This window comes from Cannabis sativa, chromosome 2, assembly GCF_029168945.1.
Source record: "Cannabis sativa cultivar Pink pepper isolate KNU-18-1 chromosome 2, ASM2916894v1, whole genome shotgun sequence".
NCBI lineage: Eukaryota > Viridiplantae > Streptophyta > Magnoliopsida > Rosales > Cannabaceae > Cannabis > Cannabis sativa.
In genome coordinates this window covers 15,430,737-15,552,540 of record NC_083602.1, presented here as the reverse complement: position 1 = coordinate 15,552,540, position 121,804 = coordinate 15,430,737, and the positions used below count along the sequence as shown (strand labels likewise).

The window sequence follows — 121,804 nt, the reverse complement described above, 5'->3', positions numbered from 1 at the left end:
CAGCCTGCTTCTTCACTAGCAGTAGCTAGTGCTATCATTTCAAACTCCATTATGGACTGAGCTAGAATAGTCTGTTTCTTAGACTTCCATGAAACAGCTCCACCAGTTATGCTAAAAATATAGCCACTGGTTGCCTTGGAGTCATCTGATAAAGTGTTCCAATCAGCATCACTGTACCCCTTAAGTACAGCTGGAAACTTTTGATAATGTAATCCAAGAGTCAATGTTCTTTTGAGGTATCTCATGACCCTCTCTATAGCATTCCAATGCTCTGCACTAGGTCTACTAGTAAACCTGCATAGTAATCCCACGACATAGGCAATGTCGGGTCTAGTACAATCAGTGGCATACCGAAGACTGCCAATGATGCTCGCATATTCAGATTGTCTTACACCATCACCAGTGTTCTTAAATAATTTTACACTGGGATCATATGGTGTACAAGCAGGTTTACAGTTAAAGTAATTATATTTCTTTAAGATCTTCTCAATGTAGTGAGATTGATCCAAAGAAATTCCCTTTTCAGACCTAGTGATCTGTATACCAAGGATTACATTCACTTAACCTAGATCTTTCATGTCAAAATTTTCACATAACAAAGATTTCACATTGTTCACGACATGAATATTTGATCCAAAAATTAGCAAGTCATCCACATATAAACAAATAATGGTACACGCATTATTTTCAGATTTATAGTAAATGCATTTGTCACTTTCATTTACTTTAAAGCCATGTGAGATGACAAGATTATCAAATTTTTCATGCCATTGCTTAGGTGCCTGTTTCAAACTATACAAAGATTTATCTAATTTACACACTTTATGTTCTTGACCAGGAACAACAAAACCTTCAGGTTGGTCCATGTAAATCTCTTCTTCTAATTCACCATTCAAGAAAACAGTTTTAACATCCATTTGGTGCACAACAAGATTATGAATAGCATCACGAGAAAAAAGCACAGGAATAGATGTAATTCTAGTAACAGGTGAAAATGTATCAAAGAAATCTACATTTTCTCTTTGTCTAAACCCTTTGGCAACAAGACGTGCCTTGTACTTTTCAACAGTACCATCGGGTCTTAATTTCTTTTTAAGAATCCACTTACAACCTATTGTCTTACAACCTGGTGGTAACACAACTAAATGCCAAGTTCCATTTAACTCAAGAGAGTCCATTTCATCATTAATAGCTTCATTCCATAAATCAGCATCTAGTGAAGTCAAGGCTTCTTGGAGGTTAGAAGGATCCTCCTCTAGAGTATATGCACAAAAATCATAACCAAAATCTTTGGTAATTCTAGCTCTTTTACTTCTTCTAGGTTCAGTTTCTATGCCCTTTTCATGCTCATTATCCCTAACAGCAGTCATGTTACTAGATGATGCACCCCCACTATTTCTCAATTTAAATGGAAATCTATGTTCGAAAAAAATCAGCATCATTAGATTCCAAAATAGTATGCGCATTTAAATCATAAAATCTATATGCTTTACTATTAACAGCATATCCAATAAAAATACATTCATATGCTCTACTAGCCAATTTAATTCTCTTAGGATCAGGAATTCTAACATATGCCAAACAACCCCAAGTTTTAAAATATGAGGTATTGGGTTGTTTATTTTTTAAATTTTCATATGGAAAAATTTTCCTTTTAGATTTAGGAACTCTATTAAGCACATAACATACAATTAATAAAATTTCTCCCCACCAATGAGAAGTAGCACCCGAATTCAATAAAATAGCAACAACAGATTCAGTAAGAGTTCTATTTTTTCTTTCAGCTTTGCCATTCATTTCAGGTGAATAAGGTACAGTCTTATCGTGTATGATTCCATGTGAGTTATAAAATTCAACAAAAGCAGTGGAATCATATTCAGTGCCTCTATCGCTACGATACTTCTTGATTTTTCTACTAAGTTGATTTTCAATTTCAACCACAAATATCTTAAACATATCAAGAGCTTCACTTTTATTTTTCATTAAATACACATAGGTAAAGTCAGAACAATCATCAATAAAAGTGATAAAGTAGCGTTTACCATTTCTAGTCAACGTTCCATCAAGTTCACAAATTTTAGAATGAATTAAATCTAGAGGCTCGGTTTCCTTTTCTATCACAGATTTATGTGGTGTTTTAGTAATCTTAGCTTGGCTACAAAATTCGCATATTTCAAAGTCATTTAAAGATAATTTAGGAATTAGGCCTAAACTACTCATGTTCTTGATTATGCGTTTATTTATGTGACAAAGTCTAGCATGCCAAGTATTAAAAGAACACAACATATAAGCAGAAGCATTAACTTTATTAACTTGAACATTCAATTTAAACATTCCCTCAGTTGTATACCCCTTCCCTGCAAATATCTCATTCTTAGTTAAAGTAAACAAATCAGCTCCTATAGTCTGAGCGAACCCCGCCTTGTTGAGAAGGTAGCCCGAGACCAAATTCTTCCTCGTCTCTGGAGTGTGCATCACATCTTTTAGAATCACAGTTCTTCCAGAGGTGAAGTTCAATTCCACATTTCCAGTACCAGCAACTATAGTGGTGTGGGAGTCACCCAACAACACTTTCTGATCCTCAGTAGCAGCAACATATGTTTTAAACATATTTCTATCATAGAAGACATGGCGAGAAGTGCTAGTATCTACCCACCACCCTTCAGATCCACCAATAAGGTTGATCTCTGAAATCATAGCTGTAAATGGCAGCTCTTCTGTCAGGTTAGCTTGGGGAGCAGAACTAGGCCTGTTCTTACACTTTCGTGCCATATGACCTGGCTTGTTACAGTTGTAACACATGAACAAACCAGAGTCATTTCTATTAGGGGGTACTTGCTGCCTGTTATTATGGTTCCTTTGATGGTTCCAATTATGATTGTTGTTATTGGTCCGAGGTTGATTGTTGCGGTTTGGATTCACTTTGCGATTCTGATTCTTAAAGTTTTTCCCATTGGGTTTCAGAACAGCAGTGGATCTTTTATTAGTGTTGTTGTTGTTTCCAACAACAAGCACCTCTTCCTTTTGGTCTTGTTTTCGAGCTTCCTCCTCAATTCGAAGACGAGTGATCAAACTTTCCAACGAAAACTCTTTTGTTTTATGCCTGAGAGTATTTTTAAAATCTTTCCACGAAGGGGGTAATTTATCAGTCACATTGATGTGTTTGTCATTACTTTTATGCTGTGAATTTTTTATTTTTTAATAGGGAGATTGAAACAAGTTTCTATGCTTATGCTTTAAACATGTCATTTCTTCTGTTTTTCTCTGTTTAATCAATGGGGTTAAGTTTTTAGTCTTCTTATAGAATCCATGATAAAATCTCTCGTATGAATGAAGCAGCTCATGATATTTTAGTTCGGTTAAGCTTCATGAATAAATCGTAGTACTAAAATTTGGACTGAGCATTTTGTGTTAGTGACTAGCGCTGGCAAAGTTTTGTTTTGTTTCACACAAAGAAATAATTCAACAAACAAAATTCAGGCTGACCATTTTGTCTTAGTGACTAGCATTAGCAAAGTAGAAAAGTTTTGTTTTGTTTAACATAGAAAGTTTTTCCTAGTTATGAATTATTTGACAGTAAACAGCAGTAGAGATCTGTGAATTGTTACTGAGCTCACGCAATTCATTTAATAAACAGTAACCAGTAGCAGTGATCTGAATTGGTTCATTGAACAATTGGTTATCTTTATCTTTGTTTGATATATATATATATATATTTATCAACGCAGAATGTCAATTGAAATGGTGCCATGGCATCCATAGCTTTTGAGGCGATATCCATATTGGAAAAGATATATTCTAGGCGATATCTATTTTGGAAAACATGCATAAAAAATATAGTATTTTTGAAAAAAAATATTGTATTCTTCATATGGTGATATGTATTTTTTGTTCTATCTTAGTGCTTGCTTATATTTTTATTTTTAATTAAAGGAGTTTTATTTATTTTCTCATGCTGGTTGTGCGTAAAAACACAAGCACAACAATCACTTTTAATTAAACTGGCCAGATAGACGAATTTTATCTAAAATGATGTGTAGTTCTACAGGACATATCAACTGTAGTGACAAGTTAAATATTGCTGGTTTTTCAGATGCCGAATGGGCATGTTGCGTTGATGACAGAAGGTCGGTTGGTGGTTATTGTTGGAAGTTATTTTACCAGGAACTTAGATCTACTCACAACTATGTTGATTTAACAACCTAAATATGAACTTCTAAAACGATAGGAAATTAAACACATAAGAGTATCAGAAATCTTACAGTGATTGCAGCGGAATATATGTCTCCTCCCACTCAGATCTCTAACCCTTGATTCCTTTCTGTAGCAGAGTATAATCAAGATCTGAGCCCGATAGTCCTTCTTTGTTGTTTCTGAATTCTACACAGCCTTCCTCACTATGATTGAGGTATTACTTGATGTGTGTGGGCACTACTCTAGCACTTATACATTTCGAAACAGTGAAGGAAGAGAGAGAGAGAGAGGGTGGCGGCTCAGAGAGAATTTTCTGAGAGAAAATTCTTTCAGAATAATGTTGTGAAAAGGTTGTACAGTTGTCTTCAACTCTGAAGCCTTTGCCTTCTATTTATAGAAGACCACCAAGGGCTATGATTGACATTTGGAATTGAAAAAAATCAAAGAGAAAAGGAAGCTAAGTGGCCGGCCTAGGCATTGTGGAAACAAGGCTTGCCACTTTTCCAACTTTCCTTTTCCTACACTGATAGTTTCCTGTTTTGTCAAAAACTTTGTTCAATCACATAAATGTCAAATATAATTATTTAATAATTAAAATTAATTATCAAATAATATATTGTCATTTATTTTATTAATAATGAAACTAATTAAAGTTTCCTAATTAATAAATATGCCCTTCAAAATCTCTATTTACTGTTTTGCCCTTAATAAGTGATAAATTCTCAAATAGACAAGTATATCTTGAGAATTTTTAATTGATTAATTAAAATCAATTAAATGAGTCTTACAAGTAATATCATCTCAACTAGTGAGGGGACCATGGGTCTATATATCCGAGCTTCCAATAAGCAGATCTAGAATTTACCACTTAAATTCACTGACTTATTAATTCTTCGTTGAATCCACACATAGAACTCAGAATTGCACTCTCAGTATATAGAATGCTCTATATGTTCCACCATATAGTCACATTATTAGTTATCCATTGTTATAATCCTAATGTGATCAATGATCCTCTATATGGATGATTTACACTGTAAAGGGACTAAATTACCGTAACACCCTACAATGTATTTTATCCTTAAAACACTTAACCCTGTATAAATGATATTTCAACTAAGTGAAATGAGTACTCAATCATTTATCTCGTTTGGTTAAGCTCGAAGGAAATCACCCTTTGCTTACTATTCGCCAGATAAAAGCTATAGATTCCATATTTATGTTAGCGCTCCCACTCAATCGCACTACCGTGTTCCCAAAATGTATGTATTGCCCTGACTAAAGATTAGGCTTAACTAACAAATCAAAGAACACGAATAATACTCTTGAAATTAAGCCTAACCATATCAGGATTTCGATCATGTGATCTAGGATCAACTTATGATATTGAATTGAATAGATGTTTACGGTAAGTTTCAAAATCTAATTCAAAGTTCAATATCGGTCCATTCCAATGCATACTCCATACATCCAACCTGAGCTTTACTTTAACCTATGTTCTGGAAAGAACATAACATTTCTCCAAATGTAAGTAAACTCTGTTGTAGATTGTCATATCAGTGAAACCCAGTGTTCTGATAAATCTAGGAATACTTTATTCACATAGTCATGTTTATTTTCCACTGTGTTGACAACACAATAAACATGATCAAGTATGTGAAAAGGGGTTTGGATGAATTTATAAATCAAATAGACAAGCAATTGATTAAGTGAACCAAAACATACACAAGTGAATGAAAAATTACTTCTGTTACTTTATTGATATTGAATAATCTGGATTACATTGAAACAGAGTTTTATTTAGGGCATAAAACCCAACAGCTATTGTGTGTATCTTGGAGACACTCTTGTCTCGTGGTCGTCTAAGAAGCAAGCTGTTGTTTTGAGATCCACGACGGAGTCGGAATATAGAGCTTTAGCCCATTTTACAGCCGAGATCACTTGGATCGAGTCTCTACTAAATGAATTGAGCTTTCCACTGCCTGGAACTTCTATAACCTGGTGCGAAAACTTGAGTGCAAGCGCTCTTGCATCCAATCCAGTCTATCATGCTCGAACTAAACACATTGAACTTGACATTCATTTTGTTCGAGACAAAATCTTGAAGAAAGAACTTGAAGTGAGGTACATTCCATCCTCGGATCAGATTGCCGATTGCCTAACTAAGGCCTTGTCTCATTCAAGGTTCGAATTCTTCATCTCCAAACTTGGTGTGATTGCTTCACCCCTTCGTTTGAGGGGTGGTGTTAAGAATTAATGAACATTTCACTTCTCTGCTCCTTACCTCAGAGAATTACTCTGCCGTGTCAGCATAGATCAAGAATATTCCCAATCCATTTTGTGTTAATCATTGTAATCATTAATTGTCCTTGTAGAATCTTTTCTGTTATTTCCCTTCCTACTGCCACTTGTCCCTATCACAGTGGTCTAATGCTTGTATCCCTACCTATATATTGAATGAAATGCCTGAGCCTCCATTGAGCTGAGTTTACCTATTTCTGCATTATACCAATTTTATCTAGACTATATTCTTAGTAGTCTTGATCTTTTTTATTATTATTATTATTATTTTCTACTTTGGAGACTTATTTATAATTGGACAAATGTATGTTTGCTTGACTTAGAATTTCTTTTTTTGCTAGAGCAAAGCCGTTATTTTTTTTTTAGAATTGCATTTTGTGAAGAAAAAAAATTGATATTGCTAGAAGACATCTGTATTAAATAGCTTCATAGCTCACTTGTTTTTACATTCTATATGATCCCATCCCATATTGAGATTTCACAATATGAGATGAGTTTGAATATAGATTTCATTTATTTTTAAATCCCTGGCTAAGCTTGTATTGTTCTTTTAACTCATGTCTGTAGAATGGTAAAACCAAGGTAAAAACCAGAAATGGTAAACACCAGGAACAGAGCAGAAGCAAAAACAATTAAGGCAGAGAAAATTGACAATGAAATCTTGACTCACTAAAGGAGTCTTTCCTTTATTTATAGATGCTGAAGTACAAAGGAATTAGTAACAGAAAATAACAGTAAAACAAACTAACTAATCCCTGACAGATAACTAACATCAGCATATAACCAATAACAGGTTTTATTGGTTAACATCCCCCCTCAAACGAAAAGGGGTTGTAGCCATTTGAAGTTTGCCTTTTAAGTAAAGAAATCGATCTGTGGAAAGAGATTTTGTCAGTGCATCAGCGACTTGATCAACAGCTGGTACATATCGAACTGAAAGTTCATTGGCAAGAATTTGGTCCCGGACAAAGTGTAGATCGATTTCAATATGTTTGGAGCGAGCATGAAATACCGGATTCGCAGCTAAGGCTGCTGCACTCTGATTATCAACCCATATAATCGGAGAGACAGATAGAGGGACTTGAAGCTCCTGTAAAAGGTATGTCAGCCACTTCAGCTCGGCAGCAGTGTTAGCCAAGGAACGAAATTCGCTTTCCGTGCTTGATCGAGCAACAACATGCTGCTTTTTGGCTGACCAAGAGATCAAGTTGCCACCAAGAAAGACCACATAACCACCCGTGGACTTTCTATCATCCACACAACTCGCCCAATCGGCATCAGAATAGGCAATGAGCTCCATTGTTGCTGCTGGTCTGATCAGTAAACTATCTGAAATGGTGCCCTTTAGGTACCGTAACAACCGTTTGCAAGCCTCCCAATGACTTGTAGTAGGAGCATGAATAAATTGGCTGAGTTTGTTAATGATAAAGGCAACATCAGGCCGAGTAAGAGTCAAATATTACAGAGCACCAAGAGTGCTTCTGTATAAAGTAATATCCTCAAAAGGTTCACCATCGGCTAAAGAAAGCTTGGTGCTGGAACTAGTTGGACAAGGACAGCTTTTGGCACCATCAAGTTGTAATTTGACTAGAAGATCGGCTATATATTTACTTTGGGACAAGTACATTCCAATGGCAGTTCTGCAGATTTCAACACCAAGAAAAAAGTGAACAGGCCCGAGATCCTTCAAAGAGAAAAAGGTGTTAAGATCTGTGATAAGTTTGGAAATTAAGTGATGATTGGGACCAGTTATGAGGATATCATCCACATAAACTAAGAGAATGACAAGCATAGAACCCGAGCCATAAACAAATAGGGAAGTGTCAGACCGAGATGCCTTAAAGCTCCACTGCAGTAATGTGTTTCTCAATTTTTCATTCCAAGCACGGGGTGCTTGTTTTAAACCATACAAGGCCTTGTGGAGTTGACAAACATGAGTAGGATTGTCAACATCTTCAAATCCTTTGGGCTGTTTCATAAAGACAAGCTCTTGCAATTCACCATTAAGAAATGCATTGCTAACATCAAGTTGTTTTACTTCCCAATTTGAAGTGACAGCCAAGGAGAGAACAACTCGAACAGTAGCCGGTTTTACAACTGGACTAAAGGTGTCAGAATAGTCAATACCCGACGTTTGTAAATAGCCTTTTGCAACTAAGCGAGATTTGAACCTATCCAAAGAGCCATCAGCATTCAATTTTATCCTATGAACCCATTTGTTGTCAATAACTTGCATATGGGGTTGGTAGGGAACCAAGGTCCATGTATGAGCTTTAACCAAGGCAGTAATTTCATTATTCATGGCAGCCAACCAATGTGGATTTTGCAATGCTTCTTTGAGTGTCCTTGGTTCTTTGGGAAAAAGAGCCTCTGGTAATGGATGCTTAGAAGCCAGGTATGCCTTTGGTTTCTTTATGCCATTGAGAGCACGAGTGATCATCGAATGAGTCCTTTGAGCAGTGGGAACATCAGGTACAGTATGTGTTTCAGGTATGAGGGGCTGCTGTATAGTTGGTGGAGCAGATTGGGGTATAGTGGTAGATGTGGGAGGAGTAATTGGTATGGAAATAGGGACTGTTTGGGGGTTAATGTCAGGTAAAGGTGAGGTATTAGTTGTAGTAATGGTGGCTGCTGTGGTGATTTCAGTGGGAAGAGGGTCTGAAACAAAAACTGGTGCATGGAATTGGTTGGTTATAACTGTTTCAGGTTGTGTAGGGGCTACGGGTGTGGGGATTGCAGCTGTTGTAGTGGCTGGTGAAGTGTTTGGGTATACAGCAGGCTCAGTAGGTGGAGAAAAAACAGAAACACATTGATTAGTATGAGCTATACCAGTAGGAAAATTAGAATAAGCAAATGGCATAGTTTGTGGAGAAGGAGAATGTACCTGTGAACCAGTAGTGGCTGTGTTGACAGTAGGAAAATGAGTTTCATCAAACATAACATTGCGTGCTATATAGATTCTGCCTTTGGAATTCTCACACAAGTATCCTTTGTGATGAGGAGAGTATCCAACAAAGGTACATAATTCAGATCTGAAATCCATTTTGTGAGTGGTATAGGGCCGAAGATGTGGATAGCATGCACAACCAAAGGTCTTTAATATATTGTAATTTGGTGGTTTATGAAATAGACATTCATAAGGTGTAAGATAATCAATAACAGCAGTGGGTAATCGATTTATGGTAAAGACAGCACTTTAAAAAGCTAACCACCAATAGGACAAGTCAAGACCAGCTTGAGCAAGCATGGTAAGACCAGTTTCAGCCACATGTCTATGCTTGCGTTCAGCTCGACCATTTTGAGCATGATCATGAGGGCATGGATGAGAGAAATGAATGCCTTGATCCCTTAAAAATCTTTCAAATGGCCTATATTCTCCTCCCCAATCAGCATGTACACCTTTAATGGGTAAATTAAATTGCTTCTCAACCATTCCTTTAAACTTGATGAACACATCAAATGCTTGAGACTTTAAATGTAATGGGAAAATCCAAGTGTATCGACTATAATCATCAAGAAAATGAACATAGTACTTATAACTTTCTTTGGACAACACATGAGATGGACCCCAGAGATCGGTATGGATGAGTTCTAAAGGTTGAGAGGCACAAGTTTGAGAGAGAGGATAAGGGAGCCCATGACTTTTGCCTTGCTGACAAGCACTACAAAACTTTAGATCCTTCATAGATCCAGAGTGAGGTACATGATTAAGGAGCCTGCCTAAAATAGCAGGAGCAGGATGGCCAAATTTGTTATGTAGTGTATTGATATTGTTCTGAGCAGAGGACACAAAAGCTAAAGGAGAAGCATCAGGAACATAAGAAGAATTGCAATCTTTATTAATATTGAGTTTGGAAGAGTTACAAGAATCCACTACATCATTATTATTGAAAGTACAAGGAGTATTACAACAAGAATGAGAGGTGGATTTAGGTTCTGTGGCAAGAAAACATTGAAGACTTTTAGAGGAAGATTCAGCAAGATCACCAAGCTTGTATAATCCATCTTTAAGCCGTCCCTTCAGCAAGACTTTCCCAGATTGCTTGTCCTTAACAAAACAGCAATTGCGATGAAACTCAAGAAACACATCATTGTCAGTCATCGCACTATGGTGTTCCAATCGAGTTTCATGAGCCATGAGTAGGGCTTGAACTTCATCAATGGTGAGGGAATCACTTCGAGACGTGACGCCAGACACCACGGCATCATAATCTAGTCCAAGACCATTGAGAAGTTGCAGAACCAAATCTTGGGAGGAGACATCAGACCCAGCAACAGCAAGTGAATCGGCAAAGGACTGGACCTTGTCAACATAGTCAGAAATTGAAAGATTACCCTTTTGAATGTGTGAAAACTGACCTTTAAGTTGCAGCAATCTTGCTCAAGATTGAGATTGAAACTTTTGCTCTAACGCACGCCAAACAGCAAACGATGTAGTGTGATTTGCAACAGAAGCAAGAACCCCCTCTGTCATAGAAGAACGAAGCCAAGAAAGTAGTAATTGATCCCTCTTTTTCCATTGCGCAAAAGCCGGATTCGGAGCACCAGTAACAAGATTCGATGGAGGAGAAACATTGCTGAACAAGATGTCATCAAGTTCATGACCAATCACAGTAGGAACCACCTGTGATTTCCAAGCCAGAAAGTTTTGACGATCAAGCTTGAGGGTGAGGGAAGAGGTAAGAGAACTAGAAAATGGATTCCAACCCGTAGGGTAAGAACCTTGAGATGCAGCAGAATTTTGGCCATTTAGACCAGCAGGATCGGAGGTGGAGGTGTGTATAGACGACTCCATTGGCAATAATCTGATACCATGTAGAATGGTAAAACCAAGGTAAAAACCAGAAATGGTAAACACCAGGAACAGAGCAAAAGCAAAACAATTAAGGCAGAGAAAATTGACAATGAAATCTTGACTCACTAAAGGAGCCTTTCCTTTATTTATAGATGCTGAAGTACAAAGGAATTAGTAACAGAAAATAACAGTAAAACAAACTAACTAATCCCTGACAGATAACTAACATCAGCATATAACCAATAACAGATTTTATTGGTTAACAATGTCAGGTCGTAATCTTTTAGGAAGGAGAAATTTTTGATACCAAGAATTATAATTTTTTCACTAGCCAATTGGAAGCGACGTATGTTATTTTTATTTTATTTTTTCCCTTTTAACCTTTCATTCAGTACTATACACTGTGGCACCATAAACCTATTTTCCAATGCCTATTTGTACTCTTATTAGACTAGAGTAGAGGATGATACAAGGCACTGTCCAAGTTTTTTTCTCTTACCACCTGGTAATGAATCTTCGTCTTCTTTCCTCTTCATAAGATTATATATTTTATTAAGAAAAAAGAAAGTATTTTAAAGAGAAAGAAAATGCAATCAGAAATGTATAATGTAATCTACCCATTTATATGTTGGCTTTATTGTTTCTTATTGTTCTTCTACTTTCCTTGTTAGCCTCGCTTGTGTTTTATATCTAAAGTTAGTTTGTATTCTTTATGCTGGTGTAATGAATTTGTTTTCTCTGGTTGAGGCATCTTTAATAAAAAGATATAATAAATTTAAATGATATATATATGTATATATATAAATATATATAGGAGTTTTTCCATGTAGATGGCGTATTGTGACTTTTGTGGAAGTGTACATTCTATACTTTTTAACTTGGTGTTGGTGGATTGTTGAATTAAGTTACATTGATGTGTTTGTCATTACTTATATGCTCTTTATTCCTGTGAATTTAATATTTTTTAATAGGGAGATTGAAACAAGTTTCTATGCTTATGCTTTAAAAATGTCATTTCCTCAGTTTTTCTCTGTTTAATCAACGGGGTTAAGTTTTTAGTCTTCTTATAGAATCCATGATAAAATCTCTCGTATGAAGCAGCTCATGATCGACCCATTTTAGTTCGGTTAAGCTTCATGAATAATCATAGTAACTAAAATTTGGACTGACCATTTTGTCTTAGTGATTAGCACTGGCAAAGTTTTGTTTTGTTTCATACAGAAATAATTCAATAGACAAAATTCAGGCTGACCATTTTGTCTTAGTGACTAGCATTAGCAAAGTAGCACAGTTTTGTTTGTTTCACATAGAAAGTTTTTCCTAGTTATGAATTATTTGACAGTAAACAGCAGTAGAAATCTCTGAATTGTTACTGAGTTCACGCAATTCATTTAATAAACAGTAACAAGCAGCAGTGATCTGAATTGGTTCATTGAACAATTGGTTATCTTTATCTTTGTTTGATATATATATTTCTCATCACAGAACGACAATTGAAATGGTGGCATGACATCCATAGCTTTTGAGGCGATATCCATATTGGAAAAGATGCATTCTAGGCGATATTTATTTTGGAAAAGATACATCAAAAACATAGTATTTTGAAAAAAAGAAAATTGCCCGTAAAAAAGAAAAAAAAAGTAGAAAATTTCAGTATGTAGTGTAAGCCTTTTATTTTTATAGTTCATTGCCTTTTATTTTGTTGAAGCCTCTTCATATGGTGATATTGATATGTATTTTTTGTTTTATCTTGGTGCTTGCTTATATTTTTATTTTTAATTAAAGGAGTTTTATTTCTTTTTTGATGGCAGTTGTGCATAAAAACACAAGCACAACAATCACTTTCAATTAAACTGGTCATATAGACGAATTTTATCTAAAATGATGTGTAGTTCTACAGGCCATTTTTTATTTTGATAATAATGGTTCTATGAATTTTCTGTCGTTATTCGTGTAGATATGTATAAGGATTGTTCCTGCAGATATGTACATGGCCTACTTTTAGATTTCATTGAGTATTATGGCTTACAAATTGGAATACTGCAAAATTTGGGCTAAACCTTGTACTAAAAATATTAAGTAACATTTTAGGTTTTTTTCAATTGCTTTTCTTTATGATTTTTTTGTATAAAAAAAGTGTAATAATTATCTTTTTATTTTGTTGGTTTCTATTTGATAATTATTTGTGAAGAGGAGAATAACAAATAAAGAATAAAAGAGATACAGAGAAATTAGAGTTTTCTTCAATTGTAAATTTAAAAGTAATTAAAAGAATACAATTAATAAGAAAGTCTTATATAGGCAACTAATATAAAAGATTAAAATAACCCTAAATAATTACTCAACACCCTCTCTTAAACTTACGATGTTGCTGTAAAAAGGATTGAGAGTTTGCTTAAAAAACACACGAAAATAAGAAAGCGTATGCAACTTAGTAAAAAAGCCAGCAAGCTGCAACGATGAAGGAACAAAAAGTAAAGTAATGGTGTGATGATGAGTAAAATGACAATCAATCTCAATATACTTAGTGCGTTAATGGAAAATTGAATTGTGAGCAATCTCAATGGCACTTTGATTGTCACAATATATACGAGTAGGACAAGAGTGAGTAACACCCATCTCAACCAAATAATCTCTTTAGTGGTAGACATCATGACACAATACTCAACTTCCGTTAAAAGATTAAGAAACAACAGGCTGCTTCTTGCTCTTCCAAGAAATAATAGAATCTCCCAAAAAGATACAAAAACCAATGAGATTTTCAATTTGTGGGATCACGATCATGATCTGCATTACAGTACTAAGCTCGTAACTCCAGAGAGGAAGTGGAAGGCAGCAGTAGCTCTGAAAGATGGTACGTCGAAGATACCGTAGAATGCAAAGAACAACAGCCCAGTGAACAGTAGTAGGAAAAGCAACAACTAACAATATGAACAACATATGCAATGTCCAAACGAGTAATAGTGAGATTTACCAGACTGCCAACAATGGTGCGATACAAAGTAAGATCTTCTAAAGGAGTGCCATCAGAAGGAGAATACTGAACATTCAACTCAGATAGAGTGTCAACAACTCTAGTATCAATAGGCGAGCACGCTCAATATATAATGCCAGTATTGTACTTTGACTGAGAAATAAGATAACTTTTGGAAAAAAGGCAACTTCAATATTCAAAAAATAACGCTGAGAGCCCAAATCTTTCATCTCAAATTGAGAAGCTAATTCTGACTTTAACATTTTAATTCCTTGTGATTACGCTTAAGAAATTCACTCTTATAAATCTTGCTTTGATACCATAATAATTATTTTTTTTTTGAATAATAATTATTTATGAAGAGAAGAATAAAAAATAAAAAAGATGAAGAGAAATTAAGGTTTCATTTAATTACAAAGTCAAAAAAAAAAAAAGTAAGCATTATATGGGCAGCTAACCTAAAACATTAAAATAAACCTAAATAACTATTAACTCTATTGACAAAATATTTGGTGTATATAAAAAAATTTATTATATTTTCTTCTTCTTTTTTTTTAAAAAAAAAAATGTAATTTAGATATTATATATATTAAATTATAAAATATAATAATTTTAGTTTTATACAAATATAAATTTATTTTTTGAAAAAATACAAATATAACTCCAAGGACTTTCAGCCTTCATCCTTAAAAATGCTACTAGGATATAAAAGACTTTATTTACGATCACACAGAAATTGTTCTTAAAGAAATATTAACTTGCATCACCAATCTTTAAATAAAGTTATAAGAATATGTGATCACTATTATAAAAATTGGGTTTTAATAACACTCCCTTTTAGAACTCATAGGGGTTGTTGCTATATTTTTTTTAAGAATTCCCAATTGGAAAACTTAGAAAATAAATATTTTAACTTTTATATATTAAAAAAAAACATTATTTTAGGTTGTTTATTTAGTGAATATAGGTGGATGATGGATTCAAAATGCTACCCATCAAGCAAGCACAACAAAGCAATATTAAATTGCTTTAAAAAAAACCCCCATTTTAGCGTTTTAAAAATAGTGTGAGTTGGTCATTCAAAAAAAAAAAATAGTGTGAGTTGGTAATATATTTTTCTTACTTATTTTAAATATAAAATATCATGTTCTTAAAAGTAATTCTTCTAATTTATATTTATAACACTATTTATAAAAAAATATTACGGAAAGATGGTATTTTTTTTTTTTTCTTGAGAATTTTCAATGTTATTAAAACCGACAATCGTTTACAATAACAGAGAAAATAAGATTTGGGATTTCACCCATCCAACAGACATCTTCATCCACCTCGAGAGCATACTTAGCTAAACCATGTGCAGCATGGTTAGCATCTCTCCTAACATGAGAGATAGTTACTCCTGAGAAAAAGGATAAAAGATAACGTATATCAGAAATTAAATCATTAAAACTAGAAAGATTCGTTGATGCAGAATTGAGGGCCGTAGAAACTCTTAAAGCATCTGTCTCAATATGCGTGATTGGAAGTTGTAATTGCAGCGCCCAATTGAGACTATGAAAAAGAGATTTAGCCTCCATTTCATCAGATCTAAAGCATCCTTGAACTGATTTGGAGATAGCAGCTATGACATTACCACAACAATCTCTAACAAGTGCACCACATCCCAGAATTTTCAAATCAATATTAACAGCAGCATCAACATTTAATTTAAGTCCTTGATTGGTAGGTGGTGTCCATGGAATGGACCTTTGAGGTCGCTGATCTATCACAGCAGGATTAACAAACCTGGAGCAGTGCTGATCTGCTGCAGCAGCCGATGAAACACCAGCACTGAAATTGTTTTTCTGGTTTTTTTGTTGGTGCCGAACATATTTTTCCAGGTGTGATTGAGCAAAAGTTGCAATGGTTAGGCTTGTTCTTGAAATTCCTCCATGAATCACCTTATTGCGCTCATGCCAGATTGCCCACATCGTACAAATAATCAATTCAAAATCTGGTTTCGAGTGGACTGAAGATAAATGAATTAAGTAATCTCCACTATGCATATTCTGAGCATGAGCATGGTCTATACTGAATTTTGTTTCTCTCCAAACTGCTTTAGCTTTTGTGCAATTGAACATGGCATGACCTATAGACTCCCAAGCATTGTGACACAAAGAACAAGTGGCTGAGTTAATGACTTTTCTTCGGCATAGTGCAGTAGCCACGGGCAAGGCATTTTGCATTACTCTCCAAGCAAAAATTTTTACTTTTGATGGTAAATTTAGACCCCAAAAATATGTTTTTGACTTTAAATCGTCCAAAGGACTATTTTAGTAAAAATGGGGTCATATATGGAATATTTGAAATAGGAGGTCTGATTGTATTTTGTAAAAGTAGAAGGACACATAAATAAGCCCATTTTCTCTCTCTCTCTCTCTCTCTTTTTTCTCAGACAAATAAATAATAATATAAATGACACATCAGCAATCAGCAGTGAATATTATAAATGACAGCTCAGCACTAAGTATCATATAAATAGGGTAATAGAGTGTAATATGTCATAACGGCTCCTCAGATATTTTTGTTCAGCTCTGTAAGAAAAACACACGAGAAAAAGAGTGATCAAATTCAAACCAAAGAAATAAAAATGAAGAGAAAAATTGCTATTGAGAAAATCGACGATAAGCAAAGAAGATTGGTTTCCTTTTCTAAGAGGAAATCCGGTCTCTTCAATAAGGCCAAACAACTTTCTCACCTCACTGGCGCTCAAATCGCCGTTATCATCTTGTCCGAGACCGGTCGTCCCTACGTTCAAGCCTCCCCCACTCCCTCTTCCTTCGAGTCTCTCATAGCTCCCTTCGTCTCATCGTCTCCCTCGACTTCCACTACCGAAGCCACTCATGAGATGACCTCGTCGACGACGGAGACGGAGACTTCGACGACTCAAGGTGAAGACGTGTTCAACCTTAACGATTCGTTGAGATATTTACTGGAGTTCGACGTTGAGAACTGCAACGACTTGAAAGAGCTTGAGGCGATGAAGAAGAAACTAGAAGAAACGAGAAAAAGGACTGCCGTGGCCTTGGATTTGTCAGTTGCCGAATATCTTCTTTCTGACTAGTACTGATGATGAGAAAGAACTTCTTCAGTATTCTTATCAACTTCTGGTATTATTATTCTCTATTAATTGCTATGATCAGATTAGGGTTTTTTTTTTTTTTTTTTTTTTTTTTTGAGGAAGGGTTTATAATTTGTTTTTAATTAGTTATATAACTACGGTAATTTTCATATACATATAATTAGGTCATTGTAATAATATCTTCCTTGGTCAATTGTAATTGTTGATCATTCATTCCAATATATATAAGCAGTAGAGATTTTAATTTCAGTGTATTCTGTGCAATTATATATATATACTAATTGTTTTTCAGATATTTTTTACTTAAAAATTGGACAAATTAAAACAGTGGTTTATAGGTTTATTGTAGATAAGAAATTTATTAATAATTCAAAACTAGTGAGGAGAGGGAAACCGAATACTATAACCTAATTAATTAATATATTCAAAACTAGAAACTTAAGTGTGTAAAGAAAATTAGTGTTGAATTTAAGAAGAGAGTGACGATGACATGGGTTTCAGTCTGTTTAATTGGGAGCTCCTTTAACTTTGCTATGTTTTTAGTTACTTTTTTTTTGGGTTATTACCTTTCTATATCTTCTGTTTTGGGAGTTTTATCTTTTATTCGTAACAATATATGAACTGTTCAGGGTCTTGTTAATTTGAACATCTTTAGTTCTTAAGGTTATCCTATATATAGCTTCGATCTTGGCATATATTATCTCTTTTGGAGTCAGTTTTGGCTTCATATTATTTAAATTTGAGCATTTGTCCTAATGGATTTTAAATATCTCTACTAGACTGAGACTAGTCCACTACTATATATATTTTTTGCTCTAATCAATTCTAAATATCTCATATAATCATATTTATTTGATGACGCATCATCTATTTATTACCTGACATACATTAAATCAATACTAACAGAATGTTAACAATGATATTCTTTATCTCTCCTCAATTAATATTAATACTCTCTCTACTAACTAATACTAATTATAATACTTATATTACTTCGTATTGTTAATTAATATTTTTTATTGTTAGATTAGTTTGAGATAATGAATCGTGATCTTATTGAAATTGTTCAAATCAAGGTATTGAATGTAATCATGACTATATATAAGTATTTATTACATTAATAGTACTCATATATGGTCATTAATTAGTTTATTCATGGTATATTACTATTTTACTTAGTTTTCAAGGGGAAAAAAAAAAAGCTATCTCATTTATAGTTCTTAATTGTATATAAAGGATGATTCCCAATCACAGAACATATACATATTATTTTTTTTATTTATTTTTTAAAAAGAAAATTCATTTCCAATGAGAAAAATTATTCAAGGAAATGTAAGTCCAGAGCGGCAAGGCCTCATTCCATAATTAAAATGATAACGAGAGAGACTATGATCTCTAAAGTCCAAAAAAAAAATTTCTATGTATCAAAATATGATAATGATGAATATAAAAATGAAGAAAAAGTATCACTAGTTGTGTAAATTAACTCAGTTCTAAGTACCATAAGGGTTTGAAAATTATATATATTAGTATCGATTGGGATAATATACATATATATATATATATATATTTGAGTGGGTGGGTATTAGGGTGACTAAGTGGAATGTCTCACAGATATGGGAAACACAAGATTTGGGGGTCCCTACTTTACTTGCGTACTGCTACTACTGTAACGGCCAGCTGAGCTGTCATTTTTTTTTATATATTTTTTTAAGCTTTTTATTTATTTGTCTGAAAACGAAAGTGGGATGATTATTTGTCCCTGTTTTTGCAAGATACGACCACATTTTTCAAATATGCCATAAAAGACCCCTTTTATCTTTTTAATTTAGTGTTATATCTATATATTAGAAGAGCTTATAAAAAAAAAAAACAAAACAAAACAAAAACTTATGTATGAAAAATTAGAAGAATTACTTTCAAATAAGAATTAATTTTTTTTTAATGGACATGATATTTGTACATTTAATTCCAAAAGTAAAATATTAGTTTGCTCACACTATTTTCAAAAAGCCAAAATAAATTATTATTATTTTGATAAAAAGCCAATTTAATATAGCATATTAAAAAAAAGAATATTAAAACTAATTATAAGTGTGCCAAAATTATATGTGATTTATAGTTGTGTTCACATATTATTACTGTTGGATTTGAATCCAGTAACTATGATCTCTCTCTTTCTTGTTGACAATCAAAAACCAGTTCTTATGGCAGCTGTGCCATACACACACAAGAGCAGTACTTGTAATCTTAACAAGTAATGAATTAATGCTTTCTTTATTGATGAATAAGTGTGTTACATAACATCTCTACATTGTACAAGTAATTACCTATTTATAGGTATATTTGATAGGGTAGTAAAAGGCTTAGACTAAGTGTGACAGTTAAGTTAGTTAGACTAACTAACTTAACTGTCACTACAGTAAAAACCAGAAAAACAGTACAAATGTAAAAACTAATACAATGTGAAGTCAATACCTATATATCTACAATTCTCCACCTTGGCTTCAATTGTATGTAGGAGTTTAACACTTTTAGAAAGCATAGCAGATCCTAAACACTTCAATTCGAGATCTGCAACAGATTGAGACAATGCTGAAATTTGTCTCTTGGTAAAGCTTTTGTAAGCATGTCAGAGGGATTGTCTTTGGTATGGACCTTCAGAAGCTTGACTTTTCCATCTGATATGGTGTTTCGAATGAAATGGAACCTCACATCAATGTGTTTGGTTCGTTCATGAAACACTTGATTCTTGCTGAGATGTAGAGCACTCTGGCTGTCACAGAAAATCTCAACAGTTTCATGTTGAATTCCGAGTTCCCTGGTGATGCCTTTCATCCACAAAGCTTCCTTGACTGCCTCAGTACATGCTATATACTCAGCTTCAGTTGTTGAGAGAGCAACAATAGACTGAAGATTTGCCTTCCAGCTAACTGTGTTATTGTTCATTTTGAATACATAACCAGTTTGAGATTTCCTGGAGTCCATATCACCAGCAAAATCAGAGTCTACAAACCCCACAACACCTGTATTTTCAGTATTTGGTCCATAGACAAGTCCTACTTCAGAAGTGCCCTTTAAATATCTCATGATCCATTTGACAGCTTTCCAATGTTCAATGCCAGGTTTTCCCATAAACCTGCTAACTACACTAACTGCATGACAGAGGTCAGGCCTTGTGCAGACCATCAAATACATGATGCTTCCCACTACACTTGTGTATGGAACTTTTTCCATGTAATTTTCTTCTTCCTCTGTGCATGGAGATTGACCACTTGTCACTCTGAATTGTTGACTGATTGGGGTGCAGACTGGTTTTACATCAGCAAATCCAAACTTGGATAAAATCTTTGAAGTGTATCCTTGCTGAGTTAATTTGATTCTCCTTTTGGTTCTATCTCTGACTATTTCAATTCCAAGAATCTTCCTTGCTGCCCCCAGATCTTTCATAGCAAATTCTTTGCTCAACAATCTCTTTATTTTGTCAATTTCAGTGTTACTCTTGCTTGCTATTAGCATGTCATCGACATATAGCAGCAAGAACACTGGTCCTTTTGTGTTTCTCACATAAACACAGCAATCATAGGCACTCCTTTTGAACCCAACTTTGGTGACAAACTCATCAAAACGTTTGTACCATTGCCTAGGTGATTGCTTCAAGCCATATAGAGATTTTTTCAATAAACAGACATGATCCTCCTTCCCTATTTCTTCAAAACCTTCTGGTTGCTTCATGAAAATCTTTTCTTCTAAATCTCCATGTAGGAATGCAGTTTTCACATCTAATTGCTCAAGTTCTAAGTCATCACTTGCTACTAGGCTCAACAGCAACCTAATAGATGTATGCTTTACAACAGGAGAAAAAATCTCATTATAGTCTATACCTTCTCTTTGAGAGTACCCCTTTGCTACAAGTCTGGCCTTGAATCTAGCTTGTGTCACTCCTTCAATTCCTTCTTTGTACTTTAGTACCCATTTGCATCCCACTACTTTCATACCAGCAAGCTTTCTGATCAGGATCCATGTATGATTTCTTTTAAGTGATGTCATTTCATCTTCCATGGCTTGATTCCACTCATGCTTGTATGCTGAATTCATAGCCTCTCTATAGTTCAGAGGTTCATCTACTGCAGCAATAGACAGAGCATAGTGAACCAGGTCTGCAAAGCCAAATCTACTTGGTGGCTTGATGGCTCTTCTTTTCCTATCTCTCACCAATTGATAGTCCTGACCCTCTTCTTCATCATTATCAGCATCATCATCATCTTCAATTATATCTTCATTAACCTCAGTTGCTCCTTGTTCTTGAATCTCTCTCTGGTTCTGTGTTTGATCACTTCTAAGCTCCACCTCAAACTGGCTATCCATATTCTGTTCAGGTTCAGAAGAGATTGGTACATCTTGCTGAGTTTTGAGAGTATCCCTATACACCCTGTTTTCATCAAAAGTAACATCCCTACTGATAAAATACTTTTGATGATCTCCACTCTCAATACTCCACATTTTGTATCCTTTAACTCCCTCGGGATAGCCCAGAAAAATGCATTTTCTGGCTCTTGGTTCGAGTTTATCTTGCCTCACATGAGCAAATGCTACACAACCAAATACCCTCAGGTGTTCATACTTTGCATCTCTTCCAGTCCATGCCTCAATTGGTGTTTTGAAACCTATTGCAGAACAGGGACAGTGATTTATTAAGTAGCAGGCTGTTGAAACAGCTTCAGCCCAGAAATTCTTTGGTAAACCTGAGTGAATCAGTAGACACCTGACCCTTTCTAGAATAGTTCTATTCATTCTTTCTGCCAAACCATTTTGTTGTGGTGTTCTTGGCACTGTCTTGTGTCTACTAATTCCAACCTTTTTGCAAAAATCAGTAAAGGCATCTGAGCAATACTCTAATCCATTGTCAGTTCTAAGTTTCTTAATTTTCTTACCAGTTTGATTCTCAATCATTGTTTTCCATTCTATGAAAATTTTCAAAGCCAAGTCTTTGGTTTTCAATATATGGACCCAAACAAATCTTGAGAAGTCATCTATAAGGGTAAGAAAATACCTGGCACCACCTCTAGAGACTGTTCTTGAAGGCCCCCATAGATCTGAGTGAATGTAGCTGAGAATACCCTTTGAAACATGCTTCCCAGTTCCAAATTTTATCCTTGTAGCCTTTCCAAGTACACATTGCTCACAGAACTCTAAATCCATGATTTTGTCCTTCCCAAACACACCTTTCTTGCTGAGAATCTTAAGTCCACCATTGCTGATATGCCCAAGCCTCTTGTGCCAGATTTCTGTCTTCTTTTTCCCTTCATCTTCTGCTACATTTGCTTGATTTACCAAGGTACTCCCAAGTAAAACATAAATGCCATTTTCTTTTGAACCCTTCATTACTAGCATTGACCCTTTGATAATCTTCATTATGCCATTCTCAATTTTCACAGAATGTCCTTCTTGATCCAACATAGCTACTGAGATTAAGTTCCTTTTTATTTCTGGAACATGTCTGACATGCTTTAGCTCTGCAACTCCTCCACCTTTCAATTGCAATTTGACAGTGCCTATACCAGTTATGGGGCATGATCTGTTGTCACCAAGCCTGACCATACCACCATTGATCTGTTTGTAATTACTGAACTGAGACTGTTCTGGGCAGATGTGAAAAGAACACCCAGAATCGAGTACCCAGTCAGTTCTTGAACTTTCCTTAGACACTACCAACACCCCTGCACTACCATATCCATCACTATCACAATCAGAAACTAAATCAACATCACCAGATGACTGTTTCTGGTTATAATTCTTAAGAACAGGGCAGTCTTTCCTTAGGTGTGTGGTTTTGTTGCAGACAAAGCATTTTCTTTTAAATTTTGAGTCTGATTTTCCTTGATTCTTCCCTGTGTGTTCTTTGTTTCCCTTCTTGAAATTCTTTCCTCGAACAAACAGTCCATCACCATTGCTATCAACCTTCTGCTCTGACTTCTTCTTTAATTCTTTAGACATTAGAGCATTTTGAACCTCTTCTAGAGTCAATGACTCCTTGCCATACATCATAGTATCCACAAAGTGTTCATAGGTTTCTGTAGGAAGAGAGTTCAAAACTATAATAGCTTGGTCTTCATCTTCTACCTTTATTCCAATGTTTTCGAGATCAAGAATGATCTTGTTGAAATCATCAAGATGATCTTCAACATTTTTCCCAGTCAACATCTTGAAAGAGTACAATTTCTGCTTCAAGAACAGTCTATTTGCTAAAGACTTTGTCATGTAGAGACTTTCCAGTTTTGACCATAACCCAGAAGCTGTCTTCTCCTTCGACACCTCACGCAGAACCTTATCCCCCAAACTCAGAATTATAGCACTGTGAGCTTTGTCGAGCATCTCCACCTTCTCTTTCTCTGTCAAATTCCCTGGTAAGTTCTCTTCTCCTAGCAAAGCTCCCTGGATCCCTTGCTGAACCAGCATTGCTCTCATCTTTACCCTCCATAGACCAAAATCGTTCTTTCCAGTAAACTTTTCAAGATCATACTTCGCACTGCCCATTTTCTTGGATGTTCACCAGGTTCTTGAACTGAGATCAAGACGATCTTCTTCGAACTTCCTCTCCAATGCTCTGATACCAATTGTTGGATTTGAATCCAGTAACTATGATCTCTCTCTTTCTTGTTGACAATCGAAAACCAGTTCTTATGGCAGCTGTGCCATACACACACAAGAGCAGTACTTGTAATCTTAACAAGTAATGAATTAATGCTTTCTTTATTGATGAATAAGTGTGTTACATAACATCTCTACATTGTACAAGTAATTACCTATTTATAGGTATATTTGATAGGGTAGTAAAAGGCTTAGACTAAGTGTGACAGTTAAGTTAGTTAGACTAACTAACTTAACTGTCACTACAGTAAAAACCAGAAAAACAGTACAAATGTAAAAACTAATACAATGTGAAGTCAATACCTATATATCTACAATTACTCATTATAAATATATAGCTCCAATAGAATTGAAAAAGTAGTGCAAATTTAATACTAAAATGTATGAGCATCTCCCATACTCTCTAAGCATATTTTTTTAGCTAAAAGAGAGGGAACACTAAATATGAACTACAACTGTATATAAAAAATGTGGATAAAAAAGGATAGAATTTCCTATTTTTTTTTAAAAAAAATACACTTTTTAATAGTATTTTAATTAAAAGCACATGAAACTACAACTTATTCATTATTTTATATCAAATTAATCAAAATTTAATAAATTCACACACTATTATAAAGATCAATGATTGAACTAAGATTAAGAAAAATGAGTCTCTTTTTTAAGATTTCAGGTTAAATTTACCTAAAAAATAATGCCTTGGTCTACTGGAAATAAGTAAATATATATTTTTATATTTTTATTTATTGTGAATTAGACCAAATAGAAATAGGGCTCATTTTTTAAAGCTAAATTTGGCATAAAATTTCTTTAGTGTCACAACAGTGTGTACTGTATTGGACACCTCAACTAAATACCAATATTTTCTAATACTTAAATAAGGTTTATTTTTTAGTGTTATTATTTAATATGTAATTAAATAGGAAAATTATTGTAGTTATAGCTTTTATAAAAAAAAAAATATATAAAATACAAATAAAAATAGTAGGATACCGTAAATAAATTAATAATGCCTCGTTGTAATAAATGCACTATAAATGTATAAATGTAATGTAGTAATATATAATCATTACATGCATTCAATGATAACGGTAATCTTGTATTCTAATTTCCTTTTCTTTTTTAACAATTATTATTTCCGATTGTTAATTTACAACACGATGCTATACACATAAATCTTGAGAAAATCCATTGCTCTAATTCTAAAGATAATATGTATCCATTGCTCTATATGAAAAGTTCAAATAATATCGAAAAAATCCAAAAATGCCAAAAATGAAGAAAAGTTTAAATATATAAATTATTTTTTTTGCTCTCAATTTATATGTTTATTTTTTCTTTCTTACATCTCTAAATTCAAATAACATAAAATAATATGTATTTATATAAATTAGTTTTATAGCTCTTATATATTATTTTCCCCATTCCAAATAGCAAATGTTTTATCATTCAAATCATATTTTACACAAGATAATTCGTGTAAGAAGGTACTTTAAGGACTAAAATAACCAATTAATATGGTAGTTAATAATTTTTTGAGAAAATAAAAGATATTACTAATTAGGTAAAACTCTGCAAAATCAAATAAAAGAATCTTTTCTGCTGATTTATATGTGATATACGTACGCAGTCACAACCATTCCGTTAAATATTTTGTCCATAAATATTTATATATATATATATGCAGCTCCACAATTAATGCATATTGTATATAACTTTTTCATGAATTAAAATAAATAATAGTAAAATTTTGTCGTTGTCTCAAATAATCCTAGCTAGCTCACAATATTTTTATAAATTAAATTCCAAGTCTTAAAAGTAAGAAACCTCAAGAAAATGTTTATCAATCAATAGACAATATAGGCAAATTAAACTAACTAAAATGCACACATAAATTATATATTTATACACACACTAAACACAAAATATATAAACATTTGCTGAGAAACAAATAGGCTCATAGAAGTGAGAGAATCAACTTCTTCTTTTCTTCTTTTTAGTATGGAAGTGAGAATCAACTTCTAACCTGCATCTTATCAAAGATTCAAAATATGTAATTTTGATAAATTTCATCTCTCTCCTCTTTCTCAGCCATTTCAATTATAGCCTTTAAAGTATTAATTGAACGAATTTTTTAGATATAATTATTCTTAAATTAATGATTATAAAATTGTTTCTAATAATAATAAGAGCATGGAATTAAATATTAATTAATACAGCTTATAAGGCCTCTTTAAAATAATTAAATCTGCTGCTAATTATTAAAAAAGACACTATATAGTGATGACCTTGACTGAGAGAACTGTGAAGAGTATTCGGTTCCCGTAAAAATGAATGATCAACATTACGATATATTGACCAAACGAATTTAATTACAATGACCTAATTTTATATATATATTTATAAAATCACCAAAAACAAATAAACCCTTTTCAGTTTCTACACATATACCTTGAAGAGAAAACTGTGAATATATTAGGTATATAGTATTCGGTTCCCCTTTGTCCAATTTTTAAGTAAAAAAATATCTGAAAAACAACTAGTATATATAATTGAACAAAATACTGAAATTAAAATCAGAACTAGTCTGAATTTGGATTTCTACTCCTTATATATTGGAATTAATGATCAGCCATTACAATTGACCAAGCAATATTTAATTACAATGACCTAATTATATGTATATGAAAAATCACCATAGCTATATAACTAATTACAAACAAATAAACCCTTCCTCAAAAAAAGAAACTCTAATCTTGATCATAGCAATTAACGGAGAATAATAATACCAGAAGTTGATAAGAATACTGAAGTTCTTTCTCATCATCGGTACTAGTCAGAAAGAAGATATTCGGCGACTGACAAATCCAAGGCCACGGCAGTCCTCTTTCTCGTTTCTTCTAGTTTCTTCTTCAGTGCCTCAAGCTCTTTCAAGTCGTTGCAGTTCTCAACGTCGAACTCCAGTAAATATCTCAACGAATCGTTAATGTTGAACACATCTTCACCTTGAGTCGAAGTCCCCGTTTCTGTCGACATTGACGAGGTCATCTCATGAGTGGCTTCGGCAGTGGAAGTCGAGGGAGACGATGAGACGAAGGGAGCTACGAGAGACTCGAAGGAAGAAGGAGTGGGGAAGGCTTGAACGTAGGGACGACCGGTCTCGGACAAGATGATAACGGCGATTTCAGCGCCGGTGAGGTGAGAAAGCTGTTTGGCCTTATTGAAGAGACCGGATTTTCTCTTAGAAAAAGAAACCAATCTTCGTTGCTTGTCGTCGATTTTCTCAATACGAAATTGTCGCTTCATTTTTATTTCACTCGGTGAGAATGAGGAGGAATGAATTGAAAGTGTTGACGTAGGAAGATTTGGTGAGAAAGAGATATGACAATAGTGGAGATCGATCGGGATTATATATATATATTTGAGTGTGTGGGTATTAGGGTGACTGACTCTTGGAATGTCTCACAGATTTGGACACAAGATTTGGGGGTCCCTACTTTACTTGCGTACTGCTACTACTGTAACGGCCAGCTGAGCTGTCATTTTTTTTTTATATTTTTTTAAGATTTTTATTTATTTGTCTGAAAACGAAAGTGGGATGATTATTTGTCCCTGTTTTTGCAAGATACGACCACATTTTTCAAATATGCCATAAAAGACCCCTTTTATCTCTTTAATTTAGTGTTATACCTATATATTAGAAGAGCTTATAAAAAAAAAAAAAACAAAACAAAACAAAAACTTATATATGAAAAATTAGAAGAATTACTTTCAAATAAGAATTAATTTTTTTTTTTAATGGACATGATATTATTTAATCGCAAAGTAAGCAAAATATTACTTGCTCAACTATTTTTAAAAAGCCAAAATAAATTATTATTATTATTATTATTATTTTGACAAAGCCAATTTAATATAGCATATTAAAAAAAGAATGTTAAAACTAATTATAAGTGTGTCAAAATTATATCTGATTTATAGTTAAGTGTTCCCATATAATTACTCATCATAAATATATAGCCCCAATAGTACTGTAAAAGTTGTGCAAAATTAGTACTAAAATGTATGAGCATCTCCCATACTCTTAAGCATATTTTTTAGCTAAAAGAGAGAGTCAACATTAAAAATATGAACTACAATTATACAAAATTTAGATAAAAAATGATAGAGTTCTCTATTTTTTTTTTTTTTTGCTAATTTTTTAATAGTATTTTAAATAAAAGTACATGGAAGTACAATTAATTCATTATTTTATTATTATTTTATTAAGAGTGGGTTTAGTAACACCTTTTTAATCAGTTTTTTATTTTAAAATTAAAAAAGTAAAAATATTTCTTAAAATCATATTCTATGAAACTATTTTTACTTTTCAATTTTTTAATTAAAAATCTTAACTTTAAAAAAAAAAAAAATCACTTTCAACATTTTTTAAATAGTTTTCTTTTAATCAATATTTTAGACTCCGACTCCAACTCAAACCTTAGAAACCGAACCCGACCCCAACCCCGGACTTGGACCCACCCCCAATCCCGATCTCAGACTCGACTTAAATAAAATCAACAAATGGAAATAAAATTTATAGAATATTAAAAAACAAAAATGGTTATACAATACATTTTTATTTTTTATAATCAAAATTTTAAAAACAAAAATTTTACTTTTATTTTTGTGATTAATAAATTTTAAAATAAAAGTATTACCAAACAACACTTAAATTAATCAAAATTTAATAAATTCACAAACTATTATAAAGATCAATGATTGAATTAAGACTAAAAAAATGAGTGTCTTTTTTAAGATTTCAGCTTAAATTTACCTAAAAAATAATACCTTTAAACATGGTCTACTAGAACTAATATATATTTTTATTTATTGCGAATTAGACCGACCAAATAGAAATAGGGCCCATTTTTCAAAGCCAAATTTGGCACAAAATTTACATCTGTAATGGTCTTACAAATTCTCACTTCCAGCTAAGTTTGTACAAGAAAAATTCAGATTATAACAAACTATCATTCAAAGACCAGAATAGGAAATATTTTCTATGCAACAACATTATGTGGACTGTAAACAATTAAACTGTGATGAAGCTGATGCTACACTCTTCAAACTCTTACAAACCCCTTAACAATTGCAAGTGCAGCAGAACCAAAAACAAAGAAATGCTCATCAAGACAACCCTTCTTGGACCTTGCATAAGCATATATTGGCATCTCCCTTTTGCTCTATGCTCAGCAATCACCAAAAATATTCTCCGACCATAATAATCTTGTGCAAAACACAATATTGAGATTGCCATTTTGTTTTCGGACACGTGCTCACTGATTTTCTCACTTCTCCTTCTTAGCCAAGGCTTCTGCTTTGAACTCACTGCCAGCACTGACCACAAAGCCTGCACCGACCTGGAATGCAGTGCAATGTAAGATACCTATTGCAAGTCTACATAAAATACAGAGAGAGAGAGAGAGAGAGAGAGAGAGCGAGAGAGAGAAATCTAACTTGGCAATCTTTGAGTATGACACGCTCTTGGAGTTGTACATTGCTGCATATCACCGAGCCTTGAATTGAACAACCATCTCCGATTGTAACATGATTCATAACTATTGAGTTAACAACCTGTACATATTCAAGAAAATGAAAAGTACACAGAAATTATAGTCGCACGTTTTTAGGAAATTATATCGAAATAACACCATTCATTCCCTCATGTTTATAAACTAATGAAGGATAGGAAATATAGAAAACAAATTAAGCTTATCCCTTAAACCTCTATAATCAAGAAACCCTTGTACCTTCACATTAGAGCCTATCCGACAGTGACGGCCAATAACAGATCTTTTAACACTGCACTTGTCACCCATTTGTGAACCTTCCCCTAACATACATTGTGGTCCCACCTAAAATCATTCAAACAGATCATGAGTACAATAATAATGAACTTAACTTGAAATTTTGTTGTAATGACCTAAACTTTCCAAACACATTATACTAACATTGACTTGTATTCATTTTGAAAGCAAATATTTGCATAGGTGTTGAACTCACAGTTGTTTTCGACCCAAGCTCTGCTGAAGGATGTATTATGTTATGATGGGCAGATAAAGAATACCCAGACAAATGAATCTTTTCTCCTATGACCTGACATAGTTAGAGAAAAACAGAAAGAAATTTGAAACTAGAAACTGCTTGAACCCAAAATGCAGTCAAGAAAAATATATATTTGTGTGTGTGTGTGTGTGTTAGAGAGAGAGAGAGAGAGAGAGAGAGAGAGAGAGAGAGAGGGAGAAACCCGAGCCAGAGCCAGGTTAAATGATTACATCAGAAGAGAGAGAGAGAGAGAGAGAGAGAGAGAGAGAGAGAGAGAGAGAGAGAGAGAGAGAGGGGGGGAGGTTCAAAAGGGATTTTACAGTAATCTCACATCTCGATTAATGTCACTGAATGCTTGTATGGAATTTAATCTTGCACAGTATTTACTGCTGTCAGCAATGTAAACACAACACTTATGAGTCCTGACAGGGGAAGAGCCATTAGGACCTAAAGCATAAAGTTGGTGAAAGCTTGGTTTTGATGCATTAGCCAGGATCTGAGACTGAACCAGTTGGTTATTGTGTGAGCCAACCTTCTCATTTCCATTTTCTTCTGGCTGTGGTACACCATTTAACCATACTTCTGATCTCTAATACTCACAAAAAGAACAAAAAAAATAAATAAATGAAACTAGCAGTGATCTTAAAGGAAATCATCTAACTAAAAGGAACTTATCATGCAGCGAACAAAATGAACTAACCAGTTGGCTCCGAACAAGATAAGGTAATACATCTCGCTTTAAACTATGAAAGGTCTCCTTTTGATCTAGAACTTCCTGTAGAACAGACCTGGAGGGAAATCAAGAACTCATCAATGAATGTGACAATCAATTTGTATTCAAACAAGATTTAAAAATAAAAAAGCAGAAAGTGAAAAAAAACCTCTTAAATGCATATAAATGAGCATCCATCAGATCTGACTGAATTTCCATCTACAAGAAGAGAGCAATGACAAAATATGTGTGAAACATCAAATTTTACAATATCTCATCAAAATCAGCTTATGCCAGCATAAATCTTTCAACAGACGCAGGCATACATTTATTTCAAAAAGTCATTCAATTAAGATTTAGAAGGGGTTATAAGAAATGAAAGTAATAGACATGGCCGCTTTAAAAAGGGATGCATATAAATTAGCTAGCGAAGTGTCTCGTTTGGCACTCCGGAAATTAAAAGACTAGAAGTCAATCAATAACTCAAATTTAGGTTGAGCAGAAAAAAACAAAGCATCTCAAATGTTTCTAAATACTACCAACCATCTCACATTATCATCAACTCCAGCAGATGGAAACAGTTATATATAAAAGTCAATAGGAAATAAACAAAAAAATAGATAAAAAATAATTAGATGAGTTCTAAAATCCATTACCTGCCCCACTGCACGAAGTATGCTCTTTTGGATTCGAATATCCTTCTCAAGTTCTGCCCCTAATGAGAATTAAAAGGCACAAGCTAAGACACCTATCACTTAATATCATTACAGAAGAAAAAGATAAGAAATATAATGATCAGATATAACCTGTTGCTATGTAGAGTAAAAACTGTTTAGTTGGGTCCAACCCAATCAGATTAACACGTCCAGGCTTCTTGGCTTTGTCCTTTCCTCCAGAAGATGTAGAGTCTAGAGGTCCACTAATAGGAGTGGAGCAAAGCATTGCAGTTACAACTGCATCATTGCGTCTATGAGCAGCAGCCACTGCACCAGGAGGAACATCAGAAACAATATCACCACTCACAACCTGCAACAGCAAAAAGAGCCAACAGCTACAGCAAAGCCAACTATTGAAAACTCAAAACACTATAGGGAACAGAATCAAACCAAAATATCATTTGCTGTCAGGTGGTGTGAAATTGCCCGAAGTGCACCAGCTGTTCCAACATCCTCTGGGACTGCAGCAACCTGCAGTATATTGAAAAATTTCTAAGCTCTGTGTTTCCATTAAACTAAAAATAATAATGATACCTCTATATGTTTAGTAAAGTTGATTGGTGGAAAATAGCAAATCATCATACAAGAGCCATGTTCTTATAACACTGTAATAGCCAGCTTTCAATGAACACGGATAGCAGAGGAAGAAGAGAAGTCATGCATAGTAACCCCACTCTACTGGAAAGAGCAAGATGGGAGTTTTGATACCAACCATGAGATACAATAAAAATCAGTTCTCATTACAGGAACAAATCATTTGAGGCCATTTGTTTGGCAGAAATATGGATGGGACTGGAATGTTGTAGACCAAGCCCATGTTTGGTACTCAAAGAAGATGAAACAAAATTAAGCAGAATTTAACATATATAAAAATACTTCAGCTGGTGACATCAAATTAAATGAACACTGCAAGTAATCTTGTGATGGATTTTAAGGTCTGAAGACCCAAACAAAACATTTCAGATTGTTTGAGTGGTTAAGAGTTTCTAGATCCCTATATACTACGAAAGCTAACTGGTGAAAATGAAATAGGCACCCCTGTTCTAAGATAAAGAAGATTACAGTTACAGTAACTCTTGTCTACAAAGAGAATAATGATTTGCCTAAATATTGGTTCAATGAAGATGACTAGGTGAGAAAAGTTTTAAGTGGAAAGAGCTAAATAATAAGTTGCAAAGATACAACTATGAATTAGATAACTACTTTTCTTCCTAGGCACTGCAACTGTCTCAAAGAGAATGAAAGCACAGAGGACACAAGCTTTCATTACACACAAAAAAAAAAAAAAAAATTAGCTTCTTTATCTTGATAATGCAACATTGCAAACTCATAATCTGGTGGTTTCATATTTTTGGGTGGCTGAAAATGATGTTGGACTTTTACGTGGGCTGTCTTGCTGGGATTTTCACTTTTTATTTTTAATTAAATTTGAGTGATTGAGAATTTAAGCATGTTTGAATACTTGAGTAACAAAGAAGAATTAAAAGCTAAGGACAAACAAGTTGGTAGGAGACAAGAACATGATAATGGTGATATAAAAATAGTCTTTAGAGCATTTTTTTTTTCATGACTTAGGTGTTTGGTAGGAAGGAGGGAGCGTAGGATGGATGGAGAGTTAATGAAAGATGGAGAATATAAGGGAGGGGGAGGCGAGTAATAATCTTTTTATGTTGTTTGGTAAGAAGGATGGAGTGATAGAAGAATAGAATTAGATAATGTTATTAATTTATAAAATTACAATATATCTCCATAATTATTTAATAATATTTGTTGAGGGTTTTTTGTAATTTACGATAATTGAATACGGAGAGTTCCAAGCTTTCCATTAATGGAGGAATTCTAAATTGGAGGTTTGAGTGGATTTGCTATCTTCTCACCTCTCCTTTCTCTCCTTCAATCTTTCTTGTCAAACAAAAGGATTTGTCATCTCCTCCCACCTCTCATCCCCATCCATCCACTTCTCCCTCCTACCAAACATAGTATTAGCTTTATAATTACCATGACCTCCCTACTCCAGATCTTAGTCAGCACAATTTCTTCCACTTAAATAATTAAATTGGGCCTCCCATCGAACAATGCAATAGACTAATATATCCTTTTTCATGATTTTTAGAAACTATTCACTTGGCAGCAACCATCATTTCAACATGCAATTAAGCACCATAAACTATCAACAACAGCAATAAAGGAAAAACTAGACACTCTTCACATTTTATCAACTACGACAAGTAATTGAAGATGATTTCAAACTAATATCATGTGCAGGTCAACTATAAAAGTATCAAAAATAAAAATTATTTATTAGTTATCTTAAGCTAAACTAATTAGTTAAAACTAATACCATAACAGCAATATATACAGAAATAATATTGCGGGTAAGTATCAACTATCAACTATAATTCTTAATTTATCACAGCTTAAGCAAAATTTTTAGTCAAAAGTAGAAATTAATATAGCTACATGAACAAAATTGAGGAGAAATTCCTGTTAACCAAGTACCTCAACATGTAAACGATCAACATAAGCTCCAGATATCCAGCCCCCAACTTTAAGAGCTGCATCTTCACCTTCAACCACCTACATGATTGCACAAAGCAAAATCAACTCTTACTTTAGAGTATTCGCTATAGATAACAATACGAAATTTCCACCTCAACCAAGCCATGACTTGTTTGATCATTTCCTACAGTCAGGAGCATACAAGAACATACAAGACTCGGGATTAAAAAGAGAAAACAGATTGTATTGAGAAAAAAAATCATACAACAATGAGATCCTTGAGATTATTGAGTTCCAATAGCTCCAGAACGTAGGAGAGGACCGGCCGGTTCGCCACCGGAAGCAGCGCTTTCGGAACCTCCTGCCATCATGAAGAAAAGGACTGATTCGTAAGGTAATAAGCCGCAATGGAATTATAAAATAAAAAAGTGGGTGAACATTTTCCGTTCCCGTTTCTGTTTTTCTCAGAGAATGAATTATTCTCGGGAATCAAAAGGAAAGAGAGAGTAGGGAAAAACCTTTGAGACAAGAGGAACGAGATTCTTTGAGGAGCCCCCTGCTAAGACCACCACCTGAAAATCCATGGTAGAGACTGTTGAGAGAGAGAGAGAGGGTTTTGGTGGGGTTCTTTGAAAATGTTGGATTGAAGGAGCAAAGCAACCAAACAAAGCCGGTCTGGTCTTTGGTCTGTGACACTGTAAGTGTCTTATGTTTATGTTTGTGCCATTTACCTGGGGAAGGAGCCAGAGGAAAGGGCCTCTCATCAAATTTGGGTTCGTCAGGCAGGCCCAATAATTATATGAATTTTTTTCACAAATACACAAAAATAATATAATTATTTTTTTGAGAAATTTATACACCTAAAAGTAAAAGCAATTTTTTTTTATATATTTTTACGGATAATTTTATATTTTTATGTACATTTTTCTAATTTACATTTCTGTGGAATGTTTTGTACAGGTATTATTTGTTTTTATTAGAAAAAGTATATTGCTTTCACGTTTTTAATGTGGCATCAAAATGATGAAAAAGAAACACTGTTTTATTGTAAAATAAATCATGTTGCTTTCACTAGCACCAACATCAAAATGATATTTTTCAAAAACAACTGACAACTCTTTATTTTTGTAAAAAAGTACAAATAATCCATACAAATGTAAAGAAAAAATGAAAGAAATTTTTAAAAAATAGTTCCGTGAAAATGTAAAATTTTTGTCAATTTTTATATTTATGAAATAACTTACATAACATCGATTTTTGTAAATTTTTTACATTTGTACGTTTTTTTATTTTTCTTATATTTTTACAGTACTTTATAAAATTATATAAAAATAACAAGCAAACGACTTCAAAACAACAACAAGATAACATAAAAATAATACATAAATAATAAAAAAAATAACAAAATAACAAAAATACACATAAAAATACATTAAAAACCCACATTTTATGTAAATAGAATTAAAAAAAATATATAAAAATGTTGAAAACTTCATTTTGCAATTATCCTAGGATTTTTCATAAAAACATTTTTTAATAAAATAAAAATACTATTTAATGGTCCTATCTTTCCAAAATACGACCTTAAATTTTCAAAAATATAAATACGATATCTTCGTTAGCAACTACAAATTAATTGACATCAATCCATTACACATTAATACACGTGAAACGAAAACCTTAAAATAACTAAATATGATTGATTGAAAAATTGCTACTGTATAATTTTGTTGTGTGTACATATTCAACAATTCAACAACAATTGCTGCTGAATGCTAGTTAGGAAGAAAGAAAAATAGTACACAATTCTTTCCAAAACTCAACATAATTCTTTCTGATTGCCTTTTGAGTTTTTCAGTGGATGGATAGTGTAATGGTACACACTTTGAAAATACATTTTCAACTATTTTTGTTGTCATATGATGAAGTTATTGCAATGGTCAATACTGAAATCATATCGAAGAGCTTGATATTGCTTCATGTTGATAAAAGCACTTTTTGTACATCCTTCTATATATTTTTGCACCTTCAAATTCAGCATGTATTTCTCTCTCAGTTCTAATCCCCATTGGATTCTTCAACAGCCATCCCTCACTATCACATAACACACTCGACTCTACTTCATCAATGTGTTTTAGAGTATTTGACTCACCATCAAATTGAAACCTCATGTCCACTGCCACTTCATACACATCTGACTGTATCAACACCTAATTGCCAATATAACAGCATACACATATTTATTTTTATGACAATATAGATAAGAATGAATACAAGATTATGGCATGAAAAGATGAAGAAAAGTGTTTATCTACCTCCCCTCCATCCATTAAACTTGCAGCTATGGAATCTACTAATGGCTTTTGCACCACCCTCCTCTTATGATGTCTTTTCTTAAAATGAGGATCTGGGCACTGCCCATTAAAGAAAATAAACATGACCAAACAAAGAATTGTCTAACCTTTGACTGTATTAGAAAGCACGGGACAAGAGGGTACACTAACCAGGATTGAAACCAGCATCAAAGGTCCAGGATAGTTAGAGACTACTTGTTTGAAAGAATTTGTGGCATTTGCATAGATGAAATGTCTGTAATTATATATATATATAATATCAGTTCATTGGTACAAGACCTTTCACGAACTAATATGAATTCATTAACCCTTACACATTATCAAGATTTATCTCCTTAACCCAGTACTGAGCACGGTTCACCAGCTGTATGAAAAAACAAGTGAATTAATACCTCATGATTTAGATGAGAGAAAGGAAAAAAATAAGAAGAGAAGGGCCAAAGATGATTTATCAAATTACACAGATGAAGCTTTCTACTACAATAAAACTAAACCAAAGAGTTTTTCCTTACTTTCTCTCTTATTTCCAATCCCAAATAATTTCTTACACCAGCATTTTTTTTGCCCAACCACATGAGAAATCTGCCGCTACCTGAAATATTCATCCTTTAGATTATGACTGCAATTTATAGCTTGCAAAAACTATGACTTGGGATAATTAGCAAAGGTTGTCTTTTTGTTTTTTCTGTTTTAATAGAATAATGGCAAGTTGATTTGAACTGAATGCAGGAAGAACAAAAACCAATTATTCTGATCATAAAAGATAAATTAAATTACAACATAACAAAGAATTGAATAGTGCAAAGAAAATACCAAACAAAGTAATTCTAGTATTCTATTGCAAACTCAATTGTTCGATTTGATTTGTGCATATCCAAATAAAGATGTTTTAAGTGTTGATCATACCACTTCCAATATCCACCATTAGTGGCAATGTTGGATCTCTAAAGACTTGATTCCAATGGGGCACTTGTACTGGCACCTACAAAAAGAAACATGAAAATGGTTTCTACTAAATGTTTAGGTATTAAATGTTGTAGAAATGAAAGAAAAAGGAAAAGGGAACATACAGAAAAAGTGGTCTTGAGAGGATTGACATGTTGCCTGATTCTGACATTACCCAGTTCCTACATACATAGAAAGAAAATTAAAATTGAGAACTGAAGTGGACAATGAATGAATATGAAAGAGTGAGATAATTTAATAAAGGAGGGACCTTGTCAGGAAGAGGAAGGTTAAGGTCAGCATATTCCAAGGCTACAAGTTCCGGACTACTTAATTGCTTGTCTTGGAGTTGGAGTTGGAGTTGGTCAGAGCAAGAAGCAGAGGTAACCATTCTTGTATAGCCGTTACAAGCCCAATGCTTAAACCTGAAGCTAAATCCCTTTAAACCCATTGAGGGAAAACTGGTTTGTCTAAATGTGGGAGATAAACCCACCATAATCCCACTCCTACTCATGCTATCACCCCGCGAATTCCCAACAACCCAATTAAACTAATCCATCTTCCCTGAAATATTGAGACCAAGCACTTGAAGTTGAAGGAAGGAAAATAAAAAGGCTTCCTTTACAGGTCTTGTGTCTACAGTGTTCAGTTGCCCTGAGAAGTATCAGGGTGGGTGCAGTTATGGATAAAGTAAAAGGGCCGTAGAGCAAAATGAATAAATTTACAATAATAACCCTCAACCATTAAACCCTTTATTTCTCACTCTCTCTCAGTACCTCATCTCACTACAGTACGCACTCACCTTGGTCTCTGCAACACCACGCCCAGCCTCACACAGGTCAGTATTTTCATGCTTCTCATTATGGATTTTTATTTTTTCATTTTTTTGGTTCTTGGGTTATTTAGTTGCAAGAAGTTTCGTTTCAATTAAATGAAAGTTTATTTTGATTTCAAGTTTGTTTGCTTTTCTCTTGTAAAATAATTGAGTGAAAATCGTAAGTTTCAAGTTATATTCGCATACTTGAACTTCAATTGCAGCTATGATTTCAATATGTGGTTTCCTATCTATAATTTGAGCTGTGGTATATCTGAGCTAATATTGTTTAAAGGGGGTGGTAAAAATTTGATGACCGTAATGTTCTTAAACTCAACTAGTCAATGATATAAGAATTTTATGCTAACTTTCTGGAGTCAAGAGATGGTAAATGTTTTGTAAGAAAGAAAATGGTACCCATTACTTTTGAAGTTGAAGAAGATGCGTTTTGATTAATGAATTTTGATCATCTGTATTTAGTTGGATTTTGTTCAAACGATCTTTACTAAGGGAGCCCGGTTTACTTTTAATGAGAATGACAATGAGAATTTGTTCTTTTGTCAACTTAATAGAGTTGCCAAAGCTTGAGTTTGCCAACGCCAGTTTATACCCCTCTGCTCATTTCTCTGATATTCAAATGGATCACATTTAATTGGTTTATGCAATAATGGAAGGGAAAACCATTGATGTGGGTCGAGTTATTCTTCGTAGTTTTATTGAGAGGGTGTATGCTAGTACCACTAGTGGTTTGGGGGGCATGGATTGTTCATAACTACCTTTCCAAAGTTTGGTAGTGATGTAGAGAGGAAAGCCAAATAGCCAATAACTCACTCTAAAGAGTCAAATCATGAATTATCCATTACCCATGACAACAAAAGAAGCCGCTGCCCAAGCTTGAGCTCGCCGCAATAGGCATCACCCTGCATCTAATGATAACTCAGATCAAGATAATGCCAATGCTGTCTAGATAATATCCATTACCCATGACAACAAAAGAAGCCGCTGCCCAAGCTTGAGCTCGCCGCAATAGGCATCACCGTGCATCTAATGATAACTCAGATCAAGATAATGCCAATGCTGTCTAGATAATATCCATTACCCATGACAACAAAAGAAGCCGCTGCCCAAGCTTGAGCTCGCCGCAATAGGCATCACCCTGCATCTAATGATAACTCAGATCAAGATAATGCCAATGCTGTCTAGATAATATCCATTACCCATTTGTTTTTTTTTTTTTTTTTTTTTTGAGTTGTTATATCTTATATATAGTTATGTGTTGGATTTTTATTTGATTATTCATTATCCCAAGTTTCTTTTTGGGTGTTAAAATGGAGAAAGTGAAGCTTGCTGGGCTGTGTTTTTAAGTTATGAATTTGTTATCTCTTATGTCATTTGAATATATTGTTTCATATTTTATTGCTATATTCTGAATCTTTTTAATGAGACTTCTAATGTACACATAAATGCATTTCTCTGATTGTTTTTTTTATTTTAAATTAGATGGAGACGTTCTTGTATTCATTGTAGTGTCGTCAGGACTCTTATCTGGGCAATTGTTGATGTATCTTGTAATAATCACATATTGTAGTTATAAATCTAAAGGCAGCAGCCACAAAGTAGGCCAATTCCATCTTATGGTCGCTATTATCATCTTCAATCGTGGGTAATCATTCTGCATTATCATGGACCATAAAGATAATCAATCTCCTCAAGGTTCCTTAACATGTTCCTTCTTTTTATTTAGTTATTTTAGTGGGGATAGTTTTAGTTTTATCTCATTGCGTGATTTAATTTTAATTTTAATATGGAGCCATGCATGTGGAACAGTTCGGATTCTGCTCGAATTCTTGGAGGTTGCAATTACTTCAGTTGTTTTCCTTAAAGGAGTTTACCCTTCAGGTTTGGTTTTACATTGTTTCTTTGTAGTGTTTGGCTGCCAAGAAAATTTGTGTTTCAATATTACCGATAAAAATGAGATTTTTTTTTTCTTTTTTCCTTCAATGAAAATCTTGACATACATTGCACTTGTGGTCCCAGTGATAGAATTGCTTTTTCAATAACAGATGATCTATTTTTTGGGTCTTGTTTGAAGGTGCTTTTGAAAGAAGGAGGTATATGAATTTGGTAGTTCAAAGAGCTCGCCATCCCGAACTTAGAGATTATATCCATTCTTCAGTTTGGGGACTTCTTCCTTTCATTGAAAAGGTTGGCCTTGGTCCTTTGTTCTTTGTTTACTTCATTTCTAGATATTTCTATCCATAATTGGAGTCTTAGAGGTGAAGTTAGATTATTCTCAAAATTTATTATTATTAATTGTCCTTAACAAATTGAAACACTACAATGAAAAGAATTGTAAGCTAAATTGATTCAAAATTGAGTTTAACCTTCACATTGCACTAATCATGTGAGAGATTCACAAATTACATATGCACTAACTGTGGAAGAAAACACAATAATAGAAGCAAATCATTAAGATTTTGATCATAATCAATCAGCATAGCCATTATAGACCATAAAGCATACACAAGCACTCTGGAGTCCATGAATGTTTAGCATTTTGAGAAAGTTTATTGTTTATATTTGGATTTTGGTCTTAGAAGCTCCAAACCGACCTCTCATCACAAGTGTGTTTCTTTCTTGCATTTGCATTTTGAGAATGTTTTTTTTTGTTAATATTTGGTCTTTGAAATCGGCATCCCACCAATTATGTGTTTCTTTTCTGCATTTGCATATGTTGCATAACTTTTTTTTGAGTAAATTATTAGATGTTGTCCATGGGATTTGAATTGTACAAGATCCTAGAATTTCACTTAAAGTTGATGTTTCTCACACCTTTTGTCACCAAATGATACTTGCTAGACACCCATAATAATCTTTAGAAACCCTCTCTATTCAAAATAATATTTTTTGAAACAATGATATAGAAATTGTTATGTAGGTATCCAGGACGAACTCGAATCTTAGTCCTTGTGGGATCAAACCACATGTCTTGACTGTTTGAGCTATCCTGCTTGGGTTTCTACGAAAAAAGTAATCATTAGACACCATGTACTAGTATTTCGGGGTATTGCTCATGCTGCCTCATGCTAAGGCTGTTCAATCTGAATTTCCAATATTCTAGCAATTTCACTGAATAGTTAAAAAGACAGAAATTGATTGATCCAAAATTTGTTTCTACTGCTTTAGTGACATAGCACTATATCTACCTGATGTTGGGCAATGGGAAAATTGAATAAAGATTCCTGTATACTTTTCATTTACAAGTCGACCAACATTTGCCTTAACCAAATTCAACAAGATCATAGTATATGCTTTCTGGTTACATTGTTCTTACTTTTCTGGCAATGTTATCCTTTTAAACTACCAAGAAATTCCCCTAAAATAATGCTCTTCTGAATTAGGATTTGGTTGAAAGAGTAGCAGTAATCTTCTTCAATGCAGACAACAACCCTGTGGAAAGATTTATCTTCAAGCTTGTGGTGAACCAGTCTTATGGCTCTAAGGTTGAAGAAGCCGACTTGGAGTTCTCCCTTAGGTCGTTTTTGATCAAGCTTTCTGTCTCAGAACCACTTACTAATGTTCTTTCTCATGGTAATGCCTACTACTTTTTCGCATATTGTATTCAATTTCATCTGCTTATGTCAATCTTGGGTTTAGCATTGATCAGATATTGGTGCTTTTGCATAAATGAATAATTTCACTCGTTTGTGTTTACATAAGTTGGAAATTGGTGCGTGTGTACAGATTGCAGGTGGGAGATTACAGCTTATTTCCGATCCCTCCCTGATAAAAGTACAAGTAAAGATGCAGGGTTATGGATTCCAACAGACACAAAACAATGGCATCAACCTCCATTGATAACTCCAATCAAGTCAATGAGTAGTGAACCTCTGTCTTTACAGTTATACCTAGAACATCCAAGTCTGAATTAGGCTTCCCCAGTTATACTTAAAACTTCTTACATGTGTTGTAAGAACTCTTGTGAGGACTTGTGCTTTATGCTCCTCACCAAGAGTGCTTCGAAAGTAAATAAATAAATATTGCTTCTTCACAAGTTCGGTTTGATCTGGGTGATTGATTTCACAGAGTAGATTCTAAGATTCTCTCCCATTTACTGTAACCACTTCCTTTTGTCTCAGTTTACAGTGTTTTTTTTAAGTACATTTTTATTGGATTCATAAAATTAAGTTGTTGATTTCATGTTATGGCTAAGGCACTGAGTCACTATTAAGTGTTTGTAAAAATTTCTCACAAGATTTCACTCTTGCTTTTGATCCCATATTTATATTATATAAGACTCAAGTTTTTCTACTTCAGTGCAAGTCTCTAGAATCTGATATGAATCCTCACCTACTTCTCACCACCTTTCACTCTCACTAAAGTTATGTCTCTTTTGAATCTCTCAAACCCTAACATGAAATCTTTATTCCAATCTTTTGTTAATTTGAAATTTCTTTTTTATTTCTGATTTTGATGTGTAGTAAAATGATCTTCAAATTTTATAGAAAAATAAATGGAGCTTCAGATAAGGACAGGAGGAAATGAGAAGGGGGCTCAAATATATGACCTTGGCTATCTAAACAAAATCCCAATTTAATTATCATTTTGTTATGTTGATGGTGACTAAGGGAACCTTATATATAAGGGATACCCAATATAGGAATGGGAAATTATAGTAAATAGCCCTAAATCATAGGAGTATGTTAGTTTATATCCTCATTTCAAAAAAATATAGCAAATGACCCTAAATCATAAGACTATGTTAGTAAATGTCCTCATTTCAATTTTTTTTTTTTTTTAGAATTAGAAGCAAATTATTTAAACATTATGGTATATCTATATTAGTTTTGTTAAAATCTTTTTTATTTTAAAGTTATGTCAATTTTTTTTAATTTTTTATGAGTTGTTTTGGGTTGTTGGTATATAGATTTTTATTGCATTTCCGTATATTTCTATTTTGTTGTATGGTATATTATTATTCTTAGATGATATTTATTTTTTATTATGATATGTATAATAGTGGTATATAATTTTATTAGCATAATAAAAATATTTTAATGTATGTATATAATTTTATTGCCATGCTACATATATTTGATTATTATTTTTATATTTTTTGATTGTATGATTATTTATTTTAAATAATATTTAATTAGTTTTTATTTTATTATATACAATGGTCATGGTATATATATTTTAATTGTGGTATATAATTTAGTTAGTATAGTATAGATATATATGTATTAGTAATCTATATTTTTATTATTATTATTTTTTGTATATATGTTTTGGTGTATGGTATATGTATTTTTTGTTATACGGTATATAATTTTTTTTAAATAATATTTAAGTTTTATTTTCTATTGTACTTTTGTTGACAAAATACATAATTTTATTAGCATCCTATATATTTTTATTTTTATTTATTGTTATTATTATATATATTTTTATTGTAAGGTATATATTTTATGTTATATGGTATATAAGTTTTATTGTATAGTATATCATTTTATTTTAGATAATGAATGTTTAGTTTTATTTTAGTATACATAAAGGTGATATAAAATTTTGTTAATATGATATATATAATTTTTTTTAATAATATTATATTATTTTGTTTTATTTTTTATTGTAGGTATATACGTTTTATTGTATGGTATATGATTTTTGTTGTTTATAATATATTATTTATTTAATATGATATTTAGTTTCTATTTTATTATATATAAATTTTTTGTATGTATTCATATTTTAATGGTGGTATATATAATTTTGTTAGCATGATATATATATTTTTTGAGTATTAATTTAGTATTGTTATAATTTTTTTGTGGTATATAATTTTATTACTACGGTATATTAATTTTCTGTACTACGATATATCTAATACTGTTGTATATATTTAAATGATCTAATATATTTATTTATTTTTGTTACAATATCATAATATGCAATACTAAAAAAAATTATGTAACTTAATTTTGTTATTATATATATTTTTTTAAAAAAAATATGTGATAAATCTACTTTCATAATTTTTATTATCTAATTTATTAGATTTGGCCATTTTCTTAATTTTTTTAAAAAGTGGACATTTACTAACTTAGTTACCAAATTGAGGGTCATTTTGCATCTCAACCCTATAGGAATTGACTCAGAGCAAGTGGCCTATTGCTTAAGTGTTAATATATGGATTTGTTTTTTTTTTTTTTGGGAATTTACATGGTATACTAATTTTTGCTATTTTTTTACAAAAAATACTGTCAGTCGGTATTTTTTACTTTTTTACTGTATTTTTTTATAAGTTTTATATTGCAGTATACTGTGTTAAGTTTTCACTGGTATTATATTGGTGTTTTTTAGTTGTTCTACTGTTGTTTTGAGTTGTTCTGTTTTCACTGGTGTTTTATTGATATTTTATAAAAATACAGTATTTTTGAAAAAAAATTCCGTGTGACAGTATTTTTGTAAAAGTTAACCCAAATTCCAGTATTTTTGTAAATTTTCCTTTTTTTTTTTGTAAGAGGAATGGATTTGGAGTTAACCAGATTGGACCCATGTCTGGGCCTGTCCTAACTGGTATTGGGCTTTGAAATTGCACACGTCATCATTCTGGAAACCCGAATAACATTAGTTTAATGATTTTTTTTAAAATATAATTTTTAAAATTTTAAATTATATATGTGGCGCGGATATGAAAATTGTCTAAACAACTACGTCATCATTCTATTTATCACGTGTGAGAAAACCTAACAGAAGAACCATTCCTAGTATGAATAGTTTGTGAACTATTTTTAACGGCTGAAAAATTCAAGAGCACAATAATAGATATATCATAATTTGTAGGCAAAAATCCTAAATAGCCATAAAAAATGATCTATTTGACTAAGTTTATGATTTTGATTAAAGCTGAAAATACAAAATAAATAAAAGTTGCACCTTGTTTTGGGTAACTATTCTGTAACTCTTTTGTTTTCGTAATGAAGTTATTTTTAAAGTGTTTGAATATTAATTAAAAAAAATTATAAATAAAATAAAAATTATTGAAATTAAAATATAGTTTCTAATATATTCTTTACGTAGTACAAATCCATACATATAACGTACATTTTTTTTTTCTTAACAAAAACATTTCATTAAAAAGGCAAAGGCCAACCAAAAAGATAAAGTCTTAAGTGGAAACAAGAGGCTCCACCTCCTCAGAGGACACAAAACCAAAAAATAGAATGAGTAGCAGCAGCCCACGCTACAAGAGCATGAGCATGAAGGTTAATAGTCCTGCGAATCCACACCACTCTAGCATCAATCAAAGAATCCAGCCAATTTAAAAGAAGATTAAATAAATACTTATCTTGCCAGCATGGAGCCTTTTTAGCCAAAATATCATCCACCAACACTTTACAATCTGAAAGGAGAATTGAACTCTGCCAGCCACGCAAGAAGCAGAGAGAAGCTGCATGAAGAAGAACAATGATTTCTCCTTAAAGAAGAGAGGAGATATCAAACTTGACTGTCAAAGCTTCCAACACAACTCCACTATTGTCCTTCACAATGATAGCTCCCACAACCCACGAGCCTCTACAAGCAACATCCACAAAGATACAAACAATGTCTACTAGGAAGACCGGCATCACGTCATCAGCACTAGGAGCTACATAAGATCTTATGAATTCAGGAGTCAAGACCTAAGAAATTTAGGTTGCAGAGTTTTGAGCTAAAGCTAATAAGCTCGCCACCGATGGAAAAATACCCTCATGATAAGCTTTATTCCTTGCCTTCCACAGCTCAAAGCACAGACATCCTACGAAATACTAAATTACACCTTGAGATCAAGGGGAATGCCAAGATGAAGATCAGGATTTATGATCCAGTTCAATAAGACAAAAGAATTATCAAAAAATAAATCATCAGTTCTCAATCCCCATTGACTAAAAAATCAAGCTCCTTTAGCCACAGGGCAGCTAAAAAAGAGATGTTGGAAGAATCCTCACCCACATGACAGATGGAGCAAGTCATTCTATTGCCAAAAACCCATTGGAGACGGCTACCAAAAGGAAGAATATCTCTTCCAAGCTTCCACAAGACCAGATGAAGTTTTTCATGGACCTTAAGCTTCTAAAGTTCTTCCCACAGAGGGTCCTGATGGCCCCACTGATGCTTAATCAGAGCTCTACAAGCCAGTTTGGTAGAGAAACAACCATCATGAGCATCTTTCCAAATGAGTTCATTAGGGTGTGTAGGTGGCAACCTCTTCAAAGAAAGAATTGACTCATCCAAGCTAGGCACAAACCATTGGTGAAGCTTGTTCGAGTCCCAATCACCATTTGCCTTAACCAAACAAGGGGTAACAAAAGATGGGGAGACCTCAATAATAGGATTAAAAGCAGCTCGATAATTATCCCAGGCTATCCAAGGAATCTAGGGGGACTTCTAAATGTCAATAGCAGTACTAGGGCCTACTAGGAGACAAGTTTCTTTTCTAAGAACCTCTCTTGTAGCCATCACTCCATGAGCTCCAAAAGACAATGGACCATGTTCATTTAACGACCAGAAAGAAGAGGAATTATGACAATACTTGGCCAAAAAGGAACGACACCACAATGATCGATCCCCCAAAGCTAATTTCCATCCTAATTTGCAAATAAGTGACAAGTTAATATCTTTAAAGCATTTCAAATTTAGGCCACCTTTATCAAAAGGAAGACAAATGGATTCCTAAGATGCCAAAGCCAAATAGCGATTACGATCTACTCTCCCCATCCATCAAAATTTTCAGACAAGCCTATCCAACTTTTCACAAAGGCCTTTTGGAAGGAGAAAGGTAGACATAGTATAAAGAGGAGAACTCAAAGCCACTGATCTAATGAGAGTGGTCACTCCTAGGGGTGTTCACAAAGTATCCGATCCAATCCAATCCGCACGATCCAATCCAATCCAATCCGCAAAATGCGGATATCCGCACTTGTGCGGATTGGATTGGATTGAAAAATTTAAAATCCGCACTTGTGCGGATTGGATGTTGTTTGACCTCAAAAAGTAACCGATCCAATCCAATCCGCACTTAATTATATATATTTTTAAAAAATTATAATATGTAATATATATTAATTTAAAAAAGACACAAACTTCTAATTTCTTAATCTTTTTTAGTAATATATTGAGTTGGTGCATTTTATTTATTTTGTAATAAAAAACACAAGAAAAATAATTCTTATCCACATAGACACATACACATAAAGTTTAAATATATATACTAGCTTATTTATTTTAGTAATTAGATACATATATATTTTAGTGTAAATCTAAACATAAGTATATATATATATATTAATATATATGTATATTGGTTTAATTTGTATATAAATAGAGATGGAAATAGATTAGTATTAGAGATTAAGAAACAATAGTCTTTTTTTATTTTTTTTTCTATGAAATATTAAATAATTTATTATTAAAAAAGTAACCAATCCAAAATAACCGATCCAATCCGCACTATTGCGGATTGGATTGGATTGGATTTAAACTCTTATGCGGATCGGATTGGATCCAAAATATGAAATCCGCACTTAGTGCGGATTGGATGTTGTTTGACCAAAAAAGTGCGGATTGGATCGGATGAACACCCCTAGTCACTCCCGCCTGAGAGAGAATTTTTCAGCGTCATCCCTCAATGCGAGCACGAAGATTATCCCTAACAAATTGGAAATCTTTTTTCTTGCTGTTAAAGAAGAATATTGGGTTCCCTAAAAACTTATCATGCAGATTCAGAGCCCGAAAACCCAATGCTTTATAAATATCCACTCTTTGTGAGCCTCAACATTTTTTGAAAAGACAATAGCAGACTTCCCCACATTGATAACCTGCCCAGACCACGTGCAATAATCCTCTAGACACTTCTGAACACAAACAACTTCTCTCAAATCAGCTCTACAGAAACAAAAGTATCGTCTGCACACATCAAGTGAGAGATAGAAGGGCATCGAGAATTGATCTTAAAACCATGCAACCGTCCTTGTTCAAACTGTTTCAACAACATCTGATAAAGAACCTCACTACAGATAATAAACAAATACGATGATAACGGATCACCCTGACGTAATCCTCTTTGAGGACAAAATTGTCTGAGAGGGCCTCCATTAAGGAGAACGGGGTAAGAAACTGAGGAGACATACTTCAAAATAAGAGAAATGAATCTCTCATGAAAACCAAAAGATCTCAATGACTGTTCCAGGAACTTCCTTTCGATCCTACCATAGGCTTTAGACATGTCAAGTTTAAGGCCAACATAGCTACACAAGCTGCTTCTTTTCTTAAAAGAATCCATAATCTCATGGGCAATGATACTATTTTCCGCAATCCATCTCCCCGGAACAAAAGCAGACTAGAATGGGGAAATAATATCACTAAGAAAAGGCCGCAAACGATTTGCCAAGAGTTTTGAAATGACTGTATACGCAAAATTGCATAAGCTTATTGGCCTAAACTCATCAAAAGTATGTGCCCCTAGTTTTTTTGGAATAAGCACAACAAAAGTTTGATTCAAAGTCTTTACAAACTCACCTGTCTCAAAAAATTGGATAACAGTGTTAACCACATCATTGCCCACTATATCCTAGTAATCCTTATAAAATTTTCTAGGCATACCATCAGGCCTCGGAGCTGTAAGAGCCGGCAAAGACCAAATCACATCCCGAATCCTCAGAAGCAGAAAAATTCTCAAAAGAGTCACATTCATCTCATTAGTAACCACCTGTTGGACATAGGGAACGAGATTTGGAGAAACAAGGAAGAATGTGGAATACACTGCCTGGAATTTAGAGATGAAATAATCTCCCATTGCTTGTCGGCCTTCAATCCAATTCACTCCATTATCAGAAACAACCCTAATAAAATTTCTCTTCCGCTTGATAATAGTAGCCACATGGAAAAATTTGGAGTTACGATCCCCATGTTTATACCAAAGCTCCCTAGATTTTTGTTTCCAAATTTCAAGCTGGCGGGATTCCACCTCTTCAATTTCCAACAAAATTTCAACTTCCAGAAGTAAGTTTTGCTTGGAGGGCATTCATTGTTGAACCTCCAAAAGAAGTTTATTCAACAGTTCAAGTTTTCTTTTATAAAAACCAAAGTAAATTCAGTTCCATTTGGTAAGATATTTTCTCGTGAAAGACAGACGAGTACCATGATGGGGCCAAAGAATTAAATAGTTTTATATAGTGTGTTTTTAGGTTTTTTTATTTGGGATAAGTTGAGAAATACTTCTTTTTTGTATCAATTAATCAAAAATACCCTTAAATTTATTTTATTAAAATATACCCACTTTTATAAGTGAGTTGTTTAATATATCTTCACTCACTACTTAAGTCTATCATATAATTATATTAACTTAAGAGGTTTAATGGAAACATTATTTATAAAAGTGGTTAATCTTCAAAAATATGAGAATGAAAGTAAAAATTAAAACAAATAAAATAAAGTGATTATATAAGAGAAATTTGATATTATATGCTTAAAATTAATTTATCCACTAAAAATATGCTAGCTACTTACACCATTTTTCTCATCTAATTTTACCCCTAAACAAATAAAAACCAAACATTCATCTCTCTCTCTCTCTCTAGGATACTCACACCACACACACGCACATACTCTACCAGTCGGACTACCCATCACCGGAGCTAGTGTTGTTCGGCCGCCTTACATTTCAAAAAAACTTCTCTCGTTTTTTGCGTTTTTTTCTTCTGTTTTACCAGTTTTTTGCGATATTTTGCGATATTTAACGATATATTTGCAATGATAGAACAAATCTGAGGTCAGGGATGAAGTTTAGTGATGATTTGCGATATTTAGCGATGTTTAGCGATATTTCGCGATGTGTTTTCGCGATGTTGTGAATTGAAGACATTTAAAGATGTTTTCATGATTTCGCGATAAAGCGACATCTAGCGATGTTTCGCGACATCGTCAAAAATTAGAAAAAAAATGCAAAAAACAAGTATTGTTGTGAATTGGAGACATTTAGAGATGTTTCAAGATTTCACGATGTTTTGCGACATCGTCAAAAATAAAAAAAAAATGCAAAAAACAAGCGCTAGATGGGTCAGAAACTAGAAAAAAAATGCGGTGGTCGTGGGTTGTCTTGGGTGCTTCTCGTGGGTTGTTGTGGGTCGTCGCGAGTCGTCATGGGTCTTCTCGGTCGTGGGTCGTCTTGGTCGGTCGGAGCTCGTGACAGTCGGGGCTTGAAAGGTTTGGGGCTGGATGGGAATAACTGTAATACCCTGGAATTAAGGAAATGGATTAGCAAAGCCCTAACTAGTTAATTGAGTATTATTGTAGAATTATATTATATTATAATTTATTATATGCGAATTAATATGAGAAATGACATGTTAAGACCCCGTTGGTGAGTTAGGGACATTTTAGTAATTTTGACTCGAGAAGGGTAAAACTGTGAATTTAATTTATTTATGTGCTTATGAACTATATTATTATATAGTATATCTGGTGTGTCCTTTTTCAGGTGTGTTCTGACAAGTTGGCGCGGTATAGTCACAATCGGGTATTTCAGGCTGAACCGGGTTCGGGGCCGAAATATAATTTTGGGATAAATTATTGGCATTTTATTTATGTGTGAATAATCTGAAATTATTTAAATATGTGTTATATATGAAATAAATTCAATGCCCTTGATTGTTTGAGTATGTGAGAAATGGCCCTAGGGGCAAAATGGTAAATATGTATTTTTGGATTTATTTTCAACTAAAGGCATTCTTTGTAAAAAAAAATGAAATTCATTTTCTGCATTTACCTTAACCCTAAAACAGCCCCCTTCCCTTTCTCTCTCTATCTCTCTTTGTATTTGGTTGAAAAATTGGTGATTTGCTTGGTACTCAAGCTTGAAATTGAAGAATTGTTTGAGGAGTTGTGGCTTGATCATTGCATTGAAGCTTGAGGTAGTTTTTCTATTGCTGAAATTTAATGAATTTGCTGCTGTGATTTTATGGTTGAAAAGCATGAAATAGGTTGGGATGGTCTTGAGATGCATGTTGGTGTTTTCTTGTTGATTTGAGCATGTTTGTACTTGGATCTTTTGAATTGATGTTGGGTTAGGTTTAGACAGAATTTAAAAGGAATTTTATTGTGTTTTTATTTTGTTATTGAACTTTGAAATTAATTGTTCAAGTTCAAGTTCTTGAGCTTGAAGTTCTTGGTGATTTTGCTCAAGTTGGAGCTTTGAAGTTTATGATGTTTAATCTGAATTTTTGGGGTTTTAACCATTGGATTTTTAATGCATGAATTGTGTTTTAAGCTTTTGATTTAATTACTGGAAAATCTATTTAATGGATTTAAGTTTTGGTTGTGAATTGAGTTGAAATGGATGAGTTTTGGGGCTGAAATTCATTGTTGAAGGCTGATTTTTAGTTGCTGGTTTTTGGTGTTGTTGGAGAGTGAATTAGGTGTAATTCCTCTCTAATTACTTGGTTTATGTTAGGTGAAAGTTTGGTATGATTGTGGGTTGATATAGCATGAAAATTGGTGTTTTTGGATGCATTTTCGTGGCTGGAAACTGGGTTTCCTGGGTTTTTAAACCCAGTAGCCGCGACCATTTTTGGCAGCTTATTGTATTTTTTTCGGGTTTTTGTTTTGGTCATAACTTTTGACTCGGGACTCTGTTTGGGACGTTCTTTATATCGTTGGAAAGCTCGTTCCGAGCTCTATCTGAATATCTGGAATTTAAATGCCCAGTTTTTAATTTGTGGAAATGGATTTTGGGATTAACCCTATACTTGTGTATCCCGGAATTGTGACTAGGATTACCGGCACTTGGTCAGGAGCACCCGGGGATTTGGAATCTCCATATTTGTGGGACATCAGGTACGACAGTAGTTAGCACGTAGAGATATGTGCAATGGCGCTTATATGGAATGTGATTTATATGAGAAACTAGAAACCGGGATTAGAGTTATTACTCTAAAGTGAGCGGTTTATTGGCTTAGGGTTATTACCCAAGTGAATTGTTAATATGTAATTGTTATGCCACGATGTATATAGCTGTATATTGAAGTAAAGGGTTATGTGTTCAAGGCATAATCGGGTTGGACTCGGTAACTAGAACCGAGATGAACCGTTCTAAGGCCTTATTGTAATTAGACGTGTGAGCGTAACACGTAGGTCTATGCCACATAGACATAAATAGGCGTGTGAGCGTAACACGTGTGTCCGTGTCATACGTACAAATATGAAATGGCATTATTATTATTTATGTGATGAGTTATATATGATTAACGATATATCTTACTGTCTTGCTGGGCTTGGCTCACGGGTGCTCTACTGTGCAGGAAAGGGTAAATCTATCTCTGATCAGCCATGAGTATGGGAGTTGGGCGATGTATGTACATGTTCGGGCCACACTAGACCAAGCGGGTTGGGGTCTACCAGCGTTGAAACTTTTGTAACTCTATTTTTGCCGCTTAGGTCGGCTAAGGAGAAAAGACTTGTAATATTTTGTAAAATGATTTTTTTTGGGATCCCGAAACATGTAACTTTTGTTTGTAAGGTTAAAATTATTACAAGTTTATTTTTATTCCGTTTTCGTTTAAAGTTTTAATTTCCGCGCTTATTTTAAAACCAATCTCGTTTAGGGGATTAGGGTTTCTTAATCATATTGGGTAGCGTGCCTAAATCTTAGGGTGTTACAATAACAGAGAGAGAGAGAGAGGGAAGTTAGACAGAGAGAGTGGGAGAAGAGAGCTTTTGAATTGTACGAGTAATTTTGAGATTTTAGAGTGTTTGGAGAATATTTAGAGTTATTTAAAGGTGGTATATTGAAAGAATAGTCTAAATTTTTAAATATATTTTAACAAATTTCACTTATATAATCTAATTTCTCCTAAATTCTCGTGAAGAGAAAAAAAAAAGATCATCTTTCTTTTCGGTAGCCAAGGAGATGGCATCTGCATTGTCCAATTCATTCAACGTCACTGAGTTTGTAGTGAACCAAGGAAATGGCGTAAAGGGTCTAGCCGATTTGGGCATCGAAGCTGTACCACAACAATATATCCAACCACTTCACGAGAGATTCGACTCTTCCATAACCAACACCCAACATTCCACCATACCCATCATAGATTTCTCCAACTCGGACGATCCTCAAGTCAAAGAAGCTATCTGCGAAGCTGCAGCCAACTGGGGTTTCTTTCAAATTGTAAACCATGGCATTCCGATCGACATTCTCCACGGCCTCAAGGCCTCCGTCCATCGATTTTTCGACTTACCAGTGCCGGAGAAGAGGAAATATCTGAAAGATTCACCATCGGAGAGTGTCCGATTGGCAACGAGCTTCAGCCCGAGAGCGGAGCAGGTTTTGAAGTGGAAAGACTATCTCATGATGCTCTATGTCTCAGAGGATGAGGCTTCCGCCTCTTGGCCTCCGGAATGTAGGTTTGTCCAATTTAGATTCTTTTATAAAAGATATATTTCAATTTCCATTTACTTGTTTTGGGATCTTTGTTCGTGATGTGTAAACAATTACAAATGAGTGTTTTTGTATTCAATAATTCTGTTCTCTGTTTAAATAAATGGATTTGGTTATTTTATCTTGATAAAAGTTAGTAGTGTTTTCAATAATAATTTTAAAATCATATATATTTAGTACTATAAATTCAAATTTTTTGATAAAATATTAATACAATCAAACTCTCAAAAATTTTATAAATTCTAAATTCAAATTTAATAAATTGATTATATATCACTTTAGGGTACTTTAGTTAAATTGATAAAAGTGTATTGATTAAATTTTTTTTGATAAAATTTTATCAACACAATCAAACTCTCTTAAAATTTTATAAATTTTAAATTCAAATTTAATAAATTGATTATATATAATTAAGATCTATTTAATTAAATTAATAAAATTGTATTGATTAAATTTTAATTTAGGGTACGAATATTTACAATTTAAAAATATGATGAAATACAGTTAAATATCATTGAAAACACATAATGTTAAATATGTTTTTCATGAAAACATAACAAACTAAATGAGGATATTCCTTTCCTTGATTGTATAATTTAAACAACTGGTTGCATTTCTCTTTCTGACAAATTGTTTTGTTTATATCTAAGGTTCAATTGATGTATTAGAAAACAATAGATTGATTAATTACATTGAGTGTTTATGTATAATTCTGTGATGCAATATTTTTATGAACTTAATTCTTATTTCTCTTATTAATGACTCAAAAAAATACTAGGCATGAAGCAATAGAGTACATGAAGAGAGCTGAAATTGTGATCAAAAGGCTATTGCAAGTGCTACTAGACAAACTGAATGTGAAGGAGATTGATAAAGAGAACGAACATATGCTAATGGGGGCAATGAGGCTCAACTTTAATTACTATCCCAAGTGTCCCAACCCAGAACTCACAGCAGGAGTTGGCCGCCACTCAGACATATCAACCATCACTGTTCTCCTCCAAGACGACTCTGGTGGGCTCTTTGTTCACCGGGAAGGCGACATAACTGACAGTTGGATCCATGTGCCGCCTGTGAATGGTGCATTGGTGATCAACGTCGGCGATGTGCTTCAGATAATGAGCAATGATCTATACAAGAGCGTTGAGCATCGGGCAGTGCCTAACAGGAACACGAGTAGGATTTCAATCCCTATATTTGTGAATCCAGAGCCCCAGGCATTAATTGGACCTTTGCCACAAGTATTGGAGAGTGGAGAGAGGCCTATTTATAAACAGGTTAAGTACTCGGATTATTTCAGCCATTTCTTCAGTAAGCCTCATGATGGGAAGAAGGCTATTGAATTCGCCAAGTTACATGTTTGAGTAAGTCAATTCATTAGTATGGTTAATGTAAAGTGTCATATCTTTTATAATTTAAATTCACTATGTCAATATGATTTAAAGAGATAAGCAATATGGAAAACTTTGCAAATGCTACTATATTCTTGCGCAACAAATATTTATAATTTTCAGTATTTAACTTATTGCAAAATAATAGTGGCGGACTCAACTAAAGTTAAGGAGGCTTTTACTAGGATTTGAACCATTGAATTCTATAACATGTGTGAGATAGTCTAACTAATATGTCAAAACTATTATTATGTTTATATTCATTATTTTTAATTACAAATATATGTTGTAACTAATCAAAATACATACATTTTTTTCCCGATTTTTTTTTTCAGGGGTGAATTTTGAAACTTCCATTTTTAGGAGAGAGATTGAAGCTTTGCCCCTTTAGAATTAGAAAGGGGTGAATTTTGCATATATGTAAAACTTCATAAAGTATACATTTTAACAACTAAAAATGTTGATGGGATTAGGGTGCATTTTAACAACTCTATCTTGTTTGGCTTTCATATACTGTATTAGACACTTATGGTAAGTAGTGTCAGGAAATGGTAAGTTGGTAACCGTAGGCAGAAATTAGACACTAATTTCGTATCTTCCATTATATGTCCAACAACTTATAATGAGCATATACTACATTTAACTCTTGTAAGGAGCTACACATTATTCACATTCAAGTTCAGCAACTAAAGATGATTTTACGTACACTACCATATATATATATATATACATATGTACGTACATGCAGTGGACAAACTTTGTTGTGCGTAGAATGAAATGAGATGGTCTCTTTTCCTTCTCTGAGCAGTCCTCATATATCATCTTCTTCAGTCCTGTAATATGCACTACAATATGGAAGCTAGTTTAGTCTTCTAAAATTAACATAAACACACTAAATAAGAGACCGTTCTTCTCCATGAAAAATACAACCACTCAAATTAAGTAGAATTCAATTATTACTAACCTTGACCAGTGACCAATTGATATGATAGGAATGTGAGAAATCTTATGCCAGTCTTCACCTCTCCTTGGTCGGTACCTATTTTCAAGGATAGGACATCCATCGATGAACAAAGAGCGTAGAGATGTGCTCGAGACCACTTGCTCTGGCAGAACTTGCAAATTCTTGCAACTTTGGAGTGACAACTTATGAAGAGATGCTAGGGGTTGAAAGGCATTGTCATTTAGCTTTTGTAAGTTTGGAATATAATTCAGTGACAGTTCAGTTAAAGAGATGGGAAGCAATCCCTCTGGAAATGAATCAAGCACTATTTCACCATCATATCCATCAATACTTAGTTTTTTGAGAAAGTTTAGTCCTTGCAGACCCCAGTGCTTGTGTTGTGCCACCAGTTGGCTGCAATTGCAGAGATGAAGCTCTTTTAGAGTAGATGGCAATCCTTCATGAGGAAATAACTTAATATCTTGACATTGGTAGATTCTTAATGTAGCAAGAGATGGAAGAAGCTTTTGCATGTGTTGAGGCAATGCCATGACATTTCTACAATTGTGGAATTCCAAAACCATGAGTGAATGGAGTTCTGAAATGCCATTTTCTTTTGAAAAGGTGAGCGATTCTAAGCTTGAACAATCGAAAAAGATCAGCTTCTTCAGACTTGGGAAGTAGTCTAAAGGGAATGACTTAACTGAGTCGCTGAACTGAATTATCAACTCTGTAATAGAAACACAACAATTTCTCCTCGGGAACTCCAGTTTCTTGCACAACAACTGGTTGGGACATGTATATGATTGAGGTTCTGGAAAGTAACAACCATATATACCTGAAATATGGAGAATTTCTAATGTGTCAAGATCAGGAAAGCTCCCACTCAGGTTTGGGCAACCATTCAAACTAAGCTCTTTCAGAGAAGGGAAAAGTTTGAGTACACCACCATCTCTATCATCACTCCCAATAGTGGACCACTCCTTCCATCCTGGCATGTCATGTAATATCAAAGTTTCTAGTGATTGGAATGGAGTAATATTATTGGACGGATAATTGCCATAATAAAACTCAGCGCCTATTGTCTCCACCCCATGATAGCTTTGGATCTCAAGCTTTTGAAGTGAAGGTAACTGCCCCAATGATGGCAAGGACCAACAATGTTTATTATGACTCAGATGAATTGACACTACATTTGAAAATGATGAATCTCCAATCCAATTAGGGAAACTAAAACCGGCATACGAATAAATTATGAGTTTCTTCAAGTTTGTGTGAGGTTGCAGTGCCTCAAGTACCTCTGTTTCTAGTCTTGTGTTTGTGGTCTCACCCAGCCATTGAAAGGTTAGGCCTGTAAGTTTCTCCTTATACCTCAAATTAGCTTTAAGAGCATCATTTACATTAGCTACATTTTGCATACCTGTAATATAAAGCTCTCCACTTAACTGTTGAAGCTCTCCCAACTCTTCAATGGTTGAAGCATTGTCATGTCCTTTACCTAAAACAAATTCAGGTAATGTATGCAACTTCTTCAAATTTCCCATTTGTGGAGGCATTTCGTCTAGTGGCGAGCCAATAGTATCAAGATGGCGCAAGTTTATTAGCCTTCCCATGTCCTTTGGCAATCTTCTAAGGTTTCTGCAACATGACAATAGCAGTGTCTGCAAATTGTATAGCATGCAGATAGAAGAAGGTATCTCTATTATAATATTTTGAGATAAGTCTAGATACCTAAGATGTTTAAGTTTATTGATTGAATCTGGCAACACAAATGACACAGAAAAACTATGCAGAGATAGTACTCTTAAGAATTTTCTTTCTACAAAAAATTCTACAGTTATCTTATTCTCACATGCTGTACTCAGTTCTATCCAAGTATGCAAATTCTGTGCTCTTGATAGTCCTTCCCTAACCGAGTCACAGTCAGTAACAGGTGCTGTTGTGTGCGATAAATGGCGAGTCTTATTTGAAAGATTCCTTAAATTATTATTGTCCTCTGCTGCCATACAGAATTCTCCTGAGACAAACATAGCTAAGTCATGAACCAAATCATGCAGGATGAATTTGGAGTCATATCTACTCAATCTTTGAAACAATGATCTCGAAACTAGATTGTCAAAATATTCTTCTCCAATTTTTTCTGGTGTCTTCTCTAATTGGTTATCTTCCAAAAACCCTTCTGCCATCCATAATAAGACCATTCTTTCCCTCTCAAATTCATGATTCCTTGGAAACATAGAGCAGTAAGCAAAACATTGTTTCAAATATGAAGGAAGATAACGATAACTCAACCATAACCATGGAACTATATTATTGTTCTGGCTTTCACACCATTCCCAAACATGACTCCTTAAGATCTCCTCCCATTTGATTGGATTGTTTTCGAATTTTAGAAGACCACCAACAGATATCACAGCTAATGGGAGGCCCTTGCATTTCTCAACTACAATCCTTCTTCCAATTTCTTCCAAATGTTTATTTGCTTCCCAATCTCCATTGAAGGCATGATCCATAAATATTTTCCAGCAATGACTAGGAGATACTTGTGATAGTTCATAAATTTTCCCCGTGCCTACAATTTTGGCCACTTGCTGGCTGCGTGTGGTCACAATAATCCTGCTTTCACGGGCACCAGATGTGAAGATGAGCTTCAGGGCATCCCAGTTGTCTTCATTTTCATCCCACACATTGTCAAGAACAATGAGAAATTTCTTGGCTCTCAAGGCTTCTTTTAGTCTACGTCGAAGTTCCTTAACTGAAACATCAGTAGTGATATGGGAATCGGTAGCAGCCTGCAAAATGATCTTCATTGTTCTTTTAATATCAAACTCAGCCGATAAAGTAGCCCATAGTTTAAGCTCGAAACCATGTTTCTTTAGTTTTGTATTACTGTAAACGAGCTGAGCAAGAGTAGTCTTGCCAAGTCCACCTGTGCCAACTATTGGAAGAACACCAATCTTATGACTACCTAATGTTTCCTTTTTTGTCAACCACTCCATTATCTTATCTTTATCATCATCTCTTCCATGTACCTGAACTCGGTGTTGTTTTCTCAGTGAAACAACTGATCTTTGTGAAGAGATAGTGCTTTGAATATCTTCTTTCAAACCCAGGAGAATTCTTTTCTGTAAAAGAAGGTTTATATCAACCAAGATTTTAGCTATCTCCGCTGCCCAAGGAAATGAAAGACATTATTAGTTGCAACTTCTTTTTTTGTCATAATAATATTTTTGTGATTAACACATTATATTTTGATGTAAAAATAAGTTAATTATTTTCCCATTAATCATATGTTTCAAGACCATAATATCCAGTGAATATATAACTATATATATTTATATTATATACAATGAACCACCTGTTGCAACATTCTAAGTGTTAACACTAACAACAAGAAGAGAGAAGCTCCATTTCTTAATGGGGTCTTTATCTCTAAATTAACAAATTGACTGGTGAGTTTCATGCTGAACAAACATTATCCCTTTTTTTTTTTGATAAATTAATTTATTGTATCATAATAATTGATGAGAAATTGTAAAAATATTGTAGTGTTGATCACCTTGAATAGCTCTGTCGAATTCAGTCAAAGAAGAGAAGAAGAATTTCATTTTCATAAGCACAGTAGTTGTATCAGTACTATTAGATTCATGTCCAAGGTTGTTGGATAGGATTTGATAGTCAACATGGTCCACCATGTCTTGTGCTCTGTAAACTACATGATTAAGATCATCCAACCATTCCTTCACACCCGGCTCCTTGAGTTGCCTCTCTTCGGCATCATTTACCAGTAGACTAGCTGCCTTTAGCTTAAGGTTCAACTCCTTCAGCTGCTCACAAATTGATTTTTTTTCCTGGAAGAAGTTGGCAAACTCTGGAGAGTCTAAACTTTCAAATAGCTTGTCAAACAACACAGTGAGAAAAGCTTCAGCCATGATCAGCTATATTCTTGATCTGGTACTTCTGTGTTAAGATATGTTGATTGAGCACTCTCTATGTGTGAAAGAGTTTTGCCATTTGTCAAAAGTTATGACTAAGATATGAGTTGACTATTTTGTTGTGTGTGCAATGGCATAAAGCCAGATCCATTAATTGTGGTGATTGCAGGTGCAGATAATAATAGTGTTATTATTTTTTAGTTATAAGAGGAGAAATCTTAATTAATTGGTGTCATGATGATAGTCAACTCATCCTCAGTAAATATATAACAAATAGTAGGAGTAAGTACATAAACTCTTAAAGAGAGAGCATAATTATAATGGATTATGGAGTAAGTCAATGATAGTCTTCAGTAGGTAGTATGGTAACTATGATTAATGTAATGGTCATTCCCCAAAAGTATCATATCATTAATAATACTCTAATTTCAAGGCCATTATATTTTGAGTAAATACTATTTTGGACCCTGTATTTTGCAAAAGGTATCGATTAGACCTTCTGTTTTGTTAAATGACAAAATAGACTATGTACTTTCTAAAATGGTAAAAATAGGACCCTAAGCTTAATTTTTGATTTTTTTTTTTTTTAATATAACCAACTTGAAGACAATTCTTAACAAGAACAGATATAGAAAATGTAAACAATTTTGTCATAACACCTTTAGATCGGATTATTATTAAATTTTATTTTGACCAAAAATCTATTAAGGGTCCTATTTGTACTATTTTAGAAAATACAGAGTTCATTTTGCCATTTAACAAAACAGAAAGTTTAATTGGTAACTTTTGCAAAACACGGGGTCTAAATTTACCCTTATATTTTCTTACAATAAAGATTAATCTACCTTGATATTGGAAGAAACCAAGTGTATACCAAACTAATATGTACATAACGATAACAGAGCCTTTATATCAGGCAGTGAACTGAGTTGCACAAATTTTGTGTACAGTTCCAAACATAAGTAATTGGTTTTAGCTTTCTGAGAATTATGGGCCTCATTTTGGTATGACTAGAAGGGGAGGCCTTAGACTATAATTAGTTACTATACCATTTTTTTTTCTTCAATTTTTCCCCTGGATCAACAATAGAGAGATATTCCATTATTTTTCAATGTTTATTGCATTGTTAAATGTTAACTACATGATGTAATTAATGTAGTTATTATTTTCAATTCTATCATCTGCCTCATATCTAAGCTATTTTTCAGTTATTTCACTAGTATCTTTGCTGGAAACTTCGGTTTTCATTTGGTTCAAGTAATTGATAAGCAGAGAACTCTGGGATTGGCTGTTGATAAGAGTAAGATGTCTCTGTTATTAATTATTTGACACATTAGATATCACAAAGATAAAGTTTTTATGTTATTCTTCTCTTGATGGAAGAACAAGAGCAGTCCCTAACAATAGTAATATGGAAACATTACTATGTATTGTTAGCAGTGAACCTCTATCCTTGCAACAAATATTTACAAAACATATATATAAATATTCTCAGTATTTAACTTATTGCAAAATAGAAAGTTCTGACAGGTTGCCCCATCTCATATTCTCATTTGCCCAACTGCTAAGTTCATTCCAAGTATGAGTCCCACCATTAGAGCTTGACCTGTAGCTCCCTCTTGAAATAGAATTACTGAAACTTAGCATTTTAAGGAAAGAGTTTAATGTAGAAAGGGGTGCAATATTACTTATTACTTAATAAGAAAATTAAAGTACAGATTTTCACTACCAAAAATGGTGGTAGGAAGTAACTGGTGTGTATGCTGACTTGGTATCTATATTGAACAAGACACTCGGTAAGTAGTATCAGGAAACAGTGTCCAATGTCCATTGGCAGAAATTAGAGACAAATTTTTTAAGTTCTGTATCTTCTCTAAGGCTATTCAATAGTAAAAAAGTTCATTATATTTCCAAAAAATTATTAATAAGCAAGCTATTATTACTGCATTCAACTCTTGTAACCAGCTCTGCATCACCACATAAATACATTGGACAAACTTTGTTTTGCATGGATTCAAATGAGATGGTCTCTATTCCATCCTTGAGTACTCCTCATATATCTTATTCTTCGATCCTGTAATATGTATTAGAATATGAAAGCTAGTTTAGTTTTCTAAAATTAACATAAACACAAAATTTATACTAGAAAAAGAGACTGTTCTTTACATGAAAAATGTGTCAAATTAAGTAGAATTCATTTATTACTGACCTTGACCAGTGACCAATGGATATGTGAGGAATGTGAGAAATCTTATGCCAATCTTCCCCTCTCCTTGGTTGGTACCTATTTTCAAGAATAGGACATCCACTGATGAACAAAGAGCGTAGAGAAGTACCCATGAACACTTGCTCTGACAGAACTTGCAGATTCTTGCAACTTTGCAGTGACAACTTATGAAGAGATGCAACGTGTTGAAAGGCATTGTCGTTAAGTTTTTGTAAGTTTGGAATATAACTCAATGACAATTCAGTTAAAGAGATGGGAAGCAACCCCTCCAGAAATGATTCGAGTACTTCTTCATCATCATCATCATATCCACCAATGCTTAGTTTGTTGAGAGAGCTTAGTCCTTGCAGACCCCATTGTTTGTGTTGTGCCACCAGTTGACTGCAATTACAGAGATGAAGCTCTTTTAGATTAGATGGCAATCCTTCTTGAGGAAATAACTTTATATCTTGACAATGGTAGATTTTTAATGTAGTAAGAGATGGAAGAAGCTTTTGCATGTGTTGAGGCAATGCCGTGACATTTCTACAATTGTAAAGTTCCAAAACAATGAGCGAACGAAGGTCTGAAATGCCATTTTCTTCTGAAAAGGTAACCGATTCCAAGCTTGAACAATCGAAAAAGATCAGCTTCTTCAGACTTGGGAAGTAGTCTAAAGGGAATGATTTAACCGAGTCACAGTATTGAATTCTTAACTCTGTAACAGAAACATAACAATGGCTCCCTGGGAATTCTAGTTTCTTGCACAACAACTTGTGGAGACTTGAGTAGGAGCGTGGTTCTGGAAAATAACTGCCATATATACCTGAAATATGGAGGCTTTCTAATGTGTAAAGATCAGGTAAGCTCCCACTCAAGTTTGGGCAACCATTTAAGCTAAGCGTTTTCAGAGAAGGGAAAGGTCTAAGTACCCCACCATCTCTGTCATCACCTCCAACAGTAGACCACTCCTTCCAAGCTAACATGTCATGAAAAATCAAAGTTACTATGGACTGAAATGGAGTAATATTATTGGATGGGTTATTTCCATAATAAAACTCAGCGCCTATTGTCTCCACCCCATGAAAACTTTGGATCTCAAGCTTTTGAAGTGAAGGTAACTGCCCCAGTGATGGCAAGGACCAACAATATTTATTATGACTCAGATGAATTGACACTATATTTGAGAATGATGAATCTCCAATCCAATTAGGGAAACTAAAACCGGCATATGAATAAATTATAAGTTTCTTCAAGTTTGTGTGAGGTTGCAGTGCTTCAAGTACCTCCCTTTCTCTTCTTGTGTCCATGGTCTCACCCAACCAATACAAAGTTAGGCCAGTGAGTTTCTCCTTATACCTCAGATTAGCTTCAAGAGCATCATTTACATTAGCTACATTTTGCAAACCCAAAATATAAAGTTCTCCACTTAACTGGTGAAGCTCTCCCAGCTCTCTAATGGTTGAAGCATTGTCATGTCCTTTACCCAAAACAAATTCATGTAATACTTGCAACTTCTTCAAATTGCCCATATGTGGAGGCATTTCTTCTAGTGGCGAGCCAATAGTGTCGAGATGACGCAAGTTTATTAGTCTTCCCAAGTCCTTTGGCAATCTTCTAAGGCTTATGCAACATGACAGTAGCAGTGTCTGCAAATTATATAACATGCAGATAGATGAAGGTAACTCTATTATCAAATTTTGAGATAAGTCTAGATACCTTAAATGTTTAAGTTTACTAATTGAATCAGGCAACATGGCTGGCATAGAAAAACTAAGCAGAGATAGTACTCTTAAGAATTTTGTTGCTAGAAAAAATTCTATAGTGATCTCATTGTGTGATGTTATTGTACTTAGTTCTGCCCATGTACGCAAATTCAGTGCTCTTGATAGACCGTTCCTAACTGAGTCACAGTTAGTAACAGATGTTGTTGTGTGTGATAAATGGCGAATCTTATTCGAGAGAAGCTCTGAGCTATTATTGTCCTCTACTGCCATACAGAATTCTCCTGAGACAAACATAGCTAAGTCATGCACCAAATCATGCATGATAAATTTGGAGTCATCTCTACTTGATCTTTGGAATAATGACCTTGAAACTAGATTGTCAAAATATTCTTCACCAGCTTCTTCTAATCTCTTTTCTAATTGGTTATCTTCCAAAAAGCCTTCTGCCATCCACAATAAGACCATTCTTTCCTTCTCAAATTCATGATTCTTAGGAAACATAGAGCAGTAAGCAAAACATTGTTTTAAATATGAAGGAAGATAAAGATAACTCAACCATAACGAAGGAACGATATTATTGTTCGGGCATTCGTACCATTCCCAAACATGATTCCTTAAGATCTTCTCCCATATGTTTGAATTATTTTCGAATCGTAGAAGACCACCAAGAGATATGACAGCTAGTGGGAGGCCCTTGCATTTCTCAACTACAATCTTTTTTCCAACTTCTTGCAAATGTTTATTTGACTCCAAGTCTCCATTGAAGGCATGATCAATAAATATTTTCCAGCAATAGCCAGGAGATACTTGTGATAGTTCATAAGTTTTCCCACTTCCTACAATTTTGGCAACTTGTTGGCTGTGTGTAGTCACGATAATCTTGCTGTCACGCGCACCAGATGTAAAGACCAGTTTTAGGACATTCCAGTTGTGTTCATTTTCATCCCATACATTGTCAAGAACAAGGAGAAATTTCTTGCCTCTCAAGGCATCTTTTATTCTATCTTGAAGTTCCTTAATTGAAACATTGATGTCAGCAGTGAGATATGAATTAGTAGCAGCCTGCAAAATAATCCTCATTGCTCTTACAACATCAAACTCAGCTGATACAGTAGCCCACAGTTTAAGCTCGAAACCATGTTCCTTTAATTTTGTATCATTGTAAACAAGGCGAGCCAGAGCGGTCTTGCCAATTCCACCCATGCCTACTATTGGAAGCACACCAATCTTTTCACTACCTAATGTTCCATTTGTTATCAGCCATTCCATTATCTTGTCTTTATCATCATCTCTTCCATGTACATGAACTCGTTGTTGTTCTCTTAGTGGAACAACTGATCTTTGTGAAGGTATAGTGTTCTGATTATCTTCTTTCAAACCTAGGAGAACCCTTTTCTGTAAAAGAAGGTTTGTATCAACCAAGATCTTAGCTATCTCAGCTGCCCAAGGGAATAAAAGATGTTATTAGTTACAAGTTTTTTTGTTCTCATAATAATATTTTTGTTCTCATAAATATTCTATAAATGATCACCTTGAATAGTTCTGTCAAATTCAGTCATTGAAGAGAGGAAGAACTTCATTTTCATAAGCACAGTAGTTGTATCAGTACTATAAGATTCATGTCCAAGGCTGTTGGATAGGAGTTGATAGTCAACGTGGTCCACCATGTCTTGTGCTCTGTAAATTACATGTTTGAGATCATCCAACCATTCCTTCACATCCGGCTCCTCGAGTTGCCTCTCTTCGGCATCATTGACCAGTAGACTAGTTGTCTTTAGCTTAAGGTTCAACTCCCTTAGCTGCTCACAAATTGATCTTTTTTCCAGGAAGAAGTTGGCAAACGCTGGAGAGTCCATCCTTTCAAATAGCTTTTCATACAAAACAGTGAGAAAAGCTTCAGCCATTATCAACTATGTTCTTGATCTGGTATTTCTCTGCTATGTTAAATGATCAATACCCTCTCTGTGTGAAAGAGTTTTGTTATTTGTCAAAAGTTATGACTGAGAAGTTGTTGGCTTGGCTTAATTAATAGTTGTGTAAAGCATGTGGATGGTGAAAATTAATTGGTGTATTGCTTTTTGAGTGTGCAATTTTATAAAGTCAGATTCATTAATTGAGGTGCAGATAATTGTGTTATTATTTTATAGTTATAGGAGGAGGAGGAATATTAGGTGGCGTTTGGTTGGAGGTAATGAAATAGAATGGAATGGAAAGGAAATAATTTTTATTCCATTCTTTTGTTTGGTTGCATTTTAATGTATTGGAATAGCATTCCAATGGAATGCTCTTTCCACCATTTTGGTGGAATGACTATTCCATTTTACAAAGAAAGGAATGACCATTCCAATGTAACAAGAAAAAAAATTTAATGATTTTTTTATCAATTTTTTTTATGCATTTTAAATTTTATTCCATTCCTATTCTCATTCTCATTCCTATATTTTCATTCCTCCCAACCAAACGCCTAGTTTATTGGCATCATGATGATAGTCAACTCATCCTCAATATATATAATAAACAGTAAAGTAGATTAAACGAAATAGACTAATTACTATTGAGTATGGAGTAAGTCAATTATAGATTATGGTAGTATGGTGTGAGATCAAAATCAGATCAAATATAAAGTATGAAGTAAGTCAATGATATTCGATCACAATTTAAGGGGTAGGCAACATTCAATCTAATTCAAATGAACCAAACTGATCAAATCCAATTTAATTACAAAAAATTGAATATTTAATTACAATTAGATTGGATGCTAAAAGTTGGATTCTAATTGGATTAGATCAATTATTGAATGTTAATCTCAAAATTCAATTAAAAAAAATCCAATCCAATCACATATATATGTTAAAAAATTATTTATATTTATTTATATAATAAAAAAATATAAAATTTATTAATTATATTTTTATTGGATTTTTTTTTTGTGTTAAATTTGTAACAGTTGGTTGTTTTGTGTATTTATTTTCAATGTATTTTGTTTTATTTTATTATTTAGAAATATTTTGTTTTAATTATTTGAAACTTTTAATTGCATTACATTGTAATGATGATAATTTTCCAAATCTAATTACTAATTGAATTGGATTGAATGAAGAGAAAAAAAGTTGAATTGGATAGATACTCAACCCTTCACAACATTTAAATAAGAGAATAATTTAACGATCTCAACATTTAAATATGAGGATAATTTAACCCACATAAAAATATCATAAAAATATGAGAATTTGTATGAATGGTTGGAGCTGCACAATTCAGTATTATATTTAGAATTGTTCGTACGCATATATTTTACAGTGAACCACAACATAGAATATAAGAAATCACAAGTGGGTATTGTTTGGTGTTGCATGAATTCTCTTTTAACACCATTTAGGTAAGGTTTCTCACACATGGTATTGCTTCGTCTTAATTAAATATTAAAAAACAACCCACGTCACAATATAAACAGCCAAGTTCTTATCGATATATTTTGTTCTCGAAGAACCCAAAAAAATCCTTGAGTGAAGACTTGAAACTTGGATTCACTTCAAGAATAAAGAGACAGATTCTTAACAAAAATGTGGTGGTGATGATGGTCTTGGTGTTGTGGGAAAATCATGAAAATGTGAGAGATGCATAGAAAGCAACTAAAGGAAAAGAACAAAAATCTGCTGTCCCAATTAATTGCTTCCTCTCTTCACTATGTGCACAAAGTAAATACAGATTTGATGTATAAGCAACATTAAAAAACTACACAACTTTTTTATAATATAGTTCATTCTAAGCATACAGGAGAAAATTAAAAATAAAACAAAAAAGAAATTACAGTAGGCAAGATTTAAAGGAGGAGAGAGATAAAGATTACTTAAAAGAGTTGAAGAAGTTCACTGTGTCGCTAAGAGCCTGAATGAAGCTGTCTACATCCTCTTTAGTGTTATAAAAGTAAAGACTTACTCGTGCACTTGCATTGATTCCTAAATACCGATGCAGGGGCTGGGCACAGTGATGGCCTGATCTGATGGCAACACCATGCTGAAACTGTAAATGTTAGAATGGAAGCCATCTCTCCTACTTATTACATTAATTTTCTCATCTTTCTTTTATACTTTACTATATCTTAAAAAAAATAAAGCCTCATTCTTTTCATACCTGTTGGTCAAGAAATGTGGCAATATCTGTTGGGTGAATGTTTTCGACATTGAATGAACAAAGTGCTGCCCGAGGAGCATTTTTTGTTGGCACTGGACCATAAATGCGGACATTAGGGACTGATCGGAGGCTTTCATATAGGTATTCTGCCAACTCAACCTGTAAAAGGATTTCCTCAATGTATAAATAAACTGATATATTGTTTTTTCTTTCTATGCATTTTTACGTCTTTTGAGTCAAACCCTGACCTGTGTCTATCCTAGAGAAAGTAGGACCAATTAATTATTTATTTCAGGATACTGAAAAAGAGAACATGTGGAACATTAGATTAAAAATATGACAGCATTTGCTCATGAAAGAAACCTGGACTCTGGACTCGGGTTCAGAACTTTGGAATAAATTTTTATATGCTAATCATAAGAAAAACTATGCAACCAAGATTGAAGTGTTCATCATTAAAAGAATCTGCCAACACAAGAATTCTCTAAAAGTCCACAAGACTCAATGAACCAAGTATAATGTTTTCCCCTAATTCTGGAAAAGAAAGAATATTCTCATCTCCATTCTGAATCACGCTGACACAATATTTACATAATTTAATGAATATTATTTAGGAGCAACTTTTAAGCATTAAATTCCTAGACCAAGGTATAACAAACTTTTCCTGACAATGATATTGAGGGTGATAAGCCCCCAACTATGTTCTATTCCAGGTGTAACAAGAAACAGCAGAAGCAAAACATTACTAGCTCGACTAGTTTTGGAGCTTAGGTGAGGCTTTTGGGTGACATGTTAGATTACAGGTCTGACTTGAATATTTAAAACAATTACCTAAGTAAAAATGTATCCAATACTATCCTTGTATTCGGCCCAATCCTTTTAGTAGAACTTAATGGGAATAAGATGAGAGGCATTCATATAGAAAAGGGTCATTAGAGACTTTTCTGGAGTTTCTTTGTAGAGCCTTGGTTCAAGAAGAAGGCAGGCTCTCAAATATCCACGACAGTTGTATTTTTTTCACATTTTCCCATCGAGCTTATTCTTTTCTTGCCGTTTGAGTCTTATTAGATGGATATGAGGAAACCTTGGGTACAAGCTTATTTAAGATATTAGGCTAATGTCTACCTTCTCTTCAGTAAGAAAAACAGCTGAGAGCAGTAAATTTGGACTAACCTCATAGTCATGAATCTTTTGCATACCGATTCCTGTCAAATAATCAATTGCTGCACCTAATCCTATTGCTTCTCCAATTGCTGGTGTGCCAGCCTCAAATCTGATTTATTGAAAAGGCTAATTATCAATACAACAGTGCATGTATCACAAAGTAAACTAACCTGCAAAACAATTACTAACCTGGATGGTGGTTCTGCATAAGTAGAATGATCTAGAAATACATCAGAGATCATCTCTCCACCACCTAGAAAGATCAATACCAGAATGAGTTTCAAAAAGCACCTCCAACCCCTACATTGTGGGCATAGACACGAAAAACTCTTGCACACAGAATTTCAAATTTCAAAACAGACAAGTTCTCATCTCAACTTTCAAAGGAGTAAGTTACCTAAAAATGGAGGCATGGAAGAAAGGAGATGACTCTTTCCATACAAGAATCCAATGCCTGTAGGCCCACACATCTGAAGCATTTGCTTAACTTGATATACTTGCCCATGACCTTAACATTTAGAAAAAGTAAAGCACTACCCTAACCTTGTGAGAAGAAGCAACAAGGAAATCGGCATTGAGGCTCTGAACATCAACCACCATGTGTGGAACACTCTGACAAGCATCAACTAGCACTTTTGCTCCAACATCATGCGCCCAAAGAACAATATCTTCAACAGGAAGAACAGAAGCTATAAAGGAAGAAAAAATATGTCAATACAACAGTATAAATTGAAGTATGATTCCTTGAGAAAAACTACATAGAATATGAACAATGTCAGTAATTTGAACAAACATTCCGAAATCCAAAAATAGTAAATTTTATGTGAGACAGCTATGGAAGCCTGCTTCTGGCTAACCAGGAAAACCAAAAACAAATAGACAGCATACCAAGAACATTAGAGACATGATGGACCACTACAAGTTTTGTTTTTGTGGACAACATTTCCTTCAACATGTTGATATCTGGAACTTCATCTTGATTTAAGCTCACAAATTTCAGAACAGCACCAGTCTTTTGAGCTACAAGTTGCCAAGGAACAATGGAACTGTGATGTTCAGCAACTGTAAGTAGAATCTGCAAGATAAAAAAGAATGAGTTCCGAACAGTCAAGACTACTAAGTAGGATAAGTAATGGGGTCAAATTACAGTTTTTAGTAGAAAACTATCAAACAATGTGACAAAGAAGCTACAACTACTTAAAAGCAATTTGTAATATTAATGTTCTTCATATAAAAAACATAATAAAAAGCTCCTACACAGAGAGAGAAAGCACCATAAAACAATGCCAAAATTGGTTGAATATAGAGAAAGCTAAATAATGAATGAGAACTGACAATATTTTATCATTTTTTAAACATATCTATGAAGAGAAAAATGTTTTACTTTAGTTTATCATTATAAAGGCTAGTTTCGTTTCTTATAATGAAAAACAAATATATAAACATAAGATATATATTAATATATAAAACCTGAATGTTTCTAATCACTATCTATTGATAAATTTTAGTATTTTTGGTACTTGGATAAATGACAGTGAATAATATAGTTGCAAGGGACCTCCTAAAGTTAACACGTATGCAACAAGTTGTTTGAATCCTCATTCCGGCATCTTAAACTATTGGCTATTTCATAAAAAATTGTGGGAGGTTCTTGTAATGTTACACACCTTCGTGTAAAACATAACAGAGTCGCAACTCATCTATAATTAAAAACATCACTACTATATTGGTACTCTTTATATAAATATATATAAATGACTTAGAGCAGGAATATATCATGATAACAATGAAATCTGAAGATAACATTTCGTTCTGTATTCATAAATGTAATGCAAATTGCAAAGCATGTAAAGTCACTTTCATAAAACTATTGGAAGAAGAAGCATAAACACAGAAAGGTATAGAGAAAGTAGAAGAAAAAATCTACCTCATCTTCTTGTTTTAAATTTTGGAGCCCCCACGAATAAGCTACTAGATTGATAGCTTCTGTAGCATTTCTTGTAAATACAATCTCACTAGAATCCGATGCATTGATAAAAGATGCAATCTTCTTTCTGGCCAACTCATACTCGTCTGTTGCTCTTGCACTATTTTCATCAATACAAAAAATGGAAATCAGTAGCAGTAGCATACACAAGTTTTTCTATAAATCATAACACATATCCTTTCCCTTTTTTTTCCTCCTTTTAATTATGCAAAGCCCAACTACTATGGTAAAACTGAACACACATAAAAAAGGTAATATCTCCCTCTTCTATAACTTCGCAAAACAATCTAGTACTTTTAGTTTTCAATTTCATACCAATTAAGCATATATAAGTACCTTAAAGAATGAATCCCACGATGCACATTCGAATTGTAAGCTTCGTAATATGTTTGTAAAGCTTTCATTACAGCTATAGGCTTCTGGGAAGTAGCAGCATTATCTAAATAAACAAGTTTAGAGCCATTTACTTCCTGCAAAACCATATATCAAGACTTCATGTTATTACAATAAATATATAAACAAGTACATAATTTTGCATAGAATAGGACTCCCAGATATTTAATGGCAACTTTATGTGGTAGTCCACCACAGTTCAATATCCAATTCTAAAGCAATGGAATAAACCAACACCCACAAACATACAAATCTACGCCAACTAAACAGAAAATTAATAACAAACAGAGTCTCATTTTTCTGTTTTTCTCCAAATAATTAGAAATTTCTCCGTAACCACCAAACAAGAAGTCAGGTAAGAACAAAATTGTATCCACTGATAACGTTTATACATAAATATATGAAGCAGAAAAACCTGGTGGAGAATTGGGAAATCGGGTCGAGTATGGTGGCCGAGGGAAACGGATAGAGGAGCGAGTGGGTCGCCCTCTTTGAGAGTAGAAGCGGAGGCGGAGAAGCTTCGGAAGGTCCGAGAAGAAGCGGAGGAGGAAGTGGCTCTTGTACGGATGATTCTGAAGGAGGGGAATTTGGTAGCGACGGCAGCAGCAAAGGTGGCACCTTCCATGACCATGGCCATTTCTCTCTCCGAAGTTCAAGGAGGTGGTCTGAAAGAGGAAGAGAGTATATGTGGGAAGGTATATTACAAGCAAAACTACCTAACCTCACATCTATATAGGTATCCTCTCATATATATTTTTAGGCTAATTAGGATTTTTGTGCATGAACTTTAACATATACTAAATTATGCCCCCTGAATTTTTAAGGTTATTAAAAATGCCCTCTGAACTATTGAGATTGTTAGATTTAAGGATTTTTTTCTAATTTTAGTAAAAAAGTCTAACATGGATGAAAGTTCAGGGGGTATAATTTAGTGCATATCAAAGTTCGAAGGGCATGATTTGGTAGATATCAAAGTTTGGAGAACATGGTTTAGTACATAAACAATAATTGAAATAGTAAAATTGAATAAAATTAGACAAAAGTCCTTAAATCCAACAATCTCAATAGTTCAGGGGGCATTTTCAATGGCCTTAAAAGTTTAGGGGGCATGATTGTTGGGTTTTATGCCCTAAATAAAACTCATTTCAATATAATCAGATTTACTTATTAATATAGATCAGAAATTAATGTTGCATGGTTCACATGATTTATTTCATGATTATATGTACATAATGTATGAATTCATCTGAAACCCTTTTCACATACTTGATCCTGTTTATTATGTTGTCAACATATTGGAAAGTAAACATGACTATGTGAATAAAGTTTCCTAGATTTATCAGACACAGGGTTTTACTGATATGATAATCTACAACAGAGTTTACTTGCATTTGGAGAAATGCTATGTTCTTTCCAGAGCATTGGTTAAAGTAAAGCTCAGGTTGGATGCATGGAGTATGCATCGAAAGGGACCGATATTGAACTTTGACTTAGATTTATTAAACTTACCGTAATATCTATTCAAGTCAATATCGCCTAGTTGATCCTAGATCAAATGATCTTAATCCTGTTATGATTAGGCTCAATCTCAAGATGTTATTCGTGTTCTTTGATTTGTTAGTTAAGCCTACTTTTGGGTCAGGGTGATACGTACATTTTGGGAACACGGTAGTGCAATTGAGTGGGAGCGCTAACATAAATATGGAATCTATAGCTTCTATCTTGCGAATAGTAAGTAAAAGATGATCTCCTTCGAGCTTGACCAAACGAAAATAAATGGTGGAGATCTCATTTCACATAAGCTGAAATATCATTTATACGGGGTTAAGTGTTTTAAGGATAAAATACATTGTAGGGTGTAACGGTAATCTAATCCCTTTACAGTGTAGATCATTCATATAGAGGATCATTAATCAAATTAGGATTATAACAATGGATAACTAATGATGTGTCTTTATAATGGAACATAGAGCATTCTATATACTGAGAGTGCAATTCTAAGTTCTATGCGTGGATTCAACGAAGAATTAATAAGTCAGTGAATTTAGGTTATAAATTCTTGATCTGCTTATTGAAAGCTCGGTTATATAGACCTATGGTCCCCCCACTAGTTGAGATAATATTGCTTGTAAGACTCATATAATTGGTTTTGATTAATCAATTATAATTCTCAATTTAGACTATGTCTATTTGTGAATTTTTCACTAAGTAAGGGCGAAATTGTAAAGAAAGAGTTTTAGGGGCATATTTGTTAATTATGATACTTTGTATGGTTCAATTAGTAAATATGATAAATGACAATATTATTTAATAATTATTTATAGTTATTAAATAGTTAGAATTGGCATTTAAATGGTTGAATTAGAAAATTGGCGTTTTTGAGAAAATCAGATGCAGAATTTAGAAAACTGCAAAATCCAAGTAAGGCCCATTACACTACATGGCCGGCCACTTGGAATGATTTTTTAAACTGATATTTTCATTATTTTAATGCCAAATAATTCAAACCTAACCCTAGTGGAATGCTATAAATAGATAGTGAAGGCTTCAGGAAATTCACACACTAAATTTTCTACTTTTTCCTTCAGAGAAAAACCTGAGTCTTCTCTCTCTATACCTAGCCGCCACCTTCTTCTCTTTCTTCCCTCTTCAATTTCGAAATTTCTTAGTGTTAGAGTAGTGCCCACACACAGCAAGTGATACCTCAATCATAGTGAGGAAGATCATGAAGAAAGACTTTCAGCAAGAAGGAGTTTCAGCACTAAAGAATCAGAGAAAGAGATCCAGGTTCAGATATTGATAATGCTCTGCTACAGAAAGGAATCAAGGGCTAGATATCTGAACGGAAGGAGTCATTATATTCCGCTGCACCCAATGTAAAGTTTCTCATACTTTATATGTGTTTATTTCATCGTTTTAGAAAGTTCATATTTAGGGTGTTAATCAACATACTTGTGAGTAGATCTAAGATCCTGATAAAATAATTTCCAACAATGATTTGGTACATGTCAAAGTTCAGGGGGCAAAAATCCTAATTAGCCATATTTTTATTAAGGAAATTTCAGTTTCTATGCTTACATAGGACAATAATAAAATAATCTCCTACTAATATACATTAGATATGAAATTATTTTACAAAATACACAAAAATAAAAAAATAAAAATTACAATAACATGATTTACAAAGAGAAATGCTGGTCCTCAAGATTCGGGAGATTGAAAAAGCGTATCTGTGCACCAAAAGTCGGGGGAGAGAAAAGGGAAGAGTCACAAGGATCCTCCTATCGACCTGAGGCAAAAAGATAATACTAAGCACGGTGATCTTAGAAATAACTTCGAGCAAAAGAAGAAAATTATGCTAGTCTTAGATAGTGCATTGAATGAGGGCATCTTGGCTGAACTCACCATCCTCTGAAAAGATATAACCAAAATCTCCCGGAGGCAAAAGGGAGATGATTCAGAGTCTAATTGCGAGGATCGGGAACATTGTGCTAGAAACATACTTGAAGGGGAGCTCCCAAAGAATTTCAAAATTCTTGAAATGACCTTATACGCTGGGGACTCAGATCTCAGTGATCACTTATCTAGATTAAACCACGTAATGACGGTCATGAGATTCAGCAATAACATAAAGTGTTTGTGTTTCCTGCTGACATTAGGACGATCCGCTGAGGAGTGGTTTAAAAAGCTGGAGCCTGGATCCATGGACTATTAGAACAAATTGCAAGTTAGTTTTAGAAGGCAGTTCATGGCAACTAGGAAAATAAACCTTGAAGTCAGCGCTTTGACTAACATTAAACAACTACCAGTTAAAACTCTAAAAATTTCGATAAAAAGATTTTAGGAAGAAGCTTCCAAAATAAAGAAAAGTGGATGATGGACAATAATTTGCATTGCTACAAGCTGGTATCTGGACAGGAACCCTTTCTGGAATGAACTTCAACAAGAAGGAGCCGCTAGTCTTCAGAACTTCCAAAAGAGGGTCCAAAAATATATCAATGTAGAGGAAGCGTAGATTACTGCTTTCGGAGGATATTACCCTACCGACGATCCAGGGTATGCTCCCAAAATGTAGTTTCCAAGAATTACCTTTCTTGTTGTGCCACAGGCAAGTGGAACGCCCAACGTAAAATTTTCAGCAACACTAGGATATACCCGCTACCTTGCTCTTACCCCAACCCAGTCTAGTTTCAGAGCGCTAAGGGGTAATTTGGCTCCTAGAGTGAGCTCACAGCATCCCGCTTAATCCACACCTCCTGTAGCAAGTGCAGCAGAAGCTACTAAGACCTCTCAAAGTAAGAGGTTGTCAAAAGGAAGCACACGGAATGAGAACAAAAGGAAAAAGAAAGGTTACACCTCCTAGTATACTCACTATATCGATTTAGTGGACACCCAAGAACGTTTGTACTTGGCCACAAGGCAAAACACCCACTACTAAGGGATCCCAACAAAAGATGTGAATATCACAATGATATTGGACATACTACCTATAAATGGAAAAACTTGAAAGATGAGATTGAGAGCCTAATAAGGCTAGGTCACTTGTACAAATGGATAAAGGACAGATTGGCGCACATGAATAGGGGACAAGTCAGAGCACCAGCGCCTCCCAGAGCTCAAGTTCTAGACGTGCAAGTTCCTTCAGGAACCCTGCCCTAACACCATCCAGTGCCCGGATAGCCTCCTAAACCAAATGGAAGGGTAGCAATGATCTCAGGAGGGCCACATATTGGAAGAACCACACAAAATGAGTTGAAGTGTTATGGTAAGCCTCGAATCATGATGGAGAAGTATGGAAAGTTAACTAGCTCCCGACGCAAAGGCCCCGACTCATGGATCAACTCATCACCTTTATAGAAGAAGATGCCAAGACAGTGTGTTTCCCTCATCATGACCCATTGGTGATTGAAACTCCCATTGCCAACAAAATTGTTGCCAAGATTCTGGTGAACAATGGAAATTCAGTAAACCTTTTGTTTAAGACGCTTTCATTACCATCAGGCTCACTGATTAAGACCTCTCTCCGAGTGGTTTGCAACTCACGGGATTCAGTGGAACTACCCTTGTCCTTATGGGAAAGGTAAGGCTCCCTATAACCTTGTGCTCGGACACCCCTCAGAGCATGTTCAAGTATTGCACTTTCATTGTAGTAGACTGCCCTACAACTTACAATGTGATTTTGGGATGCCCGGCCCTAGTGGATTTTGGAGCCATTACCTTAATCGGGCACATGTGCCTCAAATTCCCCACTCAAGTAGAGGGGGGGTTGGAACTGTTGGAATTTATTTTACCAGGATCTTAGATCTACTCACAAGTATGTTGTTTAACACCCTAAATATGAACTTTCTAAAACGATAAAATAAACACATATAAAGTTAAGAAAACCTTACATTGATGCAGCGGAATTAATGTCTCCTTCCACTCAGATCTCTAACCCTTGTATCCTTTCTGTCGCAGAGTATAATCAATATCTGAGCCCGAATGTCCTTCTTCTTTGTTTGATCCTTCACAGTCTTCCAATCTATGATTGAGCAACTGCTTGCTGTGTGTGGGCACTCACTCTTTCACTAGGGTCGAAATTTAGGAAGAGAAAAGAGAAGAGGGGTTTCGGCCAATAGAAGAGAATAGGGAAGGCTCAGTTTTTCTGAAGAGAGAAATTTCTGTCAGAAAAGGTTATTCAAAGTTATGATTTTGACTGAGCCATCACTTTCTATTTATAGGCAACTACCAGGTTTAGGTTAGTAATTATTTGGCATTAAAATAATGAAAATATTAATTTGAAAAAGTCAAACAAGTGGCCGGCCAAGGTGTACATAATGGGCCCACTTGATTTTGCAGTTTCACAAATTTTATTTCTATTTTCTCAAAAATGCCAATTTTCCAATTCTAACCATTTAAATGCCAAAACTAATTATTTAATAACTAAAATAGATTATTAAATAATATTGTCATTTAATTTAATTATTAACTAGACATATAAAGTCCATTAATAAATATATAAACCTAGAATCTCTTTTCTTTACAATTTCGCCCCTGCTTAGTGAAAATTCATAAATTAGACATAGTCTAACTTTTAGAATTATAATTGATCAATCACGAATCAATTAATGAGTCTTACAAGAAGAATGTTCTCAACTAGAATGGGGACCATGGATCTATATGCTGAGCTTCCAATAAGTGAACCAAATTTACCAAGTAAATTCCTACTTATAAATTCTTCGTTGAATCCACTCTTAGAACTTAGAATCTCTTAGACTTATATAGAGCATATTATATGTTCCACGATATCAATATGCTATCTCATTTAACCATTGTTATAATTTTATTGTGATTTAAAGATCCTCTATATAGATGATTTACATCGAGATGGGATAATTTTACCGTTCTCACCCCTTAATGTATTTTGCCCCTTAAAACACTTAGCTACCTGTAAATGGTGTTTACTGATCTAATAATTAGTCAGTTAAACAAGAGCTCATCCATTTACTTCTATTTGCTAAGCTCGAAGGGAATCATCACTTGACTTCTATACACTAGTAGAAGCTATAGATTCCATATTTATGTTCAGCACTCCCACTCAATCATACTATCATGTTCCCAAAATATACGTATCACCCTGACCCAAAAGTAGGCTTAACTAATAAATCAAAGAACGTGAATAGTATTCCTGAGTTGAGCCTAAGCATATCAGGATTTAGATTCTTTTAATCTTAAGATCAACTACTGATATTGACTTGGAAAGATATATAACAGTAAGTTTGTAATATCTTAACTTAGTTGCAATATCGGTCCAGTCCAATGTATACTTCATACATTCGAAACTAGTATACTTTACTAATGTCCTGGAAAGAACATAACACTTACTCCAAGTGTAAGTACACATCATCGCTGATTATCACATCAGTGTAAATCCAAAACACTGATGAAACAGGGACTTAGTCTTTTGATTCATATGATCACAATCACATTCCATTGTGTTGACGATACTGTAACTGTGAATAAACATATGATCTGGATTTAACTGATTCTGTGTGTAAAAGTAATAAACATATTAAACCATTAGCATGTAAAATTCATGCAAACATTAATCACTTCAAATTTCTTATATTGATTACTAATCAGATTGTAAAGAGTTTTATTTAGGGCATAAAATCCAACAGGAACTGTTCGAGGAAATCAAAGGGAAATAAGAATAATGCTATATGTGGCTACCCAGCAAGCTACTTTCATGGTTCAAGCAATCGAAAACACAATCTTGCCAAAAGGACAAGATGAGTTGGATCCTCGCATTAGCTATGAGACCGTTTTGGAGCCTATGGAAGAGATTGAGGAAGTAGGAATTTGTGATCAAGACCCAACCAAAGTTATCCACTTAGGGAATGGCTTGGGTCCTAACAAAAGGAATGAAATTATAAGTCCCATCAAAGAATCAACAGACGTATTTGCATGGTGTCATGGAGATATGACCGGAATAAGCCCGCATGTGATCACCCATGTCTTAAACGTCAACAAGAAAATGCCTCCGGTACAGCAAAAAGACGCCATTTAGATCTGGTAAAGTTAGAAGCCTTTGAGAAGGAGGTGGATAAGATGCTATTGAACACCTTCATCAAAGATGTGTACTATTTAGAATGGCTGGCTAACCCATTTCTAGTACCAAACCGAATGGAACATGGCGAATATGCATTGACTTCACGGATTTGAATAAGGCCTATCTAAAGGATTGCTTCCCGTTACCTAGAATTGATCAAATGGTGGACACCACCTTTGGGTTTGAGCTATTGTCCTTCATGGATGCGTACTCTGGATACAACCAGATTAAAATGCATGTGGCAGATCAAGAATATACCAGATTCCAAAATGACAAAGGGGTATATTGCTATCTAGTCATGCCTTTTGGACCAAAAATGCAGGAGCCACATATCAGCTCATGGTGAGTCGGATGTTTAAAAATTTGTTAAGAAGAACTATGGAGGTATATGTCGATGACATGCTGGTCAAATTTAAAACGAGTAAAGGTCACTTTGATACTCTCAAAGAGTGTTTTGAAGTAGTAAGGAAGTACGCGATGAAGCTCAATCCCAAGAAATGCACTTTTGGTGTCAAGTTTGGAAAATTTCTGGGATTTATAGTAAGCCAACAAGGGATAGAAGCAAACCAGAGAAAATACAAGCCTTGCTAGATATGCCTTCGTTTAAGAAACATAAGGATGTGCAAAGCTTAATAGGAAAAATAGCAGCTTTGAGCCAGTTCATCTCCCAATCTACTGACAAGTGTATCCCATTTTTCATCATCCTGAAGAAAAGTCAAAAGTTCGAGTTGACTAGGGAATGCGAAGAAGTATTCAAGAAATTGACAGAACATATGGCCAAGCAGCCAATCCTATCCAAACCAGTACACGGGGAGGATCTATACTTATACCTAGCCATCTCTGAGAATGCAGTCAGTGCATCCCTAGTCCAGGAGGAAGGAAAAGTTTAGCACCCAGTATATTACGTCAGTAAGCGGGTGATAGGGGCCGAAATCCCATACCTTTTAATTGAGAAGTTAGCTTTTGGCCTTTTGATTGCATCAAGGAAGTTGCGATCATACTTTCAGGCGCATACAATTGAAGTATTCACAAACCATCCGCTCCGGCAAGTCCTTCAAAAACTAGAAGCCTTCGGGAGGCTCCTCAAATGGGCGATGGAGCTTATTCAGTTTAACATACAGTATGTTTCTGGCATTTCAATTAAAGGGCAAGTCCTCGCAGACTTTATGGTTGAATGGAATGAAACGGAAGCAGCGACTGACTTACCAGACCCTGTTATTCCCACTTGGAGGGTATACGCTGATGGTGCATCAAATGAGAACAAATCTGGGGCATGAATAACAATGATATCTCTAGAGGGGTTGAAGCTCCAAGTCACGTTAAGGTTTAAATTTCCAGCTTCTAACAATGAAGCTAAGTATGAAGCCTTGTTGGCGGGGTTGAGACTAGCCAAAGTCGTGGGAGCCCACAAGGTAGAAGTTTTTAGTGATTCTCAACTGGTTTTTAACCAACTGCTAGGAGAATATCAAACCCGAGGAGAAAAGATGGATGCCTATGTCTCAGTCACAAGGGAGTTGCTCAAGAATTCAAGAGCTATAAAATTGAATAAATTTCTCGAGAAAAGGATGCTCATGCGGACTACTTAACTAAGTTAGCACCAAATCGGGAAATAGAAAAGTTGGGAGCAGTTCTTGTCGAGTACCCTTTGGCGCCAAGTATTACGTCTAAGGTTGAGATTACGACGAATGAACGTGTATCAAGTTGGATAAATCTGATCATTAACTATTTGACAAAGGGGGAATTGCCTCAAGATCAGGCAACTTCCAGAAGAATACAATATCAATCCTCCTGTTATCTCATGAAAGAAGGTATCCTTTACCGGAAAGGTCTAAGCATGCCATACCTAAGGTGTGTCTTGGACTCCGAAGCTAAATAGATCGTACAAGAGATTCATGAAGGATTTTGTGGAAATCATACGGGGGTTCTGAGCCTCTCTAAGAAGGTCTTAAGACAAGGCTACTTCTGGCCCACTATGAAGAAAGATTGCATAGACTATGTCCTAAATTTTGATCAATGTCAAAGGTTTGCAAACATCCCAAGGGCCCCACAAATGAAATCACATTGATGACAAGCCCTTGGCCCTTCGCGGTATGGGGCATTGACCTTATAGGATCTCTCCCAATGGGAAAAGGCAGAGTCAAATATGCAATAGTTGTTGTGGATTATTTCACGCGCGTGCATGATGATATTTGATGGCGTCACTCCTTGAGGCAAGTAGCAAGTCTCATTTTATAAAGGTGCAAAATGAGACGGGGGGTATATGTTACCCCTGATTTTTCCTAATACACGTGGCAATCCCAGAGTCGGCCAGGTGGGAGGAAAGCCTAAATCAAAAGTAATTAAAGTAAACCTTTTAAGACAACAGTCTGAGACTAAATGGTCATGTTCGGGAAGCCCCTCCAAGAGCTTTAGTCGCGTCATGCTAAGTTAAGAATTATGCCCACCTCAAAGAGCTAGATAAAACATCCAAGTCCGTTTGTTAGATGTATTAAATGCAGCATGGGAAAAATATCTACGAATGGTTTCGAAAAGATGTGTTAGATGTATTAAATCCATTATTCTACGATTACACTATGATCTATGAATCTTATGATGGCTGCATAATGAACTGTCGCATCAATCAAGAAAGGTTAGGGGCTTATCTCACCAAACACCTAGAAAAAGCCTATACAACCTACCAAACAGACATACATATCCTATTATCTGAATCTGAGAACTTGTGCAAGTAATGCTTCCACACGTGCGACAATAGTAATATTTTTTTCTTTTTTATGAGGCTATAAATACCCTAACTGTATTTTGAAGAAGGGATCGAAAAAATGGTGTAAACGCCCTCTGTAAGAAAACTACTATATTAAATAACAGTGACTTGTGGACTAAGACTCATTAATGCCCAAACCACGTAAAAATATTTCCATTAAATTCATCTAGGGGTGTTTATATAATCTGCAATCCGTGGTTCCAAACTCCAAATAATCCGCACCAACCCATTTGAAACCAGACCAAATGAATTTGGTGTGAATGATTTGATCAATCCGAACCATTTTAAATTCTCTAGCTCAGTAACAGTTTTAAAAATCTTGATAGAGGTTCAAACCAAACCAATCCGTATAATAATATATATACTTAATTTTTTTTTGGACAAAATGTTGATATTTGGGAACAACTTTAAGTAGAATATTGATATTGAGTTTATATTGTTACAATAATAAATTTTTATTGTCACTTATGTATTATAAACTTATTAAAAGTAAAAAAAATTATCGAAAAAATGAACAATTATTGTAAAAAAAAAAATAGAACAACTACAAATACAAATCATGGTTCGAACCAAACCAATATATTTTTTAGTGGTTTAGTTTTGTTTGATTATTTCATTGGTCTGATTTGATTTTGAATTTTTAAAAAATCGTAATAGTAGTTTGGTTTGAAAAAAATTAAAAACTTGGACCTAACCAATCCGTGAACACCCCTAGTTTCTTCTAATAATTTAAACAACTCTAATTAATTAGTTGTTAAAAATCTCGATCAACATCTTGAATTTGGGTTTGTTTGAATTTGATTTGATTTTTGTTTGTTGTTATTACTTTTTTTTTTTTTCGTGATTTGAATTTGAAAACTAAGTTCCTACTGGGTGTTGGTTGGCAGTGGTGGTTTCGGTAAGTGGTGGTGGTTGTGTTGTGATATTGATGGTCATGATAATGGTAGTTGGTTATGATAATGGTGTTGTAGAATGATGAATTAGGGGTGGACATCTGATCCAATACGATCTTTTTTTTCTCATCTGATCTAATCCAATTAGTAATTGGATTCGAAAAATTACCATATGATCCAATCCAATCTAATTACTAATTGGATTGGATCGGTTTTTTAATTGGATATCTAATTACACACTTAAATTTTAGTATTAACATAAAAATATAAAAAAAAATACGTAAAAATTAAATGTCACTCTTTATTTAAGTTTAATACTCCATAGACATACCATCATTGCAATGTAATATAACTAAACATTTCAAATAATTAAAACAACAACATTTCTAAGTAATAAAATAGAACAAAACATCATGAAAATAATACACAAAAAACCAAGTGTTACAAATTCAACACAAAAAAAAAAAATCATAAAAATATAATTAATATATATTATATTTTTTATTATATAAATAATTTTTTAACATATATAAATGTAATTGGATTGGATCGATTTTTAATTGGATTTTGAGATTGACATCCAATAACCGATTCAATCCAATTAAAATCCAACTTTTAGCATCCAATTGTAATTGAATATCCATTTTATTGTAATTGGATTAGATTTGATCAGTTCAATTGAATTGGATTGAATGTTGTCTACGCTTATGAAGAACACATGGAAGAAGAAAATAAAAAGCAAAAAAAATAAAATATAATAATTATTTTTTTTTCTGATTTTTTTTAATTATGTTTATAATATTTAAATAAATAAAATAATGTAGACTAAAAAAATCATGCCACGTATACAATGTGTAGATTTATTTAGCACTTAACCATGAAAAGCTAACAAAATAGTGGAGACCAAAACGTTTTGAAGATTAGAGAGTTTGGTCTTAATTATTTTAGTAGGGGAGATTATTGTGACAAATTTTAAAGTTCAGAGAATTTGACCTTAAATTACCTTTCATAGATAATAAGAAACGTATATATAAAAAACTCCTTAATTTTTCTTTCAAAAAAAAAAAAAAAAACTCCTTAATTTTTAACAATATGAATTAGGGGTGTTCATTGGATCACATCCAATGGATTTGGACCCATCCGATCCAATCCAATTATTTATTGGATATTAGATTTTTCCATCCGATCCAATCCAATTGAATTGAGTCATCCGATCCGATCCAATGGATGTATTGGATTGGATCGGTTCCATCCATTGGATGATTTAACTGGTTTTTTATTAGATTGGATTGGATCCATCCAATGGATCCCATGGATGAATCGAATCTATTTTAACCATTATTTAGGCTAATTTCATTAAAAAAATATATATGAAAAAACATAATTTAAAACCTAATAATCTAACATAGATAATAAAATAATATATAAAATAATTAAATATATAAAATTATAAATATTAAATATGATTGGATGGACATTGGATGATATTGGATTGGATCGGTTATCCATTGGATCGGATGTCTCATCCAATATCCGATCTGATCCAATTGGATTTTTAAATTTTGCATCCGATCCGATCCAATTATGATTGAATATCCGATTCTATTGGATCGGTTGGAATTGAATTGGATGACTTTCTGCACACCCCTATAAATTATATATAAATAAATATATATATATCATCTAAATTAAAATCTGTTCATTTTATTGCCAAGGTAACTGCAAATTAATTACTAATTTTTTTTTTTTAACAAAAAAATACAAGCCTTTACGCTACTCGCTTAACAGCTGACTAATTAAATGGTAAATCACTTTAACATCAAAAAAATAAAAATATTTAGTTCAATCACTTAAAATTTTATACTTTGCTAAGTAATTGTAATCCTATTACTGTTTAAATGCACCAAATGAATTCATGTCAAAACTCAACATTAACCAAATAAACCTCAAGGTTTAAAAAAGAAATCCAAAACCAAAACATCTGTCGACTTGAATGGATACAAAAATTTCCCCACTTAACTAAAATTTCTATCCAACTACAGGAAAACAAGTCCACACTCACCTAAGAATCCAATTCATATACAAACTACCAAAAACAAAAAGAATTTACTTTAAGACATACGACTACAACGAAAAATGCAAGCGCATAACCAATTTCACTTTCTTCCACTTGCTCCAACTCGAGGCTTGCCCTTAACCTCGGGATCCTGCATCCAAAAATAAAAGAGGTTGCACTTTGTGATTTGTATTCTAGTCTTTCCCATTACATTCTATTTGACTTTAAAACATGTTCGCAATAACATACCTGAGGCATGTGCACGTATATGGATGTCTTTGCTGTTGCTGGATTGTGATTTTCTGCCCCTTTGCTCCAGTCATAGCAGACCTACAGAGAAGTTGAAGATTCTTTACTAAATGATTTTTCAAGACACCAACAAGATGTTATTGGAAGGTTTATGAGTTGGAAATACTAGGCTACTGTAATCCAATAGCCATATACAACTCTTGGAAACCTGGCAACAAGTACAGCTTTTCATACTGGCAAGACTTTAACCAGTACATTATCATGATACATAGCATTTAGTGCACCAATCCAACCCACTTGATCAAATTTTTAAATTTTCACAATTTTATGTTCCTCGTCTGGTTTTTGAAAGATGCACTCAATTTAATAGTTAAAAGAGCATGTAACCATCTCACCCTATCGGGGTTTCGACCAAATTAAAACAAGAAAAATATTTAGCTGTTTCCATTCTAAAGCTGCAGCAAACTGAAGCTTGAATTAAATGTTCCAACTTAGTAAAAACACTAGATCTACCTGAAATCTAGTATAAAGCATCTAGAGAAACTCTGTTATTACAACAAAAATTACACACATTAATCATTATGTTAGAAACTAATTATTTACCCCAACCAGCATTTATTGCACTTTGCACTCAAAAGTTTCAGAAGTGAATAACGATTTAGTAGTGACGAAGTATGGGAAGAAGATGATCAAATCAAACTAAAAGAAAATGAATGTGAAACATACCGCGTACGCATAAAGTGAACCATCATTGTTAAAAGCACTGCAAGGTATTGGTTGTTGGCATCTTGCCATTGCCTTGAAAAAAAAAACATGCATTAGAGTTGGATAGTCCAAATGTAAGGGAAGACATAATGAACTCACTTATATGCATATACAGTTACAAGTATTTACAGAAGTGCATGCATATACACAGTGTACACACAAAATATATACATAAATACTAATTATACAGATAGCAAACTTTTACAAACAGATTAAAATTTAAAACAAATCTGGAATATCTAAACTTTAAGAACAGTTTTTCAATTCTAGTGCTCATTTGTAAATTCCTCATTACTTCTAAAATAATTAATGATACATAAATCCTAACCAAAAAAAAAAACTAATAGTACATAAAGAAGTTATGTATATAAAAGGATCTGAAGATCATAATTGAGTCCATGACATTTTCAATTCATGACAACATTCTATGGTCATTTAAATATTTAAAGAGAAATAACTTTGAATGCAATGAAAATCATAGGGAATTAGATGTCCTCCTTTCCCAGAAAGAATGTCTACGTCAATAAAGGTTGTAGAAAGCAATATTTATGCCGACCACACCTAAACTTTACTTCCTGAATATTTTAGGACAGTAGAAAAACTAAAAAATAAATAAAAATGTAAATGCAAGGATATAGAAGATACTAAAAAATACCTTAAGTCTCTGTTTACTATCTTTATCCCAGAAATTAAAGGCACCATCAGAGCCTGCTGTTGCAAATGTGTGATGCACCTGAAAAATAAAGGCAAGGAATGTGATCATAAGAAACATCAATGAACTGAAGACAACACAGGAATTTAGCCTGACAATCTGATCACATATCCTACATCCGAGTTGATTTTATTTATCTCGAGCAGAATGTCAATACAGAATATAACTGAAAATAATGAACCCTGATAAAAAAATCCAAAAATAAGAAAGCCCCGTCCAATTAAGTTGTTCTACTACCAACCACTAATGGAACAAGGACTACTGATATAATGCTTCAAGGTTTAGAAGGGTTTAGTATTATGAAGGAAATCAAAATCAACATAAGACTCAAAGTAAAAGTTGATTTAAAGTACAATTAAAATCCTTGTTAGAAAGGATTTCTAGATTATCGATATTATGAACCAAGATTTTAGGATCTTAAAGGTTTTTCAGTATCCCTAGTTCCCTAATCTTATCACTGGGTTTAGATAGGATTTTATACTATCTCTTAAGATAAGACCTTATTTTTATTTGAAATAATTCTTTTAAATCTAAATCTTTCTGTTTTAAACATTTTGCCTCTCAATACCACTCTGTTGTTTAGTATTTTGATTTACATTTCGAAACGAGGTGAATTCAATTCTTTCTGTATCGATTTCTATGAATGGTATCAAATTGAATTTCAGTTAAGAAGAAAACTATAGTCAAGAGATACCAATTCTTGCAAGTTTAAGCAAGCAAGGTTCTAAAGAATCTAACTCAGCTTAAGGTGGCTTCCTTTGAATGATTCCTCTCAAAAATCTACGTAGCAAGCTGAGATTGTTTCATATACATAACTCAGCTTAAGGAAGAGTGTTAGAAAAGATTCCTAGAATCTCAATGGTAATGTACTTTTTTATAGTATAGTCTGGGAGCTAACTCAAGGCGGATGATTGATGAAACAGCCTAGTTCCTAATACTATAATTTAGTTTAGAAATAATTTTTATCCTATCCATTGAAGATAAGATCATCCTTTATTTTGAATATTTTTCTATATTTCTGGTTATTTTAGATTGCTATGTTTAAGATATATTGCATTTGAATAATAGACTCTGTTTTACAGTATTTTCAACAAGTTCTGAAGCAAGAACAACAATGTTTCTTTGCTCCTACTCTTTGTACCCATTCTACAATCTTAAACAAAAATATACTTATAGTAGAATTGTAGAAAATCTTACTGGATGGAAGTTCAAAGAATTGACTGAATATATATCACTGCCATCTCTGTGGCATTTGAAAGTGAAGTTTTTGCTTTGCTGTGAATCATCTAGGTGATGCACACCGACCCTTCCCTCTATTGAGCCAACCTGGATAGGAAGTACCATCAATATAAGATTACAGCGAAGCTAATCCAAGTTACACAAGGAGATAAATCTAAGAAAATCATAGACACATATCATATATTTTGATAATTCAAAATGACCTATGAAATTTATAACTAAAAGCAATCATGCTCTAACTGGCAATATACATTTTTATCACACAGCTGTTGAGGAAAAAATAGAATTAAATCTTAAAAAGCTCCTGCATGTAAATACATATTTTTTTTGTCAAAAGAAAAAAAAAACTGATAACAATAAACAAGTACTTAGATACATGATCTACAGAAAAAAGTTATTGTAAAACTCTCTATTCACTGTTGTTAAATTTGTGTCATAGAATTCAGATGGTTTGAGGCTCTATTGCCATACTCCAAATGAAGAGGTTTGAAAAAAAAAAAGATGTTATTGCCTCACAGCTTAATTATGAGTTATGACAGCATCAAAGGGTCATTTTTCTAACTCTAACCAAAATTCCCTGCAAAAATATGTTACTTATACAAAATCCCACCACCTAAGCCTGAAGACTTATCAACATTCATATCCCATGTAGCATCCCCAAAAAAATGCAATGTGATAAAGAACAAAGTTATGTAGTTCATTTAACATTAAAAAAGACAAAAGAAAAAGAAAAATCTAGTAAAATGAGTACCAAGAAACCCTGCTGATCAGGAAAGGCAGCAACACATCTTGTCTGATATTTCAATGGTGAAGTGATTCTCTTGAACTCAGCCTGTAAGTATATAACCAAGGATTAGAAAAAGTGGATTCAAAGATAATGTGGTAATAAGATGTAAACTCTGCTGCAATGTTAGAAGTCCTTGAATTCCTTATTTAATTGAGTCTCATCCAGTTATTATGCAAAACAACCTTGATGCTTGTAACAATATAAAGAAATTGTGCAGTTTCTATTTAAAAGAACAAGGAAAAGGAAAACATATTAAGTTTAAAAGTGAAGTAGTGATATTTGATCTCTTAATGAGAATGCTAATTCAAAACATATTAATCACACATTAAGGTCCTCAAGAAGTTTAAAGCAACAAAAAATCACAAAAAATAATATTCAAGTGCAGGCACGCATTTAATGATAATAGTCCTACCAGCTTATGGAATCAATCAAACAGGAAATCTTCTCTTTGCTTTTGAACTTTTTTCTATTATTTTTGATATTTTAACTTCTTAGTTAAACAAAATAAGGAGCTGAGTCCAACATTTGAATCAATGCTTCATAATTTAATTTCAAAAAATACTAATACCCGTGAACTCTGAAACATTATAATATTTCATACTCTAGTATTTGACTGCTGCAAAAGACATAGATCATTTCGAAAAGCAGGTTTAATTTTACCCATCACATGAGAAGAGCATATTACCTGTGGGTTTTGCAAGTTGAAAACTATTAGATTCCTGTCTGCAGTGCCAACAACCATCAGCGGATGCCTTACTGTTAGTGCATAACAGCGATCTGGGAGTTGCTGTGTATGGACTGGATTTGGTTGTCTAGTATCCCAATACCTATGAACGCAACATAATTATACAACCAAAGCACAACTGAATGAACTAAAAGTTGTAATTATAAGATTACAATGTTATACAGAAACATGATCAGAGCAGGCACAAAATTGTACAGATGCAGAAAGGAACAAGCCATTTTAGGATAGAAGTAACAAATTAGCAGCATAAATGTACAAGGAAACAGAAAAAGATCCCTTTCCCCACTATTACAAAGCTCTCATTATAGTTTCCTATAAAGATCAGCACCTTGCATGAAGATTACTACACAAACATTTGGGCTAGACTCATTTTCTATTTTCATTACCACCATATGATCATATATTTTAGAAACAATTTCCTTCACATGTTACTAATTGGCCGTTCAAAGTAAAGGTGCCACTCTTCTGACCAAAATTTAGATTCAACAACCTTAAAGTGCATCATGGTTGAAATCAAGAGACAACAGTAACAGATTAACCGTTCAGACTTAAGTTTTATCTAAAACAAAAGAATATCAACTACATGTATATAAAGTTGAGGTTAATTAAATTATAAGACTGAAAGAAAATTAGTTCTTACTTCAGGGTCTTATCCCAGCTTCCTGAAACCAAAAGGTTCATCTCTGGAATCCAAGCAACCTCTTTAACGGGTGCATCATGCATAGCCACAGTAACAGCTTGACCACCAGCCAATAAAGGCCACATCTTCACTTGCTTGTCACAGCCACCAGAAAAGACAGTTGTCCCGTCATCCTTCCAAGCCGCGCACAAAACCTTACAGCAAAACAAACAACAAGGCATTCAGGATTGGCAAAACAAAAAAAAATGTAGAAAGAATAAATGTAATTTCAAGAAATTCAGTGGTTGTTACCGGCTGGTCATGAGATATTGAAGCCTTGGGTGTACTGGCAAGAGCATTTCCGCTCCGCATTATCTCCCAACATCTCACCTACAATTTTAAGGGCATAATGGAAGTTTCAAACATAGCCAAAGTTTCTATTTTCATCTTCTTCTTTCATTTATACTATTTTTCTCCTTCCAAATCAAAGGGTATGCGTGAATTATGTTCAAGAACACAGAAATAGACAAAAATTAGTAGAACAAACCTGATTGTCCCATGAAGTGGCGACCAAGTGATTAGCCTTGGGACTGAAACAAAGGCTTGAAATAGAATCACTAGGAGGTTGAGCAACCTAAACCCAAAAATAAATAAATAAATAAATACTAACACTTAATTGACCAAGAGAGTAAAAAACAATAAATATACACATAGACGAAGCACAGAGAGTTCGAATTCAGAAAAATAAAAATTAGGAGGAGGGAAATAAAGCAAAGGGATTTATTGGAAGCTTTCAGCTGGGATTACAAATACACAAGAAGAAAATGATAGTGAAAATAAGTACCTCGAAGGAATTATTAGGATTGGGATTGGTATTCCCAGCCGAAGCGGCCCCGAAGGTCGACATTGTTGGTGGCTCCCGAAAATGTTCAAATGTATGGAGTGAATAATCAGAGAAAAGTGAAAGGAAGAGGAGAGAAGAGAGATACAGAAGGTTTGGGTTTGGGTTTGGGAGTTGAAAGAGAGGGAAAACGATATACGCTGCAATAAAAAGCCAATGCTCAAAAGTGGGGTAAATAATATACAAAACTTTTTGCTTAATATTTAAGCTGCTGCTTAAGACGGTGTCCATATATATACGGTAAGTGAATCAGTTTTAAATTTGTACTAAAAAAAATAACTAGTTATTTTTAGTCATTTAACGTTTTTATTACATAAAATATTTCTACAAACAAATTATTACAAAGGATTAGGTAAATTCTAAATTCATACAAGGAGGATTAACCCAAATCCACGTAGCACTAATTTTGTCAGCCAAAGGGCATAAGCAAAAGAAATTACAGCCACATTATCAAATAATAATAAGTATCGAATGTGTTCTAAAATACTATCAACATCTCGGCGACCATCCTCCTTTCTTTGAATTATTGGACGGCTTCAAGACAATCAGATTCAATACAAAATCGAGGTAAACGTTGCAGAATTCCAGCTTACAACCTAGCTTGAATGGTGAGTAACTCAGCTTATAGTGGCTGGAAATTCTATTGTAAGAAAGATGCAAGAGCAAAAATCACATGACCTCCGCTATCACGAACCACACATTCCAAACCAGATCCTTCTCTTCCCTTTCGAACACCAACATCTACATTTATTTTCAGCAGCCCTGTTATAGGAGGAATTCATCGCATTGCCTCTATTTTAGCTCATTGACTTTGCACCCCACAAGTGTATCTATTTTCATGTAAGAACCGAGCACTCCACTCAAGCACATCCTTGGCGCGTGGAACATTACCACCATGTTTGGTATTGTTTCGAATATACCATATTTGCCAAGATAGCACAATAAAATATTCAAACATTTCCTTCTGCCAAACCTGAGAGAGTTGCATTAGAAAAGAAAGAACATCTTCTTTTCCCACCCTTTGAATATTGTTTTTCATCCCACTTAGTTTCTACACTGAACGAATAGATGGACAATGCCATAGAGCATGAAACACTCTCTTTCTCATTCATAGAACATCGTTGACAACATGGATTAATGTCTATTCCTCGGCCACGCTCCTTGAGTAGGGATCCAAAAATGAGTTATATTTCAAGTAAAATGTTTCAATTTTGGGAGAGCTTTTAATTTCCATAAGTATTTCCACCAAGCAACCACCTGACTATCATTTGATTGTTGAACTGTTTTGCATAAGTCAGTTGCCATTTTATATCCACTTTGAATTGAATATTCGTCGTTCTTACTATAATGCCAAAGGGCTTTATCATCGAAATAGGTAGTACCAATCAATTCATTTAAGCCATCTTCAATTGTGTAGTTCCATACCTACACAGTCTTAGAATCATCACAGTTGACCTTCCCCAGGTGATGTGGGATTACACAACTTACTTGATATTTTCCTTTACGGATCACAGACAACTGACTGTCACAATCACCCCCTTACGGGGTTTAACGTCCTCATCAACTACACTTCCGATTGGGTCAAGGCTTTGATACCATTTTGTAATGTTCCTACTTCAACTGTGTAGTCCCATATCTATACAATCTAAGAATCATCACACTTGACCTTTCCCAGGTGATGTGGGATTGCACAACTTACCCAGTATTTTCTTTTACGAATCATGGGACAACTGACTATCACATTTTTCTTGGCAGATTTCTTCTAATTGAATACCCACTAAGAAAAATCTCATTAATCATGGTCTTTTGAATGATGGTGTGTACCTAGTATGTGATGATCAATTAGAGACTACACATCATATTTTATGGAGTTGTTCTTCTCTTGCTCAATGTCGTAAGCTTTGTGATTTTCAACTCAGTGACCCTCTTGCTTCTTGTACAAATTTTTTTGGTTTCATTCACATCTTTATTGACTCTCTTCTCAAGCATTAAATTGAATTGATTTTGTTTGTCTTATGGAGAGTCTGGTTTCAAAGAAATAAATGTGTTTATAATAATAAACGCATCCCTTTTGACCTAGTGGTAACATGGGCTTATGATTTCTTGGTTGCCTATCAAAGGAAAGTCGTTGTTTTTTCTTGTTGAGAGGAGTCGATTGTTATTGTTCAGCATCTCTCTTCGTCGACGTGGTTGGGGAGGGCTATCTGTTGGACGCCTCCTCCTTCTGGCTTCGTAAAAGCCAATGTTGATGCTGCGTTGCACTTGACTAATGGGTGTTGTGGGTTGAGCATGATTGTTAGGAATGATCACGGAGAGGTATTGGCTTCGACATCTTGATTTGTGGATGGAGAGTTCTTACCTAAAATTGCTGAAGCTTTGGTCCTTAGAAATGCAGTTGCACAATGTTGTTTATTTAGTTTTAATAATGTTATTTTTGAGTCTGATTGTCTTAATTCGGTGTCCAAATTTAATAATCATTTATTGTTGGAGTCTTCTTTAGGACTTATTTTGAACGATTTTAGTTTGTCTTTTAATAATTTTAGTGTGACAAGTCTAGTGCATTGTCTACGAACTCGTAATATGGCAACTCACAGCTTAACTAAGTATGCTTTATTGATTACTGTTAGCAAAGTTTGGTGGCCCGATTATCCTCTTTGTATTCAATTTCTTGTATTGCATGAAGCAAATAATGAATGAGTACATGTTTTTGTGTCCTCCTCCCCTTCCTAGAGGTCTTCTTTTGTTGGTGGGCTGGGACCGTTTCAAAAGAAAAGGTCATGAGTTTTTAAATTAAGAGACACGTATCAAATGGCGATTAATGGGATAGAAAGGAGACACAATTGGTGACAGAAGATTTCATTCTGAGAATGGCTAGCGATGACCATATCCTTCCCTTTCTTTTTTTTTTTTTCTATTAATTTGTTGTAGATTGGTAAAGACATTTTTTTGGGATCTGTTGGCAACTAATGCAGATTTTTCTTTGAGTTTGCTGTTAAATTAGTACAAACTACTTTGTTTGGGATATGTTGTACAAATAGTGGATTGTGGGGATATTTTTTAAGTATTTGTTATGTGTTGGGGTAGATTACTTTTGTTTTGGATCTGTTGTACAATATAAGGGGTATTTACATATTTGGAAAAATAAAATTAGTTTACATTAATATGGTAAGAAAATTTAATAGGAAAAAAATATGTTATTTGATATAAAAATATAACATATATGGAATGTACAACTTTAAATTCACATAAAAAAATATTAAAATTTTCTTCATATATTTTTTTTTTAAATAAAACAAACGAAACTACAGTGATCGTCGGAGTTGTCACTGGTGCCAAAAAACTTGCTGGAGTTTGCTGTCGGCGTTGAAAAAATTGCTGGAGTAGTTGTCGGCATTAGAAAAGTCGCCGGAGTTACTGAAGCACCAAAAAAGTCGTCAAAATTGGCATTGTCGCCAGAAAAATCATCGAAAAAATCACAAAGAAACTGAAAGAAATTGGTTTCTTTGTGATTTTTTCGGTAATTTTTCTGACACCGGCAGCTACTCTGTCGACTTTTTTGGCACTGACAGCAAAATTCGAAAAAGTCATCAGAATTGACATTTTTGCTGGAAAAATCACAAAGAAACTGGTTTCTTCATCAAGAAACTGGTTTCTTGATCTTAGTGATTTTTCCGACACTGGCAGCTACTCCGGCGACATTTCTAGCACCGACAACAAACTTCAAAAAAAAGTCATCAGAATTAACATTGTTGTTAGAAAAATCACCAAGAAACGGGTTTCTTTCTTGATGAAAAAACCATAATAAACCAATTTCTTGGTGATTTTTCGGCGACAATACCAATTCCGACGACTTTTCCGAAGTTTGCTGTCAGTGCCGAAAAAGTCACGGAAGTTGTTACCGGTGTAGGAAAAATCACCAAGAAATTGCTTTCTTCATCAAGAAGAAACTAGTTTCTTAGTGATTTTTCCGGCGACAATACCAATTCTGACGACTTTTCTAGCACCGACAGCAACTCCAACGACTTTTCTGACACCGATTGCTACTCCGGTGACTTTTTCGACGCCGGCAGCAAACTCCGACGATTTTTCCGGCACCAGTGAACAAATAAAAACTTTAAATATGGACTTTGAAAACTTAATCTACATATATCTATCCTATCAAATATTATAAAAATACTTAAAATTAAAAAAATACTACAATATTTAAGTAAACAACTTTTAAAATCTCTATCATTTCCACTTTATTGTTAATGAGTGCCAATAGTTAGGGTCCATTGTAAATTAGTACAGATTCATTTTTGGGCCTTTAAGAAATATGTGAAGACACAATTGAGATTAATAAAGAGAATTTGGTAGTTTATTACAGCGAGTTCTAACTAGTAAACAACATATTATCTTCATCTTCCGAACTAATGTCATCTTCAAAACCGTACTCTTTGGCTGTTTTTTTCGCTGCTATCCTACTCAATTCATCTTCTTCTTTAAACTTAAAACAAGGTCCAACAGTCATATAGCCACTTAATGGATTTCTTTTTGCGCTATCAGCTAGTGCTTTTAGGTCATCAGCAACAACTTGCTTAGATAGTTCAAATGCTTTTACAATATGAGGAGCATATCTTGAATCTTCCTTAGAGATAAACGTTATGGCACCACCTTTAGGGCCAAATTGACTTGTTCGGCCAACATGGTGAACGTATACCTCATAATTAATTGGCACGTCATAGTTAATCACCAGTTCAAGCTCCTTTACATCTAATCCTCTAGCAGCAACACTGGTTGTAATCAACACATTGCAAACACCACTTTCCAGGTCTGATATAGTTGACTCACGATCCTTTTGGTTCTTGGCACCGTAAAGAGATAAGCAATGATAACTATGTTTGAGTAGATCCCCGAGCAAAGCATCACACTTTTCCCGGGAATTAACAAAAATTAGAATTTTCCCTTTTCTTTGCCATTCTCCAAGTATTTCTAACAATCTAGAAAACTTCTCATTTTCAGGTCTCACTTCAACAAGTTGCAAGATCTCCTTATTCACAACATTCCTTTCACCCACCTGTATTTCGACAGGGTTGTGTAGCGAGTTTCGCGCCAAGATTTCCACTTCACGAGGCAAAGTAGCACAAAGGAGTATTGTTTGTTTATCAGGGCGAGTATTCTGAATAATCCAACGGATTTGAGGTTCAAAACCCATGTCAACCATTCGGTCAGCTTCATCTATGACCAAATAAGTGACTCTAAGGAGATTTGTAATGTTACCACTGCTTGTGCAAAGCATGTCAATCATCCTGCTTGGTGTGCAAACAACAATTTCAGCACCCTTCTTCAACTCACTAATTTGTTGGGCAAAATTGGATCCTCCATATACAGCTACACACCTGAGACCAAGAACCTTAGAGAACATTTCTATACCACTGTGAATCTGTTGGACAAGCTCCCTTGTAGGTGCCATAATAAGTCCTATAGGCCCATCTCCTGCAACCAAAGGCAACTGGTCCTTGATATGCTTAAGCATTGGAAGCACAAATGTCAGCATCTTGCCTGAGCCAGTTTGTCCAATGCCAATGCAATCTCTGCCACTCATAATTGTAGGCAGTCCCTCAGCTTGAATTGGGGTTGGCTTTTCATATTTGAGTTGTTTTACTGTCTCCAATATATTACTTGTAAGCCCCATTTGGTCCCATGTCTTGACTGGCTTCGGCACATTCTTACCAAATATAGTCAAATCCAATTCTTTACGGTAAACAAAAACCTCTTCTGGAGTCATTTTCGAGATTTCTTTCACTTCAATATAGAAATTCTTCTTAAATGGCTTATAATCAATTTTGGAATGATTAATAAAAGATAGCTTTGTCTTCTTTACCTTTTTCAGCAGCTCATCATCTTCGTCTTCTATTATCTCTCCATCATTCTCAAGGTCCTCCCCACAATAGGAGTGAAAATCCCCACCAGGAATGAATCTACCAAAAGATCTATTTAAACCTTTCTTCAACTTATCCTCATTTTTCAAGTATGGACTCTTATGATCGACAATTAAATAGTGTAAATCATTATTTAGTTTTCCAACTTCAGCCAAAGATGTAGAATTTACATAAGAACCTAATGTTTCCTCAATTCCAGAATCCCAATCAACATCGGTATGCAAATCAGGTGGAGAAGAACTATTCTCAGAATGTGTTGTCATTCCATCACTAACATCACAATTAATTTGGTCAAATTCTTTCTCATGTCCTTTGTCTCGCTTCTCCCTACCCCTCTTATTGTCTCTTGTTTCGACTCTGGTTAAATCCATATCCAAAGCTTCCATAATTAAAATTCCTGCGCAAGCAAACACTAAAAGAATTATCTAAAGTAAAAATCCAAGACTTAACAGATTCATGAAACCAAATTATCTTTTCGATTGAGAATATGGCGATTGAAGTGGTGAACCTGCTATGGCGATTGAAGTGGCGAACAGATTGAGAATATAACGATCTATTCTATTTCAGCGATCGAAAATGTGATTAAATCTATCAAGAATTTTTTTTTTGTTGTACTGAATTGAATGGTGAGACTAATTTATAGAGCTTTTTATAAAGGCTTTGGAGGAACAATGTAGACGGTTCGTGGTTGAATATTATTGGTACGGCTTACGGCAGTGTCGCCCATTCCGAAAACTTCGTTTCCTATTTCTACTTCTTTTAAGATATATCATTTTTTTCAAAAAAAAAAAAAAAAAAAACAAAACAAAAAAACAGGAATATATCATTTTTTTTTTTTTATTTCGTGTGGCAACACATATCATTTTTCTTGATATTGTTATACAAGTAAACTAGTAAAGAGGCAGTCAAACTATTATATAAACTATAGGTAATATAGCCCTAGCTAAGTTAATTTTTTTAGTTTTATAATAAAAAATAATTATTTATTAATATAATAAATATTTATCTTGAAAAAAAATAATAATTCTAATATATAATAAAAATAAAATTATATTATTTAATTTCATATTATTATTAACAAATTTTTTTATCAAAAAATAAAACTCCATAAAAAGAATAAAAAACTTTTAAGTCCATTTATAATTTTATTAATTATTATTATTTGGAGTTGTTTATTAAGAAGTATAAAATTTATTATATATATTTGTTAAAAAAATTATTGTTATAAAAAAAAATAAATAGGGTAATATAAAAAAAAAAATATTAGAGTATCCTATTTTACATATTCTCATCATCGTATCTTATCGAAATTTTAAATTTTGATATAACATATGTTTGTTATATTAACTTTATTTTTTATATATAATATTTTAATAATATTATGAGATTTTTTACTCACAAAATTAATATATATTGTAAAATTTTAATTTTATAAGGATTTTCTAATTATTTTTAGTTTTAAAATATATATCATTTGAATAAATTAATGTAAATTTTACAAGTGGTTATAATATATTTTTTAAAACAATATATATTTGTATGAAATCTATTAATTATAGTGAGAAAATAAATAGAATTGTGTTTCTAAGCAAATTTAATTTCATATGGTATGTTATAGATATTTTTTAATTAAATTATTTAATTTTTAAGTTTTGTATAATCATTTAATCTAATAATGTAAATGTTAATAAACTTACACATGTAACTATTGTGGGAAGTCTATGTAACAGTGAATCAATTAATAAGCATAAGAAATGTAATTTAAATAAAACAAAAATCAGTAAACAATAAAGAACAAGGCTTTAATAGCCTATTACCAACACGTGTTTTCATTTTTTTTGAACAATAAACTTTTCATTAAAAAAAAAAATTGCAGAGAGACCCCTAAAATGAAGAAATGATATGTAAGAATCAAACATTGATATATTTGAAAATTCTAACCAATTAGATGATTCATTTGATTTGGTATTAATCACTCCCAAGGTATACGCGAATACTATATTCCTGTTATTAAAAAAAATTAAATTGATATATACTAAAAAAATTAAAGAGTAGTCCTTAATCAATGGAGAAATGCTCAACAAAGGAAAATAGGGTCTTTACTTGTTCCTACGGGTTCAAGAGTGGACTTAGAGCATTGGGTGAAACCAGTTATGGGAAAGATTAAGGTTAATGTTGATGGTGCAATCTTTGCAAGTGATGGTCGATTTGGAGCGGCAGGGGTGGCCCGGGATTCTCAGGGTCGATTCATTGAAGGCTTCACAGTTTTACGAGTGGGGTGTGTGGATTCGGCTATGGCTGAATTGGTAGGGGTTAAGGAGGCCTTGAGTTGGATAAAGAGGAAACATTGGGGACCGGTTGAGATTGAAACCGATTCTTTGGTTGTTGTCCAGGCAGTCCAAAGCACGGTGGAGATACCTTCTCCTTTTGGCCTTCAGGTGGCGGTTTGTCGTTCTCTTTTGGCTGATTTGCCGCCAGTCTCAATTAATTTTGTTAAACGTTCTGTAAACAAAGCTGCACATTGTCTTGCTCGTAGCTCTTGTTTGTATCCAGATCGTATTTTTAGTGAGGATGATGTTCCTCTTGATTTTCTTTCTATTTTAATGGTTGAATCTTCTTATTAATAAAGTTACCATTTTCCTTAAAAAAAAAAAAAAAAAAGAAGCTAAAAGAATGAACTAGAAATACAATTTTCTCTCACAAAACCTGAGTCGGATCATATTTGAGTAACCTAAGTATTTATTGCTATATGCTCCAATAATAAAAGCCTAATTTAAAAAATGAAAGCAAAAACAAACAAAAAAATCTTTGAAAAAGGTCCCATCTGTACAATTAGAGGTCTAACCTATGAGTCCATGTCCATTTGTACAATTAGAGATCTAATATAGCTACTAGTCTTTCATTGTCCTATTATAGATAGTCTCTTCGCTCTCAGCAACATCATGCTCCTCCGACTCCGGGAAAAGATCTCAAATTGGACATCTAATAACAATAATTATAATAATAAAATGACACGAACTTAATATACAGGCAAAATACACTACCATGTTCTACCTCAGAAAATTCATCAGATTGCCGAAGAAAGTTCACGTCATCATTTGCCAGCAAAACCTCAAATCCCAATTTTATTTTATTTTATTTTCTTTCAATTTTGGGTGAGAATGAGCAATCGGGACAGGGTTTCATACCGTGCAATTAACCTTTACGCAAAAGGGTGTTATTAACTGTGTCACATACTTGCGAACAAAGATTTCATTACTACTTTTATATGGGCAGTTACTTACATGCTGCCACAAAGGCTCAGCTCTAGTTAACAAGCCACCTTCACCCTAAAAGCATATCAAATAGCAGCAGCTCATTAATTACTTAATAAAAGAAGAGCATAAAGAGACCTACCACACTAGACAAAACAAGTGATGAAGCACCATAACATGCAACTTGAATCCAGGTTTATAAAGGCTATCCCTCAACACACCAAATATGAGTTCCAAAATACTCAACAATTATTTTTTGTAAAACTTGTTGAGAAACTCTGAAATCTGTCAGTAATTTTATAGAAACACACACACTCTAAGAGCAGGCTCGGCCCTGGGCATAGGCGGGCTAGGCTTGTGCCTAGGGCCCACCCAGCTCAGGGGTCCAATTTTTTTTTTTTTTTTAAAATTATACATTTTTTTTACCGATTTTGAAAAATGTCACATTTTTTCTAACATAAGGGCCAAAAAAAATTTTTCTCCCTATGGCTCACTTTGTTTCAGGGCCAGCCCTGTCTAAGAGGCTGTTTGGCTTTACAGTTTAAAAACTGTTTTTTGTTTTTAAAAAATGAAAACAGTTTTTAAAAACTATTAGGAGTCGTTTGGCAAAAATTTTTAAAAACTGTTTTTAAAAAACTAGAAAACAGGAAACATCAAAATGCTGTTTTTAATTTTCAAAAACAATTTTTTTTTTTTTGTCTAACATATTATATTTTATATTTTGCTCACATACTCGGATCCTAGACCCGAAACTAGATCCGGAGGGGTTAATATCATGGTATGGTGCTAAAATATTGATATTTGTAAGAAAAAATCTAAAAACAGTTTTTAAAAATTTGTGTCAAACACTATTAAATTTTTAAAATGATAAAAAACTGTTTTCTATTCTCACTTTTAAAAACACAATTTTAAAAACTGAAAACTGAAAACACAACCAAACAATAGCATTTAAATGTCTGACCTTAAGAATCAAGCAAAGATCACACAAACAGAAAAATGCACCTGAAACTGTTTTAGCATCTCCATGTAACAGGGTTAAACTAGATTCATCGATATTTCTTTCGGTATCCCTATGTAACTAAATTCATGAAAAACTTCTAGAAACCCAAAAGTACCAAAAACACATAAAAAAAATGTGTTTATTTAGTAAGTAACAAATTTTGCAAAATAATAAATATGACAATCCACAAAGTAATCTGGCAACAGAGTTAAAGTACATCAACAAAGTTAAAGTAATCTCACAATCTACAAATTTTGTATTTCTATAAATAAAATAAATAAAAATTATTAATCCTATCCTATTATAATTAAATAAATTACTACCATCAGATTATAAATCAAAGGTTATAAAAATGCTTTCACATCTTTATTTTATTTATAGAAATACATATATAAAAAATATAACCAACCCTCCCATGTACAAAGTTTTTTTTTTTTTTTTTTTTTTTTTTGAATAAAATTTAGCAACTTTATTAACTAGCAATCGTTAATAACAATAGAACGCACGTTGAAACAATCTTCCACCTGAAGCACACGACCTGGAGAGAAACAAGAATTCTTGGCTAAAACATGAGCCAGCTTGTTTGCAGATCGTTTGACAAAACACAATTCAACATTATTTAAAGATAAGAGAAGAGTACGAATATTATGAACACAAATTAAACTATCAGTTTCTAAAATCACTTGGCCCCACGAATGACGGTCAATCCAGCTTAAAGCTTCTTTTATGCCAACAAATTCAATTATTTCAGGTTGCGCGCACTTGCCATTTTGGCATAAAAATCCCTGCCATTTTCTCTGCTGCCTCCATTCGTTGATAATTATTCGATGTCATGGACATCCGAACAAACTCAGAACAAGAACCAGTAACTAACGCCAAAAACCAAAAAAAAAAACCAATTAAAAAAATTATAAAACCATGTCAAAAGACAAGACATTTATACTAGTATAATACTAATACTACAAGACGATTAAAAAAAAACTAATTCTAGTATAATACTTAGATTAAAAATTAATCATTATAATACTAATACTAGTATAATGCTAATACTAATATAATCCTAATACTAATACTAATCAGGACCGAAACGAGCAGGGGAGAACCAACACTTTCGAAATCAATACTCTAATACTCTAAGTTTCCAATATTAGGCAAGAACCAAACACTTTTGAAAACAATTTGTCAGCACATTGCAAGGATTTTCTTTTTCCTGAAACCAAGCAGATTGCAAAGGTTCATAGACCAAGAGTCTCCGCCAGTCGTCGACAGCGCGGAGAAGAGAAACCAACGACTGTGAACCCTACAGAGACAGTTGAGTCATAATCCCTGTAATCGCCGACCTGCAAAAGAGAGAACACCATACTCCTTTGTATACGCGAGAGAGAAACTTAGAAGCTTCGATTAACCTGTTGAAGTTTTTTTTATTTAATTAACATATATTATGTTACAATAATAATAAATAAAAATTATTAATCCTATATGTATTCCATATTATAACTAAATAAATTACTATCATCAAATTATAAATCAAACGCTATAAAAATGCTTTCACAAGTGAGAGCAAAAGTGATGCTCTCACCTAAGGAGTTTACAAAATTTTATTTAGGGAAATTTTATTTATACTTTAATTTTTTTTTAAAGAAATTTTATTATAATAATTTTTATTTATATAATATTTATCTCTTTAATTGTATACGTATTTTTATTTTTCTTCTCTTAATTTATATTCTTAAAAAATATATTTAATAAATAAAGATAAATTATATTTTAAATATTATAACAAAAAAATTAAAATAAAAAATTAAATGAAACTTTCTTTAAAAAAAAATAAAAAAATATACATATATGGTTTAGAAAAAAAAAATATAAAAAAAAAAATTAAAATAAGTATTAAAATTAACATATAATACTCTGAGAATTTTTTTTTTTTTAAAAAAATATTAAAGTAATGTTTAAAAATTATTAATATTGTTTTTTTTAATAATAGGCTGTAATTATTAATATATAGTGCACAAATATAATTTGGGGAGTTCTATTTGCACCCTTAAACTTATAAATACACCCCATTATTAAAAAAAATATAAACTTAAATAATTTTTAAAAATTACTCTTAATATTTTTTTAAAATTTTTTCTTCACATTATTTTATGTTAATTTCAATACTTATTTTGATTTTATTTTCATATTTTTTTCTAACTCATGTGTATTTTTTTTTTTTCTAAAAAAATTTCACATAATTTTTTATTTTAATTTTTTTGTCATAATATTTAAAATACACTTTATTTTTGCTTGATAGGTATATTTTTTAAGAATATGAATTGAAAGAAAAAAGTTAAAAAAAATTAGTACAATTAAAAATATAAATTTTATATAAAATAAAAATTATCAAAATGGGGTGCCTTTAAAACTTTTTGGGGTGTAAATAAAATTTTCCATATAATTTTCTTTCTTTTTGAACAATTTAATATGTTGAATTACAAAATTACCATTAAAACAAAAATGCAAGATTATGCTAAAAAGGGTTCCTAAGTCATCTTAATATTTACAAGGCTAATTATAATTTTTGCTCCCTGAACTTTGACATGTACTAAATTATATCCCTTAACTTTTAAGGTTGTTAAAAATACCTATAAACTATTGAGATTGTTGGATTTAAGAACTTTTGTCTAATTTCATTCAATTTTACTATTTCAGTGATTGTTTATATACTAAACATGGAGTGGGCATCATCCAATCCAATCCAATTGAACCGAACCGATCCAATCCAATCCAATTACAAAAAGTTAGATATCCAATTATAATTGGATTGGATTGGATGCTAAAAGTTGGATTCTATTTGGATTGGATCGGTTATTGGATGTCAATCTCAAAATCCAATTAAAAATCGATCCAATCCAATTACATTTATATATATTAAAAATTATTTATATAATAAAAAATATTGAAAAATATAATAAATATTTATAATATTTTTATTAGATTTTTTTTTTTGTATGTTGAATTTGTAACACTTGATTGTTTAGTGTATTTATTTTCATGATGTTTTGTTCTATTTTATTACCTAGAAATGTTATTTTTTTACTTATTTAAAACTTTTAGCTACAATATATTTGTAAGAATAGTACATTTATGAAGTATTAAACTTAAATAAAAAGCGATACTTAGTTTTTTTACGTATTTTTCTTTATATTTTTAAGCTAATATTAAAATTTAGGTGTGTAATTGGATATCCAATTATAAAACCGATCCAATCCAATTAGTGATTGGATTGGATTGGATTGGATTTTGAGGTCTAATTGGATTGGATCAGATGATGATTTTCCAAATCCAATTACTAATTGGATTGGATTGGATGAGGAAAAACAGGTTGGATTGGATCGGATGCCCACCGTAAACAATGCTCCCCAGATTTTGAAATATACCAAAGCATGCCCTTTGAACTTTGACATGCACTAAATTATGCCCTTGAACTTTTATCTATGTTAGATTTTTTTGATTAAAATTGGACAAAAATAATCTTTAAATCCAACAATCTTAAAAGTTCAGGAGACATTTTCAACGACCTTAAAAATTCAAAGGATATAATTTGGTATATATCAAAGTTTAGGGATATTTTTAACGATTTTAAAAATTTAAGAGACATAATTTATTACATGTCAAAGTTTAGGGGTAAAAATCTTAATTAGACTGAAATTTATAGGCAATTAGCATTTTATATTGGAACATACTTTATAAATATAAAGTATGGTAAGAGTTTTTTCTCTTGCTACTCTCGTTTGTGTTTAGCTTTGCTCCTTTAACTTATTTTAATGGCGTCTTCTTCATCTCTCTCAAGGTTATCGAATCTCCGCAGACACTTGGACCCTTCCAAAACTTCAGATAACAACAAGGTTCCATTTTCATACCCCAAATTCATCATAATTGGCTTTCGTATAATATTACTCTAGTTCTCTACTTATATCATTCGCTTTCCCTCTCTTTGTTGTTTGTAATTTATATATATATATATATGTATTTATAGGGTGTAGGATTAATCAAGGTTTCTCCGGAGGTTTCTGAAGCCTTGTCAAATGGAGGTCCTGTTGTTGCCCTTGAATCCACCATTATTTCCCATGGTGAACCCACTTCTCTATTACAGTTTTTTCTTCTAATATGGGATTTGTTTGATTACTTCGTCTTTTTAAACTACAGTTAGTTTTTGTGTTGTCATATATGACTTTGTGAAATGTGTGCATAAAACTATGATTTATAACCTGTTCACAATGTATATGACACATAAGATTTCAGACTCAATATTGTTTTCTATATTCTGCTTGCATATAGGGATGCCATATCCAAAAAATCTGGAAACTGCAAAGGAGGTTGAGGCAATTGTGCGAGGCAAAGGAGCTGTTCCGGCCACCATTGCAATTTTAGATGGCATACCATGTGTAGGTAAATATTCAACTTTTCTCTTCTTTTCAAGACAAATTTTATTGATAATGGGGCTTATTTTTATTGCAATTTTATTACTTGGTGTTTGAAATTTTCAGCCTAAGAAGTTTGAAGTAAGTATAATGGGGTTTGAGTGATTGCAGTGAACATTATTTTTTTGGCTATTGCTTTGGAGGTCATATCACTTTTTTTCTTGGACAGTTCTGTGAGTTATTGCATGTTTAAATCCAATCAATTTTGCTTTAAAAATGATTTGAGTTTGTTATAATTTTCTTTAATAATGGTTTTAACAAAGTCCTGATATAATAATAGGGGAGACCTATCATGATGACCAAGTATTTTCATTATATCTTATTATGTTGGTAAGTAGAAGAGAGAATAAGAAAGCATTTGATTATTGTTTTTATGATTGAAGTTTTAAGCCTATATAAACTTTTTGTGATGCTTTGATAAAGAAAATTTGGTAAAGGAATATTTTTAGTTGTTGAATCAAAGTGTTACCCCCAGGTTGATTGGTCTACAATCTTAATTATCCTGTGATTTTGCCAGATATTGTTGGTATGTTAAAGATAGTGGCTTGTAGCTGTAGGTGGTCTGGAATCTTGTATTGTTTGCCAACGTAAGTCTCTAGCTGCTACTGTATAGTTGATGGTTCGTGATTGCTCTTTTAATATTGCTAAACTATTGTTTTATAGGTTTGAGTGTGGTAGAGCTAGAGAGGCTTGCTAACCTTGGTACCCAAGCTCAAAAGACAGCTCGTAGAGACATTGCACATGTTGTAAGTGATTACTTGAGAATATTAAGCATTGGTTGTTCAGGTTACTTTTGATTATTTTCTGTAACTTCTAGTAAATGAACATGCTGATGTAACTTTCTTTGAAGAGATATCATTAATCCTCTTCTTCTCTCGAATTTGTCTTGGCACTTTTATTAGAATGATAGAAATCAAATATAAGGTCCAAGTGTTCGAGAGGTTTGGGGCTTTCCATACAAGAGGCTCACTCCATATCTGCTTTCCGCACTGAATGATTTCTAAAACTATATATACACACACTACAGATACAACTCACAAGAAATTTGTTGGTGCTTGTAACCATGGCCTTCCTCCGCCATAAGCGAGGATTCTCAATATATTTGGAGACGAGACATGTGACCTTTGTCTCTTTTCCAAAAAAAAAATTAAAAAGAACAAGTAACATTAAAAACCGCACATGATACATTAGCACCAAAAATGAATGGCGCACAAATTCCCTTATTCTACCTTCTACAATATGTGACAGGTGTGATGTACAAGTTCACTTATTCATCATTCTATAATATGTAAATCAGACCGGGGGCTTATCAAATTATTACTCCATAACTATAGTTTGCTTGTAGTTTATCATGTCCAGCATAATTTTATGTGGTGACTAACAAGGCTCTTTCCTAGGTGGCCTCCAAAGGAAATGGCGCAACTACAGTATCAGCAACCATGCTTATTGCTTCTATGGTGATTACTTTTTAAATTGTTTAAAACCAGTTTATTTATTTGTTAAAAAATAATAAATTAGGATATTGTTTGATTACTCAAGCAACTGGGTACATATTTCCAATTTGTGTCATTGCACATTTTTCTATTACTCAATATGAAAATTGTTTCAGGTTGGCATTTCAGTTTTTGTAACAGGAGGGATTGGAGGAGTCCACAGACACGGTGAAAACAGTAAGCTAATCTTTCTTTCCTTCTATTATAAATCATTTCAGCTTGTAATAAGTATGTATTATTGAGTAAATAGCGGCTAAAATACCCAATGTTTTTCAATCTTATTATTTTAACAGTGAATGCACCTAATATTTTCAAAATGTTGCACTTTTATACCTATTTTTTCTTTTCAAAATGTCTCAAAAATATGTATTTTGTCACTACTCACTACTACCATCTAACAGTTTTAAAAGAGTGTTTAAAAGTGCATCATTTTGAAAACATTGAGTATATTTACCGTTTAATAAAAAAGATTTATGAGTATGAAAGTACAATTTTAAAATATTGATTATAAGAAAAAGAATGAGTATAGAAAGACATCAATTTAAATACATTGGTTATTTTAGCCGCTATTTACTTTATAAATTATTCATGCTTCAACTCATCTTTCCCACATGTACTGTAGTCGTATGATAACAATATCCCTGAATCTAACTTGACACTGAAATTTACGTAATTAGGAAAGTGAGGAAAAGCGAATGATATAACTAGAGTAATATTAAATAGAGTGATATTATAACAATAACCCTTTAGGAATAATAATCAAGGTCACATTGTAAGGTTTTAAGTTGACATGCTACAGATAGGCCTTGCCCTGAAAAGCTCCTTTTGTTCTTGTACATTTTCCTGTGGTATTTAGCATCAGCAAGAGGGCAGTTCATAGTTATTATTGTCTTCTGTAGTTGTAGAGATCATTTTTAGTTTCATTATTTACACTCTAGGATGTATGGATTGATTACTCCCGTAGTGTTATTAGATGATGAAAGAGCTTTGATACCATTTCATTCCAAATTCCATCTCATTTGTTTGTTTTATTTTAGTTATACTAATTTTAATTTATGCCTTATTATATAAGCTCGTTAAATGTTAAGCATGATGGTTGTTTATTAATTGTTGATGTATCTTCCTTTGTAGCAATGGATATATCTTCTGATCTGACTGAGCTTGGGAGGACACCAGTAGCAGTTATTTCTGCTGGTGTGAAATCAATATTAGATATACCCCGGACACTGGAATATTTGGTACTATCTATGCTCCGTGTTAATAAAACCACTATATATTATGAACAGTCGAGCATAAATCCATTATATTACCAACTATTATTTGGTTTTTCACATACGTTTCTGTAGGAGACTCAAGGAGTTTGCGTTGCTGCTTACAAGACCAACGAGTTTCCAGCATTTTTTACCCGAACGAGCGGCTGCAAGGTATTATTCAATAATTTATCGGTTTCCTTATTGTATTAAGATGACTGTACTCTAGGAACAGGTACTGTACTATTTGTTGGGACCCTGATATGAGTAAATAAATAGGTTCCTTGCCGTGTAGACACCGCAGAAGAATGTGCCCGACTTATTGGTAATTGGAAAGTCAAATTATGCTTTTATTGTAACATTTGTCTTGCAATTGTAAAGTCTTTGGTTGTAACCTCTACTCTTTCTGTTTATTATTCATGTAAAAGATGCAAACACGAAACTTGGTCTTGGAACTGGGATTCTAATCGCAGTTCCAATTCCACAAGAACATGAAGCTTCTGGAAGTTTAATTGATTCTGTAGTTCAAAGAGCTCTGAAAGAAGCTAGGTAAAACAAATATCTTTAGTGCGTTATCTTTACCTCTTATTGTGGGTTGATTTCATTAAACATCTTCTAATAATATCATCATTGGGGTTTGGAACTATTTCTCAGGGACAAGAACATAACAGGAAATGCCGAAACTCCTTTCTTACTTGCTCGAGTGAATGAACTAACAGGAGGTGCTTCTCTTTCATCAAGTATCCTTTCCCAATTATGGTTCCTGTTTTCGGTACTATGGAATCTAGTTTGCGTTGTCATATACTGTTATCATCATATGTTATTTATGAGTTGGATTTGGTTAAACAATTTCTTAACTAATTGTTAGATATTGCGTTGGTGAAGAATAATGCACTTGTTGGAGCTGAAATTGCTGTAGCACTTTCTCACCTTAGTGATTAGTGTAACAAAGGTATTAATACTTGTAGTTTTGATTAATTGATTGATAACATTAATGAAAGGAGAAGAAAAACATTTGAATCTAAACGGTAACAACACCTTGGACATGACATGATTTGTATTTCAAATAGTGGTATTCATTAAAAGGCTGTGTTATCTCATCTGGTTTTTTTTTGACAGGTGATTCGGAGTTGATTGTCATAGATTATACAATGCACATCTGTATCAGAAAATATTATCATCGATATTAAAAATTACACTTTGAGTTGACAGTAACAAATTTATTTTCCTATTATTTAAATTTTATACTAGTTATGTAGGATTTTAACTCGTTGCACTCAATAAAAGCAGTTTTTAGTATTATTTGTAGTTTGTTAATGTTAATGTTAATGTTTTTTTTGTATAATAACAAAATTTTAATCTTGACTGCATAAAAGAAAAAGACCATTTGACATTATAAGAAACTCTCTCTCTCTAAGAAACTCTCTCTCTCTGGCGATGGCGAATAACGATTCAACCATGCTCTCTTCGGAAGAGCCTAATCATAAGATGTGCTCGGGAAGCATGGATCAAATGGAGGAACTGCTATCCCGAACAAGTAAACTCAAAGTCACCGATGAGGAGGGATGGGAAATCAATGAAGAAGGGGCTGAAGACATTGGCAAAACATGTCTTATTGGAAGACTCTGCACTATGAAACCATTTAGTCGTTCTTTACTGAAGAACATACTTTGCAGATTATGGAACTTGGGGGAACTCGACTGGGACTTGAAAATCAAGAAGGTAACTGATAAAGCTTTATTCCTAACCCTTTCATTCAAACAGAACAATCATCTTGAAAGAATCTTGGGAAGAACACCATGGGTGCTGAATACTGGGTTCCTTATTCTTGAAAGAATGAAGGGAATGCCAACGGAATGGGAAACGACATTGACAACATTCATAATCTCCGGGCGAGTGTTGAATCTACCAATCAAAGCAATCACAAAGACAAATATGCTAAGATTAGCAAGCATGGCAGGGGAGGTGATAGAAATCCAAGAACCAGATACAAATCGAATAACAATTAATGGATTCTTTAAATTCAAAGTCAAGAACTCCATTCAATCCAAAATTTTTCCAGGATATTTGTTTCCTCATGAAGGAAGACGTAGATGGCTTCAATTCCAATATGACAGATTACCATATATGTGTTTCAATTGTGGAAAAATTGGGCATGAAACACGCCAATGTACTGAAAATCGGGCAAATGTAATGAAAGAAAATGGGGAAGTGGCCCAGGCTTATGGTACATGGCTGAAGGTGGATACGACGGGAAAGGCGGAGACTCCTAACAATCGAGAGACACATATTCCCAATCAACAAGACAGCCAGGGCACTCTAAACATCAGTCCATCTCAATTAAATACACACACATTCAAAGGAGGAGAGGAAACAAACCAGAACATCAAAACAATATCAGGTAACACCATTCAAACACCTACTATTATAAATTATCCGCAGAATATGGAAAATGCACCAGAAACCATACTAAACAATAATTTTCTTCCATCTTGTGTGCATCGAACTGAGGAACTTATACAAGAGGCTTGGCCCAACAAGAAAGAGCAGAACAGATTGAGTATCCGAAAAAGAATGGGAGATGAAATGATAAAAGAGTCACAACAGAATCCAAACGGAGAAAGAGACTGCAAAGCTCGATTATGTGAGATGGAAATGGAGGATACGGGATCGAATGGAATTCTTTTCGATGTACCAATAACTTTTGAAGCTGGAACTAATGTGCAACAGAAAAGGCAGAGGGACAAGAGAAGGAAATTTGTATCAAAAGCTGGGAACAAACCAAAGAATCATGCTAGTGAGAACCAAAGTGTGGGTAACAGATTTGATGTTATAGCAGAGGAAGTTTCAATGTCAAAGGATTCAACTTCTGCTCAGAATGATGAAGCGGCGAACTCTGCACAGCAGGGTCGCCGAGCGCAATGAATTCCCTATTCTGGAACGTCCAAGGGCTTGGCAACCCATGGACTGTGACTGCTCTTGCCAATCATGTGAAAGATTTCAATCCTGGTATTGTGTTCCTGTCTGAAACTCGTTCGAAAAGTCAGTACATGGAGTCGATTCGTATTCGATTGGGTTTCGAAGGTTGCTTTTGTGTGGAGGCTAAAGGGAAAAGCGGAGGGCTGGCGCTCCTTTGGAAGGCTCCTTTTTCGGTTAATCTAACGTCTTTTAACGATCACCATATTGATGCTTGGATCAATACGGAGGATGATCTTAATTGGCGATTCACGGGCTTCTATGGGGATCCGGATCCTTCTCAAAGACATAACTCCTGGACACTATTAAAAAGAATTGCTGAAAACAACAATGGGCCGTGGCTTTGTGGGGGCGATTTCAATGAAATCCGAGGCATTCATGAGAAATTAGGTGGAGGAGGGAAACCGGGGTATCTAATGAAGAACTTTAATAAAACTATTGACAAGTGTGGACTCAGGGAAGTAGAAATAGAAGGAAGCAAGTTCACATGGTGTAATGGAAGGACAAAAAATATGATATATGAAAGGCTGGATCGGGTAATGGCAAATAATAGCTGGTGGAATATTTATGTAGTTGCCAAAGTGAAACACTTGAGCAGGTGGTGTTCGGATCATTGTCCTCTTCTAATAACATTCAACTCTATTCCGAGTAAGACTGAAACTAACCAAAGATGGGGCTATAGATTCCACTACGAAAAGGCTTGGGCGGATAAAGAAGAATGTCACCAAATTATACAGGACAGTTGGAAACAAGAATCTGCAATGGGTTCGGCAACAGAATTTGAGAAAAGAATTTCGATGTGTGGCAAACGGTTGGAACAGTGGAATAAAAATCAGAGAAAGGAAAATCAAGCAAAGATAAAAGAGCTAAAGAAGGAGGTAGAAATGCTATCAAAAGACCAAACAACTAATGGCTTCTGCTATTTGAAAGAGAAAGAAAGGGAATTGAATGGGCAGCTAGCGAAAGAAGAATTATTTTGGAAACAACGTAGCCGAGCAATATGGTTGAATCATGGGGATAGAAACACTAATTACTTCCATCAAAAAGCATCATCAAGGCGAAAAAAGAATCGAATAAAAGGTCTATTTGATCAGAATCTGAGTTGGAAAAGTAGTAAAGAGGAGATAGAATCGATTATATGTGGCCACTTTCAAGACCTATTCTCTACAAAGGGTTATACAGGGGACATGATATCCTATCTACAAAGGTTTGTTCCTTATAAAATCAGCAGAAATCAAAATGAAATCCTTCTTGCCAAGTTTACAGAGACAGATATCCAATGTGCATTGTCTCAAATTAATGCGCTAAAAGCCCCCGGGATTGACGGTATGCCTAGGATTTTTTATGAAAACCATTGGGAAGTGGTGGGAATGGATGTTACTAAACTATGCTTGGAGATTCTTAATGATCACACCGATTGCAGCAATATCAACAAAACTCTGCTCTGTTTAATTCCGAAAGTCCAGCAACCAACAAATGTCACTGATTTCCGACCAATCAGTCTTTGCAACGTCAGTTACAAAATAATTGCGAAATGCTTAGCCAACCGAATGAAAGATAGTCTAAAGGAGGCCATATCGGAAAACCAAAGTGCTTTTATCAAGGGTAGATTAATTCAAGATAATGCAATTTTGGGTTTTGAGAGTCTCCACAGCATGAAGAAAGGAAGATTTGGGAACGGAAAAAAGATGGCCCTCAAGCTGGATATGTCGAAAGCATACGATAGAGTGAACTGGAGGTTCCTTGAAGCAATGATGGTGTGCTTGGGTTATGATCGAAGATGGGTTAACAAAATCATGAACTGTATTACATCTGTCTCCTTCTCTGTTCTTATTAATGGCGAAATAAGTGGGAACATTCAGCCTCATAATGGGATTAGACAAGGTGATCCCCTTTCACCATACATGTTCCTTATTTGTTCGGAGGGGTTCTCTTGTCTTATCCAAGAGGCTGAAAGGGCTGATGAGATTCATGGTTTAAAATTTGGAAAAGAGGGTATAAGATTATCCCATCTCTTCTTCGCGGATGATAGTTTCATCTTCCTAGACGCTTCTCCTTCAGAGTGTAGAAAGTTGAAAAATATCATTGCTGAATATTCCATGCTATCAGGCCAACAAATCAACTTCTCGAAATCTGAACTTTGTGTGGGCAGCAAGATAAAGCAAGAAGATGGGAACATGTTGGCTGCTGAGCTTGGTGTAAAGTTAGTGGAATGCCACACCAAATACTTGGGAATGCCAGCTACAGTTGGAAGAAGAAAAAAGGAAGTTTTTGAATACATTCGAGCCAAGATTAGAGCAAAACTTCAAGGCTGGAAAGCTAACCTTTTTTCCCAAGCCGGAAGGGAAATACTTCTTAAAGCAATCATCCAAGCCATGCCTACTTACGTTATGAGTTGCTTCCGTCTTCCGAAGGAGTTAATAAAGGATATACATTCAATGATGGCCCGGTTTTGGTGGGGATCTTCGGATTCCAAACATAAAATTCATTGGGGGAAATGGAATAAATTATGCAAGCCAAAGGAGAAAGGAGGCATGGGTTTTAAAAACTTGGAAAAATTTAACCAAGCTCTTTTGGCAAAGCAAGGTTGGAAAATCATTAATAATCCTCATTCCATGATGGCTCGGGTTCTCAAAGCTTGTTACTTCACTAACAATAGCTTTTTAGAGGCTAAAATTGGAGGATATGGTTCGTTTGTTTGGAGAAGTATTATATGGGGCAGGGAAATAATAGAAAAAGGAACAAGATGGAGGGTTCTCTCAGGTAAGGACATCCGAATTAATGAAGATAAATGGCTTCCCCGCCCCCTAACTTTCTCATTACGGACTCAAGCAAAGGTTCTAAAGGGCACAACGATGGATAAACTCAAAGATGAGAAGGGAGATTGGAAACAAAAATTCATTGAAGATTGCTTCCACAAGGATGATATTCCTCTTATTCTAGGCATGGCCCCTTGTGCTAGAAACTTACAAGATGACATGGTGTGGCATTACAACCCGAATGGTATGTACACAGTAAAAAGTGGTTATGATATAGCAGGAAAAAACATTCTAATTGCAGGTACTTCTTCTGAGACAACAATGCAATGGTGGAAAGGAATTTGGAAGATGGAAGTACCCCCTAAAATAAGGAACTTTACTTGGAGACTAAGCAATGAATGGCTCCCTGTTAATACTGTGTTGCAGAAAAGAGGAATGAAAATTGATGCTCTTTGCTACTGGTGTAAGAGAGAGGAAGAAACAATAGAGCATTGCCTTTGGTTTTGCCCCATGGCTAAGAGTATTTGGAAAAAGTACTCAATGTGGAAAATCATCAAACAAAGCCGTACCAACATTATTGATATGCTTATTTATATACAGCAACAGGTTTCGAGAGAAGAATTCAACTTTTTTATTACAATGTCATGGCTTCTATGGAACCGAAGGAATAAAAACCGGCTAAAGCTTCATGTGCTCCCGGAGGAGTCTTGGATAAATTGGGCTCAAATGGAAATAGAGTATTTACTCAGCAACATATCGCCTCAAAACAAAAAGACAACCATAGCATCTACTCAAAAGGAAGGATGGAGAGCTCCCACTGCTGGAAGTTATTGCATTAATTGTGATGCAAGTGTGAAGCATACAGAGGCTAAGATCGGATTGGGAGTGATTATAAGGTCACATACTGGTGCGGTTATAGCAACAAAAACTCAGCAATTGAATGGGATTTTTTCGGTTGAATTAGCAGAGACTCTTGCCCTTAGAATGGGGATTCAGCTGGCAATAAAAACAGAAGCAATACCATATACTATCCAAACAGATTGCCTTCGGATAGTAAATCACATCACAAAAGCAGCTCAAGCCAAAACAGATTGGGGAATGATGCTTGAGGAGGTTCGAGATTCAGAGGAGTTCATTCACTGCTCAGCAGTAAATCACACCAGAAGACAGGGGAATCTAGTGGCTCACTCTTTGGCCAAATTGGCTTGTAATTCAAATGTTAATAAGTTGTGGTTGGGGAGTTACCCCGATTGTGCATCTGCCTATATAATGGCGGATTTGCCTAACTCTTTGTAGTTTGTTTGATTGAATATACATCTTTCAAAAAAAAAAAAAAAAAACAAAATTTTAATCTTTACATAGTTCCACACAAAGTAATATTTAGAAATATATGAAACATGCCATTTTGTTCTTTGGGTTTAAGTAATATACTACCTTTTCTTTTGGTAGGTACATGAAAATTTTAGATTATATTAAACCTTTCAATACAGTAAAAAAAAAAAAACATAACAGTTACCCAGTGATTTGAAAAAGTCACAGAAGGAAGGTCACTTTCTAAAAGAGACATGCAAAGTACTTGTAATCGACCTAAATGAGATGCTCTTGGACATCGTCAAACAAGTTTATAAGAGACAAGGTTACCATAATAAGTTCATTAGGTGATAAGGACATAAGCTAGCCATAAAAAAGGATTCCTTGAACTCCTTACATATGTCATATCACAAGTCTGAGACATTCGTAAAGAGGTCAGGTCCACCATGAAAGAGTCTCCTAAAAAACCCAAATCCAAGCACCCAATAAAAAGGAATCCCTCAAGCACTTCCCATATATATATTTGAAGTTCTCAGGATATCAAATCAGATCATAAAATTGGAGCCCTCCAACTGCCTTGGTGAGGTGTGTGGAAAAAACACCCAAAGGCAGGGGTAATTGATGTGTTGGGAAAATGTAGTATATAGTGGGATTTTGGGAGACTATCTCATGTGTTGACCTTGTATTATTAAGTTCTTAGAAATAATAAAACTAAATCAATTTCATAGAAACGTGTTCGAAGTTTTTCTATGTATGTAAAAAACTATGAGAGACGTGATAAAATGAATTTTCCATATATTTTTCCTACAGATTCGCTTTTCTATTGAAGTGAATTCTTTAAGAACACTCTTGATAGGGTTAAAAGCGAGATCAAAGAAACTCTGGGAATTAGAGACCTAGTTGCAAATATTAAGTACTTGGGGCTTCCCTTATTTCGGTCCAAACAGAAGGATGCTGACTTCAACTTTATTTTGGATAACCTGACCGCTAAGCTTCAGGGTTGGAAAGCAAAATCTCTCTCGAAAGTTGGGCAGGCTACTCTTATTAAGTCTGTGGGTCTATCCATGCCAAGTTATGCCATGCAAACTACCAAACTCTTGAATTGTCTCGTTCATAATATTGATGGCATGGTTTGGGACTTATGGTAGGGTTTTGTGAAAGGTAACCATGGGATGCATTTTAAGGCTTGGGATAAACTGTGTCTTCCCAAATCCCGTGGAGGGCTGGGTTTTCAGAAAACTAAGAAAATGAATCAGGCTTATCTGGCTAAGTGAGGGTGGAACCTGTTAATCGGGAGTCAATCTCTTTGCTGCAGGATATTGGAAGCAAAGTACCTGAAAGGAAAAGATTACCTTATCTGCAAGTACAAAGACTCTTATTGGTTTTGGAAGAATGTGATGAAAGCCAAAGATATTTTGAGAACAGGGCGTGTAAAATAATCGCGGATGGAAATGATAAGAGAATTTGGGAGAATCCCTGGATCTCCCATGGCAAGGAGTTCCATCCTAAGGCAAATGATGCTAGAGTTACAATTATAACAGAATGGTTAATCTCCTTCTAGATTATGGGGATTGGGGTATTCAAAAATTGAATTATCCTTTTGATAAAGAATCCGTTTCAGCCATCCTGAAAGGAGGTAGACCCTCTGGTCAGGGTATGGATAGGTGGATTTGGACAAAGGAGAGTAATGGACGTTTCTTGTGTAAATCAGCTTATCTCATCAAAGCTTTATAAATGGCTCCTCATTATGATGTAGCTCCATTCCTCTGGAACAAACTGTGGAATAGTAACATATTGGAATGCCATAAGATAATGTGGTGGTGTATACTATCTAAGGCCCTCCCTGTTCGCGCTATTCTTTCTAAGAGATTCCATTTAGAGAATGTAGCCTGCCCCTTATGTGGTGGTGGTGAGGAAACTTTGGAGCACTTATTTCTCACTTGTAATTGGGCGTTTCATTTGTGGCGGTCGTTCCCGTGGGGTATTTTTCCCATTTCTGATTCAGGCATTCGTTTGTGGGATTGAGTCAAATTCATCTGGGAACTAGGAAAATAAGGCATTAATACAGATGAAGTCTTTCTTTATGCTTCGATTGTTGTCGATACAATTTGGCAGACGTGGAATGACAAGGTACATAATAAAAGTCTGATCAATGTTAATCAGTGTATTGACTATATTTATTACTCTTATGCAGATCACTGTGCTTCTATTTTCCCCAATTCATCCCCGTGTCTGGTAGCAGGTTGGCTTCCTCCCTCTCTTGAGTGAGTTAAGCTAAACTGTGATGTTAAAGTGAGGATGGGAAGCATGTACATTGCAGTTGTGGCTAAAAAAAATCTGTTGGGTTTTATGCCCTAAATAAAACTCATTTCAATATAATCAAATTTACTTATTAATATAGATCAGAAATAACATTTAATGTTGCATGGTTCACATGATTTATTTCATGATTATATGTACATAATGTATAAATTCATCTGAAACCCTTTTCACATACTTGATCTTGTTTATTATGCTGTCAACACATTGGAAAGTAAACATGACTATGTGAATAAAGTTTCCTAGATTTATCAGACATAGGGTTTTACTGATATGATAATCTACAACAAGAGTTTACTTGTATTTGGAGAAATACTATGTTCTTTCCAGAGCATTGGTTAAAGTAAAGCTCAGGTTGGATGCATGGAGTATGCATCGGAAGGGACCGATATTGAACTTTGACTTAGATTTATTAAACTTACCGTAATATCTATTCAAGTCAATATCGCCAAGTTGATCCTAGATCAAATGTTCTTAATCCTGTTATGATTAGGCTCAATCTTGAAAGGCTATTCGTGTTCTTTGATTTGTTAGTTAAGCCTACTTTTAGGTCAGGGTGATACGTACATTTTGGGAACACGGTAGTGCAATTGAGTGGGAGCGCTAGCATAAACATGGAATCTATAGCTTCTATCTGGCAAATAGTAAGCAAAGGATGATCTCCTTCGAGCTTGACCAAACGAACATAAATGGTGGAGTACTCATTTCACATAAGCTGAAATATCATTTATACGGGGTCAAGTGTTTTAAGGAATAAATACATTGTAGGGTGTAACGGTAATTTAATCCCTTTACAGTGTAGATCATTCATATAGAGGATCATTGATCACATTAGGATTATAACAATGGATAACTAATGATGTGTCTATATGGTGGAACATATAGAGCATTCTATATACTGAGAGTGCAATTCTAAGTTCTATGCGTGGATTCAACGAAGAATTAATAAGTTAGTGAATTTTAGTGCTAAATTCTTGATCTACTTATTGGAAGCTCGGTTATATAGACCCATGGTCCCCCCACTAGTTGAGATAATATTGCTTGTAAGACTCATGTAATTGGTTTTGATTAATCAATTATAATTCTCAAATTAGACTATGTCTATTTGTGAAATTTTCACTAAGTAAGGGCGAAATTGTAAAGAAAGAGTTTATAGGGGCATATTTGTTAATTATGATACTTTGTATGGTTCAATTAATAAATATGATAAATGACAATATTATTTAATAATTATTTATAGTTATTAAATAGTTAGAATTGGCATTTAAATAGTTGAATTAGAAAATTGGCGTTTTTGAGAAAATCAGATGCAGAAAAGGTAAAACTGCAAAATTGCAAAAAGTGAGGCCCAAATCCACTAGTATAGGGCCAGCCACTTTTGTAGGAAATTTAAATTGATTTTTTCATTATTTTAATGCCAAATAATTCAAACCTAACCCTAGTGGAATGCTATAAATAGATAGTGAAGGCTTTAGGAAAATTACACTTAAATTTTCTATTTTTCCTTCAGAGAAAAACCTGAGCCTTCTCTCTCCCTATCTTTAGCTGTCACTTCTTCTCTTCCCTCTTGAGAATTTCGAAATCCTTAGTGATTAGAGTAGTGCCCACACACATCAAGCAATACCTCAATCATAGTGAGGAAGATCGTGAAGAAAGACTTTCAGCAAGAAGGAGGTTTCAGCATCAAAGATTCAGAGAAAGAGATCCAGGTTCAGATATTGATAATGCTCTGCTACAGAAAGGAATCAAGGGCTAGATATCTGAACGGAAGGAGTCATTATATTCCGCTGCACCCAATGTAAGGTTTCTTAAACTTTATATGTGTTTATTTTATCGTTTTAGAAAGTTCATATTTAGGGTGTTAATCAACATACTTGTGAAGTAGATCTAAGATCCTGGTAAAATAAATTCCAACAACTGGCCTCAGAGCCAAGGTAATTGATTTACTTGCAAGAAATTTGGACTTTAAAACGATTGATTGTATGTTTTTTGGATGGTATCATGTTGTATTGAGTGTTATTTGATGATTGATTGATGTTTGTGAAATTTTCGTGAAAAATAATTGTGATTTCGTTTCTGGAATTATTTTTATTGGATAGTATGGAAAAAATTAAGCAAGTTAGCCTTTTACAGAACTCAATTTGGATTTTATTTGAATTAGTTATGATTTTTTGAAGATTTGACAAAATCGAGTACATCTTGATAGTTTCCTCATGATCGCAGAACTGTCCGTACAGTTTCGGATTTTTTCCTTTTTCTTCAATTTTTCATACTTTTTCATGGAATTAACTTCCAATTTTTTGTATGGTTTTGTATATATACTATTACTATTCCTAATTCAATTCTAATTATCATTTTGAATTAATTTAATTTTTTTTTAAATTAATTCAAGATATTAGTGTAATTTGAATTCGAATAGAATTAGTATTTATCTTTTTGCTTAAAAATCTATCTTATTTTTAAATTTGATTATATTTTTTTTAAATTTAAGGTCAGATTTTTTAGATATTTATAATATCTTTTAAGATATTTATAATATCTTTTAAGATATTTAAGATATTTTGAAAATATCTTTTAAGATATTTATAAAATCTTTTAAGATATTTTAAAATATCTTATCTTTTAAGATATTTAAAAATATCTTATCTTTTAAGATTTTTTTTTAAATCTTTTTAAGATATTTTGACCTTATTTAAATTTAAAATAGATATTTATAATCATGTAATTTTAAATAGATATAAGATAAAAAGTAGGTTTAATTTTAAATTTTTTTTATTTTCGAAATTTAATTTTAAATTCTGAAATTAATTTTTTTTTAAATTATTTTTCGAATATTAATTTTTTTTTTAATTTAATTATTTATTTATTCGAAATTATTTATTTAAAATTAAATAAATCCTACTTCCAACTATCCAGCTAACCCTGTTGCAGGAGTATGTGTTTTAGCTTGTTTGTAAGTTTTCAAAACCTATTATTACTTGATTGCAAATAGCCATGGTTACTTTTTGCCAGATCTAATGATCTGATGGCTCCCTTGGTCAAGTTAATAATTTGTAACAGGTAAATTTTACAATCTTCTTTCATCTGTGTATGACCTAGCAACATGATAGGACCCATCCAAAGTGTGCCTGTGTGAGCCTATGTGTTTAATTTGATTATAGATACATATAGGTTGTTGTTGCTAAAATAAATTATCATAGTTCTTGATAGAATTTATTTAGGCCCATTTAGTTATTGGGCTTATTCAATTAATAACAGTTGTTCTTATTAAGGTTAAATTCCTCTCTTTTGGGCCTTGTGTGAGAGTTGGGAGCCATAGAAGTGGGTACGACATACTGAACCCAGCACCCCCTCACACAAACCACCCCAATTGTGAAGGCCCATTTGCCTGATTTGAATGACTGTACTAGGTTAATTACACTAGTTTAACCTAATAAAATTGATTAGCAACATAATTAATTTCATTTATTTTGAAATTAATTTAAGAAAAATATAGTTTAAAGAATTTTTTTTATTCTAAGATAAACTATATGTATTTTCTTGTATTTAATTAAATATAGAATTATAACCATCTAAATTCTTTCTGGAGCTTAATTTAAATTTTTCATTAAATATTCCTATTTAAGTTGATATTTAGTTATCTACAACTAACCAACTTAAATCTGAATATCTTTTGAATTTTAAATTTCAAAATTAAGTTGAGGAATTTTAGGCATTGGTTATTAAGATTCTTTAGATATTTTTTAAGTTAATATCTTTTCAAATATTAACTTAAAATGGAATATTTTCAAATTAAGTGGTTATAACTTAATTTTTGATATTTAATTAAATTTAAATTTGAAAACTATTTAGGTTCTAGATTTTTTCTAATACAACCTAAATTAGATATTTTTTCAAATTTTGTGGAAAAGATACTTAGTCAAATAAGATATTTTCTAGATAGTTATTTCTAGACTACTTATTATTTCTAATAGTAAAATAGGAAAATATTATACATTGTGAAATTAATTATTTAAATAATTAATTTTGGTACAATTTATTTTAAGTATATTTTTTCCTAGTATTAAACTAGAAATTAATAATTAAGCCTTCTCTACACTTAATTATTTATTTCTTGAATTTAATACATTTAATTAATTTGAAAATTAAATATCTAAGTTGATTTTTATCATCATACTTAAATATTTCTTTTTCATGACATTTAATTAAATAGAAAATT

General features: G+C 33.6%; 14 protein-coding genes across 16 annotated transcripts; 5 read left to right on the top strand and 9 right to left on the bottom strand.

The window, feature by feature from the left end:
• The first annotated feature begins 16,893 nt into the window (after positions 1-16,893).
• Positions 16,894-17,367, top strand: LOC133034150 (MADS-box transcription factor 23-like). The gene has a single exon (XM_061109182.1). The coding sequence runs from the start codon at positions 16,894-16,896 to the stop codon at positions 17,365-17,367; it is 474 nt and encodes a 157-aa protein (XP_060965165.1).
• A 9,501-nt stretch (positions 17,368-26,868) lies between these two features.
• On the bottom strand, positions 26,869-27,342 carry LOC115720098 (MADS-box transcription factor 23-like). Its single transcript, XM_030649260.2, has one exon. It carries the CDS (start codon positions 27,340-27,342, stop codon positions 26,869-26,871), a length of 474 nt encoding a protein of 157 aa, XP_030505120.2.
• A 1,587-nt stretch (positions 27,343-28,929) lies between these two features.
• LOC115719628 (uncharacterized) lies at positions 28,930-34,810 on the bottom strand. Its single transcript, XM_030648737.2, has 13 exons — positions 34,569-34,810; positions 34,316-34,411; positions 34,051-34,128; positions 31,942-32,022; positions 31,642-31,861; positions 31,492-31,550; positions 31,005-31,054; positions 30,824-30,911; positions 30,455-30,712; positions 30,082-30,174; positions 29,829-29,933; positions 29,536-29,652; positions 28,930-29,438 (listed from the first exon to the last, which is right to left on the bottom strand). The coding sequence occupies exons 1-13, from the start codon at positions 34,632-34,634 to the stop codon at positions 29,367-29,369; spliced, it is 1,383 nt and encodes a 460-aa protein (XP_030504597.1). The 5' UTR covers positions 34,635-34,810; the 3' UTR covers positions 28,930-29,366.
• A 923-nt stretch (positions 34,811-35,733) lies between these two features.
• LOC115720906 (uncharacterized) lies at positions 35,734-38,005 on the bottom strand. The gene is made up of 8 exons (XM_030650115.2): positions 37,621-38,005; positions 37,475-37,531; positions 37,311-37,386; positions 36,917-36,996; positions 36,719-36,768; positions 36,555-36,639; positions 36,366-36,464; positions 35,734-36,260 (listed from the first exon to the last, which is right to left on the bottom strand). The coding sequence occupies exons 1-8, from the start codon at positions 37,861-37,863 to the stop codon at positions 36,003-36,005; spliced, it is 948 nt and encodes a 315-aa protein (XP_030505975.2). The 5' UTR covers positions 37,864-38,005; the 3' UTR covers positions 35,734-36,002.
• Positions 38,006-38,046: 41 nt separating this feature from the next.
• LOC115720907 (DNA polymerase zeta processivity subunit) lies at positions 38,047-42,478 on the top strand. 2 transcript variants are annotated; one of them, XM_030650116.2, is made up of 6 exons: positions 38,047-38,187; positions 39,664-39,876; positions 39,991-40,062; positions 40,256-40,368; positions 41,565-41,754; positions 41,908-42,478. In XM_030650116.2, the coding sequence occupies exons 2-6, from the start codon at positions 39,846-39,848 to the stop codon at positions 42,093-42,095; spliced, it is 594 nt and encodes a 197-aa protein (XP_030505976.2). In that variant the 5' UTR covers positions 38,047-38,187; positions 39,664-39,845; the 3' UTR covers positions 42,096-42,478. The 2 variants fall into 2 exon arrangements, with proteins under 2 accessions (XP_030505976.2, XP_030505977.2); XM_030650117.2 differs by having other exon boundaries at positions 38,050-38,187; positions 39,752-39,876.
• A 10,405-nt stretch (positions 42,479-52,883) lies between these two features.
• Positions 52,884-60,107, top strand: LOC133034783 (feruloyl CoA ortho-hydroxylase F6H1-3-like). Of its 2 annotated transcripts, none has more exons than XM_061110172.1 (3): positions 52,884-53,604; positions 54,417-55,002; positions 56,022-60,107. In XM_061110172.1, exons 1-2 carry the CDS (start codon positions 53,111-53,113, stop codon positions 55,000-55,002), a joined length of 1,080 nt encoding a protein of 359 aa, XP_060966155.1. In that variant the 5' UTR covers positions 52,884-53,110; the 3' UTR covers positions 56,022-60,107. The 2 variants fall into 2 exon arrangements, with proteins under 2 accessions (XP_060966155.1, XP_060966154.1); XM_061110171.1 differs by lacking the exon at positions 56,022-60,107 and adding an exon at positions 55,365-55,953.
• Positions 55,760-58,002, bottom strand: LOC133034780 (putative disease resistance protein At3g14460). The gene is made up of 2 exons (XM_061110170.1): positions 55,994-58,002; positions 55,760-55,874 (listed from the first exon to the last, which is right to left on the bottom strand). The coding sequence occupies exons 1-2, from the start codon at positions 58,000-58,002 to the stop codon at positions 55,841-55,843; spliced, it is 2,043 nt and encodes a 680-aa protein (XP_060966153.1). The 3' UTR covers positions 55,760-55,840.
• LOC133034149 (putative disease resistance RPP13-like protein 1) lies at positions 58,190-59,904 on the bottom strand. Its single transcript, XM_061109180.1, has 3 exons — positions 59,532-59,904; positions 58,315-59,141; positions 58,190-58,198 (listed from the first exon to the last, which is right to left on the bottom strand). Exons 1-3 carry the CDS (start codon positions 59,902-59,904, stop codon positions 58,190-58,192), a joined length of 1,209 nt encoding a protein of 402 aa, XP_060965163.1.
• Positions 60,108-61,567: 1,460 nt separating the features above from the next.
• LOC133034779 (putative disease resistance RPP13-like protein 1) lies at positions 61,568-65,933 on the bottom strand. Its single transcript, XM_061110169.1, has 3 exons — positions 65,372-65,933; positions 62,117-65,279; positions 61,568-61,981 (listed from the first exon to the last, which is right to left on the bottom strand). Exons 1-3 carry the CDS (start codon positions 65,742-65,744, stop codon positions 61,969-61,971), a joined length of 3,549 nt encoding a protein of 1,182 aa, XP_060966152.1. The 5' UTR covers positions 65,745-65,933; the 3' UTR covers positions 61,568-61,968.
• A 1,564-nt stretch (positions 65,934-67,497) lies between these two features.
• LOC115720736 (cysteine desulfurase 1, chloroplastic) lies at positions 67,498-72,241 on the bottom strand. Its single transcript, XM_061110168.1, has 10 exons — positions 71,934-72,241; positions 71,462-71,595; positions 71,066-71,225; positions 70,027-70,213; positions 69,682-69,827; positions 69,536-69,608; positions 69,328-69,391; positions 69,148-69,247; positions 67,975-68,133; positions 67,498-67,857 (listed from the first exon to the last, which is right to left on the bottom strand). Exons 1-10 carry the CDS (start codon positions 72,153-72,155, stop codon positions 67,687-67,689), a joined length of 1,416 nt encoding a protein of 471 aa, XP_060966151.1. The 5' UTR covers positions 72,156-72,241; the 3' UTR covers positions 67,498-67,686.
• A 12,434-nt stretch (positions 72,242-84,675) lies between these two features.
• LOC115718512 (protein RAE1) lies at positions 84,676-91,028 on the bottom strand. The gene is made up of 11 exons (XM_061110167.1): positions 90,780-91,028; positions 90,483-90,569; positions 90,248-90,325; positions 89,957-90,150; positions 89,257-89,398; positions 88,536-88,616; positions 87,743-87,871; positions 86,489-86,566; positions 85,795-85,866; positions 85,069-85,149; positions 84,676-84,970 (listed from the first exon to the last, which is right to left on the bottom strand). The coding sequence occupies exons 1-11, from the start codon at positions 90,840-90,842 to the stop codon at positions 84,920-84,922; spliced, it is 1,056 nt and encodes a 351-aa protein (XP_060966150.1). The 5' UTR covers positions 90,843-91,028; the 3' UTR covers positions 84,676-84,919.
• A 4,010-nt stretch (positions 91,029-95,038) lies between these two features.
• Positions 95,039-97,505, bottom strand: LOC115702175 (DEAD-box ATP-dependent RNA helicase 42-like). The gene is made up of 2 exons (XM_061110166.1): positions 97,266-97,505; positions 95,039-97,154 (listed from the first exon to the last, which is right to left on the bottom strand). The coding sequence occupies exon 2, from the start codon at positions 97,141-97,143 to the stop codon at positions 95,209-95,211; it is 1,935 nt and encodes a 644-aa protein (XP_060966149.1). The 5' UTR covers positions 97,144-97,154; positions 97,266-97,505; the 3' UTR covers positions 95,039-95,208.
• A 1,405-nt stretch (positions 97,506-98,910) lies between these two features.
• Positions 98,911-99,381, top strand: LOC133034148 (uncharacterized). The gene has a single exon (XM_061109179.1). The coding sequence runs from the start codon at positions 98,911-98,913 to the stop codon at positions 99,379-99,381; it is 471 nt and encodes a 156-aa protein (XP_060965162.1).
• A 5,362-nt stretch (positions 99,382-104,743) lies between these two features.
• On the top strand, positions 104,744-109,522 carry LOC115718435 (pseudouridine-5'-phosphate glycosidase). Its single transcript, XM_030647213.2, has 13 exons — positions 104,744-104,901; positions 105,033-105,126; positions 105,335-105,445; positions 106,141-106,223; positions 106,875-106,934; positions 107,087-107,147; positions 108,102-108,208; positions 108,317-108,394; positions 108,500-108,545; positions 108,649-108,769; positions 108,875-108,960; positions 109,089-109,172; positions 109,340-109,522. The coding sequence occupies exons 1-12, from the start codon at positions 104,821-104,823 to the stop codon at positions 109,160-109,162; spliced, it is 1,002 nt and encodes a 333-aa protein (XP_030503073.2). The 5' UTR covers positions 104,744-104,820; the 3' UTR covers positions 109,163-109,172; positions 109,340-109,522.
• The last annotated feature ends 12,282 nt before the right edge of the window (positions 109,523-121,804 follow it).

Bases quoted from the DNA above. Each gene is read 5' to 3' on its own strand.
- LOC133034150 (XM_061109182.1), top strand. From the start codon at position 16,894: ATGAAGAGAAAAATTGCTATTGAGAAAATCGACGATAAGCAAAGAAGA.
- LOC115720098 (XM_030649260.2), bottom strand. From the start codon at position 27,342: ATGAAGCGACAATTTCGTATTGAGAAAATCGACGACAAGCAACGAAGA.
- LOC115719628 (XM_030648737.2), bottom strand. From the start codon at position 34,634: ATGGATTTTCAGGTGGTGGTCTTAGCAGGGGGCTCCTCAAAGAATCTC. The intron at 34,412-34,568 runs GTTTTTCCCTAC...TCATGATGGCAG, and splicing joins TCGTTCCTCTTGTCTCAAAG to GAGGTTCCGAAAGCGCTGCT. The intron at 29,439-29,535 runs GTTAGATTTCTC...ACTGCATTCCAG, and splicing joins TCATACTCAAAGATTGCCAA to GTCGGTGCAGGCTTTGTGGT.
- LOC115720906 (XM_030650115.2), bottom strand. From the start codon at position 37,863: ATGAGTAGGAGTGGGATTATGGTGGGTTTATCTCCCACATTTAGACAA. The intron at 37,387-37,474 runs GTATGTTCCCTT...TTCTTTTTGTAG, and splicing joins CTCTCAAGACCACTTTTTCT to GTGCCAGTACAAGTGCCCCA. The intron at 36,465-36,554 runs GTTAGTGTACCC...TTTAATGGGCAG, and splicing joins TGATGCTGGTTTCAATCCTG to TGCCCAGATCCTCATTTTAA.
- LOC115720907 (XM_030650116.2), top strand. From the start codon at position 39,846: ATGGACCATAAAGATAATCAATCTCCTCAAG. The intron at 39,877-39,990 runs GTTCCTTAACAT...CATGTGGAACAG, and splicing joins AGATAATCAATCTCCTCAAG to TTCGGATTCTGCTCGAATTC. The intron at 40,063-40,255 runs GTTTGGTTTTAC...TCTTGTTTGAAG, and splicing joins TAAAGGAGTTTACCCTTCAG to GTGCTTTTGAAAGAAGGAGG.
- LOC133034783 (XM_061110172.1), top strand. From the start codon at position 53,111: ATGGCATCTGCATTGTCCAATTCATTCAACGTCACTGAGTTTGTAGTG. The intron at 53,605-54,416 runs GTTTGTCCAATT...AAAAAATACTAG, and splicing joins TCTTGGCCTCCGGAATGTAG to GCATGAAGCAATAGAGTACA.
- LOC133034780 (XM_061110170.1), bottom strand. From the start codon at position 58,002: ATGTTTGTCTCAGGAGAATTCTGTATGGCAGCAGAGGACAATAATAAT. The intron at 55,875-55,993 runs GTTAGTAATAAT...TCCATATTGTAG, and splicing joins TCAATTGGTCACTGGTCAAG to TGCATATTACAGGACTGAAG.
- LOC133034149 (XM_061109180.1), bottom strand. From the start codon at position 59,904: ATGGCTGAAGCTTTTCTCACTGTGTTGTTTGACAAGCTATTTGAAAGT. The intron at 59,142-59,531 runs GTGATCAACACT...TTCCTTGGGCAG, and splicing joins ATTCGACAGAGCTATTCAAG to CGGAGATAGCTAAAATCTTG.
- LOC133034779 (XM_061110169.1), bottom strand. From the start codon at position 65,744: ATGGCTGAAGCTTTTCTCACTGTTTTGTATGAAAAGCTATTTGAAAGG. The intron at 65,280-65,371 runs GTGATCATTTAT...TCCCTTGGGCAG, and splicing joins ATTTGACAGAACTATTCAAG to CTGAGATAGCTAAGATCTTG.
- LOC115720736 (XM_061110168.1), bottom strand. From the start codon at position 72,155: ATGGCCATGGTCATGGAAGGTGCCACCTTTGCTGCTGCCGTCGCTACC. The intron at 70,214-71,065 runs GTAGATTTTTTC...TTTATCTTGCAG, and splicing joins ATTTAAAACAAGAAGATGAG to ATTCTACTTACAGTTGCTGA. The intron at 69,609-69,681 runs GTTAGGGTAGTG...CAAATGCTTCAG, and splicing joins TTGTTGCTTCTTCTCACAAG to ATGTGTGGGCCTACAGGCAT.
- LOC115718512 (XM_061110167.1), bottom strand. From the start codon at position 90,842: ATGTCGACCTTCGGGGCCGCTTCGGCTGGGAATACCAATCCCAATCCT. The intron at 90,326-90,482 runs GTTTGTTCTACT...TTAAAATTGTAG, and splicing joins CCACTTCATGGGACAATCAG to GTGAGATGTTGGGAGATAAT. The intron at 85,150-85,794 runs GTATGTTTCACA...ACTTCTCTGTAG, and splicing joins GTTCACTTTATGCGTACGCG to GTCTGCTATGACTGGAGCAA.
- LOC115702175 (XM_061110166.1), bottom strand. From the start codon at position 97,143: ATGGAAGCTTTGGATATGGATTTAACCAGAGTCGAAACAAGAGACAAT.
- LOC133034148 (XM_061109179.1), top strand. From the start codon at position 98,911: ATGGGAAAGATTAAGGTTAATGTTGATGGTGCAATCTTTGCAAGTGAT.
- LOC115718435 (XM_030647213.2), top strand. From the start codon at position 104,821: ATGGCGTCTTCTTCATCTCTCTCAAGGTTATCGAATCTCCGCAGACAC. The intron at 105,446-106,140 runs GTAAATATTCAA...ATTGTTTTATAG, and splicing joins AGATGGCATACCATGTGTAG to GTTTGAGTGTGGTAGAGCTA. The intron at 108,546-108,648 runs GTAATTGGAAAG...TTCATGTAAAAG, and splicing joins AGAATGTGCCCGACTTATTG to ATGCAAACACGAAACTTGGT.